Raw genomic sequence first — 144,179 nt, forward strand, 5'->3', positions numbered from 1 at the left:
GCAGATAACAGGGAATCCAACTCGTGGAAACTAATAAAAGGTATTACCACAGTACACCATTTATAAACCTTATAAAATGTCTTGGGGTCATTCATGCTTCCTAGCAGTTCAAAAATCATGAATGCTTTCAGCATCTCAGAAGCAGCAGACACAGCAGGATAAAGAAATGTGTACTATTGGTACTTTCAGCCATGTTTTTGGATGACCTTACTCAGACAAATGTTGACATATTTAAATAAAGTGCCTATGTCATGGCTAATAGGCAGGAAATGAGGCAGACCAATAAATTCAAGACAGAAAAATCCGAAGTCAGAACAAGTAGTTGATTGTTCAGATACTTAAGACACTTTTTAAGTTTTAAACATCATAAACATCATAAAAATAATTCATTTATATACCAAAATAAAGCAATTTTCACTTTTTCTTGTCCCATAGTTCAGCGAAGAAATTTTTACATTTATATTTATTATTTGACATTCTAGTCAGATATAGGATTTGGAGTGTTTTGAAATAGTTACTTAGAGTAGGTTTTTATCTCTCTTCCCTGACAAATAGTTTTACTCTGAATGTTGTCTAGTAAGTCTTTCCCTAATGATTTTCATTTTTATTGAATGTAAGAGTGTGATTATTATACTTTGGTGTATTCAGTTGGAAGATTACCTTGTTCTCAATCAATACCTAATACTAATTGAATGTCTATTATGTCTATTGTGTGTTAACTATACATTATTATGTGCCTGGCAATTTGTTATGCTTTGTATAAAACTGAGATGGATTTATGTCCTGGAGATGAATCAGGCAGAGATAAATCTGAACACCTCAAGGCTTTATTCTTTCCACTCTGGCCCCTGAAAAATCTCTAGTTTCACTTGGAAGTAATGCTGCCTTCTGAATTTGTTTCAGAGATCTCTTGGATCAAATACATGGACTCCATCTCCATTTTATTCTGAAATGTGTTCTTCAGAACAGAAGAGCACAGTGCAGATGCCATGAGAAAGACTCATGATAATCCTTCTGCATACAACAGATATTGTCTTAGCACAACTCACTTTTAGACCCTCTCAGTTGCACATGACTGAAGGCTTCCACTAGATTTTTATCGCAAGAAAAATTCAACCTGTATAGTAGAAAAGTTATAGCTATAAAAGTATGGTATCAAATTGAGCTAGACTGAAAATTTGAATCAATCTAATGTTGGCTTTCAATGAACATACTCCGTGAAATTATGATTCACATAGTATAAAGATATAAATAGCCTGCTATTAAAAACAGACACATATAAGATATTAGTTTAAAAGTTGCATTTTATATTAGTTTATGGGTAACTCACCTCACCTTAACACTGTGCATTCATAGAAAAAATTCCTCCTCTATAACACTTTATAACCACCACTATTTCAACCATATTGTTCTGAGGTTTTGTTAGATATTTTTTCCAGGTTAATGAAACGTCTAAATATCATAAAGAAGACACTGCCTCCATCAATGTCTGAAATTCCCAGGAAGACTTGGCCCATTAATAAAAATCCAAAACTATTCAGACTTGAATACTTATCATTTCTCTAAGAGGCTTATTAAAGATAACAACACTAAGTATTTGTTTACAACTGAATTGCTAGAAACATGTTCCAACACTCCCAAGGAGGCAATCATCCAAGAAACATCTTGCACGACAAATCTCTTTGGAATGATCTGACACTATTGTTGGCCCCTTGATTTCTCTGATGACTAGAAACAGAGCATAGTGTGTGTTTTGGAGGTATTCTGTGATTTATGTGGGAATGATGATCTTACTTTCCTGGCTCAACAATTTGCTCATCATTGCTTTTCTACTTTATCTTTGTTATGCTTATCTGCTTCACACTCATGAGCCATTAATTTACCTGTATGTTTTTGAAGTTATTCTCTTAGTAGAACAAATGATCTGAAAATTAGTTCTTTAAAACCAGCAATTAAATCAAAGGGAATGTTTTCTTTTTCTAAATTAAAAAGGGAAATTTATAGAAATTATTTTTGTTAGCATAAATGTAAAAATTGAGGTTTTTTTCTAATGAATATGGAAGTCAGTACTCTACAAATGGCCCTCCAAGATTACCTGCACTAATACTTGAAACTGTGGACATGATCATATTTCATGACTGTGAATATGTTACACACCATAGCAAAAAGGATTTTGAAGAGGGGTTCCTGGCTGGCTCAGTCTTGATCTGTGACTGAGAAAGAAACTGTGACTCTTGATCTTGGGGTTGTAGATTTGAGTCCCAGGTTGGGTGTAGAGATTACTTAAAAATAAAATCTTAAAAAAAATTTTTTTTAAATGACCCTGCATATATAATTATGGTCAATTTACATTACAATCAAGAGATTACTTTGTATTATCATGTGGGCCTAATCACATAAGCCTTTTAAAAGAGAGTTTTCTCCAGCTACTAAGGAAAGGTGGAAGTTAGAAAAATAGAAAGCCTGAGATTGACATGCTATTGTTGACTTGAAATGCAGGGCATCATGTGGAGGGACTGGAAAGTGGTCTCTACTCGCTGAGAATGGTCCATGCTGATAGTCAATAAGGAGGGACTTCATGTCTCCAAGTCATGGAACTGAATTTAGCCAACTTAGGTGAGCCTGAAAGGGGATTCTTCCCCAAAGCCTCCAGAGAAGAGCTCATCCTTCCCAACACCTTGATTTCCACATTGTAAGACCACAATCGGAGATCCCAGTTGAGTCTACTTTTTCTGTCCTACAGGAGTTTTGAGATAATACACGAGTGTTGTCCTAAGCCACTAAAATGTAAAACAGCAAAGGATAATTAATGCAGAGATATTCTGAATTGACCTTTGGATTCCTTCTTAGAATTTTTATAAGATTTATTGTAACTATCCAAAATATCACAATATTCATTAATTTCCTTTGCAATGAATTTAATGAAAATGTTCTCTATACTGTCAAATTAGAGAATAGTTATCACTTAGGATATTTAGGATATTTCAGTCTATACATCTTCAATAATTATGTTAGGGTGTGTTATTCAAGCATAAAAGTAAGCAAGAATCCACTATGAGTGGTAGCTATAAAACATTAGGATTAAACTTTAATGAAAATTTAAAATGGAAAACTTTTATTTTTAAAGTTTGTACATTTGATTTATGTCACTCCTGGCTTCTACCTTATCTCTAAGCTCAGAGAAAGTATATAGAATGGTACTTATAAAATCAGTTTTCATCAGATTTGTATTTTAAAAATTCTATTATAAAATGGAATTTCATATGAAAACTCCCTGCAGTGTATTGCATATATTTAATTTTTCTTGAGTAAATCTGTTTCAGAACCATGTACATCAGTCAGCACTGTTTATTATGTATTAACTCAATTCTACCATTATTTCCGTGCCCTCAAACTCTGAAAAAAGTTCAAATTAAGTATAATGAAAATAATTTTACTTTGAGAAAAATCACCTATTTCATTCACAAGAAGGTTAATCTATTTCCTATCTTTTAATTGTGTTTCTCAAAGTTCCCTTATCCTTATTTTCTCAAATTCAAATCTCTTTAATATGGAGAGAATTAAAGAAATAACAGCTCAAAAAATTTAGTGAAATACATATCACCTTCTTAATCATGATTATATATTTCTGTGTCTATTGGTGCCATTTGAGCTTTATATCCCATTGAATTAGTGTTGCTTAAAAGGGTTAGATTCATTAAATCAAATAATTAATTTGGTACATCTCATAATTAACATATGAATTATTATTTCCTGTTCTTGTACTGTCTCTGTAGCCAAGGTAAGATTTTAGGATAAATTGAGAAGTGCTTACCTAGAGGCATAATTTGAGGGATGTTTTATAACCTAAAAATATTTTGACTCCTTCCACAGCCTCTATTCCAATCCCTCTTTCTGAAAGAGTTTCTTTTTGGGAGACACAAAATGTCATTAATTCATTCATTCATCTATTCATCTATATTCATTCTTTCAATAAATTTTTATTCAGCATTGGTATAGATTATGGAGGCTAAAATGGTGAATAAGAAGTATTTATTGCATTTCTATTCCATTTTGAAGGTAGAGAAAATGATGACAATAACATGTAATGTGTGCTAACTTGACAGATGAAAATAGTAATATGGGATCATGAATATTGTCTTAAAATATTAGGAGATGCTTCCTAAGATGTGAAATTTAAGGAGGATCCTTAAGAACAATGTAAGTTAGATAAGCAAGGTGAGAAGCAATTATATTTATTTCTGTGAACTTTCCTGGGGAAGAACAGGACAAATTCTATGTGTAGAAGGTGGGAGAGGTTAAGAAAATTATGATACCTCTAAGGAACAGCAAGATTGGTGCCTTTGGAAATATACAAAACCATGTAGTCCATATGGCTAGGAGTGTAGAGTATAAAGCCGGATTTGAAGTTAGGATGTTGAGGTTGGAAATATAAACTTATCCATACTTTAAAGGACTTTGCTCTGTTGAGAAGTTCAGAGTGCAGATGTTACCAATATAATTTAACAATGTATCTTGATATTTTGCCTTATTAGATTCTGTGTGTCTGTGCATGTGAGTACACATATGGTTTTATTGTAACAAAGAAACTTGTACACTTTTAACATTTTTTTTAAATTTTTTAATGTTTATTTATTTTTGAGACAGAGAGAGACAGAGCATGAACAGGGGAGGGGCAGAGAGAGAGGGAGACACAGAATCTGAAACAGGCTCCAGGCTCTGAGCTGTCAGCATAGAGCCCGACGCGGGGCCTGAACTCACGGACCGCGAGATCGTGACCTGAGCCGAAGTCGGCCGCTTAACCAACTGAGCCACCCAGGCGCCCCCACTTTTAACATTTAAAACTGAGCATCCTTTTTCCTCTCCAGTGAAAACAAAAAGAAAATTTAAAGATAAACAGGATACTTATTTACTTAAAAATAAATAAAAATAAACATTGTCTATTACAATAGACAGTGTCAATTCCAAAAAAGATCCTACAGGTTCTGCCGATTCTCCATCGAGTGACAGGGCTCATCATTAGGAGAGAATTTTATTTTAAAAAGTTACCTTCAACTGCAAGGATGTCTGTGAAACATCACAACTGAACATGCCAAAGGAGAAGCCATGTTGTCAAAATGCCCACTCAACCCACCCAAACATCTCAAATCCTGAACTTCTAAAACCGCATTTTTAAAAGTTTTTTTTTCTTTTCTTTAAACAAGAGAAAGTAGACAGATACATGTTGGTGAGTGCTAACTGTCCATACTCACATAGAGACACAGTGTAATCTCTGAGCCCAATATACAAAGAAGGGAGGGAAAAGGCTAGAGTTCTATGCCCTACTACACAGGGGCCTAGCACCCTCCAGCTTCCAACAGAGCTAGGGGAGCAGAAGGTTTTTCTTTTTTCCCCACAGAGCACGGTGGTGTTGATTCCATCAAGTTTTTGTTGAGACAGAAAGGGATATAAACAAATTTGGGTCAGAAAGGGGTAGAGATTCTTTTCCCACTGTATTCTGCTCAAGGTATCTCCCTCCCCAACCCCCCAAAATAAATTGAGAAACATGGTATAAAGGGAGAGAAAAAAGTCTTCAAAAAATAGGGCAAATGAGCACAAGAGGAGGAAAAAAAAAAAAAAAAGACTGCAACTGCCTCCCAGGGACTGGAGAAAATTAATAAAGAAGGTTGGAATCCATTAGTGTTTCATTAGTCATCTCCTTCATCCTCCTCTCCTTCCTCCCTCTCATCATCATCTTCATCTTCTTCAGCTTCATCCTCATCTCCTTCATCGATATTTTCCAATCCTTCATCATCATCATCTTCTTCTTCTCCTTCCCCTTCATCATCCATATTGGGAACCAGGTAGTACTGTAATGGATTTGGCCAAATATCACCTTTGATGACCTCTCCTAACTCATCTGCACCCACATCAGAATGGTCAGTAAACCAGGTGAAGAAGCTCTCTGGTTCCTCACGCTGTCTCTTCCTGCTGGCCTTATTCTATGTTTGACTTGAACGTTTGTCAGATCCTTTCCAGATTTCCATTTGATTTCAGTGGACTTCAAAGATAGATCATCACTCTCATTCCTACGATATTCTTTGGAGAGAACTTTATTTTCGAAGTGAGGGTTTTCATCAAAATAAAAATCTATTCTGTAACCTGATTTAACATCTTCAAATTCTGTCACTTCAACTCTTGTCAAATAATGCAGCGCCTCTTCATCCTCCTCCCAAGCAGTGAAAGCACTTGTGGATGGTTGACAAATGTTGTTACCCCAAATTTGGGATTTGGGTGATCAATTCCAACCAATCTCTTCTGAAAAAAAAAAGTTTGGTGGAGTTTGTTATATTTCTGTTCTACTTCAAAAACCTTCCCACAGGCTTCTTCATTAAGTCTGTCTATTTCATTTTGTACTTCATCAATATGCTTAGTTGTTTCTTGCTGTCCTTTTTCTTCCTTTGGCAAGTGCTGAGAGGACAACGTCTCTTCTGGCTTGGGGGCATGAGGCAGTAGCAGTTTCTTGGTTTGAGGAGGGAGTGAAGATGTGTTTGGGGCCCATGCTGCGAGGAAACTCCACAAAACAAAGGCAGGCACATGTCTTGGAGAAACTCAGATTATTTGCCTAATTAGATTCTTATCACAGTGTTAAAAGTTATCAAAATGAATTTCTCATGATGTAGAAAACCTTTGGAAGTTATGATAAATATATCCCTAAGCTGGAAGATTATTTTAATGCTTTCTTGAAATGCTTGTTTATATGTGTATTAACTAACTTATGTATTATTTCATATGTACCAATATTATCAGAATATCTTGTATTGGAATAACTATTCCAAGATAGCAATGATAAAATTGGGACAATATGTTTAAAATATACATTTCAAGGTACTTGTGGATGAATAAACAGACCTGAAGGTGAGCCAGATTTTAGAAGAGGATATTTGACCCAAGTGAGATTTACATTTATGTGGCATTTTGCCTGAGGGACTCATTAGTACTCAGGGCTCAGGATAGGTGGAACTTAAGGAAAAAGCCAGGGGGTTATTGATTTGGGGAGTCAATGGATGGAGACTAGGATTGCTTAGGTAGCTGAAACATGAGGTTGAATATGCCACAAAAGTACAGAGCTACAGAAAAGGTGACCCCAAATATCTGGGTTTCAGTTAATTTGGCTTATTTATAAATGAGGTATTCTATATAAAGTTTCTCACCTGAGGCCTGATGTTAACATTAGCTGAATAGCTGAAAAAATTCAGGTTTCAACTGTTGCCCACTGCATGGAATGACAGTTTAGAAAATGAGCCCAGTGAAGTTAACTGACTCAACATAAAGCAGTACTTTCCAGAGCAGGATAACAAAATCCACTGTCTCTGCAATATCTCCCACAATGTTCAATAAACAATAAAAAAAGATATTAGTTATCCAAAGAAACCACAAAGTGGGACCCATAGCAGAGAGAATATGCTGCTAATAGAAATAGGTCTTCCTATTTGTTGATTATTAAGGAGACAGGAACTTTAAATTGGATTAGGAGGCATGAATGTTAATTCAGCTAATATAAATATGTTCAAGGACATAGATAACCTTATCTAATGTGTTGCCAAATACTATTTATATGTCTGCATAAACCAAATAGTGTTGCTTTGTACAAATGCATTTTTAGTTATGTAAATGGAATCGCTTATGTATTTTGTTGCTTTTTGCTTTTTTCATTGAACAAGATGTTTTTCAAGATCTATAGATGCACCATATATACATCATATTTCTCTAACCCCCATATTTTACCTCACCTTTGTCCCAGGAATGGTCACATTGATTGACCGCATTTCAACCATAATGATAAAATGAGCATTCTCGTAAGTTGCTTTTATGGCCCTGTGTGACAATTTCTTGGAGTATATATCCATGAATAGAATTTTTGTGTAATAAGGTAGGTGAATACTTAGTGTGGGTAAAGTTCTATAGCTAACCCAAATGATTATACCAATCTACATTCCTGGTAGCAGCACATAAGACTTCTTATATTCTCTTATCTTCAAAAAGGTTTGGATTAGCCAGCTCCCTAATTTGCAGAAAGTAAAATCTCCTTATAGATATAGTTTGCCAATGAATGTGACCATCTCTTCAATATGCATATTAGCTTTCAGGATTTTCTGTTCTGTAAGTTACCTGTTCATGATCTTTGCCAATTATTTTTTCTGACAGAGTTGTGTTTTTCTAGTTGTTTTGGAGACGCAACACATACATTGTACATATTAATCAACTTTTACTTTTGGATATTGCAAATTCCATTCCTTAGTTTGCCTAATAAATTTGTCCTTGGTTAACTGTGTTGAACATAAAACCATAATTTTGATGTCATACAATTTGTTCCTGACTTTAATTTTTGCAGTTCTTCTCCACTCCAGTTCACAAAGCTATTTTCCTAAATTTTCTTCTATTTGCTTTGTAGTTTTTCCTTTCAAAATTATGTCTCTAATCCATTAGAAGTCCACTTTTGTGCCTGTTTCTTAATCAAAACTGAGGAACACTGAAGACAACCTATTCTTTCTTAAGTTTAATTAATTTATAGTGCTAGTCATAGGGGTACACACTGTCCCTCAAGAACATGTGTCAGCTGTTCTCCCTTTTAGAGCTTCTAGAATGACTTCCTGATAAATTAACAATTGTCTACAGCCTTGACTTCTGTTGGGTAACTGAAATCTACAATAAGGCAATCCATTGTAGAGAGAATATCGTGTTTTAAGTTTGCTTTCAGATTGATTTTAAGCAAGTTTTCTAATGGTGAGCACTTCATGATAAGGCAGAGCCATGCTAAAACAAGCAAACACAAATGCAACCCCCCAAAACCAAAAGCTTTCTTCTAAGGATCATGGAACAATGATCTATCTCACTTTATGTTTTCCTTGCTGTCTCCAACTTTTCTCCCATGCAAACATAATGTATCATATGTGTGCTTCCCAACCAAGGAACAACTTTTACAAAAAAAAAAAAAAAAAACAACTTTTAGGGGTTGCCAATTCGTTAAGTTTCAACCAGAGCCTGAATTTTATGATTTCTATACCGATTTTCTATTATGTTCAAATTCTATATATCTTGTCGTAGTCACATTTTGAAAATTTATCTTTAGTCTGTCATATTTTGTTCCATCATGAAATACCAAAAATACTTTAATTTTTTAAAGTATAGTTAGATATACTATGACAAATATTACACTTAGAGTTTTTCCGTAGATGAAGATTGAATAAGTAAATGGAACAGTTTAAAACACAGAAAATATTTTGTGTTGAAAAAGACAATGCTTTTCTCACTTAGTCTTCTGTAAGCTTTTCCTTAAGGATTTGTAGAAACAGAAGAATCATAAATAGTTTCATATGTACATTATCTGCACTAGCAATCTCATTTTAATATTAATGTCATCTTCATTTTTCTATCAATGTAACTTTGCCTGAAAAGCTTTTGATTTAGTATTATATCCTTTTCTGTTTTGTTTCTCTTGATACTCACCCTCTTCTCTCACTTTCTCTGAGTTTAAAGTAAATATTTAATAGATAATGTTCAGAGAAGGAAATACGGATGCATTAAAATATTGTTAGGATAGTACTCTGAGCAACCTTGCAGGAAAATATTTTCAAATAAATATTCTAATGCCATTAAAAGGTGGTTTTGTTTGTGTGTTTGTTTGTTTTCCTTAGCCTTATAATTCCTGGTTGAGGGCATACAGTGGTAAAATTGTAAATCTATTTATTGAAAATAAATATTGATATTTTGACACTCATGTTGTAAGGGTGAATGATAAAAGCCGTAATACTAAAGATTCAATTTGTGGTGACAATTTAGTAATGACATTAATTTATCAAGTTTTCAAAACCTTATGTAGAAAGAAAAATAGGAGGTCAAAAGGACTTAGGTATTTTGAGAATGTACAGGATTGATCCTCAGATAGTCACCCTTGAAATATGAAATTACTTTCATTGTAAAACACACACACACACACACACACACACTCACATATGCCATAGATACATCACAACATTATCTCTTCAAAACACATTTAAAATACATCAACAGAAATAATAATAGAACTGCATCTATTAATGAAGCTTAAGACATTTTTTCCTGATGCCATTGAATTTCTGGGGTTCTTATTATCTGTGTAAGAAAATATTATAGCTGTTTAAATTATCCCTGTTTAATCTAAAACCTATAATAATCAAAATGACTAAGAATGATTTAGACTCCATGACAGAAGTGGTGGTGATAAAATTGTGGAGTTAATGCATTGTGCAGATCAGAATGTTTTTTGGAGTTAGATGTAGGAAGGCAGATTAATAAGAAATAAGGATAATGCATTTGGATTTATACTTTCATAAATCTTTTCCCTGAACAGCAGTAGGAATTTACAGAGGATACATCTAAACTATAGACAGTGCTCCAAAGATAATCAGGGCTTAGAAAACTAATCATAGAATAGTATTCAAGTTTTTGTGTTGAGTTGGATTTCTGGGATAGGATTTAATACATTCAAATGATTATCATCATATTAAAAAAAAAACAAAAAAGAAACAAATAAACAAAAACTTTCTTGTGTACTACTCACAAGGAAGAATGAAATTTTGCATCTCTTAACCATAAAACTGCCTTTCATACACGTAATATCCATAACTCATGTTGACTTTCACTTTCAAATTCTGACTGATCAAGCACAGAAATTGTGTTTTGATCTTTGAGTCAGTAAAATTTATTTTATAAAAATCAATCAGTTTTATATTTTGTTAAAGAGATGGAAAAGAAATGCAAAATTTGTGCTTTTCCTGTATGGAAAATATGATTAACTTGCTCAACATCCTTTCCAATCTCCTTAAAGTTTGGGTTCTGCAATCATTTCTGCCAATTCAAAGCTGAGGTATGTGAAAAGGGAAGTGAGGTGCAGGATACGTATTTTATGCACATTCATGATGGGATGGTTTTGAAACTAGGATATTTTTGATTCCGCAGCTTACTACAGCGATGTACCTTTCTGATATCACAGCTCTGATTGCAATAGTGATAGCAGTGGCCTTGTGCATAAAGTAGTAGTTGTAGCTATCCCAAATTTGGCAACGGCAGAGAGCACTTACCTGGGCTTTGCTTTAGAAGTTTATTCCTGAATAATATCCCATTGTGTGTTCATCCTAGAGCTTGCTCCTCTAGCTCCCAACAATGGTTTTCTATGCACCTATCAAACCTTCTGCATAATATAAACCACACAGAGGTATGAGAAGTGTTTGTAGTCACTGAACTTCAAAGAAAGGAAAATCTGTGATTGCCTCTTTGACCTGATCTGATTAGTTTTGACACTAGTGAAAGTCAGCCTACTGTTAGTAAATGAGACACAATTCCCATAAGTGTTAAAGAGCTCAAACAGAAAAAATATATATATTTATGTTTCAATCTTCAGATCAAGACAAATTCAGAAAATCAGAGTTTTTATGACTTACCCAAAGATGATTTCTTAAATTTTTTCATCAAAACTTGATTTAATATTCACAATAACACCAAAGACCGTGTTCCAGTTTTGGCATATTAGGTCATAAAAAGAAAACTTCTAAGTCCTAAATTGTCTCTTTAATATTGATGCTAAGTATCTTATAGGCAAACTCTAATTTGAGATAATAAGATTGGGAAAATATATGATTAACTTCTTAGTGTAATTTTTACCCAAACTACCCTAAATTACTTAATATAAGCATGCTCATGTATCTCAACTCTCCTTTGGAAAACGGTGATAGGACAGTTTGGATAAACAAGGCTTCATATTTTTCTTGCTATCAGCAGTTTTCCAAAGTTTAATGAGACTTTCCCAATAAAGTATCAGAATTCCATGGCCTTCTCAACAAATTATACCTAGAAGCAGAGCTTAGTATACATTATCTATAGGATGCATACTTTTGGATAAAGTTTTGTTAGGTTATTTCTTTTATTGAGTTATCTTTTATTTAATGTAAAATTTACCATATTTACCAGTTTTACGTGTACAATTCAGTGGCAGTAACTACCTTTATAATGCAACCATCACCACAATTTATTTCCTTTTTTTGAGGGGGGAAGTCCATTTAAACCCAAACTCATGGTTATGTTTCATACAAATAGAATCACACAATAAACGTTTCTTGTGTATCTGGCTTATTTACCTAACAATGTTTTCAAAGTAAATCCAGAATTTTATTCCTGAATAATATTCCATTGTGTGTATATGCCACATTTTCTTTATCCATTCTTCAGCTGATGGACACTTGGGTTTCATCCACTTTTGACTATAAGAGAATGGAATAAGTTTTTATGAATATTCATTTACATATAGTTGTCTGAAAATTCCTTTCCAATCATTTGGAGATATGTACATAGGAGTGGAATTGGGGGAGGTAATAAATATAGTAATTTGACATTTAAGTTTTTAAAAAGTTATTTATTCAATTTTGAGTGAAAGAGCATGAGTGACATCCAGGCAGAGAGAGAGAGGGACAGAAGATCCAAAGTGGATTCTGTGCTGACAGCAGTGAGACGATGTAGGGTTTGAACTCATGGACTGTGTGATTATGACCTGAGCTGAAGTTGGACACTCAACTGACTGAGCCAACCAGGCACCCCGACATTTAGCTTTTTGAGGAACCACCAAATTCTTTCCTATGGTGATTAAGCCATTTTATATTCTCACCATCAATTTATGAGAGTTCCAATTTCTTTCCATGTTTACCAACTTATTTTCCTTTTTTAAAAAAATAGTTATTCTAATAAGTGTGATATGATATCTCATTATTGTTTGATATGCATTTCCCTAATGATTGGTGATGTTGAGAATCTTTTTATGTGCTTGATGGCCATTTGTATATATTTTGGGGGGAAACGTCTATAATATTTTAGCTTTTTAAAAAAATTGGGTCCTTTGTCTTCTTGTTAGTGAGTTGTTTGTTTTCACATATTTTTCACACTGGATCCTTATTAGATATATAACTGGTAAATATTTTCTCTCATTCTGTAAATTATCTTGTTGCTATATTGATAATATCCTTTGATCCACAAAGGTTTTTAATTTTTATGAAGTCTTATTTATCTATTTTTTCTTTTGCTGCTTATACATTTGGTGTCACATCAAAGAATTCATTGCCTGATCAGGATCATGAAGGCTTACTCTTGTGTTTTGTTCTTGAGTTTTATGGTTAGAGCTGGTATATTTATGTCATTTATTATGCCATCCATTTTGAGTTAATTTTTATGTATGATGTGAAGGAGGAATCTAACTTCATTCTTTTGCATATGAACCATACCATTGTCCCAGCAATATTCATTGAATAGATTATTTTTTTCCCTTTGAGTGATGTTGGCATGTTTGTCAAAAATAAATTGGTTAAGGATACATGAATGTATTGTTGGACTCTTAATTCTATTCTATTGGTAGATTTACGTATGCCAGAGCAATACTGTTCAGATTACTGTAGTTTTGTAGTAAGTTTTGCAATCAGGAAATGTGAGTCTTGTACCTTTGCTTTTATTTTTCAGTATTTTTTTGGCCATTTGAGATTCCTTGAAATTCCATATAAATTTGAGGATCAGCTTTTCCATTTTTGAAAAAACACCTTTGGAATTTTGATGGAGATTGTATTGATTCTATAGATTTCTTTGGATAGTCTTGATATCTTAGCAATATTAAGAGTTCCAATCCATGAACAAGGGATTTCTTCCCATTTATTTAGTTCTTTTTAATTTATTCCAGCACTGTTTTATAGTGTTTAGTGCAGAATTCTTTCATCTTCTTGGTTAAATTAATTCCTATTGATCTATTCTTTTGGACGGTGTTGTGAATGTGATTGTTTTCTTATTTTCCTTTTTGAAATATTCATTCCTAGTGTATAGAAACCAATCCAGCAATTTTTCAGATTTCATTTATTAGCTTTACTAGCTTTTTTTTTGTGGATTCATTGGTATTTTGTATATAGTGGATCAGATCATCTGTGAATAGAAATAGTTTTACTTCTTTCTTTCCAATTAAGATTTTTAAGAAAGTCTTTTCTTTCTTTCTTTTTGCTCTTTTTTATGTAGAAAATCAATTTATTGTATTATAAGCACTTATACAGTTAGTTATGGGCAATAACAGGCCTGGTGGTGAAACAGATCACCCAAATTAGAGATGGTATCAAACTGGTGGTCAATAACTAACTCCTAAAAATGTAACACTTATTCATGATTAATTTAATTTAAAAAAATGCAAGATTTATTTTATAGACTTAACTAGACAGACCTCTTAACTAACTAAAGAGGTATAGCGATCAGGTAAAAACATACATCTTTACAACTTGGTTCAAGTTAAAAAAAAATCCAGAAGGGAAATAAATACTATGAAAACAGCTTTAAAAATGCACTCCTAAGCAAAAATATATGAAGAAAGAGGAACACATAGTTTTGCCTTAACTGAAGAACAGGAGAGGAGACTGGTTTTGCCTAGGAAAATGTGCATCTTGTGAAGTAAGATATGAAGGTATTAGACTAGGAATATGTATGTCTTGCATCTTTCCTATTTGCTGTGTAAAAATAATAGTCTGCAGTGTTATACATCATACCTCAGACACCTACCTCTCTTGGCTTTATTCTTATTCAAGCGTTTACCTACATGAGACTAAAAACTTAGAGAAATAGCATAAGAAAAATAACCACACACAATATTTCCCTTTATGTGACTACTTTAGATGTGGCTTGATTACTAGGAAATTACTGAAGAAAATTTAAGTATAAATCTGTGGCTTTGCTGAATTAAGCCCCCCAATTAATGTCTAGAAAACATTCACTCCTCGGGCCGATACCATTGCTAGTGGTACCTGTTATAGAAGGATATTCAAACAAAACTCTGAGTGTCTCAAAACCATTGTTAAATAAATCTCAGAGTTAAGAGTGGGGGAAAGGAGAGTCTAAAATCACAAGAAATGCAGAAATATCTAGGAACTTGTCTTTCTGGATCCATACTTCCCTTCAGGGTCTTCATCACTGTAAATATTGCCTATAATTTCCACATTTGCATAACGTTGTGATGTGACACAAAACAAATTACCCAAGCCTCATTAGGATTCCAGGAGAAATCAGGTATTGGTAATGTGATCACTATGAATAAACAATTCTGGTGGCCTATCTTCTCCATTGTCATGGGATCATTCCTCTCAATTTTACTTAAGTCTTACACATTCAGTCTGTGATCAGTACTATGGGGAGAGGACCCATTGTCACAGAGAAGAAAAGAGATAAGAACACACAGGGGAATGCACAAGAAGGTTTTCCTGAAGCCACTGGCTTGCTAAACAAGACAGGCTGAATTTCCTGAGTTTTTACAACTAGCAGTCTTAAAGCCTTGTGTTGAGTTTTTACAACTAGCGGTCTTAAAGACTGGTGTTTAAAGGTCAGCAGGCATGACTAGGATAGAACCTGGAGAGTACCGCTTGCCTGCTCCTGGGAAGAAGGCAGGCAAACAGTACAAGGGCAGGTAGCATGGAAACAACAATCTGAAGAATGCCTGGGCCACACAGGATGGAGATTTTTCACTTTTCCCAGGGTGCATCTCTGAGAGGCAGTGTTCACTCTTCACAGAGACGCCTCTTCAGGAACAAAGGCTCTGGCTGGCACCATTGCCATCCCCTGCCACTCAGCATAAGCATAGAGTCACTGCTGGAAGCAGAACAACACCACGCTGGCTGCCTAACTTGCTTACATCAAGCTCTGTCCCTAAGCACTCTGGTGGGACTGGCCTTCTCAGTCAAGCTTGTGTCATTCCTAGCATGGTGCGCCTCTCTCCACAGAAGACAAGACCAAACTCCTACTCACATCGTGTCTTCCTAACAGAGAGTTCTGCAGGGACTCAGTTCCATGGATACTGGCAAGTCTCATTTCACAAGCAGTCCAGAGCACACCTAGTTAAAACTCACCACATTCAGACCAGAGACCAAACACTGCCCACAGCAGGCAAGGAGAACCTCTGCAGACAACTGGCCTGAAGGATGGAGCAGCCAAACCACATCAGCAGAGCACACACAACACACACTAAAGACACTTCCTGAAGCCCCAGGACCTGGCAATACATGACTCTTCTTCATAAGACCATTACTTTCAGTAGCAGAGGACATAACTAGCTCTTCTAACACAGAGAAGGAGCCAGAGACTTAGACAAAATGCCAAGACAGTGGCACTTATCCTAAGTAAAAGAACAAGATAAGGCCATGGCCAGAGATCTAAGTGAAACAGATATAAGTAACATACCTAATGGAGAATTTAAAGCAACAACCATAAGAATACTCACTGGGCTTGAGAAAAGAATAGAAGACATCAGTGAGACCCTTACCACAAAGATAAAAGAATTAAAAAGGAATTAGTCATAGATGAAGAATACAATAAATGAGATTAGAAACATGCTTGATGCATGCAGGGGGCTGGAAGAAGCAGAGAAATGAATTACTGACCTAGAATGCGAATTAATACAAAGCAATAAAGCTGAACAAAGGAGAGAAAGAAGAATTATGCAACAGGAGCATAGACTTACAGAACTCAGTGATACCATCAAAATTAAAATACCATTCATATTAAAGGAGTCTTAGAAGAAGAAGAGAGGGAGCTCCTGGGTGGCTCAGTTGGTTGAGCATCTCACTTCGACTCAGGTCATGATCTTGTGGTCTGTGAGTCTGAGCCCCATGTTGGGCTCTGTGCTGACAGCTCAGATTCTGTGTCTCCCTCTCTCTCTGCCCCTCCCCCCACTCATGCTCTGTCTCTCTCTCTGTCAAAAATAAAAAAAAAACATTTAAAAATTTTTAAAAAAAAGAAGAAGAGAGAGCAAAGGGAGCAGAAAATTTATTTCAAGAAATAACAGCAGGAAACTTCCCTAATCTGGAAAGGAAACAGACATTCGGATCCAGGTGACATAGAGAACTCTCTTTTGAGAAAAGCAGCTCAACACCAAGACATATTGTGATTAAACTTGCAAGATACAGTGTTAAAAAAAAAATCTTAAGCAGCAAAACAAAAGAAGTCCTTAACTCGTGGGAAAAACCAATAAGAGTAGCTGGAGATTTCTCAACAGAAATTTGACAAGCCAGAAGAGTGGCATGATATATTCAAAGTGCTGAATAGGAAAAATTCTGCAGCCAAAAATAGTCTATCCAGAAAGGCTATCATTCAGGAAAGGAGATGTAAAGTTTTCCAGACAAACAAAAACTAAATGAGTTCTTGACCACTAAACCAGCTCAGCAAGAAATTTTAAAGGGGACTCTTTGAGTGGAAACAAGAACAAAAGTGACAAAGACAAGAAAAATTCAGAGGAAATCTCTAGAAACAATGACAAAACAAGTAATAATTGGCCATAAATACATATATATTGATAATTACTTTGAATGTAAATGGACTAAACATGCCAATCAAAAGACATAGTGTGCTGGAGCTCCTGGGTGGCTTAGTCGGTTAAGCGCCAGACTTTAGCTTGGGTCATGACTTTGCAGTTCGTGGGTTTGAGCCCCGTGTCAGGCTCTGTGCTGACAGCTCGGAGCCTGGAGCCTGATTTGGATTCTGTGTCATCCTCTCTCTCTGCCCTTCCCCTGCTCAAGCTCTCTTTCTCTGTCTCAAAAATAAATAAACATTAAAAAAAAAAAGACAGGGTGCCAAAATGGATTAAAATAACAGACTCATCTAGGGGCACCTTGGTGGTTAAGCGTTTGACTTCATCTCAGACCATGATCTCACGGTTGGTGGGTTTAAGCTACACATTAGGCTCTGTGCTGACAGCTGGGAGCCTGGAGCCAGTTTTGGATTCTGTGTCTCCCTCTCTCTTTGCCCCTCACCCACTCACGTTCTGTCTCTCTCTCTTTCTCAAAAATGAATAAACATTAAAACAAAGACTCATCTATATGTTGCCTACAAGAGACTCATTTTAGAACTAAAGACTCACCTGCAGATTGAAAGAACTTAAATTAAGCCCAGAGTGATAGAAGGAAGTAAATAGCAAATATTAGAGCACACTTAAAATCAATAGAAATATATAGTATTTTCAATACAATATCATCTTATGCTATTAACCAAAATAGGAAACAGTAGCACAAATTAATGAAATTAAGAGTTGGTGTTTGGAAAATGTTGACAAGCCTTTAGCTAGACTAAGCAAAAATAGATAAGACTCATATAAATACTTAAAAATGAAAGAGGAGACATTCTAAATAATGCCAAAGATATAAAAAGGATTATAAGGAACTACTATGAGCAATTTTATGCCAACAAACTAGGTGATCTTGAAGAAATGGATAAATTCCCAGAAATATTCAACCCATCAAGATGAAATCATGAAAAATAGAAAGTTTGAACATATCTATAACTAAAATGGAGATAGAATAGTTAATGAAAAAACTATCAATAAGAGACCTATTAGAGTAGCTCAGTTAGTTAAGCGTCCAGCTCTTGGTTTCAGCTCAGGTCATGATCTCACAGTTTCATGGGTTCAAGTCCTGCATTGAGCTCTGTGCTGACAGTGTGTAGCCTGCTTGGGATTCTCTGTCTCCCTCTTTCTCTGCCCCTTCCTCATTTGCGCTGTATCTGTCTCTCTCAAAATAAATAAATAAACAAACAAACAACAACAACAACAAAAAAAGCCCTATCAATAAAGCAAAGCTCCAGATAACTTCGTTGATGAATTACACCAAATATTTAAAGAAGAATTAATAACAGTCCTCAAACGCTTCCACAAAATTAAAGCAGAGAACATATTTATGAACACATTTTAAAACGCAAGCATTACCCTGATACTAAAGGCAAAATGCCACAAAAGAAGAAAAGTATAGGACAATAGCCATTACAAAACAGGTGCAGAAATCCCCAACAAATTACTAGGAAATCAAATTCAAAAACACATCAAAAAGATCAAGTGAAAATTATTCCTGGCATGCAAAGATGGTTCAATATGTGAAAATTGGTTAATGTGATATATCATATTAACAAATAAATAATGCAAATCACATGATCATCTCAAAAATATTAACTAATTTCAACAAAGTTTTATGATAAAAGCTCTCAACAAACTAATAATAGAAGAAAAACATCTCAGTATACCGAAGACCACATATGGAAAGTCCACATCTAACATCATACCTAATGGTGAAAAATTGAAAACTTTTTTTCCAAGATCAGGAACAAGGCCAGGATGCAAATGATATGACTTCTACATGGAAAAATCTAAAGACTACAAAAGAAATTCTGTTAGAACTAATAAATTAGGTAAAGTTGCAGGATACAAAATGTACAAAAATCAGCTTTGTTTCACAAACTAACAACAAACTATTTGAAAAGGAGATTAGGAAAACAATCTTATTTACAATACCACCAAAAGAGAATAAAATACTTAGGAATAAATTTAGCTAATGATGCGAAAAACATATGTAATGAAAATTCCAAAACATTGATGAAATAATTTAAAGAAGACACAAATAAATGAAAAAAAGTATCTCATACACATGGATAGGAAGACTTAATAGTATTAAAATGTACATACTACACAAAGTGATCTACAAATTCAATATAATCCTTATAAAAATACCAGTGAGAATTTTTTAGTATAAATAGAAATTGCAATTCTACAATTCATATGAAACCACAAAAGACCACATAACCAACCTTGAGAAAGAACAGGATGCAAGCATCACACTCTCTGATTTCAAAATATGTTAGAAAGCTACAATAATCAAAGTGGTATAGTATGGGCATAAGAACTGATGTATCAATCAAAGGAACAGCATAGTGAGCCCAGAAATAAACAAACAAAATAAACATGCATGTTAGGTCAAGTGATCTCAAAGGTGCAAAAATTTCACAATTGGGAAAGAATAATTTCTTTAATAAATGGTGTCGAGAAAACTGGATAGCCGCATACTAAAGAATGTAATTGGATCCTCATCTTACCATAGTAAAAAATCAACTCGAAATGGATTAAGGACTTACATATAAACTTGAAACTAAAAATCTTAGGACAAAACAGGAGGAAAGTTTCAAGACATTAGTCTTGACAATGAATTCTGGGATATGACACCAAAAGCACAGGGAATGAAAACAAAAATTAAAAAGTGGGGGACCACATCAAACTAAAACGATTCTGTGCAAAAAAGTAAACAATCAACAAAGTGAATGCCAACCCTCAAATTGGGAGAAAATATTTTCAGTCTTGGTATCTGATAAGGGGTTAATATCCAACACATATAAAGAACATCTAAAACTCAATAGAAAATAATAACCCAATTAAAAATGGGTAAAGGACTTGAATTGGCGTTTCTCCAAAGAAGACACACAAATAGCCAACAGGTATATAAAATATGCTCAGTGTCATTAGAGAAATACACATCAAAAGCACAATTAAATATAACTTCACACCTGTCAAGATGGCTATTATTAAAAAAAAAGAAAAGTTTGGAAAAGATGCTAAAAAATTGAAACCCTTGTGTGTTTTCTGACAGGAGTGCAAAATGTTACAGCCACTATGGAAACAGCACAGAGGTTACTTAAAAAAATTAAAAATAGATCTCCAATATGATTGAACAAAATCTTCTGCAAATTTATCCAAAAGAATTGAAATTAGAATCTCAAAGAGAAATTGGTAACCTCATGGTCATTGCAACACTATTTGCAATAATCATTGATAAATGGAAAAAGAAAATATGGTATGACTTTTATTCCTTTATTTTCTTTCTGATCCCCAGTATCATTTCAATAGTACCATATTCGAGTACATTGATTCTTTGTTCCGTCTGCTTAATTATGCTGCTGAATACTACTAATGAATTCTTCATTTTAGTTATTTTACTTCATAGCTGTGTAATTTCTGTCTGCTTCCTTCTGATAATTTCAGCTTCATTATTAATATTCTTATTCAGTTTATAAATCTTTTTCTTGATTTTCTTCTCCACTTTTTCCATGGTTTTTTTCAGCTCTTGGAGCATATTTGAGGCAGTTTATAGAAGTATTTGTCTAGTAAACCTAATGTTTGTGTGCTTCCTCAGAAACAGTTTCCATTAATTTCTTCTATGAATAGACTATGCTTCCTTTTCTCTTTGTATACTTAGTAATTTTTTTCCTGACAGTGGCAAATTATGAATATTATAATATGGTGACTCTGGAAATCATATTCTTTCTCATCCTCAGAGTTTGTTTTTTGGTTGCTGTAGGCAGTAGTTGCTTAATGATCTTTCTAAACAACTTTTGTGAAATTTGCATTCTTCGTCATGCATGCTCTCTGAGGTCTCTTATCTTTTCGATTATTGGCTAGTGGTTTGATAGGGATTTTCTTGAAAACAAAATGCCAAAAAAAGAGACAATGAAAATGAAAGCAAGAATGAAAGGAGGAAGGGGGGGGGGAGAGAGAGAGAGAGAGAGAGAGAGAAAGAAACAAGAAGGAGGAGAAGGAGGGAGAGGAGAGCAGGGGAGAGGGTAAAAAGAGAAAGAAAGAAAGAAAGAAAGAAAGAAAGAAAGAAAGAAAGAGGAAGGAAGAAAGAGGAAGGAAGGTAGGAATGAAGGAAAAGGAAAATGAAGGGAAAAGCAAAGAAAGAGAAAGGGAAAGAGGAAGGGAAAGGAGAGGAGAGGAGAGGAGAGGGAAGGAAAGGAAAGAAAAGGAAGGAAAAAAACCTCTCCTAGTTTTGCAGATGGGTTCTGTTATGTGTTCTTTTTCAATGCTTGGCTAGAATTGCTCTGAGCCTGGAGATGAGCCAGAGGTGAAAGTTTAGGGTCTTTTCAGTTTTTTGCATCAACAACAGAGTTAAAATGTTGGTAAGATTTATTCATATTATCATAGTGATGTGAGGTTTTTCCTACACAATGGGGGCATAGGGTGAATGGAATTAATATTATTTCTATGCCTAATATTAAACCCTATGAAGACAACAGCAGAATAATATGGGTACATCATCAAGGATTCAGAAACATCAAAAATGAAGGTTAGGTTATCCTATAAAATAACCCATCAGTTCAGCTAAAATTCTGAGAAAACAAATGCATGGAATATGTATAGAACAAAATTATGAATACAAACTATGGTCTTGTGCCTGTTGTAGCAACAAAGGCTATATGAGCTACTCATATTTTTATTAGTTATATATTTATATAATTTAATTTTCTTCTGTATTTTCCTCTCTTCTTTTACAGTATTATTTTATATAGGATGGAGTAGTGGTTTTATTTCATAGGTTACTAGAAATCAAGGATGGATTGTTACTGGACTAAAAGGGATAATGCACATCACTCAGATACGGAAATGTGACAGATGAGAGTTTAAGTCTCTTCTTTGGGAAAAGGGTGACACCATACAATGAATTATTTGTGTTAGGTTAATTGGTAGCAGCTTGTTGCTCTAACTGTTATTCAAGAATTTAAGCTTAAGAAGAAAAATGTGTGTTTAGATGTGGCCATTGAATATTTTGATGGTGGCAAATACTAGAATTGGCTCACTCAACATCCACTTATGTAATCTCTCAGGAGCCGATAGCAGACAGGTATAAAGTACTTGTCCCGATTTCTTTGTATCTAGACTTTGGAATATATTTCAGTTTATAACAATTGGATGCATTTATGCAAGACTGATCAGATAAAGACAGAGTATAGGGTATTCATTTTTCTAGCATTGGTCATGGCAGTGGTGGAATGGTTCAGACGCCAGCAGATTTCTTGATTAATCAATTTCTGCAATGATGAGATAACTTTCTTGATCTGAGCAGAGGCACAACAGATCTGGGTACTGAAAATATTTCCTGGAACCTCAACGTAGTCACCTCTCTCCATTTCATCAATTATATATGCACCAAATTTTCTGTATTAAGTTCTTTCCTAGCTTAGACAGATTATAATGCATTCTGTTTGTAATTGATCACTCTCCAATACAGTCTCTAAATGAAAAATTGCGTAATTTTTATCAGAACAAAAGGGTTCAAACTGTAACAAGAATAGTCAGTCACCTGACAAAAAAAAAAAAAAAAAGAACATTGGATGTGGAAAATCCTTCCATGAACTAACTAACAATGTATTTCCAATCTATTAAGGATAGGCTTAGGTAGGTGAAGATAAAATATATTACAATGTTAAAAGAAAAAGAAAAAGAAAATATATTACATGTTTCTCTAACTCAGCAATGGTAAGTAGAAAATGGAGATAACATTATTGTATTTTTCAATAAAAAAAAATATGGTATTTAAAAAACCTGAAACCATGCTCTGCAAGTGTAGGCAGTGGACACTTGCTAAGCAATTTGCAATTATATCTTTGGGTCTATTTTAGTTATCTATTAATCTTATAAGATTTATAACTGCCACTATGCTATATCTCACCATCAATTAGTAAAATGAACCAGAAAAACTTATGTGACTTATCTACATACATCCTAATTGTCTCAAAAGCACTATGACAAAAGAGATTATATAACATGAAGTGTACAGACAGCAGCAATTGCTAAAATGAAGAAAGCAACATTCAAATATCTGAGCTTTATAGTCAGAAAGACAAAGTGAGGGGCGCCTGGGTGGCTCAGTCGGTTGAGCGCCCGACTTCGGCTCAGGTCATGATCTCATGGTTCCTGGGTTGGAGCCCCGCATCGGGCTCTGTGCTGATAGCTCAGAGCCCGGATCCTGCTTCCAATTCTGTGTCTCCCTCTCTCTCTGCCCCTCCCCCACTCACACTCTGTGTCTCTCTCCAAAAATAAATAAACATTAAAAAAATTAAAAAAAAAAGACAAAGTGAAAATGCAGATATGTTAGTGTAAAGAAGTATGGAGTTAGCGCCAGCCCCTTCAGACCTCTAGCAATCATAAATATGAGTTTCCTACAGAAAGTATTTTAAAATTCACTTTATAGCTCAATTTACACTTAAGATAGTTAGAAATGTACACATTAAATAGATACAGGTCTCTCGTGATAAGCCATACTTAGAATTGAGAGTCTGGGGGCGCCTGGGTGGCGCAGTCGGTTAGGCGTCCAACTTCAGCCAGGTCACGATCTCGCGGTCCGTGAGTTCGAGCCCCGAGTCAGGCTCTGGGCTGATGGCTCGGAGCCTGGAGCCTGTTTCTGATTCTGTGTCTCCCTCTCTCTCTGCCCCTCCCCCGTTCATGCTCTGTCTCTCTCTGTCCCAAAAATAAATTTAAAAAATAAATAAATAAATAAATAAAATAAATAAAAAAAAAAAAACGTTGAAGAATTGAGTCTGTTCTATATCCAAAAAATTGAAGTAGAAGCTTAACATAGACAATACATATAGGATTTGTAAAAAAATAATCACAAGAATATGAAAATCACCTTGCAAAGAATAGTCTCATTTATTCTATCAGTCAGTCCAACTAATTGATACTTTGCAAAATATATTCAAATTAGTTTAAACAGTAATGTTAATATGTTTGTTAATATTTTTCTAATACATTAAAATCTTTGACTTTACAAAAACATAATTTGCAATTATACAGAGATTAAAGCACTAGAGATCACTAGAAATTACATACATGTTATATATATATGATATACTTATCATACATCTACATATGCGAAATTTGATTCCAGTTTTTCATAGTAGTTATGTTGTATAAAGTTGTTGTGAACACCAAAGTAGGCAATATGAAAGCATTTGAAACATTGTTCCTGGGAAAACAGGGTCAGGTTCATGCTAACAGCTCTGGTTACATTTTCATCAATTAATGAGTATGTTTCTGTTTAAATAAATCTTATTTAATATATATTGTTGATCCATACCATTGAGCTCACAGCCAGCTGCACTATAACTCATGTGTGAACAAAGTGTATATAACACATGCTTTTTTTTTTTTTCCTGCAAAACATATCACAGCCTTCATGCATTTAGCAACATTTCAGGCACTATACTCAGGGACTACTTAGACAGTGATGAAATCACTAACAAAAAAACAAAAAATAATGTGAGAAATGTGGAACTATATAGATTATGAAAAGGACATTCGTTTAAAGTATGAGAATTGAAACAAGAAGGGACAGCATCACTTTGTTCAACCTCAAGTGGTAATGTGTATTGGGCTACTCAAATTTTTCACTGCTCTGTATATATTCTTGAATGACTGAATAAGTGCCACTATTGATTTAAAGGTTACAAATAAATTTTAGCAAGACACTCACACAAACCACTCTGTATATATGTGTGTATATATATATGTGTGTGTGTGTGTGTGTGTACGTATATATATATACACACACGTATATACATGTATATACACGTACACACCCGTATATATATATATATATATGTACACACATGTGTGTGTATATATATAACTATGTATCCATATATGTATAAATATATGTATACATATTTGCAGCATAAAGTATACAAAATATAACATACAATATACAAAATAATTCTATTAATAATGTTAAATTAATGCTACCTAAAAATAGATAAATTGCCAGAAGAAACAAGCTACCATCCATCATTTCAATGAGATTTCAGATCACTTTACTCTGTTGGACTGAAGCAAACAAAAAGGAAAATTAAAAATATGAAATTCTCAAAGAGCGCAATGAGAGTGTAGGTCCATTGTTTTCACATTTAAGAAAATACTCAATTTCTTCAAAAATACATGGAACTTTATGAACATTAACCATATAATAAAGTTAGTTTTGATGGATTTTAATTTAAAGAGTCAGGTATAGGCTACATTATCTGTCATGCAATTAAATTAGAAATTGATAGAAACAATAACAGACCAATAGATTTAGAACTCAAAAAGAAAAGTTCATTTTGGAAATTTAAAATTATTTAGACATGACAAAAAATATGCCAAAACTTATACAAAACAGTGTAAGTGGTTCCTAGAATATTATTTAAATGCTATTAGAAAACAAAAAAAACAAAAACTAATTTTTAAAAACCTAAAATGCTCCTTTAATGATTACATGAAAACAATAAAACAATCTCAAAAAAGAAGAAATAAAATAATAAATATAATATGTGTATAAATAAAATGTAAAATAAAGATAATAAAAAAGCAAAATCTTTGAAAAAACTAGTAATATTGGCAATTACTCATGACAAACTGAGAAAAAAAGGAAGTCAAAAATTAAAACTATTAGCAATATAGAAGAGGTAATACCAATACTGAAATATAAAAATTACAAAAATAAAAATGAAAAACTATACCTAAATAGTTGAATACCAAAAATGGTCAATTTTCTAGAAAGATACTAATTAAAAAACATTACTCAAGAAGAAATAGGAAATAAGAAGCATCTTTAATCACCAGAGAAGTTTAGACAATAATTAAAAATCTATTCACCAAAGAAAAGAGTCCTAGGTTTTTAGGAGATTGATACCAAATATTTAAGTGGAAAAAATTTCAATATTATAAACATTCTTCCTGAGAAAAACCAAAAAGGGAAAACAGATCTTATGCATTTTATGATACCAACCTAATCAGGGTCACACAATCAGAAAGGCCCCTACCAAAAAAAAAAAAAAAAAAATACACTCTATCTCATGAACATGGGTGCAAAACTCCTAAATAAAATGTTACTAAACCAAATTAAGCATATGATCATTTTACTATTTACAGAATTAGTTTCCAAAAAAATTCAAAAACATTTTTGATAAAAACTGTTAACAAGTTAGGATGGGAGGAAATTATCCCAACCTGATTAAGGATATCTTTATCTTTTATAGCCCTACAGAAGATATACTTAATAATGAAAAAAGAAGGGTATCTATTAATATTATGCTCGTCCAGCATACTACTGAAAGTCCTAACTAGTGCTATGGAAAAAAAAAATATGTATATATGCATGAAAAAGAAAAAAAAAACATAGCTTTTATTATTTGAATTGTATAATTATCTAAATAAATAGCTAGGGGCGCCTGGGTGGCTCAGTCGGTTAAGCGTCTGACTCCAGCTCGGGTCACGATCTCGTGGTCCGTGAGTTCGACCCCGCGTCCGGGCTCTGTGCTGACTGCTCAGAGCCTGGAGCCTGTTTCAGATTCTGTGTCTCCCTCTCTCTCTGACCCTCCCCCGTTCATGCTCTGTCTCTCTCTGTCTCAAAAATAAATAAATGTTAAAATTTTTTTTTAAATATAAATAAATAAATAAATAAATAAATAGCTAAACTGAATCTATAGCAGAATTATTGGAAATTTTAAAAAGTGTAATAATTTTCTTGATTGTAAATTTTAAAATTTCAATTGTGATGCTTTATACGAATAATAATCATTTCAAATGTAAAAAAGATGTAATACAAAATACTGTTCAGCAGTAAAATATATAATTAGAATAATTCCAATTAAAAGCATGCATTACTTTTTAGGCATAAATTTTAACATCTCATTCAAATATATGACATACGATTTCATTAAATGGAAAGGGAAGTTTCCTGGATGGAAATATTTAACCCTACGGAAATGTCATTCTTACAAAATTAATTTATATTTTCAATGCACTTTTCTATTTAAAGTTTCAACAAGGTCCTTCAAAAAACTTGCTAATATAATCCCAAAATCTATAGGGAAGAGCAAAAGACTAAGTATAACTGAAATAATTCTAAACAAAAAAGGGGGGGGGACTAATTATGAGAAAATTCTCCTATCAGATATCAATATCTGTAGAGACCTACCGCATTTAAGGTAGTAAGGTGTTGGCACAGGAAGAGATAAACCAACAATGGAAGACATTATTAGAACCCCTCCCTCAATATTAGTACATATCTAATAGCTTGGTTTATGATAAGGGATTGGGGTAACAGAGGAATTGCATATGAGTGGGGAAAATAATACAGTCTAAAATAAATAATACTAGGAAAGCTTATTATACTTACATTAAGAGATTGATTCTTACTTTAGACTACAGACACACATACAAAATCTCAGCTGCAAATGGAAAATATATCTAAACTTTAAGAATAATATTAAAGTTTCATATAACTTCAATGTAGAGATGTATGGTGACTCAGTATTTGCATCAAATGGTACAATTACTTTGATACCTTTAATTAAATGATGATATATAAGTCAGCTATTAATGTATAACAAACCACCATGAAATTAATGACTTACAATAACAACCATTTATTTTTGTGCATGAAATACAGAAGGCCGGGAAATTAATCTGGGCAGGTTTGGTGGATTTTGTTTGGGCTTGTTCAGCATCTGTTATAAACTAGTGGCCCTACTCGTGTTTCACTGGTTTGGAATGGCCTTGGTGGAAATGATTGGGCTCTGCCGCATGTGGTTTCTCATCCTTCTATAGACTCACATAAACTTATATTCATGGCAGAGGTAGGTTCCAAGGTCTTTTGAGGTCTGTTATTATAACCAACACAGTGTTATTTCCTCCACACTGTATCAGTCAAAACAAGTCACAAAGACAGATATGATTCGAGGAGTAGGAAACTAGACTCTACCTCATGATGTGTGGAGCAGAAATGTAGAAATGTCCAAGAAGGTAGATTCAGAGAAGGGTACAGAATTTTCTTCCACTTTTGTAATCAATATAACTACAGAGAGTACAATTTTCTCTTCTTTATTTAATTCCTTTTAATTAGAAGTAAGTATAATAGTAGAGATGTTTCTTAGAAGACATCTTTTATCTTTCCAATATTAGGTAGTAATGTAAATTTTTTCTATCATTGATATGCACTAATAATATATTAAAAGGAAACAAAGTAAACTTCTCACCTAAAAAACTTCACTGGATCATCACACTTTCTCACTTCAATTTCCATCTTGCTTTTGTGGAATTTAATGAGAACCATATTATGTGTCTGGTTATAAACTATCAAATTTATTCTGGTTATACCACGTGAAATACAGATCAATCACAAACCTACGTTTTAAGGGGTGTTTGGTAATATATGGTTTTAAAAACATATACAAATGTATAATTTAGGCAAATACATTTAAGCTTCTGTTTAGATGTATTTCAGTAAACATTTACTTGTTGCCAACAGAAGACACTGAAAGAAAATTAATTTAACTCTTCGGGCAAATATTTCATGGTATTGCTGACCCAAAAAATTTAAAAATACAATAAGTAAATAAAACTTTTTAAAATCTAGTGAAAAATATCATGTTTGCAACAAACGTTATGAGAGTATTAGGTGTTTCCTTGAATTGCATTATATTTTACTATAAATGAATTATGAGAAGTTTGAAACATGGTTTATCCTCTGATAAACTTCTCTTTTTTGTATTTTACTATGTCCTGAAGTAACTTAAGTAGAATTAGGAAACAATTTTCAATGAAACAGAAAAGAAAGAAAACAATTTTCAAAATATTATTCGTAGCAAGAATTGTTCAAAGGATAAATGTTTCTAATTATTTACTTCAAAATAGGCCAGACATCCAATTCTTTTTTGGTTCTCATAAATTGTGCTACAAATTGATACTAAAAGTATGTAAAATTCCACTTCTCCTGATAATTCATGGTTATTATTACTAAAAATCCACATTAGAAATTTCCTAAAAGTACTTTTAGACAGCAGCATAATAATGAAGTTTCAAAATAGTTACCACTTTATAAAAAATATTAATTTTGTCTACGAAGGAATTAAAAATTTATGGAATGTTTATAAATGTATGTGCTAAAATTAGGATATAAATCTCTTGAAATTATACTCTAAAAGTAGCTATTTGCTGGGTGCCTGGGTTGTTCAGTTGGCTAAGTGTCCAACTTCAGCTCAGGTCATGATCTCGCAGTTTATGAGGTTGAGCCCCACGTCAGGCTCTGTGCTGACAGCTCAGAGCCTGGAGCCTGCTTCAGATTCTGTGTGTGTGTGCGTGTGTGTGTGTCTCTCTCACTCTCTTTCTGCCCCTCCCCCACTCACACTCTGTCTCTCTCTCTCTCAAAAATAAACATTACAATTTTTTAAATAAATAAAAGTAGTTATATGCTGAAAACATGAAATAAACTTTTCATGATATAAACAATTATAGATGGAGAGAAGTCTGAAATTATGTGCCAAATGAGTAATGCAAATATTTTAACAGGCTGAAATCCTTCACCAATTTGATTGCCTTGATAAAACATGGCAAAAGGTAAAATGCTAAACAACTTTTAATTAATTGTAACTTACAATGAACTTTTATTAACATTATTGCATTTTTTAAAATCAATGAAATCAGCTTTTGAAAAAGAGTAAACCAAAATGTAGAGTTTTTTGTAATTTTTTATTCATTTATTATATCTTTTTAGTAGAGATGAGGTTTATATCTGGAAAAATGTACAACCTAAGTGTATAATTTGATTAATTTAAATGAATGAATACACTCATGAAACTACTACATCAATCAAAATATGGCATATTTCCATCACACCAAAAAGGCTCATTTTGTGCCCTCCAGTCAATTCCCATTTCTCCAACACAAGCATTGTTCTGATTTTTAATATCATTATTTCGACTTCTTGATCTTCATATGAATGGATTATACATTTTAAAGCATGAATTAAATTTATCTGCATATTTTGACATTTAAAGATTTTCTCTTTCAAATTGTTTTTTTTTTTATTTATTGACATATAATTGACATACAATATTATGTTAGTTTCAGGTATACAACAGAGTGATTTGTCATTTCTATACATTGCAAAATGGTCACCACAGTAAGTCTAGTTACCATCTATCACATTAGAAAGTTAATAAAATATTATTGAATATTCATATGGTATATATTATATCTCTATGACTTATTTATTTTATAGCTGGCAGTTTGAACTTCCTAATCCCCTTCACCCATTCCCTCTGACTCCCCAACTCTGGCAACCACCAATCTGTTCTCTGTATTTATGAGTTTAGGTTTTATTTTATTTATTTATTTATTCATTCATTCATTCATTCATTCATTCCACATATAAGTGAAACAATGCAGTATTTGTCTTTCTCTGACTTATTTCACTTAGGACCCTCAAGGTTCATCCATGTTGTCACAAATGGAAAGATTTCATTCTTAATGGCTGAATAAATGTTCCAGTGTGTGTGTGTGTGGGGGGGGTATCTCACATCTTCTTTATCCATTTATCCATCAGTGAAATGTCAGGTTGTTTTCATATCTGGGCTATTGTAAATAATGTTGCAATGAACACAGGGGTGTATATATCTTTTTGAATTAGTTTTTTTGTTTTCTTTGGATAGATATATAGTAGTGGAATTGCTGGATAATATGGTAGCTCTTAACTTTAATTTTAAGTTCTTTGAGGAACATCCATAGTGTTTTCCATAGTGACTGCACCAATTTACATTACCAAAATTGCACAAGTGTTCCCTTTTCTCCACATCCCTGTCAACACTTGTTTCTTATGTTTTTGATTTTGGCCATTCTGACAAGTGTAAAGTGGTAATCACATCGTGGTTTTAATTAGTGTATCCCCAATGATTAGTGATTTTGAGCATCTTTTCATGTGACTTTTGCCCAACTGTGTATCTTCTTGGGAAAAAAATGTCTATTCAGATACTCTGTCCTTTTTCTTAATTAGATTGTTTTTTGTTATTACATTTTATGAGTTCTTTATATATTTTCTGTATTGATCCCTTATCAGATTTACCAGTTGTAAATATCTTATTCTATTCAGTAGATTGTCTTTTCATTTTGCTGATGATTTCCTTTACTGTACTGAAGGCTTCTACTTTGACATAGTCCTATTTATTCATTTTTGCTTTTGTTTCCCTTGCCTTTGGAGTCAGATTCAGGAAAACAAAACAAAACAAAACAAACAAAAAAAAAACATTGCTAAGACTCATGTCAAGTATTTAACCAACCTTGTTCTCTTTGAGGAGGTTTATGGTTTCAGGTCTTACATTCCAGTTTTTAATCCATTTTGAGTTAATTTTTGTACATTCTGTAAGATAGAGGTCTGGTTACTTTCTTTTGCATGCAGCTGTCCAGTTTACCCAGCATCATTTATTGAAGAGAATATCCTTTCCCCATTATATATTCTTGCCTCTTTTTCCATGGATTATTTGACCTTGTATGTGTGGGTATATGTCTGAGATGTCTATTCTGTTCTATTGCTTCCTGTCCGTTTGCATGTTAATACCATACTGTTTGGATTACCATAACTGTGGAAGATCTTTTCTACAAGTCTTTGGGTCATTTTGAGAGTGAGTTACATCACAGGTAGTTGTTGCCTCAGTGTGTCAGTGGGAGCAGAAGAGCTAAGGATCCTCCTACTCTGCCATCTCCTGAAATATCTTCAAAACTTGTGTTTCGTTGTCCAGTAGTTCATAAATATTTTTTGAGTTACATGTTTGAGTAGTGGATAAAACAGATGGGTCACTTTTCTCATGGAACTCAATTTAACAGGGAAAACAAACTTTAAACAGCAAAATCACAGAGTAGTGAGTTCCAAGGACAGATACAGGGAATCATTATCATAATCTATAGTCTGTCTTCTCCTATCTCAGAACTACCCCACATCTGTTCACTCCATGTAGAGTTATTCCTCCTTTGTACCTCCTTAATATAGCTAGTCAATTTTCTAATGTCAGTTTAATTACCATATTTTAAAGGAAATTTTCTCTGGTTTATCTTTTTTTTAAAACAAAAATCTCTTGGGGCGCCTGGGTGGCTCAGTCAGTTGAGCGTCGGACTTCGGCTCAGGTCATGATCTCGCGGTCCGTGGGTTCAAGCCCCGCGTTGGGCTCTGTGCTGATGGCTCAGAGCCTGGAGCCTGTTTCAGATTCTGTGTCTCTCTCTTTCTCTGACCCTCCCCTGTTCATGTTCTCTCTCTGTCTCAAAAATAAATAAATGTCATAAAAATACATAAATAAAAAGAAAAATAAAAACAAAAATCTCTCAAGTCTAGATTAGAAAATTTTGCTGGGCTTTATAGTACCTTAAATCCCATATCAGAGCAATTCGCATAGTCTATTATTATTGTCTATTTGCATATTTGTAATTCCTACTAGGCCATATTCTATTATTTTCACTTTAACTGTAATATGTTTCTCACAAAAGCTATATGTGATTGGTATATTCAGTCCCATTATATACATGAGCAAATTGAGATTCAGAGGGATTATATATTTGTCAAGATAATGAAATTTAGTGAGTAGTAGAGTCAGGATTAAACCCAAGTAAATGAAGGTTGGCTATTGTGAGTAATCACAAATAAGTCATCCTCAAGAAAATCATGACTGACTACTTTTTTTTTTAAATGTTTATTTGTTTTTGAGAGAGACAGAGTGTGAGTGGGGGAGGGGCAGAGAGAGAGGGAGACACAGTTTCCTAGGCAGGCGCCAGGCTCTGAACTGTCAGCACAGTGCCCAACGTGGGGCTTGAATTCACAAACCGTGAGATCGTGACTTGAGCCAAAGTCGGATACTTAACTGACTGAGCCACCCAGGCACCCTGATGACTGACTACTTTGAAGGGAAATGCTTTCAGAAATAAATAATCAAGGAACAATAACTTAGAAACCATTATTTGTAATTGTGCTTTTCTTTAAAGATATCCAGATTCTTAAAAAAAAATTATTTATTTCTGAGAGAGAGAGAGAGCATGCGTGGACAGGGGAGGGGCAGAGAGAGGGAAACAGAGACTCTGAAGCTGGCTCTGTGCTGACAGCAGAGAGCCCCATGTGGGGCTTGACTCACAAACTGTGAGATCATGAGCTGAGCTGAAGTCAGACACTCAACCAAATGAGCTCCCAAGTGCCTTATCCAAAATTTTCCCCTAATAAACTCCACAATTTCTTCTTGTATATTCCTACATGCCAAATTTAAGATATTTTCTTTTATATTAGTTTAGAGCCAGAGTATACAAGAAAGTGCTTTGTTAAAGAATTTTCAAGAGTCTTGTAATATCCCCAACATACGTTTCATAGAACTTATATATTTCCCTTATGGTTTATTTTAATCAAAAGATATAGTTTCAGTACTCCATGAAGAATCACACACCGATAATATTGCAATTTCAAGAGAGAGAGAAGTGACCCTTATGTCCATTATTTAATCATTAATTATACTCTGATCTTGATGGTTGAAAGGGATTTGGCAATGGAGGGTGAATGATGCAAAATACAATACATTGGTTTTATATTTGTAACAAGGGGTATTTTCTAAGAATATCTCTGCACAAAAAATCCAGTTATGGTATGAAGTGACTTATTCTTCATTACTCTTCTCTCTATTTTATATCTGTCAAGAGCATGATGTCTTTTCTCCAACTGCTAGCAAAACCAGATCTTAAAGGTAAAACAACTGATTGCATCCATCCTTCCATGTATAGGAGATGTAGGCTATAATATTAAATGTAACCTGTGTCCCATGGGCAGCCTCTGTTTTCTTCCAAGCCAACTTTGAAGTAGTACTCAGCACTTCTTGGCATCTTTTTAAAATAACTCACCATACAAAGGTAGTAATGACTAACAGAGATTTCAAAGGGGAAGAGTGTGTGGGCTTGCAATACTTTTTCCATGGAATAAAATTTTCTTAATCCTCTCTTAACAGGACTCCACTTCAAGTGTCTCTCTAACTGCCCACAAACATGGCGTTCTTCACCTGCCTTTGTACATTCAAGAGTCAGTGTTACTTCTTCTACCCTTCTCTGTTCTTTATTTTCTCTGAGCATTTTCCTGTGCCTCTCTTTCTTCTTCTTAAAATACATTAATTTTACTGTTATATTTCTCCCAAATTCACATATTCAGACATTTTGCTCTTCTATCAAGTAAAGAACCCTCTAGATTTCTGGGGTCCACCCACCTTAGAAAGGAGTAGAGAATTATAAATATCACTTTCTTCTCAATCAGCATCATGCCATTCAAAGACACTGTCCTTTTGACAAGTCACATGGCCTTCTGGTACTCGGAAATAACATTATATTGACTTCAACTTTACTGGTTTTCAAAGATAGTACTGGCTTTGATATTTTGGGGAAAAATATATATACTGCCATTCTTAATTTTTTTTAATGTTTATTCATTTTTTTAATATGAAATTTATTGTCAAATTGGTTTCCATGCAACACCCAGTACTCATCCCAACAGATGCCCTCCTCAATGCCCATCACCCACTTTCCCCTCCCTCCCACCCCCCATCAACCCTCAGTTTATTCTCAGTTTTTAAGAGTCTCTTATGGTTTGGCTCCCTCCCTCTCTAATTTTTTCATTTTTTGATAGAGAGACAGAGCGTGAGTGGGGGAGGGGCAGAGAGAGAGGGAGACACAATCCAAAGCAAGCTCCAGGCTCTGAACTGACAGCACAGAGCCTGACACAGAGCTCGAACTCATGGACCATGAGATCATGACCTGAGCTGAAGTCAGACACTTAACCAACTGAGCCACTCAGGTGCTCCACGTACTGCCATTCTTAAATAATAAATATGCCTACAGAAAACTCAGCTCAGTTGCACTGAGTTATCAAAATGGACAATTATATAAAGGCAAGAGTATAAAAATAAACTCTAAACATTCTAGTGGAGTGAGTGGTGTCCACCCAAAATATGTGTCCACTGAGAATTTGTGAATGTGACCTTACTTGAGAAAAATGTCTTTTATTTTTTGAAAGAGAGTGGCAGACAGAAGATCCAAAGTGGCTCTGATCTGACAGCAGAGAGTCCAGTGTAGGGCTCAAACTAACAAACTGTGAAATCATAACCTGAGCAGAAGGTGGACGCTTAACCAACTGAGCCACCTGGGTGCTCCAATAGCAAGCTGTTCTTAAACCAGGATTTAACCAATCAAGCAACCCAGGCACCCCTAGAAAAAAAATGTCTTTTAGATGTAATTGCATTAATGATCTAGGATGAGATTATCCTGGCTTAATCAGGGGGGGTCCTAAATCCTTCTATGAGTTAGAAGAGAAGACAGCAGAATGACATATAAAGAGGGAAGTGATGTGAAGACTGAGGCAGAGATTTGACTGATGTGTTTACAAACAAGTATGTCAATGCTGGCAGCCACTGGAAGCCAGGATAAAGGCATGGAATATATTCTTCCTCAGAGTTTCTGGAAAAAATCAACCCTGGCTTTCTGACCTGTGGAAATATGAGAAAATTAATTTCTGTTATTTTAAAACACCCAATTTCCATTCCTTTTTTTTTGTGGCAGTCCTAGGAAGCTCTCATATATACTGTTTTAAACTAACAATACTGCATAATAATATATATTATTGTTCATAATTCCTTACTTTGGTTGGAGTGTGGGGTAGGAAATCAGGGACAGACTTTGAAACCATATCAACAAATTTAAACTTGAGCCCCAACTTTGCCTTTTATAAGCTTTGTCAATAATTTATGTCCTTAATATTTCATCAAAAGCATGGGATAATAATATTTATTACAATATATATGGTGAAGGGTACATGTTCTTATTTTCCTAAAACTTTAGTTTTTAATTATTTTATTTATAAAATTATATAATTACACATTTAAATAAAATTAACTAACACTATAAGATTTATTACAGAGTGAAGCAATTTTCTGCTCTATCCCCTCTCTTTCCCTGTATCCTTAGTCTTATTTACTATTATTTCTTCCCCCCATGCTTTTTAAAGCTGTTCATGTGTTAACTCTATAATCGTAGATAATATGACTACATTGTTAACTTTTTATGTATCAATTTTAGATACATATTTGCTTTCTGTTTTACTAGTTCATGATTTGGCATATTTATTCTCTTCACCTTCCACTTTCTATTCCCCATTAATTGTAATTTTATCACACTTTGGTTGAATCAATAGCCTGAGTATTTGTATTAGCCATGTTCTTCAGAGAAACAGAAAAAAGAAAAAAAAAGATTTATAGATAGATAGATGATAGATAGAAGATAGATACATAGATAGATGATAGATTTATTATAAGAATTGGTTCAAGAGATTATGGAAGCTGAGAAATTGCAAGATCTGTCTGCCAACTGGCAAGCTAGGAAAGCCGGTGGTATAATTCAGTCTGAATCTGAAGGCTCAAGAACCAGGGAAGTTTATGGTGTAAGTCCCAGTCAAGTCTGAAGGCCTAAGAGTCAGTAGTGCTGGTATCTGAGGACAGGAGAAGACAGATGTGCTAGCTCAGAGAGCAAATTCACCCTTTCCTCCACCTTTTTGTTCTATTCAGGTTCTCAACAGATTGGATGATTCCCACTTAAATGAGTGAGAGCTATCTTTACTCAGGCTACTGATTCAAATGATAATCCCTTCTGGAACATACTTAAAGACACAGTCAGAAATAATGTTTTACCAGCTATTTGGGAATTGCCTAGCCCAGACAAATAGACATATAAAATTAGATATCGTAGTATTTGCACTTTTTTGACTATGTAAATTGTTGAATCAAATAATTTACTTCAATTATATCTTACTTATTTTACATATTTTCCCATATTTTTGTGTCCTTAACTTTCAATATGTATATCACAGACTTTCCCCAAATCTTCACTGTAATATTCTGACAGTAAAATTTTATTTTCTTCTTTATTTTTGAACTTTATTCTCTAGGAAGTTTATTAAAGGGTGCACTGGAAGTGTAGTTTGAAACTTGAGTATCAGAAAATGTTCTTATTCTTCCCTTACACTTAATTTAAGTTTAATATGGTTATAGAATTCTAGTTTAAAATTCTTTTCTTTTTCACAAGTTTGAAGGCATTACAGTCTTCTAATCTAGTTCACTATGAGTTCTTTTTTTATTTTTCCTATTTATTTTGGGGTCCTGTTTCCCTTGAAATTTCTTCAATGTCTGGCTATTATTGACTTCACATCTACTGATAGATGGCTACATTGACAGACAAATAAGAAAGTTGCCTTTTTGGGGGAAGACACCCAAATGCCAGTCCATCAAGTTTCTTTCTTTGGAACTGAGCAGTTTCTATAAAAAAAAAAAAAAAATAGTCCTACAGTCTCTGGCTTTATGTGTACCTCTGAGAGAAGTGTTTCTGCCATCCCAATTCTAAGTCTTGAAATTCATCCCACCTTCTACAGTTCTCAATATCCTTTTTAATGTTTATTTATTTTTGAGACAGAGAAAAAGCATGAATGGAGGAGGGTCAGAGAGAGGGAGACACAGAATCTGAAGCAGGCTCCAGTCTCTGAGCTGTCAGCACAGAGCTCGTCGTGGGGCTCGAGCTCACGGACTGTCAGATCATGACCTGAGCCGAAGTCGGATGCTTAACCAACTGAGTCACCCAGGCGCCCCATATGGTAGTCAGTAGTCTATGTATAGGGATGCTCTGGTTAAATTTCTCCAAAAATTAAATCTCAGTTCTTCAGTAGTGATGGTGAAGGGAGAAAGTGGGACCTTTAAATCCATCCTCTTTGGTACTGATTACCTCCACCTCCTTTGCCTTTCAATTACAAGTTCCAGTACTCTGTGGGGTTGAATAAGCTCTTTATTTCTAATCATTACCTACTTCTATTGGCATGCAGAATTCATTTTATTTGGTCCTTAGTTATAATTATTTGGATTATTTTAGTCTTTCAAAAAATTGTTGACATTTCTTATGCACTGCTATTCCCTCTCCCAACAACATTGTCCCTCTAATGGATATATTGCTCCCTAAAAAAAGGGAGCACGCTCCCTAAAAAATAGGGGCACGTGAGTGGCTCAGTCAGTTAAGTGGATGACTTCTGCTCAGGTCAGGATCTCACAGCTTGTGGGTTTGAGCCCCGCATTCAGCTTCAGCTCAGGTCATGATCTCTCAGTTTACAAGGTTGAGCCCCACATCAGGCTCTGTGCTGACAGCTCAGAGCCTGGAGCGTGCTTCAGATTCTCTGTTTCCCTCACTCTCTGCCCCTTCCTCTCTCATTCTTTTTCTTTGTCTCTTTCTCTCAAAAATAAACATGAAAAAATTTTTAAATACTATAAACTTAATATCTTAAAATAATATCAATTTATTATCTCACAGTTTATGTGGGGCAGGAATCTAGACATGGCTTATTTGAGTCATCTACTCAGGGTCTCATAAGGCTAATATCAAAATGTTGGGTGGGGTTACAATCTAATCTGAGGTTTGGGATCCTCTTTCAAAATTACCAGTTGTTGACAAAATTTAGTGTCTTGCATATGTAGGACTGATGACCCAGGGTTCTTCCTATCAACAATATAATGCTCTCAGCTCCTAGAAGCCATGAGAAAATCCTTGCCTCATGAACCCACTACAGGCAGCTCACATGGTTATTTTCTTCTTCAATGTTAGCAGGAGAACTTCTCTTACTTCAAATCTTTCTGATCTTTTTGAGGGTTCTCTGCTTAGGTCGGACCCACCCAGGACAATCTCCCTTTAAATGAACTCAAAGTTAAGCAATCACACATATATTTTTTTTTTAATGTTTATTTATTTTTGAGAGAGAGAGAGAGAGAGACAGAGTATGCGTGGGAGAGGGGCAGAGAGAGGGAGAGGGAGACACAGAATCTGAAACAGGCTCCAGGCTCCGAGCTGTCAGCACAGAGCCCGACGCGGGGCTCGAACTCACGAACTGCGAGATCATGACCTGAGCCAAAGTCAGACGCTTAACCGACTGAGCCACCCAGGCGCCCCTAGCAATCATGCACCTTAATTTCATCTGCAAAATATCTCTTCCATGTAATTTAACAGTTACAAGAGTGATATACCATCATCTCTACAACATTAAAATGTGGGGATTTTATGGAGTGTGTACAGTGACAGGTAGGAATCTGTAGGACCCCCTTAGACTCTTGCCTTCCATTAGCTGTATTATTTATTGGGAAAAAAGGATTAAAATATTAGTTATTGAAAAAGGAATGTATATATTGTGTGTTATATTACACACACTCACACACACATCATTTGCTGATGAGTTCCTAAAATTTTAGTGGTCATTTTAGATGGGCCAGAGATAGAAGTGTGGAGGATATGCTCAGTACTGAAAATCTATCAGGACTTAAATTTTTTATAAGAGACTTTACATAATATTAACTACAATCTAGAATCCTGTGTTTGGATAATCTTTCTCTTCTATAGAGAAATGACTCTGCTTTATCCATACTATCACGTCATCAAGGTGAAACTGTAAGAAATCTTAATGATTGTCTTGCAAGAATATTTTGTATCTAATTATTGTGCCCCTGAAACAACATACAAAAGACTTCATGATAAATTATAGATCATTTTGTAGAATTGCCACAGACCTACAGATTAACAATTTATTTACAATAGAGCACGGTCATTTTTGAACTTACCATGGCAAGCAATTCTTAAATACATCGTTAGCTCAAAGGTAAAAGCTGTCACTAAATTATGCTATGCTGTGATTCCAAATGGTGTATCAATAAACCGGAATTAGAAATTCATATGAAGAGAGCCAATGTGTCCTCTTGGCAGACCAGTATTTTGATATTAATCTGCCTTTGATTTTCAGAATAGGTTCACAAGGTATAATGGGGCCAGTACTGATGCCAAGAACATCACCTGGGAAGTTGTTAAAAATGCAAAATCTAGGGCCTCATTTCAGACTTATTTAATGAAAATGTGAATTTTAACAAGATTCCCTAGGTGATTCAAAGGAACATTAAATTGCAAGAAGCACTACTCTAGTTTACAACATTCGCCGTACAGTGAGGGAACTATGTGTCTCAAATGGTGCAATTTGTCTGACACCCACAGCTGGTTAGAGGCAGAGCTGAAAGTAGTACCCAGTTCTCTGGACTCCTAGCCCATCATTCTTCCAACACCTTTATTTCTCATGTCAAAATAAGCCCTTAAATTTGGGAGAATGATGACATCAAACATGAACGAGGATGTAGGTGTTCGACTTTTTATGCAATATGAATTTATTTCAGAATCCTACTTCTACATGGTAAACTAAAGGAAATGACTACAATACAAGAGAATCAAAAGTTCTCTCACACTGCTGATTTCTGAAAACAAAGAGTGATGAATTTCAGAAAGGCAGGCAAAAGAATAGGCTAATTTACTATGAAAATAGCATAGCCAAACCCAATGCATATAAAAATGAGGCTGAATCTCTTAACCATTGTATATCTGCTCAATGGCAAAGATTCACTTTTCTAAAAAACTATTTCTCTCAGTTCCTAATATCTACAGAGGTCACATAGTGTGGAATTAAAAAACCTTGTGATTATGATAACACAATCTCTTCAGTGAGTTTCTAAATCCAGGGAAAAATAAATCTGTAATTAAGGTGAAACGGTTTAGTTTACATTTGAATTTCTTGTTATTACGCACAATAATAACTTTCCACTTGTATGTGTGTGTACCATTTTCGCTTCTTAAAATGGGTGTAGAAGGTCAACGCTGCACCTTTTGCAAGGCTTAAAGGAGAGTGACCATAAGATAGTTTATCACTTAATGCTAGAAAACTAAATAAAAGGGGGTTAATTTTGTTCAATCTTTAGCTAAGCAATTAACAGGAGAAAAGAAGGCTCTCTGTTCTTCCATCAGTTAAAGAATATTTTACTCCAGTAACAGTACTAGCCTAAGGAATTTAAAGACTTTACTCTTTACAACCTTCTTGCATATCCATAACTATCTGACACTTAAAATAGGAAGTGCCTGTGTGTGTATATATACATATACACGTGCATAATATATATGTATATATGTGTGTGTGTGTATATATACATATACATGTGTATAATATATATGTGTGTATATATATATATGTGTGTGTGCATATATACATATACATGTGTATAATGTATATGTATATATATATACATACAAATGTGTATATACAGTGATGATTATAAAACCAACATAGTTAAATGATACTTCTGCCCCAATAAACTATTTAATCACTTCTAAATTTAACATGGAGTTAACTTTCAAAGTTAACCAGGAATAATTTCATATATCTGTACAAAAACTCCCAAGATAACAGTGATTCTCCCCATAGTCTAATATAACTAACAAATAATGTCAGAACAGGTTTTCCTGAAAACAACTTAAGAGTTTTATATAATGCCTCCATTCTATGTAAGCTTGTTTGATGATTGGCATGAACCATATTTTTCTAGTTTCTGGAAACTTTTATTATTATTTGAACTCTATGGGGCTCCTCTGTGGCTCAGTCGGTTGACCCGCCAACTTCAGCTCAGGTCATGATCTCACAGTTCGTGAGTTCGAGCCCCGCGTTGTGCTCTGTGCTGACAGCTCAGAGCCTGGAGCCTGCTTCGGATTCTGTGTCTCCCTCTCTCTCTGATCCTCCCCCACTCATGCTCTGTCTCTCTCTGTCTCTCAAAAATAAATAAAAACATTTTAAAAAGTTTAAAAAAATAAACTCTATTGGGATAAATACTAAATAGGAATTCAAAGAAGTGTTATGTGTAGGTTCTATTGTAGACTCTTCTCTTAGGTTAACAGTGTTCTGTTCCTTTTCTAGTCCTATTTATCTTCATCTTGAAATGAGCTTGGGATATTGATTTTTATGGTACTCTATCCTGCCTTTCATTTGATATTTATTTTTATTGACTCTGTTTTCTTCTCTGTCTTTTGGTTTTTTGTTTTGTTTTGTTTTTTGTTTTTTGTTTTGCTTATTGTATCTTTGAGGTAAATGCTTCTTAGGTTGCTTAAAAGGAAAGATCCTTGCTGTTATTCTGGAATGAATAATTTATCTATTCTTTAGAAATGTCTTAAGGCTCTGAGGGTATTTTATTATATATGTAAATGGTTTAATTTTATCCTCTTTTCAAAGAAGATATGAGAAAAATTTTACATTAAATTTTCTATATGTTATTTTAAATTGTTTTGTATTTGCTTACAGGAGAGAACTTATGTTTTTATGTTAATTCTACTGGATCAAAAGTTAGACACAATCTATTTAATAAAGGTTATGAGGAAGATGAAATATATACTATGAAAGTGTGATATGACTAAAGTACTATCACGCACAAGGCATATGAATGGATTAGCACAGGGTTTCTTAAATTTGGCACTATTGATATTTGCCCACATAATTCTTTCTTACAGAATGCTGTCTTGTGCATTGTAGCATATTGAGGAGCACCTGTGCCCCTACCCACGAGATGCCAGAAGCACATTCTTTTCCTGACCCACTCATGACAATCAACAATGTCTACAGTTATTGATACTGTCTCCAAAGGGGCAAAATTACCCGTGGATGAGAAGTACTGATTCAGGAAAAGGGAACTGTTTAAAACTAAGAATATCTGGAAATCACAGTGAAAGGATTTAATAGGATAATTACAACAAAACATTCATCTCAAGATGATTTGTAATTGGTCAAAATAGAATCTTAATTGATATCATTTCGAGGCAATTTAAATCCTTGGTAGGGTAAGTGATTCAAGAATAATAGGTATTTTTTCCTGACTAGTAGACTAAGATATAATTCAAGGTATACTGAGGGTCAATTAGGGAAGCAAAGTAGGCAAGACTGATTGTGGACAGATTCACCTCTGGAACGATGTGTGAAAAGTATCATGGACTTGCCTATGAGGGAAGCAACTATATATAACTGGTGAAAGTTACTGTAAGAACCAAACATGTATTTATGCTCCCAGAAATTGTCCTAGAATTATACAGATGAAGTAGCATTTATTCAAAAATTCTACTAAATATCAGTAAGATCATCAATAGTCTTTGGTAATTAACCACAACCCACTTCCTCCCTCTATACATCTAACTTCATCCTGACGGATGCTCGACTCTGGGCAGGTGTGGCCAAAAAAATGGGGCTTCTCATCCCCTAGCTCTCAGTCAAAGATATTTATCTGAAAGGGGCAAGATTCATATTGTGGATGAAATAGATTTTACTAAAAATGTCCAACTCAGTCACTAAACAGATAAATGGGAAAGCAACAGCCCAATGTGGGGTATGGGGATTTAGTATCCAGAATGGCTTCAATATATTATCTGAAATTTCCAGTTTTGATATGAAATTACTAGACATGAAAAGAAATAGAAAAGTGTGACCCATAGTAGGGAAAGAAGCATATAACAGAAACTGGCTGTGAGAGGGCTCAGATATCAGCTTTAACAAAAAGTCTTCAAAGCAGCCATATATACGTTCATAGAATTAAAATACCTTATGCTTAAAAAAAAAAGAAAACTGAAAGGCATTATTTTAAGAATAAATGTTTTTTTCTGGTATGTGAAAAAAAAAAAAAACCTTATGCTTAAAGAAGTAAATAAATATATGATGGTAATAAACCATCAAATATAAACTATTAATACAGAGATATACATGTTTAATTGTATTTAAATGTAAGTTATTTAACATACCATGTAAAATTGTTTTCAGGAGTAGAACCCAGTGATTCATCACTTACATATAACACCCAGTGCTCATCCCAAGTGCTCTCCCTAATGCCCATCACCCATTTAGCCCATCCTCCCTCCAACAACTCCTCCAGTGACCCTCAGTTTATTCTGTATTTAAGAGTCTCTTATGGTGTACCTCCCTCTGCTTTTATCTTATTTTTCCTTCCCTACCCATATGTTCATTTGTTTTGTTTCTTAAATTCCACGTATGGATGCAATCATATGATATTTGTCTTTCTATGACTGACTTATTTTGCTTAGCATAATACACTCTAGTTCCATCCATGTCATTGCAAATGGCAAGATTTTATTCTTTTTGATTGCTGAGTAATATTCCATTGTATATACATCCCACATCTTCTTTTTCCATTTGTCAGCCAATGGATATTTAGGCTCTTTCCATAATTTGGCTATTGTTGATAGCACTACTATAAACATTGGGGTTGATGTGCCTTTTCAAATCAGCATTTCTGTATCCTTTGGATAAATACATACTAGTGCAATTACTGGGTAATAGGGTAGTTCTATGTTTAATTTTTTTGGAACCTCCATACTGTTTTCCAGAGTGGCTGCACCAATTAGCATTTCCACCAACAGAGCTAAAGTGTTCCCCTTTCTCCACATCCTCACCAACATTGGTTGTTTCCTGCGTTGTTAATTTTAGCCATTCTGAGAAGTGTGAGGTGGTATCTCATCTTGGTGTTGATTTGTATTTCCCCAATGATGAGTGATGTTGAGCATCTTTTTATGTGTCTCTTAGCCATCTGGACATCTTCTTTGGAAAATTGTCTATTTGTGTCTTTTACCCATATCTTCATGTGATTGTTTTTTTTTTGGGGGGGGGTGTTGAGTTTGATAAATTCTTTATAGATTTTGGATACTAACCTTTTATCTGATATGTCATGTGCAAATATCTTCTCCCATTCCATTGGTTGCCTTTTAGTTCTGTTTATTGTTCCCTTCCCTGTGCAGAAGGTTTTCATCTTAATGAGGTCCCAATAGTTCATTTTTTGCTTTTATTTCCCTTGTCTTCAGAGACATGTCAAGTAAGAAGTTGTGGCTGAGATCAGAGATTGTTGCCTGTTTTCTCCTCTAGGATTTTGATGGCTTCCTGTCTTACATTTAGGTCTTTCATCCATTTTGAGTTTATTTTTGTGTATGGTGTAAGGAAGTTGTCCAGGTTCATTTTTCTGCATGTGGCTGTCCAGTTTTCTCAACACCATTTGCTGAAGAGACTGTCTTTTTTCCATTGGATATTCTGCTTAGTCAAAGATTAGTTGGCCATACATTTGTGGGTCCATTTCTGGGTTCTCTGTTCCATTGATCTGAGGGTCTATTTTTGTGCCAGTACCATACTGTCTTGATGATTACAACTTTGTAATAAAGCTTGAAGTCTGGAATTGTGATGCCTCCAGCTTTGGTTTTCTTTTTTAACATTACCTTGGCTGTTCAGGATCCTTTCTCATTCCATACAAATTTTAGAATTGTTTGTTCTAGCTCTTTGAAGAATGCTAGTGTTATTTTGATAGGGATTGCATTGAATGTGTAGATCGCTTGGGGTGGTATTGACATTTTAACAATTTTTGTTCTTCCAGTCCATGAGAATGGAATGTTTTTCCATTTCTTTTTGTCTTCTTCAATTTCTTTCCTAAGCTTTCTATAGTTTTCAGCATATAGATCTTTTACCTCTTTGGTTAAGTTTATTCCTAGTTATTGTATGGTTTGTGGTGCAATTGTAAATGGGGTTGATTCCTTGATTTCTCTTTCTGCTGCTTCATTATTGGTGTATACAAAGGTCATTCTTTTTTGGTGTAGTTTTTTGGGTTTTCCACATAGAGTATTATGTCATCTGTGTAGAGTGGATGTTTCACTTCTTCCTGGCCAGTTTGCATGCCTTTTATTTCTTTTTGTTGTCTTATTGCTGGGGCTAAAACATCCAGTACTATGCTGAACGACAGTGGTGGGAGTGGACACCCCTGTTGTAATTCTGACTCTAAAGGGAAAGCTCTCAGTTTTTCCCCATTAAGGGTGATATTAGCTGTGGGCCTTTTTTATATGGCCTTTATGATATTGAGGTGTGCTCCTTCTATCCTTACTTTCTTAAAAGGTTTTGTCACGAAAGACTGTTGTATTTTGTCAAGTGTTTTTTTTTCTGTATCTATTGAGAGGATCATATGGTTCTTATCCTTTTATTAATGTAATGTATCACGACGGTTGATTTTTAAATACTGAACTATCCCTGCAGTCCAGGAATGAATCCCACTTGATTGTGGTGAATATTTCTTATACTGTATTGTTAGATTTGGTTGGCTAGTATCTTTTTTTTAATTTTTTTTTAACGTTTTTATTTATTTTTGAGACAGAGAGAGACAGAGCATGAATGGGGGAGGGTCAGAGAGAGAGAGGGAGACACGGAATCTGAAACAGGCCCCAGGCTCTGAGTTGTCAGCACAGAGCCCGACACGGGGCTTGAACTCACAAACCGCGAGATCATGACCTGAGCCGAAGTTGGATGCTTAACCGACTGAGCCACCCAGGCACCCCCCACTTTTTTTTTTTTTTTTTTTTTTTCAAAAAAAGACTTAGTTTTTATTTTGCCTTTGTATCACTAGCATATTTTTAAGGCAATTTTTTCTTTTGGACTTTAAAATTAGTTTCTGGAGCTTAGACATTTGTGGTGACATGTTGATGGCCAGTCAGAATGCCTGGGAGACGTTTTAGGTCAACAATCAACATGCTCTTCCAATCTGGTTGTTTTCCAGGCCTCTTGAGTTTGGAATGCAGGTTAAAAAAGTCTGCATCCTGGTCTCATTTTTTTCATGAAAGTTTCAGAGGGATAAACAAAGACTTTGACATAAGAAAGCCTCAGGCTAGAACTTCACTCACGTTCTATCTGTATGAAAAGTTACTTGCAGGGTGCCTGAGTGGCTCAGTGGGTTGAGTGTCTGACTCTTCAGTTGTAATCATGAACCCAAGTTCATGGGATCGAGCCTGGTGTTGGGTTGCACTGAGCATGCAGCCTTCTTGGGATTCTCTCTCTCTTTCCCTCTTCCCCTCTCCCCTCCTCTCACTCTCTTTCCCTCAAAAACAAAAGTTACTTGCTTTCTTTGAATCTCAATTTCCTCATGTGCAAAATGCAGATAAAACCTGCTTGATATTCTTTTGAATATTGTGATCTTGTCTATAAAATGCCCAGCTCAATGTCTGATAATAGTGCATATGAGATGTTTGCTTGCCCCTATTCCCTCAATCACTCCATGTCTGTCTATTGGCCCTTCTCCTTTTTTTTTTTCCTGGTTTGTTTTTTTTTCAATATATGAAATTTATTGTCAAATTGTTTTCCATACAACATCCAGTGCTCATCCCAAAAGGTGTCCTCCTCAATACCCATCACCCACCCCCCATCAACCCTCAGTTTGTTCTCAGTTTTTAAGAGTCTCTTATGCTTAACTCTCTTCCACTCTAACCTCTTTTTTTTTTTCCTTCCCCTCCCACATGGGTTTCTGTTAAGTTTCTCAGGATCCACATAAGAGTGAAACCATATGGTATCTGTCTTTCTCTGTATGGCTTATTTCACTTAGCATCACACTCTCCAGTTCCATCCACGTTGCTACAAAAGGCCATATTTCATTCTTTCTCATTGCCCTGTAGTACTCCATTGTGTATATAAACCACAATTTCTTTATCCATTCATCAGTTGATGGACATTTAGGCTCTTTCCATAATTTGGCTATTGTTGAGAGTGCTGCTATAAACATTGGGGTACAAGTGCCCCTATGCATCAGTACTCCTGTATCCCTTGGGTATATTCCTAGCAGTGCTATTGCTGGGTCAAGGTAGGTCTTAGGTCTATTTATAATTTTCTGAGGAACGTCCACACTGTTTTCCAGAGTGGCTGCACCAATTTGCATTCCCACCAACAGTGCAAGAGCGTTCCCATTTCTCCACATCCTCTCCAGCATCTATAGTCTCCTGATTTGTTCATTTTGGCCACTCTGACTGGTATGAGGTGGTATCTGAGTGTACTTTTGATTTGTATTTCCCTGATAAGGAGCGACGTTGAGCATCTTTTCATGTGCCTGTTGGCCATCCGATGTCTTCTTTAGAGAAGTGTCTATTCATGTTTTCTGCCCATTTCTTCACTGGGTTATTTGTTTTTCGGGTGTGGAGTTTGGTGAGCTCTTTATAGATTTTGGATACTAGCCCTTTGTCCAATATGTCATTTGCAAATATCTTTTCCCATTCCGTTGGTTGCCTTTTACTTTTGTTGGTTGTTTCCTTTGCTGTGCAGAAGCTTTTTATCTTCATGAGGTCCCAGTAGTTCATTTTTGCTTTTAATTCCCTTGCCTTTGGGGATGTGTCGAGTAAGAGATTGCTACGGCTGAGGTCAGAGAGGTCTTTTCCTGCTTTCTCCTCTAGGGTTTTGATGGTTTCCTGTCTCACATTCAGGTCCTTTATCCATTTTGAGTTTATTTTTGAGAATGGTGTGAAAAAGTGGTCTAGTTTCAACCTTCTGCATGTTGCTGTCCACTTCTCCCAGCACAATTTGTTAAAGAGACTGTCTTTTTCCCATTGGATATTCTTTCCTGCTTTGTCAAAGATGAGTTGGCCATACATTTGTGGGTCTAGTTCTGGGGTTTCTATTCTATTCCATTGGTCTATGTGTCTGTTTTCATGCCAATACCATGCTGTCTTGAGGATGACAGTTTTGTAGTAGAGGCTAAAGTCTGGGATTGTGATGCCTCCTGCTTTGGTCTTCTTCTTCAAAATTACTTTGGCTATTCGGGGCCTTTTGTGGTTCCATATGAATTTTAGGATTGCTTGTTCTAGTTTCGAGAAGAATGCTGGTGCAATTTTGATTGGGATTGCATTGAATGTGTAGATAGCTTTGGGTACTATTGACATTTTGACAATATTTATTCTTCCAATCCATGAGCACGGAATGTCTTTCCATTTCTTTATATCTTCTTCAATTACCTGCATAAGCTTTCTATAGTTTTCAGCATACAGATCTTTTACATCTTTGGTTAGGTTTATTCCTAGGTATTTTATGCTTCTTGGTGCAATTGTGAATGGGATCAGTTTCTTTATTTGTCTTTCTGTTGCTTCATTGTTAGTGTATAAGAATGCAACTGATTTCTGTACATTGATTTGTACCCTGCAAATTTGCTGAATTCTTGTATCAGTTCTATCAGACTTTTGGTGGAGTCTATCGGATTTTCCATGTATAGTATCATGTCATCTGCAAAAAGCGAAAGCTTGACTTCATCTTTGCCAATTTTGATGCCTTTGATTTCCTTTTGTTGTCTGATTGCTGATGCTAGAACTTCCAACACTATGTTAAACAACAGCGGGGAGAGTGGGCATTCCTGTCGTGTTCCTGATCTCAGGGAAAAAGCTCTCAGTTTTTCCCCATTGAGGATGATGTTAGCTGTGGGTTTTTCATAAATGGCTTTTATGATCTTTAAGTATGTTCCTTCTATCACGACTTTCTCAAGGGTTTTTATTAAGAAACGGTGCTGAATTTCATCAAAGGCCTTTTCTGCATCGATTGACAGGATCATATGGTTCTTATCTTTTCTTTTATTAATGTGATGTATCACGTTGATTGATTTGTGAATGTTGAACCAGCCCTGCATCCCAGGAATGAATCCCACTTGATCATGGTGAATAATTCCTTTTATGTGCTGTTGAATTCAATTTGCTAGTATCTTATTGAGAATTTTTGCATCCATATTCATCAGGGATATTGGCCTGTAGTTCTCTTTTTTTACTGGGTCTCTGTCTGGTTTAGCAATCAAAGTAATACTGGCTTCATAGAATGAGTCTGGAAGTTTTCCTTCCCTTTCTATTTCTTGGAATAGCTTGAGAAGGATAGGTATTATCTCTGCTTTAAACGTCTGGTAGAACTCCCCTGGGAAGCCATCTGGTCCTGGACTCTTATTTGTTGGGAGATTTTTGATCACTGATTCAATTTCTTCGCTGGTTATGGGTCTGTTCAAGCTTTCTATTTCCTCCTGATTGAGTTTTGGAAGCATGTGGGTGTTTAGGAATTTGTCCATTTCTTCCAGGTTGTCCAGTCTGTTGGCATATAATTTTTCATAGTATTCCCTGATAATTGCTTGTATCTCTGAGCGATTGGTTGTAATCATTCCATTTTCATTCATGATTTTATCTATTTGGGTCATCTCCCTTTTCTTTTTGAGAAGCCTGGCTAGAGGTTTATCAATTTTGTTTATTTTTTCAAAAAAACAACTCTTGGTTTCATTGATCTGCTCTACAGTTTTTTTAGATTCTATATTGTTTATTTCTGCTCTATCTTTATTATTTCTCTTCTTCTGCTGGATTTAGGCTGTCTTTGCTGTTCTGCTTCTATTTCCTTTAGGTGTGCTGTTAGATTTTGTATTTGGGATTTTTCTTGTTTCTTGAGATAGGCCTGGATTGCAATGTATTTTCCTCTCAGGACTGCCTTCGCTGCATCCCAAAGCGTTTGGATTGTTGTATTTTCATTTTCATTTGTTTCCATATATTTTTAAATTTCTTATCTATTTGCCTGGTTGACCCATTCATTCTTTAGTTGGGTGTTCTTTAACCTCCATGCTTTTGGAGGTTTTCCAGACTTTTTCATGTGGTTGATTTCAAGCTTCATAGCATTGTGGTCTGAAAGTGTGCATGGTATGATTTTAATTCTTGTATACTTATGAAGGGCTGTTTTGTGACCCAGTATGTGATCTATCTTGGAGAATGTTCCATGTGCACTCGAGAAGAAAGTATATTCTGTTGCTTTGGGATGCAGAGTTCTAAATATATCTGTCAAGTCCATCTGATCCAATGTATCATTCAGGGCCCTTGTTTCTTTATTGACCGTGTGTCTAGATGATCTATCCATTTCTGTAAGTGGGGTGTTAAAGTCCCCTGCAATTACCACATTCTTATCAATAAGGTTGCTTATGTTTGTGAGTAATTGTTTTATATATTTGGAGGCTCCTGTATTCGGCACATAGACATTTATAATTGTTAGCTCTTCCTGATGGATAGAACCTATGATTATTATATAATGCCCTTCTTCATCTCTTGTGACAGCCTTTAATTTAAAGTCTAGTTTGTCTGATATAAGTATGGCTACCCCAGCTCTCTTTTGACTTCCAGTGACATGATAAATAGTTCTCCATCCCCTAACTCTCAATCTGAAGCTGTCCTCAGGTCTAAAATGAGTCACTTGTAGACAGCAAATAGATGTGTCTTGTTTTTTTTTTTTTTTTTTTATCCATTATGATACCCTATGTCTTTTGGTTGGCGCATTTAGTCCATTTACATTCAGTGTTATTACAGAAAGATATGGGTTTAGAGTCATTGTGATGTCTGTATGTTTTATGCTTGTAGTGATGTCTCTGGTACTTTGTCTCACAGGATCCCCCTTAGGATCTCTTGTAGGGCTGGTTTAGTGGTGATGAATTCCTTCAGTTTTTGTTTGTTTGGGAAGACCTTTATCTCTCCTTCTATTCTAAATGACAGACTTGCTGGATAAAGGATTCTCGGCTGCATATTTTTTCTGTTCATCACATTAAATATCTCCTGTCATTCCTTTCTGGCCTGCCAAGTTTCAGAAGAGAGATTGGTCATGAGTCTTATAGGTCTCCCTTTATATGTTAGAGCACGTTTATCTCTAGCTGCTTTCAGAATTTATCTTTATCCTTGTATTTTGCCAGTTTCACTATGATATGTCATGCAGAAGATCGATTCAAGTTACGTTTGAAGGGAGTTCTCTGTGCCTCTTGGATTTCAATGTCTTTTTCCTTCCCCAGATCCAGGAAGTTCTCAGCTATTATTTCTTCAAGTACTAGTTGGCTAGTATCTTGTTGAGGATCTTTGCATCCATGTTCATCAGGGAAATTGGTCTGTTGAATAATTCTTTTAATGTAATTTTGGATTCGATTTGCAACTATGCTTTTGAGAATTTTTGCACCTAGTTTCATCAAGGATATTGTCCTGTAGTTCTTCTTTTTAGTGGGTCTTTGTCTCGTTTTGGAATCAAGGTAATCCTGGCTTTATAGAATAAGTTTGGAACCTTTCCTTGCATTTTTATTTTTTTGGAACAGCTTGAGAAGAATAAGTATTTACACCTTTAAATATCTGGTAGAATTCCCCTGGGAAGCCATCTGGGCCAGGACTCTTATTTGTTGGTAGATTTTTAATAGCTGATGCAATTTCTTCGCTGGTTATGGTCCAGTTCAAATTTTCTATTTTTACCTGTTTCAGTTTTCTTAGTGTGTGAATTTCTAGGAATTTGTTTCTTCCAGATTGTCCAGTTTGTTGGCACATAATTTTTCATAATATTCTCTTATAATTGTTTATATTTCAGTGGTGTTGGTTGATCTCTCCTCTTTCACTTGCAATTTGATCTATTTGGGTTCTTTCTCTTTTCTTTTTGATAAGCCTGGCTAGAGACTTTATCAATTTTGTTTATTCTTTCAAAGAACCAGCTCTTAGTTTCATTGATCTGTTCTACTCTTTTTTGTTTGCTTATTTGTTTCTCTATCATTTATTTCTGCTCTAATCTTCATTGTTTCCCTTCTTCTGCTGGCTTTAGGCTTTATTTTTAGGTGTAAGGTTAGATTGTTTATTAGTAACTTTCTTGCTTCTTAAGGTAGGTCTGCAATATGCTTTCCTCTTAGCACTGTCTTTGCTGACCCCAAAGGGTTTACACTGTAATGTTTTCATTTTATTGGTTTCTATGTATTTTTTTTTATTTCTTCTTTAATTTCCTTGTTAGCCCATTCAAAATTTAGTAGGATGTCTTTAACCTCCATGTAGCTGAGGGCTTTCCAAATTTTTAATGTGGATGATTTCAAGTTTCATAGTGTTGTGATCTGAAACTATGCATGGTATGATCTCAGTGTTTTTGTACCTGTTGAGGACTGATTTTTGATCTCAATGTTTTTGTACGTGTTGAGGGCTGAATATGTGATCTATTCTGGAGAATATTCCATGTACACTCAAGAAGAATGTGTATTCTGCTGTTTTAGGATGAAATGTTCTGAATATATCTGTTAAGTCCAACCAGTCCAGTAGTGCCTAGGTTTCTCAGTCTGTTAAGCATCCAACTTCAGCTTAGGTCATCATCTCACAGTTCATGAGATCAAACCCCACATTGGGCTCTTGGCTGTCAGCACAGAGCACACTTCAGATCCTCTGTCTCCCTTTCTGTCTGCCCTTCCCCTGTCGTGTGCTTTCTTTCTCTCTCTCTCAAAAATGAATAAATATTTTTTTAAAAAAGCCCAACCAGTCCAGTGCATCATCCAAAGCCTTGTTGATCTTCTGCTTAGATGATCTGCCCACTACTGTTAGTGGATTATTAAAGACCTCTATTATTATAGTATTATTGTTAATGAGTTTTGTATGTTTGTTACTAAATGATTTATATATTTGGTTTCCTTAAGGTTGGGGGCATAAATATTTACAATTATTAGATCTTCCTGATGCATAGACCCCTTAATTATGATATAATGCCCATCTTCACCTCTTGTTACAGTCTTTGATCTAGTTTGTCTAAGTATGGCTACTCTGACTTTTCAGTTTCACTATGATATGTTGTGTTCACCTATGTTTATTGATTTGAGAGCAGTTCTCTGTGCCCTTTGGACTTGAGTGCATGTTTCCTTCTCAAGATTAGGCAAGTTCTCAGCTATAATTTGTTCAAATAAACCTTCTGCCCCCTTTTCCCACTTTACTTCTTCTGGGATTCCCTTGATATGGATGTTCTTTCATTTTATGGAATCACTAAGTTCTCTAAGTCTCCCCTCATGATCTAATAGTTTTCTTTTACTCTTCTTTTTAGCTTCATTATCTTCCACAATTTTATCTACTATTACCTTTTTAATCCTCATTGTGACCGTATCCAGTCAGTTTTGCGTCTCAGAGCATTTTTTAATTTCAGCCTAATTTTTAGGTCTTTGGTCTCTACAGATAGAGTTTCTCTAGTGTCTTCTATGCTTTTTTTTCAAGCCCAGTTACTAGTCTTATGAGAATTTTTCTAAATATTTGTTCAAATATATTGTTTATATCTTGTTTGAGCAAGTCCCTTGTTGTAATTTCTCCTTGACCTTTCCTTTGGGGAGAATTCCTCCAACTTGTCATTTTGGCTAAGTTTCTGTCTTTAATGTATTTTAAAATCTTGTTATGTTTCCTGGACCTGAGACTGCTACTCTATTAAGAAGGAGTCATGCACTGTCCAGAGCTTGGTACTTCAGAAAGTGTTTCTGGTGTATGCTGTGTGCACTCTGATGTTGTCTTTTGGATGCTCTTTCCCACTGGTCAGTCTTCTGCAGATCTCCTCCTTGCTTGCAGTGGAGAGTGCTAGCAAGTGCCTGGAACTTTAATTAGGTGTACTTCAATTTTGATGTTGTTGTTGTTGTTGTTGTTGTTGTTGTTGTTGTTGTTAAAACAAGCATGGGAAAAAGGAAGAACAAAAACCTGATTCCAAATAAAGAGAAAAGGAAAGGGAACAAAGAAACCTAAACAGTCAATCAAAAAACTATAAGGCTGATTACAAAGAAAAAGGAAAAAAAAAGGAAGAAAAGAAAAAAGAAAGAAAAAACAAAAAAATAAAGAAGCCTGATCCTAGAGGGAGAGAGAAAAGGAAATGAAAACAAACAAAACTATGAGTCTGATTCCAAAAGACAGAAAACAACAACAACAACAAAAATAAAAAAGTTAAGCCTGATCCAGTTCCACCAGAGCTGTAGGTGTCATTTTGAGGCATTCAATTTTTAGTGCACTTGGTGCATGAGGAGGCTGGCTGTCCTGGTCTTCTGGAGGAGAAGCCTGCCACTTTGGGTCAGAGTCAGTCTTGCCCTGGTAAGTAAGCAGTTGCCAGGCACATGGTGGGCAGGGTTTGGTGTGAACAGGTCCTGCCTTCACTGGGAAGGCAGTGTGTTGCTCTCTAAAATCTCACTGTCTTGGTGTTGGGGGAAAATAGCGCAACCCCAATCTCTTGTCCCAGGACAAAGGATCTCAGACCCTCTGCTGTTCACAGAATAGCGAGGACAATTGTCTTGCCCTGTGGCACAACTCTCTTGAATTTTTTTAATTTGGCACCAGGCTGGGACTCAACACTCGAAGTCCTAAAGGACCCAGCACCTTGTACACTCATCCCCCTTCTCTGGAGTAGAGCCTCTCCACACTGTGTCTGAAGTCCTTTGTTCCTGAAAAACAGTTCCATGCCTGCTCAGTGCAGAGAATCAATGGTGTAGCACTGTTAAAAGCAGAAAAGGCTATATTCCCTCTGGGTGTGCCCTGTCCCCTGCTGATGAAAGTCCTTTTGCTGGTGTCTACATGGTGTTTTGTCCTTGGGGAGGCAAGGAAAATACCCTCTTCTAAAACTACTTCAGGAAGGAGAATGATTTCTCCCAATGTGCCCTGGGGTCTCTACACCATGGTATGCACTCCGGGCCAGCTCCTTCCTCCCCAGGAGCACATGCCACAGCTCTGCTCCAGAGAAAGTCACACCCCCCCAAAACCTCAGAGTGTGAGCCCTGAATGCTGTTTGAAACAAACAAACAAACAAACAAACAAACAAAAACAGGTGCACCTGGGTGGCTCAGTCAGTTGAGCATCTGACTTTGGCTCAGGTCATGATCTTGCATTTGTGGGTTAAAACCCCACATCAGACTCTGTGGTGACAGGTCAGAGCCTGAAGCTTGTTTGGGATTCTGTGTTTCCCTCTCTCTCTGCCCCACTCCTGCTCATGCTCTGTCTCTCAAAAAAATATTATGTTAAAAAAAATTTAAAAAGAAAAGAAAAAGAAAAACAAAAAACTTGCAACAATCCCAGTCTGTGGTCCAGACAGGTTTTCCTTTTGTGCAAACTGACGCTACACTCTGTCAATCCCTCTGTCTTTCCTTCCTTTTGTCTCTCTACAGAAAGGGTACTCACCCCTTCACAGGACTGCCATTTTTTTCTGTCCCCCAATTCAGTCTCATGCACCTTATATCTGCCAACATCTTCCTCCAACCGTGGAGATCTTTCTGCCAGTCTGCAAATTGATTTCCAAGTGATCTGACCTCAATACAACTGTGTTTGAAGTACTAGGAAAGCCCAGGTTTCTCTACTTCACCACCATCTTAACTCCTCTTTAAAGAGATCCACATTTTTTTTAAATAACCAAGTGAAAACTTGGGGCACTTGGGTGGCTCAGTCGGTTAAGGTCCAACTTCGATTCAGGTCATGATCTCATTGTTCATGAGTACGAGCCCCACCTGGGGCTCTGTGCTGACTGCTCAGAGCCTGGAGCCTGCTTCAGATTCTCTGTCTCCCTCTCTCTCTCTGCCCCTACCCCACTTGTGCTCTCTCTGTCTCAAAAATAAATACATAAATATTTTTTTAAGTTAAAATAACCAAGTGAAAACTCAAGTTAAAAGTACAATAACTCAATGAAAATTCATGAGAGGATCTCAACAGTAGATATGAAGTAGCAGAAGAAAAAATCAGCAAATGTGAAGACTGATCAATAGAAATTATGCAATCCAAAGAACGAGTGTAAGAATAAAGAAAAATGAGCAGATTTGCAGAGAAGTATGCAAAATATTAACCAATTTAAAATACATGTAATATGAGGGGACCCTGGGTGGCTTAGCTGTTTGAGTGTACGACTTTGGCTCAGGTAATGATCTCACATTCCGTGAGTTTGAGCCCCGCATCAGGCTCTGTGTGGACAGCTCAGAGCCTGGAAACTGCTTTGGATCCTGTGTCTCCCTCTCTCTCTGCCTCTCCCCCACTCGCACTCTTTCTCTCTCTCTCAAGAATAAAATTAAAAAAAAAAAACATTAAAAAAATAAAATAAAACACATAATATGAATAACAGAAGAGGTAAAGAAGGAGAAAAAATTCTTGAAAAAACAGTACCTGAATACTTCACAAATTTGATGATAAATATTGATCTATATATCCCAAAGTTCAACAAAGTCCAAATAGTATAAACAAAAATATATTCACACACAGATACATCATAGTAAAACTATTGAAAGACAAATTCTTAGAAAGATACCAGCTACCAAAAACAACTCTGGGATAAATATAAAATGCCAATAGGCCAATAGTAAGTAAAGCAATTAAATTAGTTATTTAAAAAACTTTTTTTCCACAAACTAATGCTCAGAAAGCTTTACTGGTGTAGCCTACTAAATAGTTAGAAAAAATAAACCATACCAATTTTTCACAGGATCTTCTAAAAGGATAAGAGAGAACATTTTCTAACTAATGCCATGATACCTTGATATCAAAACCAGACAAAGATGTCACAAGAAAATAAAACTACTATTTAATTTGTTTTTATGAATATAGATACAAAATTTATGAACAAGATACTAGCAAATCATACCCATCAACAACAACAACAATAAAAAATAAGTACTATACCATGACCAAGTGAAATATATCCCAGAAAATGAGAGTTGGATTAACATTCAAAGTAAATTCATGTAATACACTACATCTATAGAATAAAAGACAAAATCATATGATCATTTCAAAAGATACACAAAAAGTATTTGACAAAATCTGACACTCTTTTATAATAAAAACAAAACAAAACAATTAATAGTAGGTAACTTTCTCAACCTGATAAAGGGCATAAATAAAAAACCTACAGTTAATGTCATATTTAAGTTAGAAACAATGAATGCTTTTACTCTAAGATCAGGAACAAGTTAAGGACATCCACTCTTGCCATTTATACTCATCATTGTACAGCAAGTTCTATCCAGGGCAATTAGGCAAGAAAAGTAAACAAACACATTAAGATTGGAAAAACAAAAATAAAATTGTTTCACAGATTATATAATGTATATCCTTAAGAATACAAAAAATATTCCTACAATAAATTTACCGAAAAAATCACTAAGACAGATGACTATTAGCTAAAATAATACAATGCAGTCTTATTCTTACTTTTAATTACTTTTGTTAAAAGACTATCACCTAAGTAAACATTGAAAAGTTATTCATAAATGAAAAATATTTTTGCAGTTCTTTATTACTAAAAAACATGTATCTTTAACATAAATATGTTACTAGTTAATAAGGAAAACTTTAATAAATCGGTTGATCAAAGGAGCTAAGTAATTTGCTGAAGGAGAAACACAGATGGCCAAGTAACACTTAAGTCTTAATCTTAAATGAACACTTCACCAGTCATATCTGTCACAAAAATGTTCAATCATCTCAGCATTAGTAAATGTCTTAGGAAGGCTACTTTAAGACCACAACTTGAGATCCTGGGATTTCTATTCTAGTGATTTCTTGGGAGAAGGCATAGGAAATTAGAAGTGAAGGAATGAGGATGAGACTTAAGAAAAAGCTAAGGGAGGATGCAGTTAATGCAGAAAATGAGACTAGCGTCAGCGCAGCTCTATGAGCAGCTGAGAGCACGAATTGCAACAGTCTGTCCTCTACTATGAGTCCTTTGGCCAGTTATTGGTTGTAGGCTGCCCCCACTCCTAGATTAGGATGTATAACCAGTAAAGGGAATCTGGGCAGAGCGCTAATACATCCGCTACAGCAAATGTTTAGAAAATAGTTGTTTTCAGTCTATTAATTAGAGTATATGTCAATGTTTATTGCAGGATGTGGTAGGTAGAATAATAGAACCTCCACATCCTAATCCCCAGAACCTGTGGGTTATTAGTTTGCATGGCAAAGGAAATTAAAGTAGCAGATGGAATTAAGATTGTTAATCAACTGATCTTAAAATAGAAGCAGCATGCTGGATTATCCAGGTGGTTTCAATGTAATCACGAAGTCCTTTAAAAATGGGAGAGAGGGCGCAAAAGAAAGCGCTGCAGTATGAGAAGCGTTCCATTGTTGGCTTTGAAGATTAAATGTGTGACTGAGCCAAGTAATGTTGGCAGTCTCTAAAAGCTGGAAAAAAACAAGAATGCTGAGTCTCCCTTAGAGTCTCCAAAAACGTATGTGGTCCTGCCAACACCTTGTTTTAACCCAGGGGGATCCATTTCATACTTCTAACCTCCAAACTGTAAGGTAAGAAATACGTGCAGTTTTGTGGCAACTTGTTACAATAGTAATAGGAAGTGAATACACAAGATTGTTGAAATTATCTAGAATAAGGAATAATCATGACACTGATAATGAGAGTGAAAAAGGAGAAGAGGATAAATCAAAGATGGATCTAATAGTTGAACCTAAACATTTGGGAGATGTTGATGCTACCATTATTTTTTTAAGTGAAAAATATTGGGAAAGAATAGTTGCAGGGGTTTGTTTGGGAAAGCACTTTGTGAGCTATAATAAACTTGAAGTCTAACTATGATATTTAGATGGGTAAACTACAGAGTTGCCATAATGAAGCTTCTCTTTTAGTACTGGTATAAAAACCACATTTGCAAGGGTTGAACAGTGAGTAAATGAAAGGAAATAAATGCTGCATATAATTAGTTCTAGGTTTGCTGTGAAAAGGTGGGGAATTTGGTGGTTTTTCAAAGAGGTAGAATAGAGGTTAAGTGAAGAAACCAGTACAAAGAAAGAATTTGAAATTTAAAGGAAGTATAGGTAATTAATCAAGTTCTCATAGGAAATGTGCAACTATAATATATGGGGTCTAGAGATTATTACTACAGATTTAATTTCAGTTGCTTTTATTAAAGGCATTTGTAAGTAAATGAAAATTCTGTGGAAATTAGTGGGACAATATTGGTAACTGCCTTACCATCTGTGTTGGAATGTATTTGAGGAGTTTCTAATTTAAGTAATTCCAATTTATGTAATAAAATGCTTTTATTCATTTTCCTCTTGAATACCCATGATGAATTAGATCAAACAAAAAGTCTCTTTTGGTTGGTGAAATGGTTTTTGTCTCTACTTTCTCAGTATCTTCCAATGCTAAACTGTCAGATTAAAGCACCTTGTAAATTTCTTTTTAGGATCAAATACGTTGTGATTAAGATTACTAATAGGAATAATCTAAATGTTTTAAGATCCAGATCAAGCTTCTAGAGTTTTTGTAAGACAAGACAGGATTAAACTTTCTAGTAGAAAACAATAAATATAAACATATGTAAAATATTATATGTATATATACGTTGGTATGTACATATGTAGGTGTATGCATATGTATTTATATATAATTATAAGAAGTATTTTCAGAGGACTTCTAGAATACTTCATTAATTTTTATAGGTTAATAGTTGTGGTTGGGAATAGTTCAGGAATATGGTCCATTTTTGGATCATGGAATCGTCTGAGAGACATTGCAACTAAATATATGGATGTCAAGTAATTTAATGAACTTACAAAACACACTATAAGGGATAACAAGATACTTGGTGACTTAAAATGTTTGTGACAATATTATCTACAAAATAATTTTTATATAATGCAGATGCAGAGTGGAGCTATCTTACACAGTATAGCTTAAGTGACTAAAATTTTCTATCCTTCCAAGGCAATGGAAACATGACCAACATTGTCTCCAACGTATATAGATAACAACTCATTATTTCCATTGATCATAGAAGACTGGATTGTAGAATGTAGTAAGAATTGACAGGATGGACTAAGAAAAATAATCATATAAGGTCAGTGCTAAGCATGAGTCTAGATTGGTGAGCACATAGCAGCTGGAAGTAAATCATTTTATACACAGTTTCCATAAGATTAAAGAGAAAAGTTTTGTCAACACCTAGCCATGAGCTTTCAACAGAGTCCCCGTAGAAAGAAAACAAGTTTAAAATATACCTGTATAAATTTTTATGTATGTAGAAATACATAGTTTATATATATATAAATCTCCTTGCTGAAGTCAAGAAGATGCAGTGCATCAGCAACTCAATAGAATATTAGTCAAAACAATAGCAAAGATAGATGAGCAGCCAAAAAGAGTACTACTCAATTTATACCCTCAAAATAAACCAAGGATGGGCAATCAAGAGGTTACTAGAACTTGCTTCAGTGAAGTCACTGTTCCTTACAGCTTCTAGACCTGAGTCAGATTAGACTAGAGCTCATTGACTATTGGATAGGCTTGATTCTGAGGAGAAAGGACTCTGCAACACCATGGTTACCATACATGGTGGTGACTGTCTCAGTCCTTCCCCCAAAAAAACTATGGTCATTTGCTTTCACAACTGTACATTTATGATTGCTATTGTGAGGATTGTTGGAAACACAGTTAAACTTGACATGGACTCCCAGAAACTCAAAGTATTCTCATGGCTTCCTTTGTGATTGGGGCCATATGGAGGCTAGATAATTAAATGGGTGTGGGTTCGTGGATCTACCTAGTGGTTATCTCCCTGGTCTCTGAATATATAATTGGAATAGACGTACATGGTATTTAGTAAAACTCTACGTTAGGTTCTCAGTGTGTGAACTAAGAATAATCATAATGGGAAAAAACAAATGTGAGTCTCTGAAACTGCCCCCTCCCACCTTCATAAGTGTGACCCTGTACAAAAGTGGATAGTAGAGAATAGCAGGAGACGACCTCAAACTCAATTAACTCATAGTTTTAATTGGGACTGCAATACCGGCAGATTAACATAGTCTCCGGTACACTGATGCTGCCACTGATTTGAGAAATGCATTGCTTTCTACTTCCTAAAGAATACAGGATTAGAACCAGAACAAATTGACATGGAAGTCACTACAGATACTTCACCCCTCTCTAAGGACTATCTTTGTTCCCCTGCCCAATAACATAATATAGCATGAATAAACCTGATTTTCTTCACATCTTTCAGCATCTATGAGAATATCATCCTAATTAGTCCAGATGAGCAAAAGCACATTGCTCACACATAGATGACCAACACATTGGAAGTCTTGTTAACATGTATGTACTCCTAACACTGGGAGGTAAAGTCTATGAAGTTTCTAGTTTGATACATCTGTCAAATATTTAGGAGTACAGGTGGTTGGCCTGTCAGGATATTCCATATGAAGTAAAAGACAAATGTTTAGTCTTGTACTTCCCACCGTGAGGAAGGAAGCACAATACCAGAAAGACCTCTTTGGGTTTTGAAGCAGTATATTCCAAACTGGGGAAATTGCTCCAAATCATGCTTCATGGTACAAAAGGCTTCCAGCAGTGAGTGGAGCTCAGGGTTAAAGAGCACTGTGGCAGATACAAGCTAGCAATGGTGAGAAAGTGATACTTTCTGAAAATTTGACAAGCTTCAGTGGGAAAATGTGCTGCCGAATCTGGGGTTTTAAAATGTCATTCTACCTTCGTGTGCTTCTAGGGTAAGTGACCATGCTTCCACAACTACCCTTCATGAAATGGGCTCTCTCAAATATACATAGTCATAACGTTGGAGGGGTCCAGAAATGGTTAATTGTAAAATAGAAGTTCTATATCCAGTATTTGGCATGAGTAAACCCAAATAGCAAAAACAATATGCATGGGTAGGTAGCCCCAACTACTAAGTCATCACAACTGTTGCACCGATGCTTATCTTTTAGCATTATATCTTACCACTCTTGCTATTATGACTTGTAAGGTGACTTTGTTATGTGAGTTCAAGATGAATATATGATGACAGCTGAAGTCTAGCTCAACTTGGGGATGGTCGGGGAAGATAATAAAAAAGGATAGCCCTAATGAACAGAACTTCATGCAATGTATTTGGTTATTGTTACCTGTTAAAAAAGGAAATCTGACGTAACCTATATATAGTACACACACAAACATACATAGACACACATAAATATATATGCACACACACGCATAACACATAATACATACACACACATAATACATACACACACATAATACATACACACACATAATACATACACACACATAATACATACACACACATAATACATACACACACATAATACATACACACACATAATACATACACCCATATAATACATATATACACATACACCCCCACACACATATACACCCCATATACATACCCCCACACATATACAGAAACCCAAACCTACATCCGCCAGTCACCTAATCCCCCACGCACCGTCCACACACCACGCACGCACCCCCCCCCCACCTCCATGCACACCCCCCCCCGCACCGGCATGCACACAACCCCCCCCCACGCACCTACACACACACACACACACACACACACACACCGCACCTCCACGCGTACCCACCCCCTCCAGCACCTCCACGAGCACCTCCATGCGCACCCCCCCAGCTCCGACACCCCCCCCAGCTCCGACACCCCCCCCAGCTCCGACACCCCCCCCAGCTCCGACACCCCCCCAGCTCCGACACCCCCCCCCCCGCTCCGACATCCCCCCGCATCGACACACGCCCCCCCCCCCCCCCGGAACCGACACACACACACCCCTCGGACACCCCCCCCCCTCACTGACACACACACACCCCTCGGACACCCCCTCCCTCACCGACACACACACACCCCTCGGACACCCCCTCCCTCGCCGACACACACACACCCCTCGGACACCCCCTCCCTCGCCAACATACTTTGCTGATGATGGTCAGAGGCCTAGGAGGAAATAGTCATCAAGGTCTAGAATAGAAAGATATTGCTAAATATTTGGGAGTAGGTACAAAGTATGAAGACCTTCATATTACGTTATAAAGACCTTTAAAGGAGACTTCAACAACCAAGCACACAATCACTCCATCAGTCTTTGTAATCAGACACCTAAATGTTGACAAGATGGGCACATGAAAGAATTGGCCATGGTGGCAGGGATGGAAGCTCTACATGGACAACAAATGATGTGTCTACTGCCAGTACTGAATGACCATCCTATCAATAACAGACCATTGCTGAGTCTCTAATACCGCATGATTTCTCAAGGAAAGAATGCAACTTTTGGTGGCAAATAAAGAACATTGATCTTTTTCTTCCTTGGAAGGACCACAATTTATTCTAAGAAAGTAGATAGATATTTTGGGTATAAGCTTTCTTTTCTGCCTTCAGGGTTTTATCCAGCCAGCACCAGTATCTGAGAACTTATTATTTGATCCACTGACACAGAATTCATTTAGCTTCAGGTCAGACCAGCTTTCAGCAGAAAAGTGGTAAGAGAGTAGGTACCATGATTATGGTTTAGTATAGGAATGCCCTGCTGAAGGCACATCTGAAATGTCATCTCAGAAATGATATTTGACCAAGATGAAGTGAATCCTCCATGAAGAGTTATTTGTATGGCACTATGCTCCAAGTAAGGAGAATACATACATCTAGGAAGCAAGGGGCAGAAGTACAAGGGGTCCCTTTGTTCTCACTATTAGTGATTTACTTGAGGAATTTGTACTTTCTATTCCAACAGTTTAGAACTCTGTGGGGCTAGAGACCTGTTTCCCGGAGTGGGAATAATTCTGCTAGAGGTTACAGAAAGAGTGTGATTACATTTTAAGGTATGTGTGATCTTAGCTTACCTTGGGATCCTTGTGTCAAAAGGCAAGCTGGCAGGAAGAGAAATTGCTATATTAGATATAACTGATCCTAAACATGGGGAGAAGGTAGGGCTGCTATTACACAATAGCACTAGTGTAGAATGTGTTTGTCAATCAAGTCTTAGGTTTGGGTGCCTCATGGTACTCCCTCCGGCAACCAATTTTGGTAGTGAATGAAACAAGCATGGTATATCCAACAGAGAAGTATAAGCATAAAAATAATACATGTTCTAAATAACTATGAACCAAGGACAGTAGTATGAACTTTGTGTGGATTATTAGAGGAACTGAAGAAGTTAAGCAATTTGCTGAAGGTCACAGTGTGAGTAGAACCATTTTTCCCCCACTCAGGTGTATTTATTCCATAGAGACAGGATGGTTTGCTGAACTACGTATCTGACAAGCGGCATTCATATTCTAATGCCAGAACAGGCGTATCTGCCAAATTTTTGCTTGGAATTTCATGAATATTCCCCATTACTGATGTTGACCACATATTCTATCACATCATCTGCATCTTCTAATTTAGAGTTCTTATAGCCCAGACAACCCTTTCCGTTTAGTATCAATTACTTAACACCCACATCAGAATTTCCTGCTTGGGATGTTGCTAACAGTGCAAATGAAGAATAGTGCAAAACATCAGAAAATAGATTTTGACCATATGTAGACATCTATCTAAGTTGATCCTCTCATTTCCAGACAGTATGGGGTGTTAAATTTTGAATTTACTGAGGCTGTGACTTTGTTGGTGAAAAATCTGTTTAATTACCTAAAATGTTGCTTGGGTATGTATCCATAAATAAGCAAAACAATGCACTCTTTCTAAATGATTTCTAAAACATCAAGAATTTGAAAAGGATGTTTTATCTATATTTCTTATCTCATAGTGAAATACAAGGCCCAGAGTACTGCTAGATTGTTTATCACTGCTGATGAAACACTTTAAACCCAGTTTTGAAATCTAATAGCAGAATTGCCTTTTTGGCCTCTTTTTCTTATTATTACAATATGAATTTGACCCATATCATGGAACATTTCACAATTTTAGAATGAAAGACAATGCCCCATAAATTTTCTTGCGATTATAGTGATTTTAAAATGGCACACAGTAACACATTAGGAGAGAAAGTATTTACTGTTACAGTATCATGTATAATGAAAACAAATTCTATATGAGGAGAATTATGCATATAAATGATAAGTGAGAAGAAGCAAATAAAAGAGATGGAAGGAAAAACATGGAGCAATGCTTGAAATAACCTTACTAAATTATCACAATTTTCACAAGTTCTTTAAGATTATTTTACAAAACCAGAGGAAAGTGGAAACCTTATGCTTTCATGTGATCATTTCAGGATTTTTTTTTCTTTTCTTTGACTATTCATTGCAAAGAGAAATGCTCTTTAAAGACTATTTTCTCTTATCTTCCACACATTGTGGCAATCCTGGCAGTCATTTTTCTCTTTTAAACTTTGTTCCATATAATTGGATTAGTATCATTCTGTAATGCATTTAAATATCACATTAATTCACTGCATGCTACTGGGGTTGATTTCTTGGTTTTCTTCTTAATAAACTGTCAGATGTTGCTATATTAGCAGGGAAAAGATTGGTGTCACAAACATTTGTTACTTAACATTTTTAAATATGACTATGGTATCCTAATTCTGCCTGATAACAGACTGTTCTTCTCTTGAATTTAAACCTCTGAAAATGTTGATTCTAAGAATGTATTCACAACACTGACAGCAAATACAATGTGTCATGATAGTTGTTTAGGTTCAGTTCCACAGCTCTGAACAATGGAGGCATTAGTGTCAAAGAGCCATGTGCTTTCTTCCCTGGAAATCATTTACAAAGGGCCCTATAAAATTATTAGGGATAGGATGACCATTGTTTAATGAGTTCTAGGATGTTTCCTTGATCCATTGCTGTTATGAAATGATCTACAGAAATAGTCTTAGATTTGGAGAATGTTAGGATACCTAATCATCATGGATTTTTACGATGACAGAAAAACCTCCCAGCTTAGGTTATAAATGAATATTAATTTTAGTCCATTTCATGACTACGAATAGAAAAAATTTCTCCTGAAACAACAATTATAATACAAGGTTCTCACTAAATGTGTAGTTGAATTAAATAGGTAGTGTTTTTTTCTATATTAAACAAGCACATAGATTGTCCTCTAATATGTAAATCTAATAGAATATTTTTGAAAATATTCTTTAAAATCTGATTCTATAAAATCCCCCCACATCCAAAAGCTGATTATTTCCTTTATTAGAGTCTGTCTGAATTGTCGGGTAAGCTTATGCCAGTTGGAAAATAATAGTAAATGGAAAAATATCCTATATCTTATGGAGACTTTAGAGCTATTTATCCTTCAGCTAACTGCTTCAGCTCATAACTGTACAATTTACAATTAGTCTATTTTTTACTAGATTAAACTAGTATTAATTTAAAAGATGCTGAAGTGTTCTTTTATTTATAAACATGTTGAGTGGTAGAAATCAGATATCTGCTCACCAAACTCAATAGTTCTTGCTGCTTAATACATAGCTAGTCTAAATTCCCTAGCCTTACAGTCAAATGTAGACATGTGACTGAGTGCTGGTCTTTGGAATGTGGGCAGAAGTGCTAGGCACTACATGACTGTCTGGCCCATGCAAAACTTTCCCAGGGTGTCGGTGTTCCCCACATGGTCCTTCTCCTAGGTATATTACAAATTCTAATGCCCTTGTGGTAGGTAAAATAATGCCTCCACCCACCCAAAGCTGTCCACATCCTAATCCCAGAAATCTCTATAATCTTATATAGCAAAAGGGATTTTGCAGATATGGATAAACTGAAGGTGTTAAAATAGCTTCTTCTATTATACAAATGGGCCTAATGTCATCATAAGGGTCACTGTAAGGGGTAAGCACCAGTACCATAATCAGAAAGAGACATGACCATGGAAGAAAAGATTGGAGAGCTGCAAGGCCACAAGGCAAGAAACATGGGCCGATTCTAGAAGTTGGAAAAAGACAAGAAAATGAGTATTCCCTAGATCTTACAGAAATTATAGATCCCTGCCAATCCATTTCAGATCTTTGGCCTCCAGGACTCTAATATAGTAGAGTTGTGTTGCTTTAAATCACTAAGTTTGTGGTAATTTGTTACAGCACCAATATAAACATAACCTCTGAATATTTAAATATATAAGAAAACATAAGCAGTTTATACACAAGCCATATTCATGGACAATGAATCCAAGTGTTGCTTATTAAATGTATATATTAGAAAATATTTATTGGGTACTTTTCAAATAGTTTTTATATGGATTATGCCATAAATTTTTAATGTGTATTTCAGGAGATGCAGTTATTATCCCCATTCTACAGCTAGTAAATTTTCACAGAGCATACATATGTTTTCATTGTGTTCAATTATTAATACTTTTATTTTCTCACTTTATATGCTGTGTTTGGATATCTTTGACACAACTCAAATATTTATTTCTAATTGAGACTTCTTTCTGGCCCTTAAACCTACCCTCCCAAATGCCTTTTGGATGAACTGTAGCCAGTTAAGACCAAATATATCTAACGTTAATTCCATCTTATATCATTGTTTTTTTTTTCTATGGTGAATTCTCCATTCTATCAGTGGCCTCACCACGCACCCAGCCATTCAAATTAGGGACCTACAATTATTTTTTTAAATCTATTACTCACATACAGTCAAAATTTTATAGAATACAAACCCCATATTCTCACTGGTAAATTTGTTTCTTATAGGATACACATTAGAAATTATGAAACTGCATACCTAGGTTTGAACACCTATATTATAGATGATGAGGGTCCATTTTCTCACTTTCAGAGAAATAGTTACAAAGAGAATTCTGGAATGAGCTATTTGGTACCAAACTGGAGTCTGAGATGTCAATATGAGTATATATACTATACAAATATAAACCATATACATGCACATACCTACCAATAGCCAGATAGATACAAATATAATTGTTTTACATCTTGGCATATAAATGTACATTCCTTACCTCTGTCCAGAGGGATGGCTTTGAAGGGACATCAAAGTAGCAACAAGTATACCCCACACTCAGATCCAGGGTTCTCAATACCATTTTGAAATAAAAGATCTCCTTGGCTGATCTTAAAATAGGAGCAGGGAGGGGCACCAGAGTGGCTCAGCCAGGTAAGCATCTGACTTTGGCTCAGGTCATGATCTCACAGTTCCTGGGTTTGAGGCCCATGTTGGGTTATGAGCTGACAGCTCAGAGCCTGGAGCCTGCTTCGGATTGTCTCCCTTTCTCTCCGCCCCTCCCCCACTTGTGCTCTGTCTCTCAAAAAATTAATAAACGTTAAAATTAAAAATAGGAGCAGGAAAAAATAATTCTTGGACACCTTTTGTGCCAAAAGTAATACAATGCTTCAAAAAAAATCGGGGGGCTTGCCAAAAGGACACAGGAGCCATTTGAAAGAACTCCAGTAGTCAAAACTAGAAGAATTTGTGAAATATGTAAGATAGTATATGATTATAACCTCAATAATAAAATATAAATATGTGTGAGTCATTTCTGGTATAAATAAATAATTGAATAATATATAAATGGAGACGGATGGCTTTCTTAAAATAGCAATTACTTTAGAAATAAGGGAAACAGACCATCACTATTAGAACATAAGCATGATAATGACTATAGGCAAGAATAGTGATTCTAATAATAGAATTAGTAGGTAAAACTTGCAGAGCCTCAAATTAGTACCTTTTGGCTATACTCTCGTGGTTTTAATATATGTCCACAAATTTTAAGAAGTGAAGCTTAATTTCTTTCATTTTGAATAAAGGCTGTACCTAAGACTCCTTTCTAATGAATACAATGTCAAGAAAAAAACTTTCCAATTGAGAAATTTTGCAAACACCACCTTAGCCAAGTGATCAAGATCAGCATCAGTAATAAGACCTATTGACATTGTGTATCCCTCGAAATGTTACTATAAAAGACCCTTTACATCTTCAATATTCTTCCTCTAAATCCACAACATCAGTCTAATGAGATGATGTCAGACAAACTCCTATTGAGTAACTTTCTTCAAAATATATGATCAGTGGTCTTCAAAAGTATCCATGTCACCAAGACCAAGACTAATGAACTGTCATAGACTGAAAGTGACTAAGACATAAGAAAATTAAATAGAAGGTAATAACAGGTAGTCTGGTTTAGATCCTGGAAAAGAAATGATGTTAGTGGAAAAATGGAAGAAATTAGAATAAAGCTAGTAGTTCAGTTAATAATGTTATGCCAAAGCTAATTTCTTAATTTCATGTAATCAGTTATGTAAAATGTTACATATAATATTGTCACTGGGAGTAAGTTGGTTGAAAGGTGTTCAGGGGGCACCTGGGTGGCTCAGTCAGTTAAGCGCCTGACTTAGGCTCAGGTCATGATCTCACGGTCTGTGGATTTGAGCCCCGCGTCAGGCTCTGTGCTGACAGGTCAGAGCCTGGAGCCTACTTTGGATTCTATGTCTCCCTCTCTCTCTGCCCCTCCCCCGCTCAAGCTCTGTCTCTGTCTTTCTCAAAAATAAACATTAAAAAAAAAAAAAAAGAGGTTAGAGTGGGAGAGAGCCAAAGCATTAGAGACTGTTAAAAACTGAGAACAAACTGAGGGTTGATGGGGGGGGGGAGGGAGGGCAGGGTGGGAGGGAGGGCAGGGTGGGTGATGGGTATTGAGGAGGGCACCTTTTGGGATGAGCACTGGGTGTTGTATGGAAACCAATTTGACAGTAAATTTCATATATTAAAAAAAAAAAAATAAATAAATAAAAAAAAAAAAAGAAAAAAAAATTTTTTTTTTAAATAAAAAAAAGAAAGGTGTTCAGGAACTGTACTAACCTTGCAATTGCCCTTGAAGTCTAAAATTACTTGAAAATAAGAAGTTACAAATACCCTATCAAAACAGTGTACTTACCACACCTTAGAGATCTCCTGTTCTCTTATTTCTACTTCCGTTACATGTATTGAAGTCCTTATCAATTCTTACATAAATTATTAAAATTGACTCAGATGGTTTCCATGTCTGTTACCTTGTGCTTTACTACTTTCTATTACATCCTCCCAACACAAATGAGCTTTATCCCATGCAGAGATAATCACAAAATATTTGCATAGGGTTTTACAGTGTCCCATAGGTTTCATTACCTACCACATTTTTTAGCTTCATTTTCCTTTGCTCTCACATGTATGGCATATTTAATTGGTAATCTTTCCAGTTCCTTGCATCTGCCAATCTCTTTCACACTTGTATTCTCTCACACCTGAGATTCCTTCTGCCAAAAATGTTCTCTTCATTTCTTTAAGTAGATAATTTCTCCTCCCCCAGATATTTTTTTTTTCTCAAAAATAACAGTTCCTAGAAGACTTTCTTGACATCCCTGGTGTAAATTGTGTTTTTCTCTGGCACCATACACATATATCTATTAATGGCAAGGACACGTTGTTATCCACAACTCCTTCCCTGGAGCCTGGCAATAAATATGTGCTTAACCAAGTTTCACTTAGAATGGTGAAGTAAATATTAAGAATAAATTCAAATGGAAAGGCAAAAGCAAATCTACAGTGAATAGTAAAAATATGAAGGAAAAAAAAATAAAGTCTTAAGCCATATGAGCCTAGAAAGAAAATGCCCATTTAAAAATTTCTAGTTTTGTCAGGGGTCTGGACTAAGATACCACTCAAGAATATCATCTGCTCGAATACACATTGCCAGAAAACATCATGTGAAAAAACTGACCCCAGATGTCACTGTACTGTAGAACTATAGGCATTGCCGTGACCATAGAATCAGATGTATGTGTCTGTGCATATTAGAGCTCTGTAGTCCGTGAATCAAGTGCCAGTGTTACAGCATTACCTTCCCTCTCATAGAAACAAACAAACGGACTCCACAATTCAATGTGCACCTTTGTTTTCAAGGATCAGAGTCTCAGAGGACCTATTCTGAAGGCTTTTAAGGCTGCTATCGACTCTATTGGGACAACCTGGAGAAGTCGTTCATCTGCAGTGACTCGGGGTCAGCAGAGAAATTCCAAGGGAATAGCATGAAAGACTCTTTATCTCAGGAACTGATGGGACTGACCCAGCTGCATAAATCCCTTTCAGACTGGCAATTTGTAGACTGTTTATTTCAGTCATTGTCAACAAGCGAGAGTTCATAATTTTTTAAGTTGACTTTTAAAAAGAAAACTTTATTTTGGCCCCATTGACTAAACACTGTCCTACATTCAAGTTTATAAAAGTCTTTCTATAGAGAGTTAGCACTTTGACTCGTATAGGTTTTTGATTGCTTTGAACATTGTGTTGAAGAAGGTAATGCTGAAAGTGTCAATGACCAAGGCCAAGGCAAACTTGAATTTTTTAGTGCATTTTGTTCTTAGCTTGCATGCAGAAAGGTTGCCATAGAAACTAGTAAAGGAGCTAAATTACTTGTTGATTCTGTACATGCCTTATCTTCTGTTCTTTTATTCTGATACTTAAGTGAGAAACTGAAGGAGGATTTTATATGTTCATCTCCCTTTAAATGGAGAGTATTTCCGCTTAGAGTCTAAAGTTAGAAGTACAGGTTTGGTTTTGTTTTGTTTTTACTATTTAAAGATGTATGTTGGGGCACCTGGCTGGCTCAGTTGGTTAAGCATCCAACTTCCTCTCAGGTCATGATCTTGTGGTTCATGAGTTTGAGCCCCGTGTCAGGCTCTGTGCTGACAGCTCAGAGCCTGACGTCTGCTTCAGATTCTGTGTCTCCCTGTCTCTCTGCTCCTCCCCCACTCGTGCTTGGTCTCTGTCTCTTAAAAATAAGCATTTTTTTTAAAAAATAAAAGTGTATGTGGGGCGCCTGGGTGGCTCAGTCGGTTGGGCGTCCGACTTCGGCTCAGGTCACGATCTCGCGGTCTGTGAGTTCGAGCCCCGCATCGGTCTCTGGGCTGATGGCTCAGAGCCTGGAGCCTGCTTCGGATTCTGTGTCTCCCTCTCTCTCTGCCCCTCCCCTGTTCATGCTCTGTCTCTCTCTGTCTCAAAAATAAGTAAAACGTAAAAAAAAAAAAATTTTTTAAATAAAAATAAAAACAAAAATGTATGTTACACTAGAACACATTCTTTTCAGTGGGCTGTGTCCATAATATCATTTTTTGTCACACAGTTGTCAGATTTGGAGGAGCACAGAGTAGAGCTGAGTGCCTCATTTTCCTCAAAATTTGCCAGCGGCTGTGATAATAAAATTGTAGTGTACCTGCATTCAAATCTAGATGCTGAGAGTGGGCAGATATGGGATAGCAGCCACGGATGATTCCCACTACCTGATCTAAGGACAATAAGCTAAAGAAAGTATAATTGATTTTTTTTTTCTCAGACTGGATGGCAGTCATTAACAAAGGCACAAAAAAGTATTATGAATTGTTTGCAGTGGCAAGCAGTTTAAATACAGCAAAGGAGTATCAGGAAGGGTTACAGATGAAAACCAAAAGGATAACCAGTCTCTTAAAGAAAAACAAAATATGATGTGATAAAATGGAGCTGATTCAGTAGCATAAATTATTCTGTCCGTTTCATTGAAAGTACTGAAGATGAATAATACTAGGGTCAGATTTTGAGAGTCTATGTTGAAGATTCATTGTCCAGTTACAAAAATTTTATTTTTTTATAATTTTTTTAAATGTTTTTATTTATTTTTGAGACAGAGAGAGACAGAGCATGAGCAGGGGAGGGGAAGAGAGAGAGGGAGACACAGAATCCAAAGCAGGCTCCAGGCTCTGAGCTGTCAGCACAGAGCCAGATGCAGAGCTCAAACTCACAGACTGTAAGACCATGACCTGAGCTGAAGTCGGACGCTCAACCGACTGAGCCACCCAGGCGCCCTAAAAATTTTAAAAGTAGATTCAAACATGGCTTCTGAGAACAGAGATCTTTGGTGGGATAGGTATATTATGGACTGTTTGTACCTTCTCTGTTTCTCATGCATACATCCCCCAAAGGATATCTTTGAGATATGATTTTTCAGTTTGGACAGTTTTATCTCTAGAGTGAGAAAACTAACTATACTAAGAAAGTATACCTGGGGACGAAGTACTTTAAGCAGATAAAAACCACAGAGAATTAGCAAAGGCTGCAGCGTAGGAACACAAGAAATCCAATACTGGAAGGATAGATAAGTTAAAATAGTATACATGTAATACATAAATATGCATATATATAATAGATATATATGTATTAAATATACGTGTGTATTAATACACACGTATTATATATACGTATTAATACACAAGTATATTATATATGTGCATTTCTTTTCATACCTATATAATACGTATGTATTAATACACACGTATGTAATACGTGTGTATTAATATATGTATATAATATGTATGTATTAAATATACATATATATAATATACATATATAATATATGTATACATAATCTATATCATTACTTTTAACCGATCCAGATTTTATATACATATAAATTTTTATATAAATATAAAATCTGGATCGGTTAAAAGTAATGATCTACATGTACATATACTCACATGAATTGAGCTCAAAAACATGTTGAATATAAAAGTAAGAAAAGATTTACAGCACAAAAACAGCAACATGTGTTTTTCAGGAATACGTACATTTAAATAAAATCATGGACACTGTGGAAAGATAAGAATGGAATTAGAAAATGGAGTATAAAGTGGGAAAAATCATAAATTATTTAAATACAGGGAAATGATACATTTCAGTATATGGTAGGACACTGTCCTTAAAATATAAATGCATAAATTTAAGTGAAAATTAAAAGAAAAAAAATAAAGATTTAACAAAAATGGAACGTTCTGTGCCACTCCACTGTGGAGAATTAAAGGAACCACAGAGGATAAAAATCCTCACATAAATTGAAATGAAGGGATGGGGTTGCTGTATTTAATCTTCACAAAATAACAAGATGGGTCTACCTCAAGGAAACCCTCTACCTTTTGAGGAGTCTCCAGAGAGTTGAGGATCTTAGAAGAAAGATCTTGGAATATTTAACATACCTTTCTTCTTCCTCGTTTGTTTTTCTAATATGTTCAAATTACCTTCTACATTTCTTCAAAGAGTAAATCAGTCCTGCCATACTTATTTGAGGGAGAGGGCATGGACAGCTTTACCTTAAGCAGATCTCCAGCATAGATGTAAGCAAGTTCATTACACTGGTACATGTGGCTGAGGAGGCTGGTATGAAAAGAAATGCAGGTGAGCTCTGCTCTCCAAGTTCTTTGCCTGAGGTGGGCTGCTTTAATCCTGAGGTGGAGCCCTTTTCTACTTTGTGCAGAGGTGATGAGAGCTTGCCAAGCTGCATACCTACAGAGCTTTATCCGTCTAAAAGGAACAACTTATTTTTTCTAGTTGGCATAGAAGTGTGTTATAAGTATCAACCTGATCAGAAAAAGGAAAAAAAAGTATGCTGATGGTTCTGTGTAAATGTAACTCAGCAAGATATTACTTCATATTATTATTAGCAATTAAAGAGGAGAATGGATTCCCTGAAATGGAAGTTCAAGGAGAACTGGCCTACATGAGGGCTGGCTTTTGGTCTTGCCTATATCTGATTTATGTCGTTAGGTCTGTCATGTTGGAAAAGGAAAAATGGTTGTTTTTTGGTAATTTGAGTGGAGATTCTTTCAAAATTATTGCCACATGTTTCCAGAGACTTTCTAGTATTTAGCAAAAAGGATTGGGGATAAAGTAAATTAAAAGATCACTTTTGAAGTTGAAATCAATTTCTGATTTCCATCATTATAGAAATACATTTCAAACGAATTGAGAAAAAGTTAAGATCTTATACGCAGTTAGTAATTAAAAAAAATTTTAATGTTAACTTATTTTTGAGAGAGACCAATTATGAGCAGGAAAGGGGCAGAGAGAGGGAGACACAGAATGCGAAGCAGCTCCAGGATCTGAGCTGTTAGCACAGACCCTGAGGTGGGGCTCAAAACCACAAGCCATGAGAGCATGACCTGAGCCTAAATTGGACGCTTAACCAACTGAGCCACCCAGGTGCCCCTCTATTAGTAATTTCAAAAATAATCTTGGAATCGAGAAAGCCTTCCAGAACAACATAGGAATCACCAGAACTCATAAGGGAAAGAGTGATATAACAAACGTAAAAATCTGTCTCTCACAAACGAGAAGTATATACAATCAATTTCTTAGGCCAGTACACACTGCAAAAATACTTAGTACATGTACAATAGGAAGGAAATAATGACCATAATGCCTGATGGTATTTTGCAAGTTGGTAAAGAAAGGCCCTACCCAAGAGAAAAATGGTGCCTTAACGCAGACTCCAATTGAAAAGGAGCCTGAGGTCGATCTTAGATGCAGTGTGCAATATTTTATTGTAAGATGCAATCTCAGGGCAGAAAGATTGAGGGAAATAAATGAGCCAAGGAGAAGAGAAGAAAACCAAAGGCAGACAATCCAAAAACCATTTCCATCTGACCAAGGAATGGATAGGGAATTTATTTGTCTACACCATCCTGCTTCTTTCCCATCTGTCAAAGTTCCTCCATAAAGAGTTAGCCCCTTGCCAATCTAGGTTGCACGTCGTGGCCTGATTGGGAAGCCAATCCCAATTTTTGTGTCTGTGTTACCCCATCCAATTCCAAAAAATGATGGGATGAACCAGAAACTCTGGATGCATGGCAGGTGTGCCTTAAAGCAGCAAAGTCAGGGAGAGCTGCACAGATTTGTTAGCTATTGAGATGGATAACACTTGAGCATATTTTGGAGGCAAGTGAGGCTGAGAGAACCTCATGAGGGATACATGACAAAAAATGATCAAAGAAAATAAACAAAAGAATCATCAAAGTATTATAAAGATTACAATAATCATGTGGAAATATATCTTCACTAAAATAAGGAAAATGCTATTTAAGCACAAAAAATATATACACATCAAATCAACAAAAATTAAGAGTGACCTCTACTATAGAGGGGTGCCTGGGTAGCTCAGCTGGATGAGTGTCTGACTCTTGAGTTCAGCTCAGATCATGATCCCAGGGGCCTGGGATCAAGCCCCTCTTGGGTTCCACCGTCAGCATGGAGCCTGCTTAGGATTCTTTTTCTCCCCCTTTGCCCCTCTCCCTTGCTTGCTCTCTCTCTCTCTCTCTCTCTCTCTCTCTCTCAAATTAAAAAAAAAATAATAATAATTTTAAAAATTTACAAAAAGGTTATAGAATAGAGTTTTCTTTACATAGTTTTAGAGGTAGTATAAATTGGTGCAGTTTCCTTGGAATGCAAAAATGTATTATATATCAAATGTTAGATATAAAACCATGGTGAATGGAAGATGTTAAAGAAGCAACACCCTTGTAAATCCAAAATCATTTCAAAATAAAAATTTAAATTTAACAATATGGAGTACCCCCAAAATCAATGCTTAATTCTACCTATAAAGTAATTGGGCAAATACCACAAATTCAAAGCTTTATGGAGATTCAGTGAAGTCGTATTTGTAATAGCAAAAAAATTAGAAACCACTAATACTCACCAATAGTGAGATGTTTAAAGTAGATTATCCATTCTCTGGTATAGTATATCATACTTTTAAAAATAAAGTGGTCTGTGTATACTGACATGGAATTGTTTTGAGTATAGATTTTTTTAACTGCCGAAAAAAGTTGGAGAAAACTTTATACTATTTGTATACAAATTTATGTATAAGATTCATCCAAGGATGTGGATGTACCTTAAATATATATTGCAAAAGTAAAATAAGCCATTCTGAAAAGACTGTCTACTGTATGCTTATGTGACATATAAAGAGGCAAAATTATGTAAAGATCAATGGCTACCAGTTTTTTTGGGGGGTTAACAAATGAAAATGGGAAACTTTAGAGCAATAAATCTATTATGAATGATACTATAATAGCGGATAAATGACACTAGGCATTTGCCAAGACCCATAGAACTTCACAGCACTGAGTGAATTTTAATGTATGTTAGTTTTAGAAAGTCATTTGGAAGGTTGTGGAATCCAAGAATGGAATGCAGACTGTAAAAATAATTGATTAAGTAAATGATGACAGTTTCTCACTGTTGGGAGTGAGTAGTTATAGGTAAACAAGGGCAGAAGGGTAGAAGATCCATGTGCTAATGGGTTAGAGGTGAAAACATCAGCATAAACCTAAGTTTACCTTAATATATATACAGATGGATTCATATGGATATACTTATGGATACATGTACATACACTGGTTGACATAGATCTGTATGTTTCCTTGCTGTATTAGCTGAGATTGCCTAGAAGCAATGATACCCCAGGAGCAATGAGCAGGCCTAGAACCAAGATCTTTGTTTCTAATATGGACCTCTAGTTAAAAAAAAAAAAAAAAAAAAAAAAAAAAAAAAAAAAAAAAAAAAAAAAAAAAACTGGGCTATTTGGAGAGATAATGGATTTTAGAACTGGGGCAAGAAGTGTACAAAATAAGTCTAGAGCATCCTGTAGTACCAGAAAGTAAGGATGTGCTAAAAAAAAAAAAAAAAAAAAAAAGTCCATCAACATTGATAGGGGTATGTCAAAGGGATACAGTAGTCAACTGAAAGAACACTAATATCTAAAGCTGAAACACTTTAAGCAAAACAGTAAAGTAGTATTGGAATATAACTTAATGTATAAAATAAATTTTCATACTGACATAAATTATTTAATAAATAGAGGTAGAAGTGCCAAACCTCTTGTGAAAAATAAACCTAATTGACAGAGATATTTTGCCTGGAAGTAAGTGGAGATTAACTGTACACTCTAAGCTAGGCTGTACATTCTAACCTCCTTTGAAAGAGTACAGTATGTATTTTACAGTGGAAAAACCAAATAAATATTACCTACAGGTTAATAGCAATAGTGAAATGTCATATTGATAGTAAATACCCTTGATATGTTGTGATGAGAATGGTACTTACCTCAGGTCTTCTTCACAAAAGCTAATTGAGAGGCATTCTAAAAAAATATATATATGTGTGTGTGTGTGTATGTATATGTGTATATATATGTGTGTGTACTTTGAATAATGGCCTGATTTTATATATATATATATATATATATATATATGTATATATATATATATATATACATATATACACATATATACATATACATATATACACACATACACACACACACACACACATATATATATATATATATATATATATATATATATATATATATATAAAATCAGGCCATTATTATTCAAAGTTATCAAAATTATCAAAACAAAATAAAACAAACAAAAGCAAAGGAAGAACCTGAAAACCTGCCATGACCTAATGAGACATAATGACCAAATATAATGTGGTATCCTCAAATGGAAAAGAACATTAGGGAAAAACTAAGGAAATCTACTTTAAGTATGGACTTTACTTCATAACAGTGCATCAGTACCATTCCATTAATGTGACAACTGTACCTTACTAATGTTAGCAGATAATAAAGAGTTTGCTAGGTATATAGGAACTCTCTGTGGTACCTTTCCATTGTTTTAATATAAAATGTTAAAAAATGGTGTATTTAAAAAGTTCTATTTATAGACAGTCCTAGAAATTTATGTTACCATATCAGACCTACTCCTATCTTTCTCTTTTGTCAAGCCCTTAAAAAACTCCACTATAGGGGCACCTGGGTGGCTCAGTCAGTTGAGCGACTGACTTTGGCTCAGGTCATGATCTTGCAGTCTGTGAGTTTGAGCCCTGCTTTGGCTCTGTGCTGATGGCTCAGAGCCTCAAGCCTGCCTCGGATTCTGTGTCTCCCTCTCTCTGCCCCTTTGCCGCTCATGCTCTGTCTCTCTCTGTCTCTCAAAAATGAATAAACGTTAAAAAAAATTTTAAAAAATTTCCACTATGTTTTTCTTTGCCTTTATATGTTTAGGACTTTGAATATGTTCAGTTAATTGTTACTGAGGAGTATCCCTTGTATATGAGTGACTTAATTTATGAACACACATGAGTACTTAAATATCAGCACATTTGTTTTACTACATATATTTTTATTCATATAAGATATTTCTACCATGATAAATATTTTATCATTTCAACTTCAAACAAGAAGTTGAAATCTAGTTTTTATTCTGTTTCACTCATTCATCCAATGATTTTTAAACTGAACAACATATGCCCAGCAAATTTAGCAACATATGCCTTGAATATACTCAACCCCATTTTTGATCAAGTCCTCTTTATTTCCATTATTTTATTTTATGAGTTTCACCATTTTGATGGGAGATTGACATCCAGAAAATAAAATTTTAAGAGGAGAACAGCAAAATACATGCCTTCTCTAAGATCAAGGACAATGTAATGATATAAAATGCTTGATAGTTTTCTTAGTTGTAGTTCATTGACTAACGGTTAATTAAACATAGAGAATCATCAAAATACAAAATAAACTCTTAAACATTTTATGTTAACATAAACACCTGTATGTATTCATTTATCAATCTTCATATAGGCGCATGCTTTTTTGATAAACATATCCACTGAATAGAGTTTTTTGAGGGGAGGGAGACGTCTTCTTCTTCTTCTTCTTCTTCTTCTTCTTCTTCTTCTTCTTCTTCTTCTTCTTCAGTTTTTTTCTTTCATTTTTGTAACTATTCCCATAAAATATCAATTATGATTTCCAATTTATTTTCTTAAAAGTGGTAGAGAAATATCCAGAAACTTCCAAAGTAAATTGAGTGTAGAATCCTCTTGCAATTTTGTGAAGTTCCATCTAATCTCTTACATTATCTTGTCCATGCTTAATTTGTCTACGTTCTTTTATTAACTAGCTTTTTTGAAGTCCTTCTAAAGAATTCATCTTAGATTTCAAGAAAACAAATTCTTTATTTGCATTCATTTTTAATTGTTGACATAACATTTAATTAAACATAGTGATTACAGTATAAGTGGCAAAAAATGATCTTTGGACAGTTCCAATGAGTTTTGATAAAATGCAGTTAACTGAGAAAAGCATGAAGTGACCCAGCAGACAGCAGTCTGTAAGTACAAGTGTTTAGGATAGGGATGGTAGGAGACAGAACTCTTATATTGCGTGGGAATGGTAAAATGGCGAAACCTCTTTGCGAAACGGCATGGCACTGCCTTAAAGCTAAACATCCAGTTAATTTATAACCCAATCATTGCTCTAGATTCTGCTAGAGAAATGACAGCATATGTTCATATAAAAACTTGTACATAGATGCTCATAATGGCCAAAAAGTGAAGTGAATTCAAATGTCTATAAACTGACAAATAAATGTAGTATAGCCATACAGTGGAAAATTATTCACCCACAAAAAAAGATGTTATAAAAATGTAATTCACCATATTAGCAGAATAGAGGAGGAAAACCATGTGCATAGGGCCATGGTTGCTGAAATACCATTTGACAAAAATCAATACTTATTTATAATAAAATTCTCAGCACACTAAAGATAGAAGGGAACTTCCTCATTCTGCTTAAGAGCAATCTACAAACCCACTTTCAATGGACACAATGGGCAATGATGAAAATTTGAATGCTTTCCCATTTTAATCGGGGACAAAAAAGGAATGTCTACACTTACTACTTGTATTCATTACTGAAAATTTGTGAATGTGCAGTGAAGAGAGAAACAAGAAATACAAGCACAAACACTTGGGAAAAAAAGTAAAATTTTATTTTTTTCTATCAGAGTAATTATCTCTATAGAGAATATTAAGGAATCCACAGAAAAAGATACCATAAGTACTGATGAATTAAGGTTGTGTTATATAGTGTTAATATGTAAATTCAAATACATTTCTGTAAATAGGCTTGAATGGCTAGAAATGGAAATTTAAAAGCCCTACTAACAATAGTGTCAAAACATACAAATTACTAAGCCAAACATTTAAGCATATGTGTGTAAGTTTGGCTCACCAAAAACTGTAAAACTAAAGAGGACCTAAACAAATGGAGAACTATATCATTTTCATCTATCAGAAGATTCAATATATTAACATCAGTTGTCTCCTAAGTAATTATTATGGAAATCCAGGCAATAATCAGAAGTAATCAATAACAAATGCAAATTATAATATAATCTTAAATTTACGGTATTAACAAAATTTTAAATTATGTCTTTAATGCAATACAATTTATATAAATTTAAAACAAATGTATATTCACACAAAAATATTTTTTTCAAACACATGTGTGACCAAAAAGATTGTATGATATTGTGGGCTGGATCAGCAGACATCAAACTATCAAACTATATCCATGAAACAAATGACTAAAAAGTTGTTTTTTTTTTTTTTAAGTTTTATTATAACACAGCTATGCTCATCCATTTCTGTATTATCTGTGTCTGTCTCCCTTTACCCTGAAAGGACAGGTTTAGGGCAGATGGTGTAGTCACAACAAAAACTGTAAGGCCTGCAAAGCTGAACATGTTTACTGTCTGGCCTTTCACACAAAGAGTTTGCCAATCCCTTGGCTAGACTACTGTGATATTTTGAAAAGACTCCAAAATATTGTGGCTCAAAACAAGACCATTTTTTTTTTTTTGGTTAGTTTATGTGTTTTCATTTTACTATATAGGTGGATAGGCAGTGCAGGGCCAAAATCATTGCTGTTGCAGCCACTGAAATTTCTGGTTCTTGTGGTTCTTAGGTTTGGTTATCTTGTGTAGACTAAGTTGCCTTTATTATCACGATGGAAGCTGGCTGACCACTACATAGTAAAACTCAAGGGGAAGACAGAAAGAGGAAACAAAGGGTCAGCATGCTTCTTTTAAGTAAATGATGTGAAAGTAGCATGCATTTCTTCCACTCCTATTTCATTGGCAAGAACTTAGTCATACAGCCATATCTACCTACAAAAAAGGCTGGTAAGTACAGACCATCTTAAACCTTGAGGAGCAGCACTGCCTTGTTAATTAGTTAATAAGAAAAAAAAAAAGTGAGCAAACAGATAAGGGTGAAACTTACCTGTCACTACTACAAACATATTCAATACTTTTGTTTATTTGCCCAAAGAAAGGGAAGAGAAGTAGAAATGAATGTTGAAAATGAGAAATAATAAAATGAGACCTGAAAAACTGGGAAATTCTCAGCCCACCTATGTAATTGAGACTCAAGAATGTGTTGACATGAGTTGTACCTGATTATCAGGATGCCAGATACCTAGCCTCCCATCTCCAACATGGTTTAGTGAAGGTCAGGGAACTAGTATGATATGAAAACCTCCTTCAGTGTGGCAAATGGAGACTTTCTTTTGGGATATTTCCTCACTCATGAGCGGTTGTATGCCTTACAGAGGAACTTTGAAAAAACTGGTAAGCTTTCAACTCTCTGTGTGAGCATGCTGTGTTGTCTCCTATTCAAGTAATTATCTTTGTAACTTTCCATTTCTTTTACCGTTAAAGGAACATTACTTCCTTAACTATATCGGTTTTAGTGCCTAACATAGTACCATTCTGTTGTGACAACCAAACAAATACTAAATTAAAGAAAAAGCTTTCTTAGAGACAATTAACATAGTTTATCAATCCTGAGGAAGTTTAAGGAAAAAAGAAGCAGCAAAAAGATACCTTTCTAGGATTGACCAAGGTGATGTGACTGCATATGTGGAAGAAATAAAAGGAGTTCTAAAAAACATTATAGTAGGAAAAAAAGTAGTTTCTGGGATACTACTTAAAAATTAAATGGACGGGGGAGCCTGGGTGGCTCAATCTGTTAAGCATCTGACTCTTGATTTAAGTCCAGATCATGATCTCAGGGTTTGTGAGATCGAGCCCCACATTGGGCTCTGTGCTCACATTGCAGACCCTGCTTGGGATTGTCTCTCTCTGCCCCTATCCCACATTCTCTCTCTCCCTCTCTCTCTGTCTGTCTCACGCATGCACACTCTCTCTCAAAATAAATAAATTTTTTGAAAAAGGAGAAAAAATAAGTGAACAAAGGGAAAGAATGGGTAATTCACACAAGAGCAAAATCAAAATACTATTATTATATGGTGCTTGCCCTGATTACTATTCAGAGAAATGCAAACCACAGCAACAATTCATATATCTTTCAGATTAGAAAATCCTAAAACAATAAAAAAATAAAAAAACAAAATTATTACAATCCAATGCTAGTAAAGTTATGGTAAACATTACTTACTAGTGAGGGTGCAACAATATCCATTATCCTATAAAAATCCATTAATTACTAGTGAGGGTGCAACAATATCCATTATACTGTAAAATATACATGCTTTGACTATGAATTCAACTTTTGAAAAACTACCCAACTGAAACAAAAATACAGGTATATCAGGATATTTGAAAATACTGTTACAGTACCATGTATAGAGACAAAAAACGGAAATAACTATTTGTTCAGAACAAATGGATTAAATTTTGATTTACACATATTAATGTAAATGCAACTACTAAAGATATTCAAATTTATATTCTCTATTAGAGCAATTAGGACCAGTTTTTGTCAACACAAGCTAAAAACCTGACCCTTAAATAAATAGAATTGTACATTTTTCCATTTAGGTTCGTATGGAAAATGGTGTGAAATTATTTCACTAATTCAACTAGCATATACTCCTTTTTTAATTAGAAACAAAAGGAAAAATTAATAACTGGTAATCATAATAAGAAGAAGTTAGAATTGAAGATGGCTAGGCAAGAGGTAAAGAGGTCAGGAAGAGATTCATACAGTTGTTTGTTAGAAATGTCTTATTGAAGTCACCTATAACCTCAATGCTAACTCCAATGGTCCATTTACATTTCTCATCATACTTGACCTATAAGCAGCATCATTATCACTCCTTTTTTGGTAGACTTTACTGAGCTTCAGACGTCACATGAAATTTTCTCTTACCTCATTGGTTATTCCTTCTCAGTCTGCTTTGGTAGTTTCTTCTTTTGTTCTTAATATTCTAATATGGAATAGTCTAATATGCAATTCAATCCATGACCATCTACTATTTTTTATCTATACTCATCCATGTTTTGACTGCATCTATGCTTGGATCTTTATATGCCATCGTGTGTATTCATTGCTAAGTTTATATCCATATCCCTGATCTTTCCTGTGATCTCCAGACATACATCCAGCTAGCTGAATCTCCACCTCACCTTTTAATGGAACCTCAACTGCAAACTACAACTTTAATTCTCACACCTCCATCCCCCAAATTGTTTTTTCCTGCAGCCTCTCCCATCTCATAAATCGTAACTCTATCCTTCCAGTTTCTTAATACATGACCTTGGAACCCTACTTCACCTATCAGGAACTTCCAAGAAATCCTATTGGTTTCATCACCAAATACATCCAGAGTTTGACCAGTTTACATAGCTTCTGCTTAAATTAGCCTGGTGGAACCAATATAATCTCATAATTTAAGTAAGGGATAGATTGTTCCCCAGTCCGGCCCCTGATTCCCTGCAACCACATCCACAGTACACCTCCTCCGCCAGGACTGGACTCCAGTCCAGTACAGGACTCCAGAGTCCTCGTACTCTTGCTTTCCTTTTAATCCCCTGCCTGCATCGGATCACCTGCATGACCCCATGAAGCCAGACGTCTCCAGGCACCAGCTCTGAGATCAGCAAGGACTTAAAGGAGAAGAAGGAAGTTGTAGACGAGGTGGAGAATGAAAAGGACGCTCCTGCTGATGGGAACACTAATGAGGCAAATGAGGAGCAGTAGGCTGATGATGAGGAATATGAAGAGGAGGAGAGGAAGGCAACGCGAGGAAGAGGATGAAGATGAGGCTGAGGCAGCTACTGGCAAGTGGATGGCTGAAGATGATGAGGATGACAGTATCCACAACAAGAAGCAGAAAAGCAACACAGATGACTAGACATCAAAAAAGGAAAAGTCAAACTTGAGAAAAAGACCATTGCGACCTATTCACCCTCTACTTCCCACCTCAGAATCTAAACGTGGTCACCATGGACAGTCTCACCCGCCCATCCTGGGCAGCGCCACCCTCAGATGTCACACACAACCACGACGTGAATTTGCAACAGGGGAGAAAAAAAGAACCAAAACATCCAAGGCCTTGTTCTTTTTTTCCTTAAAAAAACTTTAAAAAGGAAAATTTGTGTTTTTTATTTACATTTTATATTTTTTCTATATTGTTGGGGGTCAGTCATTTTTAATGATCTTGGATGACCAAATCATCCTTCAGAAGGTTCCCTGTCCTATCTCTGACTTTACTTGTAGTGTGATCATGTTGTTGTGATCTTAAAGGAGGAAAATAACCTTGTTCTAAAAAGCAAAAGCAATAAAACAATCTTATTCTGAGAATTCCAGTAACTTTTTTTGTATATGTTTTTAGTTGTACTATAAGTAGTTACTTTCTATGAGATGGCTAAAAAGACCAAAGATAAAAAGTTTATTTTTTTTCCTTTTTTTTTCCTCTATGAAGTTGCTGCTTGTTTATTTATTCATTGGGCTGTTTGATGTATGTGTGAAACAATGTTGTTGAACAGTAAACCAGAACTTTATTTTGCTGAAAATGAAAACAAGGAATAGCCTGATTATTTGTCTCCATAGGTCTATCCTTGCCACTCCTACAATCTAGTATTAACAGAGAAACCAAAGTAATCTGTTATGGACTGAATGTTTGTGATTTCCACACTCCCTTTACTTGTTGAAGCCCTAATCTCCAATGTGATGATATTTGGAGATGAAGCCATTGGGAGGCCATTAGGTTTATATAAGGTCATGAAGGTAGAGGCCCCATGAGGGAATTAGTGTCCTTATTAGAAGAGGAAGAGACACCAGAGCTTTCTCTTTCTGCCATTTGGGTATATAGCAAGAAGGTAGTTGCTTATATGCTGGGAAGCAGGTTCTCAACAGAAATTCAATCTACTGACACTTTGATGTTAGATTTCCCATGCTCCAGCAATGTGAGGAATAAGTGTTTAAGATACCAGTCTCGGTTGTTTTGTTCTAGCAACCCAAAACTGACAGAATCCTTCAAAAATGTAAGTTCATGTTACCCCTCTGCTAAAAACTACAATGGCTGGCCATTTCCTCACAGTAGAATCCAAAGTCCTTAAAATGTCTTCTAAGTCTTTAGGTGACTAGGCTCACATTACTTCCACCTTCATCTTCTACTTCTCTTTCCTTGGTCCTAAACACTGCAGCCATACTGACATCTAAGAACTTCCTTAAACATATCAAGCCAATGCTCACTTTCAGGACTGTGCCCCACCTCTCCTTTGTGCCTAGATGTTCTTGCCCCAAATAGCTATTTGGACAACTGACAAACCTACTTCAGGTATCTGCTCAAATTGTATCTTAATGAACCCTACCTTCCCCACATCATTTAGTACTACATTGTTCCATCTATCACCAGAACGTGTAAATCCACTTGCCTTGCTCTACTTAAACTTTTTTCCATAGAATTTATCATCTCCTAACATATTTGTAATATAGTTATTTATTAAAGTTACTTTTGATGGTTTCTATCTTATTAGCTAGAATATAAGCTCTACCAGGGCAGAGATCTTTGGTTCATTCTCCATATACTCCAAGCATGTGGAACTTACTCTGCCTGGCACATAGTAAATACTCAGTAAATGCTGGATAGATGAGTGGGTGAGTGGATGGCTGTAAAGTAATGGATAAATTTAACAAATTTAAGTGCTGAATACTCCAAAACATGTATAGATTCAAGCCATTTATTGTGAGCTTTATGAAATGAAAATATGAATAGAGAAAATGGAAAAACTACTAGTCTTGTTGTATAAGGAATTAGAAGGAACAGAAAGTATTTCTCAGAATAGGTCTTGAGTATTGTTTGCAGTCAATGCCAGAAAGAAGCACCTTGGCAAAATTTTGCTTGGATCCAAAAATGTAAATTTACCACGCATTTACACTGCATTTTATGTCTGCATTGCTAGACAATATTTCTCTCTAGTTCCTTGGAAAGGTATAAAATTACAAAAGATGGGTTGGAGTAAAACACATTTATAAAATCAAAACCCCATGTACCTAACAATGCATATGTCTCCATTTTTCTGTGTTTTGGTATGAAAAAGGAAAAGCAAATGATGAACTTGGCTTTAGAATAAGATAATAGAACTTTATTAATTTTACATTCCTTTTATGTTAGAAATTTTTGTTCTTCATATGAAGAACTACCTTTGGTTTCTCAAAAATATAGGATCCTACAGTGACAGCTGTCATGTTGTTTCCTTAGCATTTAATGAACTATAGATACAATATAATAAAATTTTGGTTTGTATCTGGCAAAAGCTTACATTTGGTTCTTGGTTTACTTGTGCTACTTATTTAACACTTACCTTACTGATAAACCAGAGTGTAGAGAAAGGAGTGAGAATCATGTGAAGACATCATTCCCAACTGATGATACAATTGAGGATGCATATGGAACATGTAGGGGACTCTGGAACAGATGCAGCCCTGGGAACAATTTTCCCCCTCGGAGACTAGCTATGAGCCACACGTAACACTGTTTTAAGTATTCTATTAGATATTCTGATATTCTATCTGATATTCTATCAGAAATGGGCTCATTTATACCTCTTCAAAGATCTTATGGCAGTAAATATTTAGTAGAGCCTGTGTGTCCATGTGTGCGTGTTTTCAGCACATGTGGTTTATCCTATTTTGAGTGATTGTGAACATCCACACAATAAGGTTATTAAAAAATAAAAGTGCTAGTGTGCTTGCTGTAGCAAACAGTCCATCTAGCTATTCAGTACCTGCATTTTAAGGCTGATTTGTTTCTCTCATTTAATATATGATCTCATTTTCTTCTCATAACAAATGTTTGAGCTGGGTATTTTGTCTCTGTTTTAATCAAAAAGTTAAAATCTATACTGTTAAATGCAAATTTGGGCATTTTCTAGATATGAGAAGATATTCTTCTAAAATTCAACATCTTTGCCACATTTGTCATTGATGGATACCTTACCATCTTCTCTACAGAGGTAGTTCTATGTGACTACCAGTACCTTCAAACCTCCTAACATGCTCAGTACCTCCGTTTGGAATCTGACTGAATATGCTTATGAGAGGTGTAGGGAGGTAGAGAGTCAAGATGACAAATATATTCCTGGATTTGAATGATGTCATCACTTTCCTCGAAGGAAAGAATATTACATACATGGGTAACTGGTTCACAGATTACTTTGCTCCATAGATTAATCCAATCAGCCTAATGCCAGAATCTCAATGAAGAAATAATCAATCATGAATCTCCTATAGGCAAGAATGAAGAAGCATGTGGCTGAAGAAAACCAAGTGAAGTGGAGAGTGGTACAAGAAAGGTGAACATAAGATAGAGGAAATTGGGGCATAGAGGCTTTACGCAACAACGTCAGTATTTATTTCTTTCTCAGAGCAGTGAGAAACCAAACAGTAATTTAATTCAGATTTTTACTTATTGAATACATTGGCAGGGATTACTGGAAAATTTGAGACAAATTGTGAGCAGAAACCTAAATGCAGAGATTTAGATTCTTTCCCCATGCTAAAAACGTGAATTTATTCTCAATGGCCAATCTCAGGAATTATATGTTCCTAAACTTATTTGAAAAGTTTTACAATAACAAGTAATAATACTTAAAACTAACGATTTTACCCTTGCATTTAATTATCCCTACAAACATCTACTGTGGACTTTAAAATATAAAGTGAGTTACAAATCTGGTTTTTATCTGAACAGGCTTATTAGGCTTGTATATTCATAATATATAATCAGTCATTGTGTCTGAGGGGGGATGGAAAATACATAGAAGAACCAGGCATTTCTTAAATATTGGTTAAGGTGAAAAGCAAATGGTTTAAAGCATATTCACTAAATTTCTTATCTGTTAAGATTTTTCCATTAGGCTTTGTTTAAAAATTGGAGTATAATTAGCATACAATATAAAGGTAGCTTCAGGTGGAAAACATTGATTCAACAATTCTATACATTACTCAGTGCTCATTAGTTAGTGATAAGTGTCACCATATAACTACAATGTTATTACATCAATCACCATGTTCCCTGTGCTGTAATTTTCATCTTTGTGACTTACTTATTTTATAAGTTTGTTCCTCGTAACTACCTTTATTTTACTCTTCTCCCACCCACCTCTGGCAACCACATTTGTTTTCTGTATTTAAGAGTCTGGTTTTCGGTTTGTTTCTTTTTTTTTCTTCATTTGTTTTGTTTTGGTTCTACATATAAGTGAAATCATATGGTATTTGTCTTTCACTGATTTATTTAACTTTCCACAATACCTTCTAGGTCCGTAGATGTCACAAATGTCAAGATCTCCTCTTTCTTTATGGCTAATACATATAGGCACACATTACCACTTCTTTATCCATTCATCTGTTGATTGGCACTTGGGTTGCTTCCATATTTTGGCTATTGTAAATAATGCTGCCATAAACATAGAAATACATAATCTTTTCAAATTAGTGTTTTTATTTTCTCTGGGTAAATCTCTAGTAGTTGGGATTACTGGATCAAATAATATCTATATTTTTAATATGTTGAGGAGCCTTCACTGTTTTCCACAGCGGCCGTACCAATTTACCTTCCCACCTACAATACATGATGGTTCCCTTTTCTCCACACCCTTACCAATATTTTTATTTCTTGTCTTTTTGATTTGACAGGTTTCTGACAGGTTTAATGTGATATTGTGATTATGATTTACATTTTCCTAATGGTTAGTGATGTTGAACATCTTCTCATGTGTCTGTTGGACATCTGTATGTCTTCTTTGGAAAAAATGTCTATTCATATCCTCTGCCCGTTTTTTAGCTGGGTGTGTGTGTGTGTGTGTGTGTGTGTGTGTGTGTGTGTGTGTGTGTGTTTTGTGTTGAGTGCAGAGGTTCTGTATATATTTTGGATATTAACCCCTTGTCAGATATATCATTTGCAAATATCTTCTGATCAGTAGGTTTCCTTTTCTTTATATTGATGGTTTCCTTTTCTTTGCAAAACGTTTTTATTTTGGTATAGTGCCAATAGTTAACTCCAAATAGCCAAATTGATCTTAAGAAAGAAGAATAAAGCTGGAGATATCACAATCCTAGATTTCAAGATATACTACAAAACTGTAGTAATCAAAACAGTATGGTACTGACACAAAAGTAGACATATGGATCGACAGAACAGAATAGAGGGCCCAGAATGAAATCCAAGTTTATGTGGTCAGTTAATCTACAATGAAGGGGGCACCTGGGTAGCTCAGTCACTTAAGCATCTGACTTTGGCTTAGGTCATGATCTCCAGGTTCATGAGTCCAAGCCCCACTGACAGTGCAGTGCCTGCTTGGGATTCTTAACCTCCGCCTCTGTCTACCCCTCCCCTACTCATGCACTCCCTAGCTCAAAATAAATTTTTAAATATTTGAAAAACTCTATGACAAAGGAAGCAAGAATATACAATGGAGAAAGATGGTCTTCTCAACAATTAATGCTGGGAAAAGTGGACAGCTACATGAAAAAGAATGAAAGTACACAACTTTCTTATGCCATACATAAAAATAAACTTAAAATTAAAGACTTAGGTATAAGATCTGAACCTATAAAATTCCTAGAAGACAAAATAGGCAGTAATCTCTTTGACATCAGCCTTTGCAGTGTTTTTCTAAAGGGATTTTTTTAAATTTTGCTTTAACATTTATTCATTTCTGAGAGACAAGACAGCATGAGTGGGAAAAAGGCAGAGAGAGAGGGAGACACAGAATCCAAAGCAAGCTCTAGGCTCTGAGCTGTCAGCACAGAGGCCGATGTGGGGCTCACACTCACAAGCTGTGAGATCATGACCTGAGCTGAAGTCGGATGCTTAACTGACTGAGCCACCCAGGTGCCCTGCAATATTTTTCTAGAACTGTCTCCCAGGCTAGGGAAATAAGTTATTTTTCCCTGTTTTTTCTTTTGTTTTTCTGAAATTATCTTTATTTTGCCTTCATTATTTCTCATATAATCTTGACTGATACATAATTTATGTATCAAAAAATTCATCCTTCCAAGGTGTATGATTAAATGTTTATTTAGTATATTTACAAAATAGTACAATCACAGCCACCATCTAATTCCAAAAACATTTTCATAACCCTCTATCCATTAGCAGTCATTCCCCATCCCCAATTCCCCAGACTGTGGTACCCACTAATCTATTTTCTGCTACTACGGATTTATATATTCTGGACAATTCATGTAAAAGGAATCTTATAATATATATTCTTTTGTATCTAGAATCTTTCACTGAGTATAATGTTTTCAATGACTGTCTATGATACAACATGTGTCAGTACATCATTCCCTTTAGTGGGTGAACAATGTTGTATACATATACCACATTTGTTTACCCATTTGTCAGTTGATGGACATTAGGGTCTATCACTGTGTTTTTTTGTTTTTTGTTTGTTTGTTTGTTTGTTTGTTAGGTTTTTTTGTATGGTTGGCACAAAATGTTACATTAGTTTCAGGTTTGACAAATTTATACATTGCACTATGTGCAGCACAAGTGTAGCTACCATCCATCCCATTACATAGCTATTAAAATATCACTGACTGTATTCCTTATGCTGTGCCTTTTATTCGTGCCTTTTATTCTCATGACTTATTCATTCCATAACTGGAAGCCTGTATCTCCCACTCCCCTTGACCCATTTTTCTCAACTTCCCACCCCTTTTCCTCTGGCAACGATCAGTTCTCTATATTTATAGGTATGATTCTGCTTTATGTTCATTCACTTGTTTTTTCTTTCAGATTCTACTCATGAGAGGAATCATATGGTATTTTTCTTTCCAGGCTGATTTATTTCACTTAGAATAAGATCCTCTGGGTTCATCTATATTGTCACAAAATGACAAGATTTCATCTTTTCTTATGGCTTATGTATGTATGTATATACATATATATATTATATATATATGGAATATATATATATGGAATGTATATATTATATATATATTCCATATATATAAATTATATATATGGAATGTATATATATATTATATATTATAATATATATACATTCCATATATATGGAATATATTATAATATATATACATTCCATATATATGGAATATATTATAATATAATATATTCCATATATATAAATATATATATAAATTATGTATATAAATTATATATATAATTATAACATAATTATATATATATGATTATAATATATATATAATTATATAATTATAATATATATAATTATATAAATACATATATACATATATACATATATAATTATATATATAATATATAATATATAAATAATATAATATATATAATATATAATAATATATTATTAACAATAATAATATATAATTATAATATAATATATAATTATAATATAATATATATATAATTATAATATAATATATATTATATACATATATGTATATGTAATTTATATACATAATTATAACATTATAATATATTATATTATAATTATATACATAATAAATTTATATTTACAAACTATATATATAAATTATATATATGTGGAATATATATGGTATATATATGGAATATATATATGTATGGAATATATATATGTATGGGATGTGTATATATGTATATGTATATATATATACACACACACACACACACACACACACACACACACACACACTCCATATATATGGAACCCCCCCACACACCACATTTTTTATCCATTCATCCACTGGTGGGCACTTGTGTTGCTTCTCTATTTTGGCTACTGTAAATAATGTTGCTGTAAACATAGGGATGTATATATCTTTTCAAATTAGTGCTTTTTTTTTTCCCTTTGGGTAAATCCCTAGTAGTGGGATTACTGGATCATATGGTGTTTTTTATTTTTAATTTTTTTGAGGAAACTCCATACTGTTTTCCACAGTGGTGGTACCAATTTATATTCCCACAAACAGTGAATGAAGGTTCCCTTTTCTCCACATCCTTATCAATACTTTTTATTTATTATCTTCTTTGATTCTAGCCATTGTAATAGGTGCAAGGTCCCCATTGTTGATTTGACTTGCGTTTTCTTGATTAGTGATGTTGCCTCTTTTTATGTACCTGTTGGCCTTGTGAATGTTTTCTTTGGGAAAATGTCCATTCAGATCTTCTGTCCACTTCTTAATCAAGGTTTTTAAAAAAAATTTTTTTTTTGGTGTTGAGTTCTATAACTTCTTTATATATTTTAGATAGTAACCTCTTATTGGATATATGATGTGCAAATGTCTTCTCCCAACAGTAGGTTGTCTTTTTGTTTTGTTGAGGGTTTTTTGGGGGGATGGGGGTGTTGTTTGCTTTGTTTTTGCTATGTAGAGCTTTTTATTTTAATGAGTCCCAACATTTTATTTTTGCTTTTATTTCCTTTGCCTCAGGAGACCTATCTAGAAAAACGTGGCTAGGGGCACCTGGGTGGCTCAGCTCAACCGACTTCAGGTCAGGTCATGATCTCATGGTTCATGGGTTTGAGCCCCGCATTGGTCTCTGTGCTGACAGCATGGAACATGGATCTTGCCTCGAATTCTGTGTCTCCTTCTCTCTCTGCTCCTCCCCTGCTCATGCTCTCTCTCTCTCTCCTTCAAAAAATAAATTAAACATTAAAAAAATTTAAAAAAATGTGGCTATGGCTGATGTCAGCAAAATTATGGACTATGTTCTCTTCTAGGATTTTTATGGTCTCACATCTCACATTTCTGTCTTGAATCCATCTTGAGTTTATTTTCATGTATGGTGTTAGATAGTGGTCCAGTTTCATTCCTTTACGTGTGGCTGTCCAGTTTTCCAAGGACCATTTATTGAAGAGACTATCATTTCCCCCACTGTATATTCTTGCCTCCTTTGTCACATTAATTGGCCATATAAATGTGGGTTTATTTAATTCCTCTTCATTCTCTTCCATTGATCTATGTGTATACTTTTCTGCCAGTACCATATTGTTTTGATTATGACTTTTATAGTATATCTTGAAATCTGGGATTGCGATATCTCTAGCTTTGTTCCTCTTTGTCAGGATATCTTTGGCTATTTGGAATTCTCCATGGTTTCATACAATTTTTAATATCATTTGTTCTAGTTTTGTGAAAACAATGTTGCTGATATTTTGATAGAGATTGCTTTGAGTAATATTAATTCTTTTAACCCATGAGGATGGAATATTTTTTTGTTTGTGTCATCATCAGTATCTTTTACCAGTGTTCTATACTTTCCAGAGTATGGCTTTTATCTCCTTGGTTAAGTTTATTATTAGGCATTTTATTCTTGTTGGTGCAAATTTGAATGCTTTTGTAAAATTCTTCTTTCTGCTACTTTCTTATTAGTGTGTAGGAATGTTACCAATTTCTGGGTATTAATTTTTTTTTTCCTACAACTTAATTCATTTATTGCTTATAATAGTTTTTTGGTGGATTTACAATTTTCTATGTATAGTATCATTTTATCTGCAAATAGTTACAGTGTAACTTCTTCTTTACCAATATGGATGCCTCTTATTTCTTTTTCTTGTCTTCTTGCCATGCCTAGAAATTCCAGTACTATGGAGAATAAAAGTGGTGTGAATGGACTTCCTTGTTTTGTTCCCAATCTGGGAAAAGCTCTCAGTTTTTCCCCATTAAGGATGATATTAGGTGTGGGTTTTCATACACAGACTTTATTATATTGAGGTATGTTCCCTCTAAACCTACTTTGTTCAGAGTTTTTATCATGAATGAACTTTGAATCTGTCAAATACTTTCTCTGCTTCTAAGGAGATGATCATATAAATTTATCCTTTGTTTCATTAATGTGTTTTATGATATCAATTTATTTGTAAATATTATACCACACTTTCATTTTTAGAATAAATCCTACATAATCCTGGTGAATGATCTCTTTTGTTTTGGGTGAATGATCTTTTAAATGTTTTTTGTATGTGGTTTGCCAACATTTTATTGAGGATTTTTATATCTGTTTTCATCAGGGATATTGTCCTGTGTTTTCTTGTTTTGTGGTGCCTTTGTCTGGTTTGGTGTCAGGATAATGTTGGCCTCTTAAAAAGTATTTGGAAATTTTCCTTCACCTTCTACTTTTATTGCAATAATTTGAAGATAGTACGTATTACCTCTTCCTTAAATGTTTTGTAGAATTCACTTGTGAATCCTTCTCGTCCTGGACTTTAATTTTTTAGTAGTTTTTTATAATCATTTCAATTTTGTTACTTATAATTGATCTTGTCAGATTTTCTATTTTTTCCTGGTTCAGTTTTGGAAGACTGTATGTTTCTAGGAATTTATCCATTTCTTCTAGGCTATCCAACTTGTTGGCTTATAATTTTTCATAATATTCTCTTATTCGTTGTAGTGTCAGATATTCTCTTGTTTCTGACTTTATTTTTTTTTTATTTTTTGTTTTTTAATATATGAAATATACTGTCAAATTGGTTTCCATACAACACCCAGTGCTCATCCCAAAAGGTGCCCTCCTCAATACCCATCACCCACCTTCCCCTCCCTCCCACCCCCCATCAACCCTCAGTTTGTTCTCAGTTTTTAACAGTCTCTTATGCTTTGGCTCTCTCCCACTCTAACCTCTTTTTTTTTTTCCTTCCCCTCTCCCATGGGTTTCTGTTACGTTTCTCAGGATCCACATAAGAGTGAAACCATATGGTATCTGTCTTTCTCTGTATGGCTTATTTCACTTAGCATCACACTCTCCAGTTCCATCCACGTTGCTACAAAAGGCCATATTTCATTCTTTCGCATTGCCACGTAGTATTCCATTGTGTATATAAACCACAATTTCTTTATCCATTCATCAGTTGATGGACATTTAGGCTCTTTCCATAATTTGGCTATTGTTGAGAGTGCTGCTATAAACATTGGAGTACAAGTGCCCCTATGCATCAGTACTCCTGTATCCCTTGGGCAAATTCCTAGCAGTGCTATTGCTGGGTCATAGGGTAGGTCTATTTTTAATTTTCTGAGGAACCTCCACACTGTTTTCCAGAGTGGCTGCACCAATTTGCATTCCCACCAACAGTGCAAGAGGGTTCCTGTTTCTCCACATCCTCTCCAGCATCTATAGTCTCCTGATTTCTTCATTTTGGCCACTCTGACTGGCATGAGGTGATATCTGAGTGTGGTTTTGATTTGTATTTCCCTGATAAGGAGCAACGTTGAACATCTTTTCATGTGCCTGTTGGCCATCTGGATGTCTTCTTTAGAGAAGTGTCTATTCATGTTTTCTGCCCATTTCTTCACTGGGTTATTTGTTTTTCGGGTGTGGAGTTTGATGAGCTCTTTATAGATTTTGGATACTAGCCCTTTGTCCAATATGTCATTGGCAAATATCTTTTCCCATTCCGTTGGTTGCCTTTTAGTTTTGTTGGTTGTTTCCTTTGCTGTGCAGAAGCTTTTTATCTTCATAAGGTCCCAGTAATTCACTTTTGCTTTTAATTCCCTTGCCTTTGGGGATGTGCCGAGTAAGAGATTGCTACGGCTGAGGTCAGAGAGGTCTTTTCCTGCTTTCTCCTCTAAGGTTTTGATGGTTTCCTGTCTCACATTCAGGTCCTTTATCCATTTTGAGTTTATTTTTGTGAAGGGTGTGAGAAAGTGGTCTAGTTTCAACCTTCTGCATGTTGCTGTCCAGGTCTCCCAGCACCATTTGTTAAAGAGACTGTCTTTTTTCCATTGGATATTCTTTCCTGCTTTGTCAGAGATTAGTTGGCCATACGTTTGTGGGTCTAGTTCTGGGGTTTCTATTCTATTCCATTGGTCTATGTGTCTGTTTTTGTGCCAATACCATGCTGTCTTGATGATGACAGCTTTGTAGTAGAGGCTAAAGTCTGGGATTGTGATGCCTCCTGCTTTGGTCTTCTTCTTCAAAATTACTTTGGCTATTCGGGGCCTTTTGTGGTTCCATATGAATTTTAGGATTGCTTGTTCTAGTTTCGAGAAGAATGCTGGTGCAATTTTGATTGGTATTGCATTGAATGTGTAGATAACTTTGGGTAGTATTGACATTTTGACAATATTTATTCTTCCAATCCATGAGCACGGAATGTCTTTCCATTTCTTTATATGTTCTTCAATTACCTGCATAAGCTTTCTATAGTTTTCAGCATACAGATCTTTTACATCTTTGGTTAGATTTATTCCTAGGTATTTTATGCTTCTTGGTGCAATTGTGAATGGGATCAGTTTCTTTATTTGTCTTTCTGTTGCTTCATTGTTAGTGTATAAGAATGCAACTGATTTCTGTACATTGATTTTGTATCCTGCGACTTTGCTGAATTCATGTATCAGTTCTAGCAGACTTTTGGTGGAGTCTATTGGATTTTCCATGTATAATATCATGTCATCTGCAAAAAGCGAAAGCTTGACTTCATCTTTGCCAATTTGGATGCCTTTGATTTCCTTTTGTTGTCTGATTGCTGATGCTAGAACTTCCAACACTATGTTAAACAACAGCGGTGAGAGTGGGCATCCCTGTCGTGTTCCTGATCTCAGGGAAAAAGCTCTCAGTTTTTCCCCATTGAGGATGATGTTAGCTGTGGGCTTTTCATAAATGGCTTTTATGATGTGTAAGTATGTTCCTTCCATCCCGACTTTCTCAAGGGTTTTTATTAAGAAAGGGTGCTGGATTTTGTCAAAGGCCTTTTCTGCATCGATTGACAGGATCATATGGTTCTTCTCCTTTTTTTTTTTGTTAATGTGATGTATCACGTTGATTGATTTGCGAATGTTGAACCAGCCCTGCATCCCAGGAATGAATCCCACTTGATCATGGTGAATAATTCTTTTTATATGCCGTTGAATTCGATTTGCTAGTATCTTATTGAGAATTTTTGCATCCATATTCATCAGAGATATTGGACTGTAGTTCTCTTTTTTTACTGGGTCTCTGTCTGGTTTAGGAATCAAAGTAATACTGACTTCATAGAATGAGTCTGGAAGTTTTCCTTCCCTTTCTATTTCTTGGAATAGCTTGAGAAGGATAGGTATTATCTCTGCTTTAAACGTCTGGTAGAACTCCCCTGGGAAGCCATCTGGTCCTGGACTCTTATTTGTTGGGAGATTTTTGATAACCGATTCAATTTCTTCGCTGGTTATGGGTCTGTTCAAGCTTTCTATTTCCTCCTGATTGAGTTTTGGAACAGTGTGGGTGTTTAGGAATTTGTCCATTTCTTCCATGTTGTCCAGTCTGTTGGCATATAATTTTTCATAGTATTCCCTGATAATTGTTTGTATCTCTGAGGGATTGGTTGTAATCATTCCATTTTCATTCATGATTTTATCTATTTGGGTCATCTCCCTTTTCTTTTTGAGAAGCCTGGCTAGAGGTTTGTCAATTTTGCTGATTTTTTCAAAACACCAACTCTTGGTTTCGTTGATCTGCTCTACAGTTTTTTTAGATTCTATATTGTTTATTTCTGCTCTGATCTTTATTATTTCTCTTCTTCTGCTGGGTTTAGGCTGCCTTTGCTCTTCTGCTTCTATTTCCTTTAGGTGTGCTGTTAGATTTTGTATTTGGGATTTTTCTTGTTTCTTGAGATAGGCCTGGATTGCAATGTATTTTCCTCTCAGGACTGCCTTCGCTGCGTCCCAAAGCGTTTGGATTGTTGTATTTTCATTTTCGTTTGTTTCCATATATTTTTTAATTTCTTCTCTAATTGCCTGGTTGACCCACTCATTCGTTAGTAGAGTGTTCTTTAACCTCCATGCTTTTGGAGGTTTTCCAGACTTTTTCCTGTGGTTGATTTCAAGCTTCATAGCATTGTGGTCTGAAAGTATGCATGGTATAATTTCAATTCTTGTAAACTTATGAAGGGCTGTTTTGTGACCCAGTATATGATCTATCTTGGAGAATGTTCCATGTGCACTCGAGAAGAAAGTATATTCTGTTGCTTTGGGATGCAGAGTTCTAAATATATCTGTCAAGTCCATTTGATCCAATGTCTCATTCAGGGCCCTCGTTTCTTTATTGACCGTGTGTCTAGATGATCTATCCTTTTCTGTAAGTGGGGTGTTAAAGTCCCTGCAATGACCACATTCTTATCAATAAGGTTGCTTATGTTTATGAGTAATTGTTTTATATATCTGGGGGCTCCGGTATTCGGCGCATAGACATTTATAATTGTTAGCTCTTCCTGATGGATAGACCCTGTAATTATTATATAATGCCCTTCTTCATCTCTTGTTACAGCCTTTAATTTAAAGTCTAGTTTGTCTGATATAAGTATGGCTACTCTAGCTTTCTTTTGGCTTCCAGTAGCATGATAAATAGTTCTCCATCCCCTCACTCTCAATCTAAAGGTGTCCTCAGATCTAAAATGAGTCTCTGGTAGACAGCAAATAGATGGGTCTTGTTTTTTTATACATTCTGATAGCCTATGTCTTTTGGTTGGCGCATTTAATCCATTTACATTCAGTGTTATTATAGAAATAGACGGGTTTAGAGTCATTGTGATGTCTGTATGTTTTATGCTTGTAGCGATGTCTCTGGTACTTTGTCTCACAGGATCCCCCTTAGGATCTCTTGTAGGGCTGGTTTAGTGGTGACAAATTCCTTCAGTTTTTGTTTGTTTGGGAAGACCTTTATCTCTCCTTATATTCTAAATGACAGACTTGCTGGATAAAGGATTCTCGGCTGCATATTTTTTCTGTTTAGCACACTGAAGATATCGTGCCAAGCCTTTTGGCCTGCCAAGTTTCAAAGGAGAGATCAGTCACGAGTCTTATAGGTCTCCCTTTATATGTGAGGGCACGTTTATCCCTTGCTGCTTTCAGAATTTCCTCTTTATCCTTGTATTTTGCCAGTTTCACTATGATATGTCGTGCAGAAGATCGATTCAAGTTACGTCTGAAGGGAGTTCTCTGTGCCTCTTGGATTTCAGTGCCTTTTTCCTTTCCCAGTTCAGGGAAGTTCTCAGCTATAATTTGTTCAAGTACCCCTTCAGCCCCTTTCCCTCTCTCTTCCTCCTCTGGGATACCAATTATGCGTATATTATTTCTTTTTAGTGTATCACTTAGTTCTCTAATTTTTCCCTCATACTCCTGGATTTTTTTATCTCTCTTTCTCTCAGCTTCCTCTTTTTCCATAACTTTATCTTCTAGTTCACCTATTCTCTCCTCTGCCTCTTCAATCCGAGCTGTCGTCGTTTCCATTTTGTTTTGCATTTCGTTTAAAGCGCTTTTCAGCTCCTCGTGACTGTTCCTTAGTCCCTTGATCTCTGTGGCAAGAGATTCTCTGCTGTCCTGTATACTGTTTTCAAGCCCAGCGATTAATTTTATGACTATTATTCTAAATTCACTTCTGTTATATTATTTAAATCCTTTTTGATCAGTTCATTAGCTGTTGTTATTTCCTGGAGATTCTTCTGAGGGGAATTCTTCCGTTTGGTCATTTTGGATAGTCCCTGGAGTGGTGAGGACCTGCAGGGCACTTCCCCTGTGCTGTGGTGTATAACTGGAGTTGGTGGGTGGGGCCGCAGTCCGACCTGATGTCTGCCCCCAGCCCACCACTGGGGCCACGGTCAGACTGGTGTGTGCCTTCTCTTCCCCTCTCCTAGGGGCGGGATTCACTGTGGGGTGGCGTGGCCTGTCTGGGCTACTTGCACACTGCCAGGCTTGTGGTGCTGGGATCTGGCGTATTAGCTGGGGTGGGTAGGCAAGGTGCACGGGGGCAGGAGGGGCAGGCTTAGCTCGCTCCTCTTAGGTGATCCACTTCAGGAGGGGCCCTGTGGCAGCGGGAGGGAGTCAGATCCGATGCCGGAGGTTTGGCTCCGCAGAAGCACAGAGTTGGGTGTTTGCGCGGAGCGAGCAAGTTCTCTGGCAGGAACTGGTTCTCTTTGGGATTTTGGCTGGGGGATGGGCGAAGGAGATGGCGCTGGCGAGCGCCTTTGTTCCCCGCCAAGCTGAGCTCTGTCATCTGGGGGCTCAGCAGCTCTCCCTCCCTTTGTCCTCCAGCCTTCCCGCTTTCTGAGCAGAGCTGTTAACTTATGACCTCCCAGACGCTAAGTCGCGCTTGCTGTTGGAACACAGTCCGTCCGGCCCCTCCGCTTTTGCCAGCCAGACTCGGGGGCTCCGCTTGGCCGGGAGCCGCCCCTCCGCCCCGGCTCCCTCCTGCCAGTCCGTGGAGCGTGCACCGCCTTGCCGCCCTTCCTACCCTCTTCCGTGGGCCCCTCATCTGTGCTTGGCTCTGGAGACCTCGTTCTGTTAATCCTCTGGCGGTTTTCTGGGTTCTTTAGGCAGGTGTAGGTGGAATCTAAGTGATCAGCAGGACGCGCGGTGAGCCCAGCGTCCTCCTACACCGCCATCTTCCCTCCAACCCTCTGACTTTATTTTTTAAGATCTTTTTTCCTCATAAGTCTGGCTAAAGATGTGTCAATTTTGTTTATCTTTTCAAAAACCAGCTCTTGGTTTCATTATTTTTTTCTATTGTTTTTTTAGTCTCTAGTGATTTATTTCTGCTCACACTTTTATTATTTCCTTTCTTCTACTCACTTTGGGCTTTGACTTTATCCAGTTCCTTTAAGTATAAGGTTAAATTGAGATTTTTTTGTTCCTTGAGGTAGGCATGCACTGCTATATACTCCCTACTTACAACTGCTTTCACTGTGTCCCGAAGATTTTGCACCATTTTGTTTTCTTCATTTCCATTTGTATTTATGTATTTTTTATTTCTTTGATTGTTTAATTGACCCATTGGTTGTTTAGTATCATGTTATTTAGTCTCCATGTGCTTGCACATTTTCCCGTTTTTTCTTGTGATTTATTTCTAGTTTCATTATGATTGGAAAAGATGCATGGTATGATTTCAATCTTCTTAAATATACTGAGGCTTGTTTAGCAGTTTATAATGTGATCTATCCTGGACAATGTTCCATGTGCACTTAAAAAGAATATGTATTCTGCTGTTTTAGGATGGAATGTTCTGTATATATCTGTTATGTCCATTGGTCTAATGTGTCATTCAATGACATTGTTTCCTTATTGATTTCCTGCCTGGATGATCTATCCATTGATGTAAAGTGTTAAAGTCCCTACTGTTATTGTATTGCCATCAATTTCTCTCCTTTTGTCTGTTAATATTTTCTTTATGTACTTAGGTGCTCCAGTGTTGGGTGCACAGATGTTTATAATTGTTATATCCCTTTATAGGAGCAATCTCTTTATTGTTACATAATCCCCTTCTTTGTCTCTTGTTAAAGTCTTTGTTTTAAAGTATATTTTGTCTGATACAAATATTGCTACTTTGGCTTTGTTTTTGCTTCTATTTGGATGGTGAATGTTTTTCATGTCATCACTTTCAGTCTATATGTGTCTTTAGATCTGAGGTGAGCCTCTTTAGATAGCATATGGATCAGTCTTGGTTTTTTTTCATTCATTTTGCCACCCTATGTCATTTGATTGGACCATTTAGGCTATTTACATTAAAAATAATTATTGACAGGTATGTACTTATTGCCATTTTTAATTTGTTTTCTTTTTTTTGTACTTCTTTATTCCTTCTCTATTCTTTGTGATTGATGAGTTACTATAGTGTTATGTTTGGCTTCCTTTCTCTTTTATATTTTATGTATGTATCATAGGTTTTGGATTTGTGGTTACCATGAGGTCCATATATGACATCTTAAATAAATATCAGTTGATATTAATTTGGTTATGCAAGTTCAAATACATTCTGGAAATGAAAAGAAAAAAAAACACCTTATTTTTCTTTTTTCTTCCCATCTCTTTTTCCTTTCTTACTTTCTGTTTTACGTTTTATGTACATGTTGTCATATATTACATCTTTCTACTTATAATTTTCTTATGTCTAATTATGGCCATTTCTTTTCCACTTAAAGACATCTTGTTAACATTTCTTGTAAGACTGGCTTAGTGGTGATAAACACCTTATCTTTTGTTTGAGAAATTCTTAAAAAAAATTTTTTTTTTATATTTATTTATTTTTGAAGGAGAGAGAGACAGAGCATGAGGGGGAAGGGGCAGAGAAAGAGGGAGACACAGAATCTGAAGCAGGCTCCTGGCTCTGAGCTGTCAGCAAAGAGCCCGATACGGGGCTCGAACTGATAAACCATGAGATCATGACCTGAGCCAAAGTTGGAGGCTTAACCAACTGAGCCACCCAGGCACCCCTGTCTGAGAAATTCTTTATCTCTCCTTCAAATCTGAATGATAATCTGGCTGGGTGGAGTATTTCTTGCTTCTGGTTTTTTTTCTTTTCAGCACTTTGAATATATCATGCTACTTCCTTCTGGCCTTCAAGGTTTCTGCTGAAAAATCAGCTGATAGTCTTATAGGTTTTCCCTTGTAGGTAACTTTTTGTTTCTTGCTGCCTTTTTTTTTAAATTAAGGTTTATTCATTTTGGAAAAAAATTTAATGTGTATTTATTTTTGAGAAAGAGTGAGAGACAGAGAGTGAGTGGAGGAAGGGCAGAAAGAGATGGAGACAGAATTCAAAGCAGGATCCAGGCTTCAAGCTGTCAGCACAGAGCCTGACTGGGGGGCTCAAACTCACAAACTGAGATCATGACCTGAGCTGAAGTTGGATGCTCAACCTACTGAGCCAATCAGCACCCTGAATATTTATTCATTTTTCAGAGAGAGAGAGAGAGAGAGAGAGAACATGAACACTAGTGGGGAAGGGGCAGAAAGAGAGGGAGACACAGAAATCGAAGCAGACTCCAGTTTTAGTTCATTTTTTATATGGCATGAGGTTTTTGTTTTTATACACCTTATATTATCTATTGAGATCTTCATTTTATTCTTCAGTAATATCATGGAGAGTCTTTGTTTCTGATCCAGTGGTAGAAACTGTTACTGACTTACTGTTTGTTCCTGTCTCCCTCCCCCAATTCATATGTTGAAGTTCTAACCTTCAGTGTTGTTTTATTTGGAAATTGAGCTTCTAAAAAGTAATTAAGAATAAATGAAGTCATAAGGGTGGGGCACTGTTCCAAAAGGATTAGTATTCTTAAAAGAGAAACATTAGCAAGCTCATTCTTTCTACAAGTGCATTGGCTAAAGGCCATAGGAGGACATAATGAGAAAGTAGCTTTCTGTAAGCCAGGGAGACTGCCTTTTCCAAGAAACAAAATCAACCTGAATATTTACCTTAAACTTGTAGCCTTCAAAATGGCAGAAAATAAATTTCTGTTACTAAGCCATCCAGACTTGTATTTTGTTACAACAGGCTAAGGAGACTAATACAGAGGCATTGGACTGTGGGGGGGCCTGGGTGGCTCAGTCGGTTAAGCATCTGACTTCAGCTCAGATCATGATCTCGCAATTCAGGAGTTTCAGCCTCGCATAGGGCTCTCTGCTGACAGCTCAGAGCCTGCACCCTGTTTCAGATTCTGTCTCTCTCTCTGCCCCTTTCCTGTTCATGCTCTGTCTCTCTCTCTCAAAAATAAATAAACATTAAAAAAATAAAAAAGAAACATTGCACTGTGTTACTGGCAACATACCTGGTCCTGTTCATTTAGCTTATTCTTAGTCAAGTTACAAGTCTTCTTGTGAACTCAAGCCTTGAAAATGAAAAATAATGATTTCCTCAGAAAATAACTGACCCTACTTTTTTGAAATTACTGCATTAGACTTCCTGTACCAAACCACAAATCTGGAACTGCTGATGTTTCATAAGCTTTTGAAGCTAGAAAAGTCTCTGAAATTTTTCTCAATAAATTTTATAACTTCACCCATAAGAGGTAATCCTTGGGACAAGCCACCTAAGTAGTGAAAGTTACACATGACTTGGTAGCACAAACACATATCTAGGCTAGAATTCCAGGCTTTTCTATAATATACTATTTTGACTTTCAATAATGAGGGTCCTCCATTACTATAAGCTGAGTAGGACATAGTCTATATCATTTGCTCTTGGCAGTATTTATTGTGAAGTTTCCTCATCCCCACCTTTATATTTTTTTCATGGCTATCATCTTAATTTCTGTTCTTGTTGTTCCACATTAGGATAACTGACCTGCTCACTGATCTCTCTGTCTGTTCTATATTCCCTACAATATGCAATTATACACACCTATATTCTTAAAGCTTAACATTCATTAGGTTAGTTTATTACTTAGAAACATTCAGACTTTTCCAGTGTTTATAAGATTTGAAAATTCCTTAACCTGATTTTATAGACCCTCCATAACTTTATCTTAACCTTGCCACATCAACATTGGTTTCTTTATCCTTTATTCCATTATGTAACTCTATCCCCATTACTCAGGGAATCTCAACCAAGGGTAATTATCTTCACATATAGGGACATTTAGCAACATCTGGAGACAGTTTTTGTTGTCGCTACAGGGAAAGAAGTGTGTTACTGACACCTACAGGGATACAGCTAAACATTCTATAATGTACAAGATAGCTGCCCATAATAAGAAAATACCCAGTCCCAAATATTAATAGTGCCACGGTTGAGAAACTTACAGCCTAAGTCTTAGTATGCTTTCTTCTTTCAGGGCTGCTTTCTTATTTTCTTTATATCTTACCTATTCTTCAAGGTTAGCACAAATTCTTTAAGAGGTTGTCTTTGAAAACATGAGTTTTTTGAGATCATACTACCTTGTATATCCTCTAAACACACCTTTTATTTTTTTTGTTGTTGGATCATTTGGCACTGATCACATGTAAAACTCACACTTTTATATATGATTTGTATCTTCAAAATATATGCCACTTTCAGCAGTCATAGATTTTAAAAAGTCTTTATTTTGGGTATTCTGTAATTTCATCCTACCAAGAAATGAAAGTATGAATTTCTGACATATGTCTGAAAATCAGATTTATTCTCTAACTTCATTTAATCATTAAATAGTATTTTAAACTACTAATTGAAGTTAAAAAATAAAAGTAATGCCTCCCAGTTAATATATATGACAATTGGCTTTTATTTCATATTTTGTTGTAATGTAGATTATTTCTATTTATGGTTTATGAGGAAAGTATATTCTGATTCTTTCATGAGTTTTACTTTGATTTGAATGTATTAACTTTATGGGTTGAGAATAACTCAACTATTTTATACATAATTCTTAGTTTGTAGGCAGGAAGAATATTTTTCACCATTTTTTTAATGAATACAAAGAGTCTATTTTCAAACTATACCTGCTTCTATTCCTGCTGTAAAACTTATTCTTGCAACATTTAAAATTAGCTGCAGTTCTGGCTGGCAATTTTATCCTAAAGAATGTTCTTCTGTCTTTTCTCCTTCTTTAAGTGTTTGATTCTGACAAAGAAAGGCTTAGAAAAAGGAAAGTGTATAATGATGGCATTTTTCATTTGTATTGTAAAGGGAGGGTGACTCTTCGTGCAAATCTATTCAGTAAAAATTTACATGATGGAAAATGAGGAATAAACTACTGCTTTTCTGCATCATGAAATCCATGTACTGTTTTATGCAGCTGTAAAATAGATGACTGCTTCACATAATGCACATGGATGCCAAGCAAATCTAAATAGTACCTACTTGCTCCCAAGTGCTAGGCAGCCCGATCGAGTAGGCATTGGAAGAGGAAACTGAACTAATCTATTGGGTTTTGTTTTATACTACATCTGGCCTGTATGCTCTAGAGGAATTTTATCCCAGGCATGGAAAGGTACCTGCATTGTATCCTTGATAATTAAGAGGCACACTGTTTTTTATTAAAACTATTTCTTCTCTCAATTCAAAGAAAAACTGAGTATTTCAAAGCCTAAGCAAAGTCTTGATACTTCCTTAATTAGCTTCAGGAGAAATGTCTATATCTCTGAAATAGGAAATTACTGTCAAATTATACTATTTGGAAATATATATAATGCAAATTTTTCTCCCCCAAATCATAATCAGATGTATGTAAGTACATTTGGCTTGTTTGTTAAAGCACAAAGATTTTCTCACCTGTGCATAGATCATTTTGTATCTCATTGGCATTTGAAAGATTTCAGGTGCTATTTTCTATACTTCATATTAAGAGTGCCTGAATACATGGAGGAGAACATCATTGCATGACCCATAAAACCTAGACATCTTAGCCTTTCAGCTTATATTATCAAGATAAAACCTAAATTACAAAGTATTCTCACTGACATACTTGATACTCTAGAGTACAGACTGTGAAAACCTGTAGTATGTCATGTCTTGACTTTCCCAGTGCCGTTCTCAAGTTCCATCACAGTTGGTGGAATCAGGCCCACACAGACCTCATTAATCAAAGGAAAAATGCAATCCTGAAGTTCAAAGCTTTTCACTACTTAGTACTTCCGGACTAATCTTAATTCCTGTAATCCTTCTACTTATTTCTCTGAGAGTTAATATACATGATTATTTTACCTATTACAATTTTTTTTTAGTATTCATCACCATGCATATTTACCATATTTCTTGTAGTGAAAATAAACTTTTAGCAACTTTCAAATAGACAAGATCATTAGCTACAGTCACCACGCTGCACATTAGTTACATCCCTAGGAACTATGTATCTCACAACTGGAAGTTTGTACTTTTTGACAAGTTTGTACTTTTTGACAAGTTTGTACTTTTTGACAAGTTTGTACTTTTTGACAAGTTTGTACTTTTCAGCCATTTTGCCCACCTCCTGATCCCACTTCTGGAAACTACTAATCTCTTCTTTGTATCTATGAGCTTTTTTTTTTCTTGATAAGATTCCACATATAAGTGATCATGTGTATTTTTCTCTGACTTATTTCAGTTAGCCCAATGATCTCAAGTTCTATGTTAATACAAATGACCAGATTTTTTTTTTATTTTAATGGCTAAATAGTACTTCAGTGTGTGTGTGTGTGTGTGTGTGTGTGTGTGTGATGTTTCCTGTACACATTCATCCATCTATGGTCATGTACCCTGTTTGCAGATGTTGACTATTGTAATTATTGCTGGAGTGAACGTAGGTGTGGGTATATCTTTTAGGATTATGTTTTTTGTTTGCTTCAGATGAACATCCAGAAGTGAATTTCTGGATTGTGTTCTAGTTCCATTTTTAATTTTTTGAGGAATCTCCATGCTGTTTTCCAAAGGGTCTGTACCATGTTACATTCCTACCGATGGTGTACAGGTTCCGTTTTCTTCACATTCCTGGCAATGCTTGTTATTTCTTGTCTTTTCAGTAAGAACCATTGTGACAGGTACAAGGTGATAGCTCTTTGTGATGTTGATTGTCATTTCCCTGCTGATTACATATTTCAGCACCTTCCAGGGCTTCATTGTTTGGCTATTGAGTTCTATGTGGATATATACAGGCCACTTTTCAGATCACAATTTGTAATATTTTCTCCCTTTCAATAGGTTGTCTTTTCATTTTTATTGATGGTTTCTTTTGATGTGCAGGACATTTTAGTTTGATGTAGTCCAACTTGTTTTACTTTTACATTTATTTCCTTTACTTTTGTTGTCATGCCCCCCCCCCCCAAAAAAAAGAATCATGGCAAAGAACGATGTCAGGATGTATTCCACCTACATTTTCTTTTAGCAGTTTTATCGTTTCAGGTTTTATGTTTCCATCCTTAACACATTTTGAAGTGACTTTTGGGTGTGGTTGAAGATAGGGGTCCAGGTTCTTTTTTTTTTTTTTTTTTTTTTTTTTGCACGTGGCTGTTGGTTCTCCCAGCATCATTTATTGAAGAGACCATCCTTTCCCCATTGTGTGTCCTTGGCTCCTTTGTTGTAAAATCATTAATTATATGCATGTGGGCTCATTTCTGTTCTCTCCATTCTGTTCTGTTGATCCTTGCATTTTTTTTCTTTCCAAGTTTTAAAGTTTTTACTTTATAAATCTCTAGCAATCACAGAATGTGAACAGAAATTTCCACTTTGAGTCTTTCGAATAGATCAAGCATATACATGATGATTTTCATTATCAAGAAGTATTAAGAAATCTCATGTGATGTTTCAAGGCCAGTCTTCTCTACCGGAGACAAATTATTCCATTACTTAGGGTAATCATTCTTTTTTTTTTTTATTTTTTATTTTTTAAAATTTATATCCAAATTAGTTAGCATATAGTGGAACAATGATTTCAGGAGTAGATTCCCTTATGTCCCTTACCCATTTAGCCCATCCCCCCTCCCACAACCACTCCAGTAACCCTCAGTTTGTTCTCCATATTTATGAGTCTCTTCTGTTTTGTCCCCTTCCCCGTTTTTATATTATTTTTATTTCCCTTCCCTTATGTTCATCTGTTTTGTCTCTTAAAGTCCTCATATGAGTGAAGTCATATGATTTTTGTCTTTCTCTGACTAATTTCACTTAGCCTAATACCCTCCAGTTCCATCCACGTGGTTGCAAATGGCAAGATTTCATTCTTTTTGATTGCCGAATAATACTCCATTGTATATCTATACCATATCTTCTTTATCCATTCATCCATCAATGGACATTTGGGCTCTTTCCATACTTTGGCTATTGCTGATAGTGCTGCCATAAACATGGGGGTGCATGCATCCCTTCGAAACAGCACACCTGTATCCTGTGGATAAATGCCTAGTAGTGCAATTGCTGGGTTGTAGAGTAGTTATGTTTTTAGTTTTTTGGGGAACCTCCATACTGTTTTCCAGAATGGCTACATCAGTTTGCATTCCCACATATTCCAAAATTTTATTTAAAAAGCATATGAATAAGTATTTACAACTTTTATTTTATTTAAATATCATTGTAATATTGTTCTCCACTCAGGTATCGGTGTGTATAAGTGCCCATTTTTTGGATTTGTTTCACAATTTTATTTGTTTCTGCTGACACAGCCTGACATAAGCACCTTATAAACATTTTCTCACTTAAACCTAATACTGTCTCCATTTTACAGAGAGTGTACTGAAACAGGAAAAGGCTGTTTCTGCCTAAGCTAATAGGTGATAGAATCAGAATTAGAACCACACAATTTGATTTGACTTTGTGAAGAAGAAAACAATCCTTTCTAAATGTATTGCATGTTAAAATATTGCATTGCTTTTAAATAAGGCCACAACTCATAAACTTCAAAGAATGTTTCCTTTGGAAAAGATCTGAGTTATTTGAAGATATTAGAAGGTTTTTTTCTTTATTTGCTTAAAGTGTTACATGCAAATCACCAGTTCAAATAAATGAAAATAATAAAAATAATTTAATATGTTGACATATTTTGATGACTGGTGCTAGAGGAAAGATATATAAATATCATACTACTAACTATTAAAGTATTTCATTGTGAATAAGTAAGGTTGTTTAAGTACTATGGAGGTACTGGGAAAATCATTGGTTTCCTAATAAGAGAAGCTATTACAGTTCAAACATTTAACCTATAAACTATATAGAAATAACTTTTTTTTTGCATTCAGTAATTAAGTTAATGAAATATCCCACTACTGAGGAATAGATTTTTAAAATATTTTTTTAAAAAACAGCATCTGTTCATTCTGTCTCAAACATATAAGCCATTTGTTCAACCTGAAACAACTTACATTCTCCTCATTATCAAAATTCTATCTCTTTGGGGCTCCTAGGTGCCTCAATGGGTTAAAAGTGTCCGACTTCAAATCAGGTCATGATCTCACTGGTAATGAGTTTGAGCCCCTCCTCAGGCTCTCTGCTGTCAGCACAGAGCCCACTTGGGGATACTCTGTCCCCGTCTCTCTGTCTGACCCTTCTCAGCTTGCACTCTCTCAAAAATAAACATTTTTTTAAAATTCTATCTCTTTAATTTTTGAATTTCTGAATCATATTCTTTCTTCTAATATGTATCCCTGGATTAATACTACCAAGCTATAATCAAAATAAATACAAACCTTAGCACTCATATAATGTGAAGAGATTCTGCTGAAGTTGTCAAATGTTATATAACATATTCTATGATCTATCTTTTTCAACAAACTCTAAATTCTTCTAAAACCTGAATCCAGAGTCCTATTTCCTTGAAAAATTAACTCAAGACCTGATATAGCACTTTATATAGAGCAATTAGGCATTGAAGGAAAAAAAGGTAGCATCCAGATGATGAGCTAGAAAATGGGGAAACCCTCTTCATGTCCTTAATGCTCCCTGTTTCCATTCTCTCATCCATTAAAGCCACTAAAATTCCTAAGTGAAATGTGATATTCTTTCCTACCTAGGTATTAAGCTTGCATCCTTTAAAATAGAGCTGGAAACTTACATTATCAAAAATGTTCCCATTAAACTAAACTCAAGCTCAAAATATCTCATGCATGCTATCTTTTAACAGTGTGATCATTAAAATTCATTTACTGTAAGTTGGTGTTAATTTTAAGACCCTCCCAATTTTAGAGAAATTAGAATGTCAAAGTGGTATGTCTTAAAAATGAAGAAAACAATTATCTGTGTTTCTGAGCATTACTACCCCATATCTTGCACGTGTATACATATATATACGTGTATACATTCTCTATATACGTGTATACATATATCTCAGATACGTATGTACCTAGCTGTATATTATCCATCAGGTCATGTGTACTATCAATTAATATTACAAATAAATTTCAAGATGTCTATGTGTTTTTTAATTAATTTCAATTTAAAAGTAAATCCATTTAACAGTAAATGAATTTTCCAACATATGAAAAAACAGTAGAAATACAAATTATGTTTTATGTGCAATCTAAAAATAAGGATTTCTCCTCTCAGAAACCTACCTGTAAAAATTGTAACAACTATCATTATTCTTGAAAAACGAAGTTTAATCAATAAATATACTTACATGTCATAATGAGTATCGTACTTTTCCAATTAATTGTTCCTGGCTATAAAAGAAATACTTCAATAAATTACAGGTAAATACATTTTAGTTTCTGAAATCCATGTGTTATTTCAACACAAGGCATGATACTTTATCTACTTCATGCAGTTGGATAATATGGCTCAGCATTATGGAAATACATTGGTTGAGAAAACAAATTTTTTTATGTGAAAAATGTTGTCCTTAGTATGTAGGAAATGTATACAGTACTACCAGAGAATCTTCCTTAAATTGACTGAAGTTTTTGCTTGAATGCCAACTTTTTAAAAACTGAGTCTTGTTTTAAGTGATTGTAAGTCTATTTCATAACTGAACAAAAAGTGAAGAGAATTCCCTTTTTACCCTTCATCCTCCTCCCAATTTCCCCAATTATTAATATCTTGCTTTGGTGTGGTACATTTGTTATAAGTGATGAGTCCATATTTATATATTATTATTAACGAAAGTCCATGGTTTATGTTGGGGCTCACTCCTTGTGCTGTGCATTCTGTGGAATTTTGGCAAATACATAATGAGATGGATCTACCACTACAGTACCGTACAGAATAGTGCCCTAAAAATCCCGTGCTGCACCTATTGATTCCTCTCTCCCCCCAGACCACTAAACTTTTTACTGTTGCCATAGTTTTGCCTTTTCCAGAATGTCATATCATTGGAATCAGTGTGTAGTCTTTTCAGATTGGCTGCTTTCATTTTAGCAAAATATATGTAAGTTTGCTTTATGTTTGTGTGAATGTGTGTGTGTGTGTGTGCGTGTGTGTGTGTGTGTGTGTGTGTGTGTGTGACTTAATAACTCACTTCTTTTTATCACTGAATAATGTTCCATTGTATGAATATACCATGCTTTCATTATCCATTCACTTATTGAAAGACATTTTGTTTGCTTCCAAGTTTTGGCCATTATGAATGAAGCTGCTATAAACATTCATGTGCAGGTTTTCTTTTCAACTTACTTGTATAAATGCCAAGGAACCTAATGGACGGGTCATTTGGTAAGAGTATGTTTAGTTTTGTAAGAAACTGACAAATTGTCTTCCAAAGTGGCTCCACCATTTTGCGTTCTTACCAACCAGGAATAAGAGTTCCTGTTGCTCTACATCCACAGCAGCATATGATATTGTCAGTGTTTTGGATTTTTGCCATTCTCACAGGGGAATAGTGATATCTCATTTCAGTTTGCAACTCTCTAATGACCTGTGATGTTGAGTGTCTTTTCACGTGCTTACTTGCCATCTGTATATGTGTTGGTAAGGTCTCTGTGTCTTTTGCCCATTTTTTTTTAACTGGGCAATTTGCTTTGTTTTGTTTGAGTTATAAGAATTCTTTGTATTTTAGAATCAGTCCTTTAGTATGTGTTTCCAGATTTCCTCCGTGTCTCTGGCTTGTCATTTCATTTTCTTAAGCAACTATTACTTGTAATACTAATATTTTAATATTTCTTATAACACTTGCAGAATTATTTTTTAACACTCTCAATTTATTTTACAACTAAGTTTAGAACCATTCATTTTATTCACTTGAGAACATTATATTAGATCTTCCCCAAATTAACAGTGACTTAAGAGATCCTGGGCTTTAGGTAAATGAATTTTTAACATTAAAGTCCTGGCAATTATAATAGTTGGACACCTGGTGACCTGTAAAAATGAAAGTGAATAATAATCTAATCAGGTTGCCATTGCAGACTGTTTATGGTCTTTATTTTTTATGCTGGTTACAGAATACACTAATTAGCTCCTATGGCAGAAAGGAACTTTAACTCTGAAGCATGACAGCATTAATTGTGGTTTTGTTATTGCTGTTCGGTATGTTTGTTGTTGTTGCTTGTTGTGTGTTTTGTTTTAAAGAAGAAAGACTGTGGCAACTTTAATCATTAACTCTGCTTCAGTCTTTACAACATGCACTTCAGAGGCTTTCAGCTTGTAACTTAAGTACAATAAGTAGCAAATGAGCCTTATAACACATCTTATGAGAACAAGAGTTGATTCAACCAATATAAAGAAGGCATGACAAACTTGGGAGTAAAGTTCAATACCTTGCCTGCCAAGATTATGACCCCTGTTTAGAAGGACTCTGAACTCCATGCTTAGAGGTAACTAACTGTGGGCTCAGGCTACATATTCCCCAAGGGTATTTTCTTTCTTGCACAGTGTTTTAAATGTTACTGAATGTATTAAAACTTTTTTTTTAAATCATTAGTTTTATGTTAAAATCAACCCTTCCAGAATCACTTACGGTCATCATTCATGGCAAAGGTCTGTGGCAAGAATAATAATAGCCATTCTCTTTTGACAGGCTTGCTTGCAATTTGCAACTGAAACTCCATTCCCAGCCCATTCTTTCACTCATTTTGTTACCTCCAGGCAACTGTAGGTACTGGATTTTGCCAACCCTGTTCTTTATACCACATTTTATAAATGGCCTTTTGAATTTTATAAATAATAGAAATATTTTTAAAATTTGAAATTTGGCCTTGAGGTATTTTTCTAGAAAGTAATATTTTAAATTATTTTTTTTTTAAATTTAATGTCATATTGGTTTCCATACAACACCCAGTGCTCATCCCAAAAGGTGCCCTCCTCACTACCCATCACTCACCCTTCCCTCCCTCCCACCCCCCATCAACCCTCAGTTTGTTCTCAGTTTTTAAGAGTCCCTTATGCTTTGGCTCTCTCCCACTCTAACCTCTTCTTTTTTTTTTTTTTTCCTTCCCCTCCCCCATGGGTTTCTGTTACGTTTCTCAGGATCCACATAAGAGTGAAACATATGGTATCTGTCTTTCTCTGTATGGCTTATTTCACTTAGCATCACACTCTCCAGTTCCATCCATGTTGCTACAAAGGGCCATATTTCATTCTTTCTCATTGCCACGTAGTACTCCACTGTGTATATAAACCACAATTTCTTTATCCATTCATCAGTTGATGGACATTTAGGCTCTTTCCATAATTTGGCTATTGTTGAGAGTGCTGCTATAAACATTGGGGTACAAGTGCCCCTATGCATCAGCACTCCTGTATCCCTTGGGCAAATTCCTAGCAGTGCTATTGCTGGGTCATAGGGTAGGTCTATTTTTAAATTTTTGAGGAACCTCCACACTGTTTTCCAGAGTGGCTGCACCAATTTGCATTCCCACCAACAGTGCAAGAGGGTTCCCGCTTCTCCACATCCTCTCCAGCATCTATAGTCTCCTGATTTGTTCATTTTGGCCACTCTGACTGGCGTGAAGTGATATCTGAGTGTGGTTTTGATTTGTATTTCCCTGATGAGGAGTGACATTGAGCATCTTCTCATGTGCCTGTTGGCCATCTGGATGTCTTCTTTAGAGAAATGTCTATTCATGTTTTCTGCCCATTTCTTCACTGGGTTATTTGTTTTTCGGGTGTGGAGTTTGATGAGCTCTTTATAGATTTTGGATACTAGCCCTTTGTCCGATATGTCATTGGCAAATATCTTTTCCCATTCCGTTGGTTGCCTTTTAGTTTTGTTGGTTGTTTCCTTTGCTGTGCAGAAGCTTTTTATCTTCATGAGGTCCCAGTAGTTCATTTTTGCTTTTAATTCCCTTGCCTTTGGGGATGTGTCAAGTAAGAGATTGCTACGGCTGAGGTCAGAGAGGTCTTTTCCTGCTCTCCTCTAGGGTTTTGATGGTTTCCTGTCTCACATTCAGGTCTTTTATCCATTTTGAGTTTATTTTTGTGAATGGTGTGAGAAAGTGGTCTAGTTTCAACCTTCTGCATGTTGCTGTCCAGTTCTCCCAGCACCATTTGTTAAAGAGTCTGTCTTTTTTCCATTGGATATTCTTTCCTGCTTTGTCAAAGATTAGTTGGCCATATGTTTGTGGGTCTCGTTCTGGGGTTTCTATTCTATTCCATTGGTCCATGTGTCTGTTTTTGTGCCAATACCATGCTGTCTTGATGATGAAGCTTCGTAGTAGAGGCTAAAGTCTGGGATTGTGATGCCTCCTGCTTTGGTCTTCTTCTTCAAAATTACTTTGGCTATTCGGGGCCTTTTGTGGTTCCATATGAATTTTAGGATTGCTTGTTCTAGCTTCGAGAAGAATGCTGGTGCAATTTTGATTGGGATTGCATTGAATGTGTAGATAGCTTTGGGTAGTATTGACATTTTGACAATATTTATTCTTCCAATCCATGAGCATGGACTGTTTTTCCATTTCTTTATATCTTCTTCAATGTCCTTCATAAGCTTTCTATAGTTTTCAGCATACAGATCTTTTACATCTTTGGTTAGATTTATTCCTAGGTATTTTATGCTTCTTGGTGCAATTGTGAATGGGATCAGTTTCTTTATATTTCTTTCTGTTGCTCTAGAAAGTAATTAATATGTATCAAAGACAGCCTGACTTTTTGATGACTGAATAACAGTATCTACATATGGAAATCCTACACTCTCAGATGCAATGTCAAATAAATACATATAATCTTATCAGCTATGCATATATTTTAGTAGGAGAGGGAAGATTTTTGAAAAGAAAGTAACTTCATAAAAAATTATGTTCATTTAGTAGTTTATATATAGTTTAGAATTTACAGAATGAAAATCTACATAATTATTCAATATCTGTTTATTGAAAACTTATTATAACTCAAGCACTGTTCATGGGGCTGGAATAAAGAAATGTATAGATGCTAAAAATTATCTTTTTTGTAAAGCTGTGGTGACCTTTGTAATGTTCTTAGGAACTTCTATCTCTGATTTTTTAAATGTAAAATATTAGTTGAGATTGCCATCCTAAACCTTAGGGGAATTCTCTTTATTGGGGCATTTTTTCCCTCAAACTGCATTTTTCCGTATGTGTTTATTACCTAGCAACCAAACCATAAAAAAACTAATGTTAGATCTTAGATTGATAGGGTTTTTTGCTAGCTGTAGTATAAAATATTTTTTATGATGAAATCCATAGAAATTTCCTCCACAACAACAAAGGATTTAAGAATTATTGTACCAGCTTGCTCACTTCAGGAAAGCACATTTCAGCTTTCAGGGATTTCTGATTGATATTCTTTGAAGTGCTGAAAATACCATGCTAGTAAATGATACCCTACAGACTAAAATCATCTTTTTAGTTGTAGAACTATAGGCCAACGTAGTATAAACCTTCCTGTGACAGACTGACTACATCCCACTTGGCATCAAATGACAGCATCATTTCAGATCATGGTGGAAGCCTCAACAAATGCAGACAGTGAGAGACACTTACCTTGGGCAATGCTCTCCATTTGGCTTTCCTTACATACGTGTATAATCCGTGGAACCCTTCTATTTCAAAGAATGAATACCACTCTAAAATCTGTTTTATAAACTCAAAGTTAACATCAAAATTGAGAGGCAATGTGTTCAGTAGTCAAGACCTTGGGCTCTGAAGCCACACTGGCCAAATTTGAATCATGACTTTACATCCTAGCTGTGTGACCTTTGATGGGTTGCTATGTAAACATTCTGTACCTCAGTATCTGCATTTGTCAAATGGGGATAATAGTAACATCTATTTCAACGGTTGCTTTGAGATTAAAATGAAAGTACTCAGGTAAAGCACAATAGAGGAGAGTCAATAATCAACAGATAGTAGAATTACTGTGAAGTTTATTTAACGTTCTGAAGAGTCGAAAACCTGAATGGCACCTTGGGCATGCTTCGTAACATGTGCGTTTAATGTATAATGACTTCCTGTACCATGTCCAAGAGTGGTCCTTTGAAAACCTTTTTGATGTTTTCAAATCTCCAGCTCTACCTGTGATGCTCCTGAGTTAACCATCTGGTCTACTATATTGAAATGATCGAGGCTCTCTAAAGGGAAATCTTTCAGTGCCCTCTTTTCCATTTATAAATGCCTCTGGGACTTGTGTTCCTACTCTCACTGTGCTTTGTGTTTAGGAAGAACACTCCCCTTTCTTTTTTTTTTAACGTTTATATATTTTTGAGACAGAGAGAGACAGAGCATGAACGGGGGAGGGTCAGAGAGAGAGAGGGAGACACAGAATCTGAAACAGGTTCCAGGTTCTGAGCTGTCAGCACAGAGCCCGACGCGGGGCTCGAACTCATGGACTGCGAGATCCTGACCTGAGCCGAAGTCGGCCGCTTAACCGACTGAGCCACCCAGGCAAGAACACTCCCCTTTCTTATCAAAACTAACCACTCTGCTGTGTTCTTAATTTTATTTTCTCTTCCCTCTGAGTTCAAGTTTTCTGTTAGCAATTAGATAGTCTATGATTGTCCCCCGACTCCCTTCTCTTATCCAGAGTGACTGAATTTCCAGTATTCCAGGGACAATCCTACTTGTGTAGCTATTGTGAATCAAATAGCATGGCTATTGTTTAGTATGTCCTTTTAATAGTGTCCCAATTCAGACAGTAAGTTTGAGTCTCCTTACTCTAGGCTACAACACACCTATACCTTGCTTTGGTCTCCAAATAATTAAATGTGAAGATTTTTTATTCTTTAACACTAAACCCTCATCTCCCTGTTGTAATTCCTCCTTCCATTCTTCTCAGTCTTTTAACTAACTTCTATTTCTCCTTTAATCCCTAAATGTAGACATTATCAAACTTGAGACATAACTTTCTTTCATTTCCTTTTCCTCTCTTTTTCATTTTATTCTTCTCAACATATCAACTGTACTTTCTCTGCCTGGAAATCTCCATTATATTTTTATATTTCCAAACACTCTTCTGAGTCATAGTCCTGCATTCTTACTTCTTTGCAAATCTTCTGCTGTATATCATGCCTACTTTTACTTTTCAAGTCCAAATAAGGCTTTGTGTGGTTTTTTTTTTTTTTTTTTTTTTTTTTTTTTTTTTTTTAATGAAGAATAATCAGATAGGCTGCTACCTGGTCTCTGATGTTTTCTTTTTTGAATTCACTTTTATGTTATTGCCAGAATCATTTCTCTGAAACTCATATTGCATAGAAAGCAAACATTTCCAAAAACTTATCCTGAAATTCAAGGCCCTTAAAAATATGGCCTAAACCAATTTTCAAACTTCATTGTGGATTCACATCTAGTAGGACTCAGTTTTATTCTGTAGTATTTGAATATAGGGATTCTGTTGTTGAAACATAAATGTGTTTTGGGAAGGGGCGAACCAACTAGGAGAAGTGTTTTATAGATGCTTAAAATAAAACACTTTGAAATTTTGAGAATTTTGGATCTAGGGGATGGATGAAATCAGGGAGTCTGAACAATTAAAACCCAACAGGGTTGGGACACTGGGAATTTACAAGTTGTAAATGGAGTGTAGATGGTGTACAATTTACAAGTTGTAGATGGAGGCTTTTTGTAATGTTGAACATTGTGAACATGCCGAAGTGTGCACGGGTGTTTCTGACTGACCTGTTAGGAACAGTCTAGCCAGAGAAGTTAATCATATCTCTTGATATTTCTGTATGATTTGACATCATGAATGCTTTCTCATTTCCTCAGTTGACTTTCAAGATACCATACAATTCTCACTTTTCTCTTAACTTACTTTCATTGTTAGTGTTTCTTCTCATAGAATTCAGTCCAGATTCTCTGTCCTTTTCCCAAATTGCCACTCCAGATAATCCCATCAAGTCTCATGGTTTCAGTGGAATCCACATGACAAAGACTCCAAGTTTAACAATGATAGCCCTGATTTCTGTCCTGAGATCCAGAGTAATAGTCAACTGATAGTCAATTACCTTCTTAACATTTCCACTTGGATATCTAATAAGGTTTTCAAAATTTACAGATGTAAAAAAGTATTACTTATGCTTCACTTGCCAAATTAGTAAACAAAAAATGTGGTGTTTCCATTTAGTAAATCTTGCCACCTTTACTGGTTTTTATAGATTAAAATCTGTGATTTGTTCTTGATTTCCCTTTCCCATAACTCCACATCCTATCCAGACTAAAGATTCCTGAAAGAGCTACTTCAAAATACAAATCAAATACCAAATACTGCTATTAGTATAAATATAAGCCATTATTCCCTTGTGAGGAGTACTGTTTCTCACTCACACTCTTATCCCCTACAGTCTATTCCTTACATACCAGCTGCAGTATTTTTTTTTAATAAAAGTAAGATTATATCCTTTCCTGTTCAAAGACTTGAAAGACTTCTCTACTCAATTAGATTAAAATCCAGTCTCCTTACTGTGCTTTTCATTAATCTTGCCCCATGACCTTTTTAATTTCTTTCCCATAGCCTCCCCCTAAATCATTTTGCTTCTCCCACACTGGTGTTATTGTCGCTCTTATTTGTTTATTTACGTGTTATTTTTCTTTCAATAAAATGTATTTTCTATGTGGAATTTTATTGATTTTAGTCCAAAAACTATCAACAGTACTGACAACCAATGCCTGGCACAGAATAGAAACCTAATAAACACCATTTGAACAAATATTAAATGACATTGGGCAGTAGAGTTTCTTTTACATGTATCTTGGCATTATCACAAAATCTGTGTTCTACAAAGGGCTGTGTCTTACTTGGAATCTCAAAAAATGCTTGTTAGAAATTTGAGTTGAGCCACCGTTTATAATTATTGTTGAACCTAGGATTTAGAAGAAGACATAAATGATTAACAACTCATACATTGCTAGAATTATTTTTTTTTACAACATCTTCTAAGCCCATGTTTGAATATTTTCATTCTTGGGACCCAGTTTTCCAAAGAAGTCTTCACTACTAGGAAGTTATTTTGTATTTTTAGTTACTTATCAGTTATACATTCATATATACATAACTATCTAGGCTCTGTATCCCAATAATTTCCACATAGTGGTCTTAATTTATTTTACAAATGCTTCTCTAGTTACAGGCAATCCATTATATTTCTGTATTTTGGTTAAGAGAGCTTCTTCTTAAAAAAAAAACAAAAAACAATTTTCCATATTTCCTGCAAGGCACAAAATGGTTAGTTAAAGCTGTTTTAGCACAGGGTACTTGACATTTTTACTCAGGTACACTTAGCTTTGCGCAGTGGCAGTATCGTAGCCAATGAGGTTTATCCGAGGCGCTATTATTGCTAATTGAAAACTCAGGTACACTTGACGTGGCCCCCAAAATAACCCACACCATCAGAATCCAGGCATTTTTTTTTTTTTGGTTTATTACATGTCTCTCTTTTTAAGTAATAATGTGCAGAACAGACATCCTACGTCATCCCTGAGCGCATACTCTCCTCATCCTTATTCTTAAACTATACTGCTTTTGTCATCCCATCTCTAGGGCTCATTGTGCTTCCAACCTACCCTGGGGATAGAAGTTAGAATGAGAGTGTGTCTTGAACATGCTATTTGGTTGTAAAAGTTAATAGCTTTTGAATTTTGACATGTGAAAAAAATCCTCTGTGTCAAAACAGCTATAATTGGCCCTTCCAAGCCATCCTTCTCTATTCCTGGCAATGAACAAAATATGCAGCTATATTAACATAACATGAAAGGCCCTTCAGCATCTCATCCAAACCTTCTTTCTATTTTTTTCTTCTAAAAACTGTCACTCCATGCCCTAGCTACAAATACTTCTCCCTTTGATTTCCTAAACCTTTGCATGCACTTTTGATACCTATTTACCTCCTGCTTTTGGTTTACATGGCAAGTTTCAGCTCAAGAAGGAATCCTTCTGGAGAGGCTTTCTCAACTCCCAAGAAAGTTGATTTTTCTTTTCCCTGCTCAATGATTATGTTTTGTATGTACATTCACTATGGCACACTTCTAACTGTGTTGTGATCCTTGATATTTATGTCTGTCATTCTTCTAGTATGTACGGTATGCTAAGACCTATGTCCATGGTGAGCTAGAGATTTTACAACATTGAAAATATGCAGCTGTGAATTACATTGTAATGCACTTATTAGAAATTAACATCCAAGATGGGTCTCCAGTTCTGGGCTGACAGCAAATAACAAAGGATAGGTAGATCTACATCCACAGTCATTTAGAAGTCACAGCTCTTCTGGGCCAACTTTGGTATAAATCACTACAATGTTTATTTAATTAAGATTTATTTAATATTTAATTAATATTTATTTAATTAAGATATTTAATTAAAAATTTCTCCCACTTTATTATTTTCCTAATTATTTTATTCTCTCCTTAAAATAAGTGGAAGAGTAGATAACTAAATATAGAGTCCTACTAGATTCAGTGTGAAATAGTAGGAAGGCAAATTTTTCACTTGAGTCAAAAGATGGTTTTTTTCATTCTTTCTTTTATACACTTATTCTCTAAGCACTTTAATGTATTGGGTTGTGTCAGAAGACAAAACCACTGACCTCCTGGAAATCTTATTTAAATAAAATCACAGCTATTGAGATTTATGACTCATAATCACCAACCCACTGCTATAAGTAGTTTTAGAAATGCTCCAGAATCCTAGAATCTTCATTATTTGACAGAAATTGGTTACCTCATTAATTAACCTGTTTTTTTTTCTTTTCTTCTTGAGCATATATCTAAACTCTATTTCCCAGACTCTCTTACAAGTAGACATGAATATAGACTAAATTCTAGATGATGAAATATGAGATGTTAATTTATACAAGTTACAAAATTGATCCATGAAAATCTCCTGCATTGGGCACTCCATAGTCTCCTTTTCTGCCAGGTTGATTCAGGGAAGCACAGTGACACTGGGACATTGCAAGCCAAAATGTTGTATATGATAAAGCCATTATGTGAAAAGAGCCTAGGTCTCAGTATCAGCCATTGGAAGAAAGGCATCCACTCTTTGGGGCTTTTTTCTTTGACTTGAGCAAGAAATAAACCACTAAGATATTGAAGTTTACCTGTTAATGTCGTATCTTACCAATAAACTATGCTTACTCCTGCTTCTTCCATATGGAATACCATCAAAATCTCAAAACTTAAGAGCATTGAATATTTAACATCAGGACAAGAGAAAAGTGATGTTGGAGAAATAACTCATTCCTTTTCTGCAGCTAGATTGAATGGAATGGAATAGAAGGATCATGATAGCTAATATGAGGAAGTAAAACAGGGTAAGTCCCTGTGGTCTGTTATATGAAACAAAAAGAAAAGATGAAGATACAGATTTGAAGCCTGAGAAAGAGCATTTCTTAAAAAAGGAAAGTACCATATAAATTTTCTTGCATTTCTAGAATTAAAGCTCTTTGGGAGAAGGGAGTTTGAGGTAGGCTTCCATTTATTATGTATATCCCAGCGCTTCAAATACTGCCTGCCACAAAGTAGACAGACACTCCATAAAAATCTGTTATGTGAATGAGTGAATTTCTAATACTTAGTCGCTCAGCCTAATCATGATAATGTCCTGATTGAACATAAACACATTCTAATATGACAATTGATTACAGAACTGTCATCATAATTGCCTAACAGGTTCTCTCATTTTCCATGAATATCTGTAAGCATTTACAATTCTGTTAATGTAACTAATCATCAAGAATTCCTAAGGGTGACACCAAGTCCAGTATCTGTTCATCGTCTCAACTGTTGAAGCAATCATTTTAGACTTTTTTTTTTATAAGACTAGAGGATGGAGGAACACATTTTCCAGTTAACTGACAGTGACAAAGGGGAGAGTGAGCCTAGGAAATCATCCCGAAAAAGAGGACAGCAAGGAGTACCCTTTATATGTGTAACACGATCCATGCAAAGAACACAATTATACTGTTCTATCTCCAGTGCTTGTCACTCAGGCAGGGGTCCATGGAACCCCAGAGTTCTTTAAGATGTCAGTAAAAGTTCAAGAGCTAGTGATGAGAAAAAACAAATACATGTTTTGTCTGTTTGTTTGTTAGCATCATATATTGTGTGATTCTAGCATTTTCAGTGATTACAGTGACTGATTCCCAGTAACAATTTCTTCAGAGTATTTTTTTAGTCCTCTGGGCAGTGGGCAGTAGAACCAATGTCATTGACTCAGTTTATTCTAGGATTTTGATGTAATATAGATTTGATAGGTGTAATAGAGAGTTGAGCACTGTATAGTTGACCCTTGAACAATTCCAGGGTTAGGAGTCCCAATCTCTCTGAGCAGGTGAGAATCCATGTATAAATTTTGACCTACCTCAAAACTTAATAGCCTACTGTTGACCAGAAGCCTTACCAATAACAGTTGATTAATATATATTTTGTATATTCTATGTATTACATACTGTAATCATACAGTTCCCTAGAGAAAAGAAAATGTTATTAAGAAATAATCAGAAAGTGAGAATGCATTGATGCTAATATACTGTATTTATCAAGAAGAATTCACATATAAGTGGACCTGCATACTTCAAACCTGTGTTGGTCAAGAGCCCACACTGTGTCATACAAAGGAGACCGTGTAGGTTGGTAGTATCATGTTCTCTCTTGTAAATTACCTTCCCAATCTCCTTTTATGCAAACAAGTTCCCTCAGTATAGAAAAGAATTAAGAGGAAAAGTTCATTCTAAAACTCGAAGTTTTATGTGCTTCTAGTCATTTGCCCTGTTCTACTTTATTGTAAAGTTTACAGTAAGTGAATTGCATTGCTCAGAATTGAATCATTTTGTCAAGGTTTTATATTTTTGTGATCTCATTTTTGGTTATTCTTATTATATCTATATTATTCTGTTTTGCTTTATATTTCATTAGTATTTGTATTAAAAAATGTGTTTAGGAGCACCTGGGGGTCGCAATCAGTTGAGCATCAGACTTCAGCTCAGGTCACGATTTCGTGGTGCACAAGTTCAGACCCTGCTTCAGGCATTGTGCTGACATCTCAGAGCCTGGAGACTGCTTCATGTTCTGTGTCTCTCTCTCTCTGCCCCTCTCTCCTCTCAAAAATAAATAACCATTTGGGGAAACTGTGTGGCTCCGTCAGTTAAGAATCTGACTTGATAGGGGTGCCTGGGTGGCTCAGTCGGTTAAGCAGCTGACTTCGGCTCAGGTCATGATCTCGCAGTCCGTGAGTTTGAGCCCTGCATCAGGCTCTGTGCTGACAGCTCAGAGCCTGGAGCCTGTTTCAAATTCTGTGTCTCCCTCTCTCTGACCCTCCCCCGTTCATGCTCTGTCTCTCTCTGTCTCAAAAATAAATAAACGTTAAAAAAAAAAAAAAAAGAATCTGACTTGATAGCAGCTCAGATCATCTCATGGTTCATGAGTTCAAGTCCCTCATCAGACTCTGAGCTGATAGCACGGAGCCTGCTTTGGGTTCTCTGTCTCCCCCTCTCTCTGCCTGTCTCTCTCTCTTTCTCAAAAATAAATAAATAAACATCAGATAATAAACAAACATTAAAAATGTGTTTGTTCAAATGAGACAATTTTTGGAAATATGTTGTAACATAGGAAAAATAGAATTCCAAATTTGTCCCAGGGGTAGATCCAATAAGTTTAATTGTGAATGATTGCACAACCATATGAATATACTAACATCCACTGAATTGAATACTTTTAAGGGTGAAACTTATGGCATGTGACTTATATCTCAATAAAGTTCTTACCTAAAATAAATAATGATGAATTATAATCTTCTGATTTATTTCACTACACTACTGCTACAAGGGACACGCACACACAAAAATGTCATGTTTATAACAAGAGCTGCTTATGGATGGTTACTGCATGGGCTGGGATGTGCTAATTCAGATTGTCCTATTTCACAGTATGCTGTATGTGGGAAACAACTTACAAATACAGAAATGACTCCAGGAAAATTGAAACAACACTTAACTGCAGGACACTGGAATTTGACCCTTAAAAGTGCTTATTTCTTAATGATCTGTTATAGTATCAAACACAGTAAAGCTCCTATTTTAAAAAATTCACTGAAAAGCACCAAACACAAGTTATTTACCAGTAAATCTTATTTCCCAGAAAAGTAAAAGCTAAGAGTTGATAAGACTAATAATGTCATCATATAAAATTACAGTGAGTAAACTGTTTAGGATGAGTATGAAAAATTCTCAAACAGTGTGATAGGTCAACAATTTATGACACATTACATGATGCCTGCACATACTCAAAGATAATTTGGGTAATAGCTGAAAAACAACAGCTTCTCTATCCAGGTTGATGAGTCAACATTTTTCATCAATAAATGCCATATCATGTGTTACCCAATGTATTGTTACTATTTGTAACAAAGTCCTCTTTTAAATCTTTTATTATGATATACATAGGTATAGTTCTAAAAATATTTTTCTACTTATTGTTCTTTGAAATTCCTGAATCTGAAGTATATTGTCTGTCATTAGTTTCAGAAAATTCTCATCCATAACATTTCAAATTATTTCTTCTCCATTCTCTCCTTTCCTTTTTCTTTTAGTATCCCAATTATACATGTATATATTTCATCTTTTGAAAATTTCCCATAGATCTTGGTGGTGTTTTTTTTTTCCCCATTCTGTTCTTCCTGTTTGCATTTCAGGTGGGAAGTTTCTGTTGACTTATTGTCAAGCTCTCTGATTGTCTACTTGACTATTCAAGTCTACTAACGAGCACATCAAAGGCATTCTTTATTTCTGTAACAATGTTTTTATTTTTTCCTGGTTTTATTGAGACCTAATTAACATCCTTCACCATGTAAGGTGTAAAGCATAATGGTTTGACTTAAATAAATTGTGAAAACTCTCATAACAATAAGTTTAGTTAACATCCTTCATTTTCTATAGATACAATATAAGAAGAAAAAAAATTTTGTAAAGAAAAGTTTTAGGATTCTCTCTCTTAACTCTCATATAATACAGCAGTTTTAACTATAGTCGCCTCTGTACATTACAGCCTCTGTGCTTACTTACCTCAAAACTGTAAGTTTATATCTTATACCACCTTTCTCAGGTTCCACCTTTCCCTAGCCCTCACTTTTGGTAAACACAATCTGATTTCCTTCTATAAATTTGTTCTTTCTTTCTTTCTTTCTTTCTTTCTTTCTTTCTTTCTTTCTCTCTCTCGATTTAACTTAGAAGTGAGATCCTACAGTATTTTTCTCTGACTTATTTCTATTTGTCTGATTTATTTCACTTAGCATAATGCCTTCAAAGTCTGTGTTGTCACAAGTGGCAGGATTTTCTCACTTTTGTGAATAAAATTCAATTGTGTGTGTGTATGCATGTGCACATACATATACACACATACTGCAGCTTTATTAGCCATTCATTCATTGATGGATACTTAGGTTATTCTCATTTCTTGGTTACTGTATATTGCTGCTAAGGACATGGGACCGCAGATATCTTTTTGAGTTGGTATTTTCATTTCATTAGATATATTTCCAGAAGTATAATTGCTGGATCATATGATAGGTTTATTTTTAAGTATTTCAGAGTCTTCCATGCTGTTTTACGTACTGGCTATACCAGTTTACAATCCTATCAACAATGCATTAGTGTTCTCTTTCCTCCGTATCTTTGGTAGCAATGTTACTATTTTTCTTTTTGCTGGTGGCATTCTAACCCATGTGAGGTGATAGTTCATTGTGTTTTGATTTGCATTTCTCTAATGATTTAGTAATCTTGAGTGTCTTTTCATGTAGCTGTTGGCTTTCATATATCTTCTTTGGCAAAATGTCTATTCAGATTTTTTGCCCATTTTTTATTTGGAATTTTTTTAGTGTTTATTTATTTTGAGAGAGCGCAAACTGGGGAGGGGCAGAGAGAGAGAAGGCAGAGGATGCAAAGCAGGATCTCGCTGATAGCCTGGCAGCAGCAAGCCCCATGTCCGGCTTGAACTCATGAGCTGTAAGATCATGATGTGAGCCAAAGGTGGACACTCAACCGACTGAGCCACCCAGGTGTCCCTGGATATTTTTTTTTTTTCTATTGAGTTGTATGAGCTCTATATATTTTGGATATTAACCCTTTATCAGATATATGGATTATAAATATTTTTTTCTTATTCCATGAGTTATCTTTTAGCTTTGCTGATTGTTTATTTTGCTGTGCAGACTTTATAGTTTGAAATAGTCTCACTTGTTCTGTTTTTGATTTTGTTACTTGTGCCTTGGGTGTCATATTCAAAAAATCATTGTCAATACTCATGTCAAGGAATTTTTCCTATGTTTTTTTCCCCACAAGTATCATTATTTCGGGTCTTACATATAAGGCTTTAGTCCACTTTGAGTTAATTGTTATGAGTAGTATAAGATACAGGTCCAGTATGATTCCTTACATGTTGAATATTTAATTTTCTCAGCACCATTTATTAAAGAGACTGTCTTTTCTCCATTGAGTATTCTTGGCTTTATTGTCAAATATTAGTTGACTATATGTACGTGGGTTAAATTCAGGGCTCTTGATTCTGTTCCACTGATATGTTTCCTGCTTTTATGCCAGTTTTGATGACCATGGTTTTATTGTATAGTTTGAAATCAGAAAGTGTGATGCCTCCCACTTTGTTCTTCTTTCTTAGGATTTCTTTGGCCATTCAGGGTCTTTTGTGGTTCCATACAATTTCTAGGAGTGTTTTTTTCTCCTTCTTGAAAAGAATGCCATTGGAATCTTGAAAGGAATTGGACTGAAATCCATAGGTTTTTGGTAGTATGGATATATTAACAACATATTTTTCCAACCCATGAACACAAAATATAATTCCATTTATTTGTATCTTCTTCTATTTCTTTCATTAATGTCTTGTAGTTTTCAGAGTAGAGAACTTTCAATTGCTTGGTTAAGTTCATTCTAAAGTATTTTATTGTTTTTGATGCTATTATAAATGGGATATTTATTTATTTTTCAGATAATCTGTTAATGTATGGAAACACTACCAATATTTGTATGTCAATTTTACCTGCAACATTACTGAATTTATTCATTAGATCGAAGAAATTTTTGGTGGAGTCTTCAGGGATTTTTATGTATAAAACAATTTCATCTACAAGTAGATAGAATATCAATACTTCCTCTCCAATCGTAATGTCTTCTACCCGCTGCCCTCCCCACTGCCCGCACTGGCTTGCTCTGGCAAAGATGTCCAGTATGGTTTTGAATAAGAGTGATGAAAATGGACATCCTTGTTTTATTTCTGATCTTAAAAGACAAACTCAAACTTCCAGCATAGACTATGATATTACCTGTGGGCTTATCATATACCACTTTATTATGTCAAGGTCATCCTTGTATATGTAATTTTTTGAGTGTTTTTATCCTGAAAGGATGCTGAATTTTATCAAATGCTTTTTTTGTGACTATTGCAATGGTTATGGGATTTTTTGAATTGTATTAGTATGATATATCACATTGATTTGTATATTTCAAACCACCCCTTCTATCCCAGGGATATATCCAACTTGATCAGGGTGAATGATTTTTTTTTTAATGTGCTGCTAAATTTGGTTTGCTTGTATTTCATTCAGATTGTTTGCATCTATACTTATCAGGAATATTAGTTTTATTTCCTGGTAGTGACATTTTCTAGTTTGGGGATCAGGGTGATGTTGGTCTCTCAAAATGAATTTTAAGATGTCCTCCGTTTTCAATTTTTTGGAAGAGTTTAAGAAGGATTGGTATTAGTTATTCTTTAATGTTTGGTGAAATTCACCATGAAGTTATCTGGCCCTGTGTTCCTCTTAATTGGGAGATGTTTTAACTATTCCATTTCCTTATGGTTATTGATTGTTGTATTTTTTCCTGATTTAGTCTTTGTAGTTTGTGTATTTCAAAAATTTTTAAATTTTGTCTAGCTTGTCCACTTGGTTGGCATATTATCGTTCATAGTACCTCTTATGATCCCTTATATTTCTGTGCTGTCAGTTGTAATATCTTTTCTTTTTCATTTATAATTTTGTTGATATGGGTTATCTCTTTTTCCCTTTGTTTAGTCTAGCAGGAGTCATTTCGATTTGGTTTATCTTTTCAAAAATGCAACTTTTAGTTTGATTAATTTTTTCTATTTTTTTTCCTGTTCTCTATCTCATTTATTTCTACTCTAATCATTACTATTTTCTACTTTTTCTAACTTTGGGCTCAGTTATTCTTCTCAGTTCCTTCAGGTGTAGAGTTAGGTTGTTCATTTGGCATCTTATTTTTTTTTAAGCTTATTTACTTACTTAGAAAGAGAGAGCAAGAGAGAGGATGAATGGGGGAGGGGCAGAAAGAGGGAGAGAGAGAGAATCCATGAGATCACAGCCTGAACTAAAGTCAAGAGTGGGATGCTCAACCAACTGACCCACTCAGGCACCCCAGCATCTTTTTTCTTAATATAGGTGGTTATTGTTATGAACTTCCTTCTTAGAACTGCTTTTGCAGGATCTCATAAGTTTTGATATGCAGTGTCTCCATTTTTATTTGTCTAAAGAAATTTGTTATTTCCCCTCTAATTTGTTCTTTAATCCATTGATTTGATTTCCATGTATTCATGAATTTCCCAGTTTTTTTCCTGTTTTTGATGACTAGTTTCATAGCATTGTTGTTAGAGAAAATACTTGGTCTGATTTTAATCTTCAATTGTTTTGTGGCCTAATATATGGTCTGACCTAGAAAATATTCTATATACACTTAAAAAGAATGTGAATTCTGCATTTGTCAAATACAATGTTCTGCATATGTCTGTTGCATCCATTTGGGCTGTAGTGTTGTTCAAATCTGGTTCCCCTATTGATTCTGTCTGGATGACTTCCATTGTTGAGAGTGGGGCATTGAAGTCCCCAACTATTATTATATTGATGTTTATTTCTCCTTTTAACTGTTGGTTTTGCTTTATATATTTAGAAGCTTTGACATTGGGTTCATGTGTATTTACAGTTGTTATATCTTTATGTATTGACCCCTTAATCATGATATAATCACATTCTTTGTCTCTTTTTACCATTTTTAGTTTAAAATCTATTTTGCCTGATACAAATATAGTTACCCCTGTTGGGTTTTCTTATTTGTTTTTTGTTCCCCTTTGTTTGAAATCTTTCCATCCATTCATTCTCCATGTGTGCCTTTAAGGCTAAAATGAGTTTCTGGTAGACAGCATATTATGGGATCTTTAAAAAAAAAAAAAAAAAAAGAAAATCCATTCAACCATTCTCTCTTTTGAATGGAGAAGTTAATCTATTTATGTTGAAAGTGATTATTGACAATGAGGATGTTTTATAGTCATTTGTTTTTCTGGTTGTTTTGTAGTTTCACTGTTCCTTGGTACTTATCTTGTCATCTTTTTTTGTGTGTTTTGATGTTTGTTGGTATCAGTATGTTTAAATTTTTTTTATCATGTTGTTTTGTGTAATTACAAGGCTTTCCCTCCTGTTTACCATGTGGATTACATAAAATATCTTAAGCTATACTACCCTATTTTAAACTGATAACAACTTAAATTTAATATAATTTCTAAGCCTTACAGTTTTACCTCTCCCCCTCATATTTTAGGTTACTGATACAATCATTTAAATAATTTTGTATTGCATACAAATAAGATTATTGTAGTCATGGTTATTTTTACTAATTTTGTTTTTTTAACTTTTAAGCTAGAGGTGTACATGAATTATGCATAAACATTATCTTTTCTTAAATTTTTATTTAATTAATTTTTTAAAAATTTACATCCAAGTTAGTTAGCATATAGTGCAACAATAATTTCAGGAGTAGATTCCTTAATGCCCCTTACCCATTGTGCCCATCCCCCGCTACCACAACCCCTCCAGTAACCCTCTGTTTGTTCTCCACATTTAAGAGTCTCTTATGCTTTTTCCCATCCCTGTTTTTATATTAGTTTTGCTTCCCTTCCCTTATGTTCATCTGTTTTGTATCTTGAAGTCCTCATATGAATGAAATCATATGATATTTGTCTTTCTCTGGCTAATTTCGCTTAGTATAATACCCTCTAGTTCCATCCACGTAGTTGCAAATGGCAAGATTTCATTCTTTTTGATTCCATTTATATATATACCACATCTTCTTTATCCATTCATCCATCGATGGACATTTGGGCTCTTTCCATACTTTGGCTATTGTTGATAGTGCTGCTATAAACATGGGGGTGCATGTGTCCCTTTGAAACAGCATACCTGTATCCCTTGGATAATTACCTCCTAGTACAATTGCTAGGTCATAGGATAGTTCTATTTTTAATTTTTTGAGGAAACTCCATACTGTTTTCCAGAGTGGCTGTACCAGTGTGCATTCCCACCAGCAAATGTACCAACATTATCTTATTACAGAATATATTTTTAACTATGCATTTACCATTACTAGTGAATTTTAAACTGCCTTATGGTTTTATGATTTAATTAGTGTTCTTTTATATTTAGTCAAAAAAACTTTGGCATTTATTGTAAGGTAGGTCTACTGGTAATGAATTCTCTCAGCTTTTGTTTTGTTCAGAGAAATCTTTACTCCTTCTTTCTTTCTGAAGGACATCTTCTGTAGGTATAATATTCTTGGTTGACCATTTCCCCCCTCCAATATTTTGAATATGTCATCCTAGTCTCTTCTGTTCCAAAAAGTTTCTGTTGAGAAATACCCCAGTGGCCTTATGCAGGTTCCTTTTTCTGTAACTACTCAATATTATTTTGCTCACTTTAAAATTCTTTCTATTTGACACTTGACACTTGAATTTTAATGTGTCTTGCTGTAGCCCTATTTGGGTTTCATCTATTTTGGGTCTTTTTGACCATTTGTATTTGGATAATTCTTTTACTTCTCTCCTCGTGTTTCAAAAGCTTTCAACCATTGTGGGTTTAAATATGCTTTCTGTCCCTTTCTATTCTCCTTCTGAAATTCTGATAATGTGAATATTTGCTTTAATCGTGTCAAAAATTCCCATAGACTTTCTTTCTTTCTTTCTTTTATTCTTTTTTCTTTTTATTTCCCTGAATGGATAATTTCAATTGTCCTATCTTCTGGGTAGCATGAGCAAGTCTGCTTTTGGGGTTCCCTAATGAATTTTCAATACAGTTATTATATTTTTTGGTTCTAGGATTTCTTTCTTTTTTTTCTTAAGGTTTCTATTTGTCAATTTTCTCATTTGTGATGCATCGTCTTCCTAATTTCATTTAGTTGCCGGTATTTCTTCTTGTAATTCACAACTTGTTAAAAGCGGGTTATTCTGAATCCATTTTTTAAATCTTTTTTTATTAAATACATTTGACATTTAACATTGTATAAGTTTAAGATGTATGGAATTTTACTTTGAGAAATTTATATGTTGTAGCATTGCTGTTGTGATATTTTATCATATTTCATAATTATAGTATAATATTGTCTTTATTCATTGCACTGTGCATTAGACCTCTATGGTTTATTTAATACTTATTACAAGTTTATACCCTTAAACACCATCAATCTTACCCCCTTCATCTGCTGGTAGCCAACATACTCTCTTGTGTGTGTGTGTGTGTGTGTGTGTGTGTGTGTGTGTGTGTTTAAAGGCTTGACTTTTTTAAGACCCACATATCAATGTTATAATACAGTACTAGTCTTTTTTTTTCTGACTTATTTTGCTTGGCGTAGTATGCTCAAGGTCCATTTATGTTGCCACAAATAGCAGAATATCCTCCATTCTCATGGCTGAATAATATTTCATTGTGTATATGTACCAAATATTTTTAATTTATCCATCCACTGATGGGAATTTGGGTTGTTTCCATATCTTGGCTAATGTGAACAATGTGGCAATAAACATAGAAGTACATATATATCATTCAAATCCTGATTGTACTTCCTTTGGGTATATACCCAGAAGTGGAATTGCTGGATTGTATGATAGATCTACTTGTAATTTTTTGAGGAAATTTCATATTGTTTTCAATAGTGATTGGACTAATTCATATTCCTACCAAAGTGTACATAAGTTCCCCTTTCACTACCTCCTTGCCAGCACCTGTTGTTTCTTGTCTTCTTGATGATAGCCATGATGTTGAGCATCTTCATGTTCTCACTGACCATTTTGACTTCCTCTTTCGAAAAATGTGTATTTAGTTCTTCTGCCATTTTAAATCAGAGTTTTACTTTTTGTTATTGTATGATTTCTTTATTTTGGATATCAATCCTTTATTTGACAGATTATTAGCAAAAAACTTTCCCCTATGCTGTAGGTTGTCTTTTCATTTTGTTCATTGTTTCTCTGCTTACAGAAGCTTTATGTTTGATGTGGTCCCATTTGTTGATTTTTTGCTTTCATTTTTTGTGCTTTTGATGTCATGCCTGAAAAATTATTGTCAACATCAATATCAATGAGCAAATAGGAACATTTTTGCTTTTTTCTTTCTGATAAGGAGCACTTTTATTTCTTTATCTTGCCTAATTCTTCTAGAGAGGACTTCCAGTACTGTATTGAATAGGAGTGTTGCAAGTAGGCACCCTTGTCTTTTTCCTTTTCTTAGAGAAAACACTTTCAATTTCTCTCCATTGACTATAATGTTAGCTGTTTGTCCTGTCATATATGGCCTTTGTTATTTTGAGGTATATTTCTTTTATACCGAACATTTTAAGGTTTTTATCATGAAATAATGCTGTATTTTGTCAGATCCTTTTTTCTGTGTCTATTAGATGATCATGTGATTTATATTTTTAATTTTATTGATATGCTATATTATATTATTGATTTAAGTATGCAGAACCATCCTTGCATCCTGGGGATAAATCCCACTTGGTTATGGTATATAATCTTTTTAATGTGTTCTTGAATTTTAATTTTTTTAATGTTTGTTTATTTTTGAAGGAGAGAGAGAGCATGAGCGGGGGTGGGGGGATAGAGAGAGGAAAACACAGAATCCAAAGTGGGCTCCAGGCTCTGAGGTGTTAGCACAGAGCCTGACATGGGGCTTGAACCCACAAGCCATGAGTCATGACCTGAGCTGAAGTCAGGTGCTTCACTGACTGAGCCACCCAGGCATCCATGTTCTTGAATTTTAATGTGTTCTTGAATATTGAAAAATTTTACATCTATATTTATCAATGATACTGGTCTATAGTTTTCTTTCTTGTGATGTGTTTATTTGGTTGATATCAAGGTAATGCTGAGTTTGTAGAATGAGTTTAGAAGTATTCCATGCTTCTTGATATTTTGGAAGAGTGTGAGGAGAATCGGTGTTAATTCCTTTTTAAATGTTAAGTAGAATTCTCCAGTGAAGCATTCTAGTCCTGGAGTGTTCTGTGTTGGGATTATTTTTTATATTATGGATTCAATTTCTTGTTATTCATCTGTTATTCACCATTGTTTTCTATTTCTCCTTGATTCAGTTTTGATAGGTTGTGTATTTCTAGAAATGTATCTATTTCTTCAAGAGTTATGTAATTTGTTTCTATATAATCATTCATAGTAGTCTCGTGTTATTATCATATGTAACATCTCCACTTTCATTTATAATTGTATTTGATTCTTCTTCCTCCCCACCCCTGCTTTTTTATAATCTAGTTAAAGGTTTTCAAATTTTTAAAATCTTTTCAGAGAACCAATTTTTAGTTTTATTCTTTTTATTGTTGTTTTTTTTTTTATGGTCTCTGTTTCATTTATTTTCACTCTTATCTTTAATATTTTCCTACTTTTACTAACCTGGGACTTCATTGCTCTTTTTTTTTTTTTTTTTTTAGTTCCTTCAGGTGTACTCAGGTTGTTTAGAATCTAATTTCTAATATGCATTTACTGCTATAAAATTTCCTCTCAGAACTGCCTTTTATGCATCCCATAATATTTGATACGTTATATTTTCATTTGTTTCAAGATAACCTTTTATTTTCTTGTTGATTTCTTCTTTGACCTTTTGGTTGTTTTAGAAGTGTCTTGGCTAGTTTAGTTTCAACATATCTGTTGTTCTCACTTTCCTCTTGTTGATTTCATATGGTTTCATACCATTGTCAGAAAAGATTGTATGATTTCAGTTTTCTTAAATTTGCAAAAATTTATTTGTGTCCAATTATATGATCTGTCCTTAAGAATGTTCTGTGTTTACTTGAGAAGAATGTGTATTCTCTTTCTGTAAGATGGAATGTTCTGGATATGTTTATTAAGTGCATTTGTTTGAAGTGTGGTTCAATTCCAATGTTTTCATGTTAACTTTATGTCTGGATAATCTATCCATTTCTATCTAATAGGGTGGTATTGAAGTCCACTGCGATTATTTGATTGTTGTCTAATTCTTCCTTAAGATCTGCTTGCTTAATATATATTGCTCGCTTAATATATTTTAGTTCTTGTGTGTTGATAGAATATATATTTATGATTTTTATATCTTCTTGAATTATTGGCCACTGTATTCATTATACAATGACTTTCTCTTGTTATACTTTTTGGCTTGAAGTGTAGCTTGTCTGATATAAGTATGTCTATACTTGCTATATTTTGGCTTGCATCTACTTGAAATATTCCATTCTCCCATATTAAGCCTGTGTCTGTCTTTAGAGCTAACATGAGCTTTAGAGCTCTTTAATCCATCCAGTCACTCTGTACCTTTTGACTAGTGAGTTTAGTTCATTTACATTTGGGGTGATTACTGATAAGGAGAATTTACTCCTGCCATCTTATTCTTGATTTCTGGTTATTTTGTCTTTTCATTGTTTCTTTTTCCCCCTACCCTCCTTCCCATCTACCTTTATAAGCTGGTAGATTTCATGGTGATTTCCTCAGTCTCTTTTTTATGTTTTCTGTCTCTCTTCTATATATTTTCTTTGTGATTATTATGGGATGTACATAAAACACCTCCTATATTAGATAGTACTTTTTCAAAAATATACATAAATAAACAAAAATAAAATTTAAAAAATAGTATTTTTTCAGCTGATAGTAATTTACCTTTGTCTATAAAGGATCCATTTTTTACTATATTTCTTTTATTTTTTGATGTCATAAATGACATCTTTTTATGCTTTGATTTTGTTATCAATTTGTAGTAGCTATAGTTATTTTTAATGCTCTTTTTCTTTAATCTTTATGCTATAGTTAAGAGTTTAAGAAGCACCTGGGAGGCTCAATTGGTTAAATGTCCAGCTTTGGCTCATGTCATGATCTCACAGTTCATGGATTTGAGCCCTACATTGGGCTCCACATTGACAGTGTGGAGTCTGCTTGGGATTCTCTCTCCCATCCTCTCTCTCTCTGCCCCTCCCCCACTTTCTCTGTCTCTCTCTCTCAAAATAAATAAATTTTAAAAAAAAAGTATAATATGCTGTTCTGAAAAAAAAAGAATTATGGAATTCTAATTGATTATCGACTTAATCAGTGTCTTCTATATTTTTGTCCTTTTATTTTAGCCTGAAGAGCTCCTTTCAACCTTCTGGTAAAGCAACTCAAGTAGAGGTGAACTTCTTTAGCCTTCGTTTGTCTGAGAAAACATTTATTTCTCCTTTAGATCTAAAGGATAACTGATGGATAGAGTATTCTTGGCTGGTAATATTTAATCTTTCAATACTCTGAATATGTCATTCCACTGTCTCCTGACCTGTAGAGTTTCTGCTGGGACATCTGCCAATGGCCTGTTGTAGACGACTGTCTTTTTCCCCCATATTGCCCTTAAAATTATTTCTGTATTATTGACTTTTGATAATTTTAATATAATGTTTTAACACAGAAAGTCTTTTTGGTCATGAGATATTAAGGTGTTCTATTAGCTTCATCGACTTCTATATACAATTTCTTCCCCAGGTTTGAGAAGTTCTCAACTATTATTTCTTTAAATATGCTCTCTGCTCCCTTCTTCCTCTCTTCTTTCATACCCATGAATCTTGTGTTGGCTCTTCTAAAAAGAATCAGATAATTATAATAGCATTTCTTTGCTTTAAAAATCTTAATTTTCTCTCCCTTTTCTCCTGAAATGTTTCTGTATTCCTGTCTTCAAGTTTACTTATTCTCTCTTCCATCTGATCTGCTCTATTCCCAATGCTTTGTAATGCAATCTTCGTCTTATTTTTTTTAGTTCTCCAGCTCTAGCAATTCTGTTTGGTTCTTTTTTTAGAGTTTCAATATCTTTGCTGAAGTACTCCTTCTGCTTGTCAGTTTGATTTCCGAGATCATGTATTGCCTTTCTGAGTTTTCTTGTAGCTCATTGTATTTCTTTGCACCAACTATTTTGAATTATTTATTACAGTGCAATATTTTGTGTCTCTGGATTTAGTTATTAGAAAACTGTCAATTTCTTGTGATACCATAATATCATGACTTTGCATAGGGTTTGATTAAAAGTGCCTCTGCTAATGCATTAGAAACAGTGAACATATATCTTATTTAGGTAAGGCTTTGTTTACTTTGATTCTAACAGTTCTACATGTTGCTAATTAGGAGCCTTCCTTTGTTATTCCATAAGATGGTGATATAGCATAAGTTTTTGGTTTCTCTTCCAAGAACTGGCTAGCCACTAAGGTTGTGAATGTGCATAAAAAACTGAGAGCAGAGAAAAGGATGGTGGCAGAGTAGGGGGAGGTGTGTGGTGAGCACTTGAGGATTTGGGTGTGTCCACAGCCATGTAGGGGATACTCAAGTTAGGAGTCCCAGATGTCCATGGGTGGTCTGATTGCCAGAATCCTGGGTCAGAAAGCAGGAAACCTATTCCTTCAGTTCTCTTTATCTTCTTCCCTTTTCTTTTACTCCCCCATGCTACACTGCTCCCCAATCACTACAGTGTCTCCTCAGAGCAACGGTCCTTCCAGCAGCATCCCGTGCAATTGAGTAAAGCCCCAACGCACCACTTTCTCCCTCAACTTCTTCTGCCAGAAAGGCTGTGCTGGCCCACTGCTGCCACTGCCACTGCCTCTGTCACCACTCCCCCAGTGCTGCTTCCTCTGAAGTCCAATATACCCACTTTTAGGTGCACAGATGGGTGGATCTCTCAGGTAGCCTGCTGTGCTGTGCAGAAGTGCTTTATATTTATTTATTTATTTTTTATTTTTTGCTATGGATGTCTGGTTTATTGTAAATTGAACGGGAAAGAAAATATGACTCACAAAAACATGCTGATGTCTATTCTGACCTTTGTTTTTTTGTCTGGCAGATCTCCATTTCCTGAAGATCAGTTATTAAAACTTCATTAGTTTCTTTTGGTGGTATCATATTTATCTGATTTTTCATGATCCTTAATTCATTACATTGATATATGGGCATTTGAGTAAGTTGTCTCCTCTTTCAGACTTTGCAGGTTCCCTTTGGCAGAAACAGCTCACCTATCAGCTCAGTTTGCATTTCTGGATACATCTGCTGGTAATAAATGCCCTTGGGTATGTAGTTCCTGCTATTAGGGTCTATTTTGGGGTGAGTCAAGTGTTAAATCTCTGAAGTCAGGATTGGGGGTAAGCCACCGGTTGAGAATAGCTGGATGGGACTGTTGGCTTGGTTCCCTGCCCAAGTGAAACTGTAGGATTGGGCTTCACAGTTGCTTGGATTCTCTAGTTAAGCTTACTAGACAGTCTGAATGGGGTTTCTGTAACCCTCCTTAAATTATCTATCTATTCTTGAATTATCTCCTTTTCTTATTAGCTCCCTCAAGATATTAATCATAGTTTAAATTGACTGATGATTCAAAAATCAGTGTTATAACTGAGTCTCTTATGCTTTTTTATTTCTTCACACTGTTTTTCTTGCCTTTTAGCATGACTTCTAATTTTTGGTTGAGAGCTAAATTTTAAGGACTGAATGTTTGTGCTCTTCCCCATTCATATGATGAGAGTCTAACTCCCAGTGTGATGGTCTTAGGAAGGGGGGAGTCTGTGGGAAGGGATTATGTCACGAGAGTAGAGCTCCCATGAATGGGATTTGTGCCCTTATAAAGGGCTCTCTTGCTCTCTCCTCCGTGTGAGAATAGCAGATGTCAGCCATCTGCAAACAGGAAGATGGTTCTCACCAGAACTCGATCATGCTGGCACCATGATCTCACACTTCCAGCTTCCGGAGCTGTGAGAAATAAGTTTCTGCTTTTGATTAAGTGCTTGTATTATGGTGTTTTGTTATAGCAGCTCAAACTGACTAAAACATCAAGCATGATTTATTGGGTAATTAGAATTGAGACAGTGTTCGGTTTTATGTTAATATAGCTAATATTTCCTGTGTCTAGTTTTTCTATAGCTGTAAGTACCACGGCCTTAAGATTCCTTTAGTGTCCTTGTTTTTGTCTCATGTTTGACTTTGGCTTCTGTAACTACTTCTCTCCTGAGAGTCTACATCTTGCAGCTGTAATATACTGTTCTATTGGAACCCTATTGGTACAGTAGCAAATTGTGGGAGAGGAGGAGCCTTCTATAATCTTATGATGCAATCTTAGTCCTTTGTGCCCGGGTTGTGAACTTTATATGAATTTCTTAGCTTCTTCCCATCCCTTAAGTAAGACAGAAAAGCTGCAGGGGACTGAAGTGGAAGAGATTTATACCTTCCCACAGATGGTATAAATTTCTAGTAGTCTTTTCCCTGGAGAGTGGGCTTTTGTTAGGGAAAATGCTCTGGCCATATTTCTCAGTGATTCTTCTCCCCACCCAGAAATCCAGGTAGATAATTCTTGGATCTTCACCCCAAAAACTTGGTAGATTTTCTGAAGGTGAAATCCATGACAGTGTGAGGTCTACCCAAAGGCTATCATCCTATTAGTTTCTTAATGTTGGATAATGTTGATCTACACTCAAACTCCAGCAATTAATTAAGATTACCATTTAAATGTCCTATCAGTTTATCTCTCCAGTGATGTCTTCCCTGGGTAAACTGATTTTTGGCTATGACTCTAGATTCACTATTTATATATGTCAGGGTTGCTGTTTGCCTTGCAGCCTAGTTTTCTTGCCCTGGGTCCATAAAAACCATTATCAATTCATTTAGCCTTCCTTGTGGTATAGATTGGAATAGGTAATTTCCAAGATTCTTAAAAGTTGGAGTTGAAACAGTTAGTCTGCCAAGTCTATTTTAAGAAAGTTTTCTTTAATTCTTAGTTATTTTTTTAATCATAAATATGAGCTAATCATTACCAAGGGCTTTTTATCAATTGAAATAATTATGTATTTTTTCTTTTAATGCTCCTTATGATGAATTACCTTAATTTTTCTGATTTTGAAATTGTTTGCATTTTTGTTATGAACCCTACATGATTATGATAAATTTTGTTTAATGATGGTTCAGTTGTCTAATATTTAGAATTATTTCTTCTATGTTCATTAGAAAATGGATCTATGATATTCATTTTTCTTTTTGTTCATAAGCAAAAAGAAATTTATATTATAGTTTTATAAACTGTACTTGGTAGCTTTGGATTTTTACAAATCTATGTAATAATTATATAATTTGGGCATTAACTTCTCCTTGCAAATGTGGTAAAAATTTGCATTTTTTAGTACTAAGTTGTAAGGTTTAATTGTAAGTGAATTGATCCTGTGACTATAGCCCTAACCCCTCTCTCCTTTCACTCCTGTGAACCACATCTTAAGCAAATGTATTAGGATATCACTTAATTACTTCCAGGGGTTAGCTTGAGAGTACAATGAAAAGCTTACACATTTATTTCTAGTGGTTATATTCCAAAGATAGAAAGAAATCCAGTGCCTGGTAAGCAGCTTTGCACGATTTGCCAAAGCCATATGATTTTCTAACTGCCTAAGAATCCATGTAGGTTTTGTAGGACAATTACAGTAGACAAAATGAATTAGAAGGATTTTAAATGATATATGTGAGTTATCATGGTAGGTTTTTTCACAAATATTCTCATGTATTTTTATTTCACATATATTCTTTATATTATTTGTAGTAATTTTTTAAATATTTACTTTTGAGAGAGAGAGACAGAGGGAAAGGGGCAGAGAGAGAGAGAGAGAGAGGGAGACACAGAATCCAAAGCAGGCTCCAGACTCTGAGCCGTCAGCATGGAGCCCCGCACAGGGCTCAGGCTCATGAGCCATGAGATCATGACCTAAGCCAAAGTCAGACGCTCAATAGACTGAGCCCCCCAGGTGTCCCTAGTCTTTAAAAAAAATTCTGGGGTCACTTGGATGGCTCAGTCAGTTAAGAATCCAACTTTGGCTCAAGACATGATCTTGTGGTCCAGTCCATGGGTTCGAGCCCTGCGTCAGTCTCTGTGCAACAGCTCAGAGCCTGGAGCCTGCTTCAAATTCTGTCTCCCTCTCTCTCTGTCCCTCCCCCATTCACGCTCTGTTTCTCTCTCTCAAAAATAAGCACTAAAAAAAATTTTTTTGTAGTAGGAATCATCAGCCATATTGTCACATGTGAAAAATTATGATATACAGAATTCAATAATTTTGCCAACTCTATATAACCAGTAAGTTATGTAGCCAAGATTTGGAGTTATTTCTCAGTCATTCCAAAGTCTTTACTCAATGCCATTTTTTCCATGCTGCACATGTAAACTAGTACTGGAATAGATTATAATGATCCTATTTCCCTATCTCAAACCCCTTTTTCAAATATAAGATGACTGCTTCAATTATTTAGAAACCCTTCTTAATAACTCTGGAAGAAATCATTTTTCTCTTTTCTCTGTGTATATAGAACAGCACTGTCAGAGCATCTATCTGAGCCTCTTATTGGCCATGTGACTTGGGACAAATTCCTAATATTTAGTGGTCTCAAAGGTAAAAGAGGAATAATAATATAAATATCTACAATAAGCTTATTGTGATGATTAAATTTTAAAAACCCATGTAACATATTTAGTATAGGGCTTGCATTTATAGAACATCACTCAGTAATTGTTAGGCATTACTGAAATTAATAATCATTTCAGGCCACCAGACAGGGCTCCTAGCCACCCTTTTTATCTGACTAAATGAACATTTATCTAAATTCCTTGAGTATAGGAAAATTATCATTTTGTCTTTACATCTTAACTACAGAGCACACAATTTGGCAGATGGTAGGGGATCGACATAGAGGTGGCTTGCATATGCATGAACAAAGCTGCTTATGCATGTAATGTAATAAAGTTAACAGAATGGTTTTATTCAGGAATATTAAAATTGTCCCTAATTAAAAAAAAAGGTGTTTAAGTGTAAATAATTCTGAATGAACACAACCCTATTTATTTTAAATCTTACATTTAAACTATCCAAAGCATAGAAGAGGTCTTTTGACATCAGAACTTTCAGTGGAAAATTGAGACTCTATTATTACTAATATAAGCTTTAAGTCTTTCATGCACACATTGAAAGAAAGCTTAATAGGAGGTAATTTATAAGACTGCTGTATCATTAAGCAATTATTGGAAACAAATAATTGGAACATCTTGACTCTTTATAATAAACAGACTTCAGCCATTTGTGTCTATTCCTATTTTCTACATGTTATACTTCTCAAATGTTAAACATGTGCATTTTTCTGCCATCTCTGTTACCAAAACTGGCAAGGGGCAGTGGTTTCTTTTCATCATAATATATTACTATTGAAAGTCAATACATTTTTTAAATTTCAGCAAGAATTCCAATGAATTTTTGTTTTTTTTTTTAATTTTTTAAATGTTTTTATTTAGTTTTGAGACAGAGAGAGACAGATAATGAGCAGCGGAAGGGCAGAGAGAGAGAGGGAGACACAGAATCCAAAGCAGGCTCCAGGCTCTGAGCTGTCAGCACAGAGCCCGACGCGGGGCTCAAACTCACAGACTGTGAGGTCATGACCTGAGCTGAAGTTGGACGCTTAACCAACTGAACCACCCAGGCACCCCTGAATTTTGTTTTTAATAATGAAGTAGCACAGCACAGGAATCATGTGTGTGGGAAGGGGTGTTAAATATAGTAAAAAAAAAAAATAGTTCTGTGAAAGCTTGAAAGATTTTTTTTTTTTTTTGATGTAGGAAACTCACCATGCTAGTACACAATCTCATCTTCAGCAAGATAAACATTGAGTAAAATTTGATATAGTAGCCTAAGAACGACACTAAAGATAAAATGTCCTGTCTTGAAAAATATTTTTACAAATCCATGAATTTCAGAATGTTTGTATAATTTCATCTTTTATCAAAACAATGTTTGGATCATGGGATCATAAAAAAAATTCAGTGAAGAA

At 35.2% G+C, this 144,179-nt stretch overlaps 2 pseudogenes; one reads left to right on the forward strand and one right to left on the reverse strand.

Moving 5' to 3' along the window:
• Positions 1-5,687: 5,687 nt before the first annotated feature.
• Positions 5,688-85,204, reverse strand: LOC109274915 (protein SET-like; annotated as a pseudogene).
• A 36,099-nt stretch (positions 85,205-121,303) lies between these two features.
• LOC128776705 (U4 spliceosomal RNA) lies at positions 121,304-121,376 on the forward strand (annotated as a pseudogene).
• Positions 121,377-144,179: the final 22,803 nt, after the last annotated feature.

This window comes from Panthera pardus, unplaced genomic scaffold (assembly GCF_024362965.1).
Source record: "Panthera pardus isolate Hobbes unplaced genomic scaffold, ASM2436296v1 HiC_scaffold_13, whole genome shotgun sequence".
Lineage (NCBI taxonomy): Eukaryota > Metazoa > Chordata > Mammalia > Carnivora > Felidae > Panthera > Panthera pardus.